This window comes from Patagioenas fasciata, chromosome 2 (genome assembly GCF_037038585.1).
Source record: "Patagioenas fasciata isolate bPatFas1 chromosome 2, bPatFas1.hap1, whole genome shotgun sequence".
NCBI lineage: Eukaryota > Metazoa > Chordata > Aves > Columbiformes > Columbidae > Patagioenas > Patagioenas fasciata.
In genome coordinates this window covers 50,865,575-50,994,482 of record NC_092521.1, presented here as the reverse complement: position 1 = coordinate 50,994,482, position 128,908 = coordinate 50,865,575, and the positions used below count along the sequence as shown (strand labels likewise).

At 40.4% G+C, this 128,908-nt stretch overlaps 1 protein-coding gene and 1 long non-coding RNA gene across 4 annotated transcripts; one reads left to right on the top strand and one right to left on the bottom strand.

The window, feature by feature from the left end:
* The first annotated feature begins 9,401 nt into the window (after positions 1 to 9,401).
* Positions 9,402 to 89,162, top strand: MIB1 (MIB E3 ubiquitin protein ligase 1). 3 transcript variants are annotated; one of them, XM_065833098.2, is made up of 21 exons: positions 9,402 to 10,033; positions 19,873 to 20,044; positions 24,389 to 24,518; positions 26,289 to 26,393; positions 34,015 to 34,081; positions 38,587 to 38,791; positions 40,386 to 40,569; positions 40,884 to 41,028; positions 42,202 to 42,335; positions 43,411 to 43,518; positions 43,868 to 44,065; positions 46,304 to 46,455; positions 64,550 to 64,682; positions 65,051 to 65,137; positions 68,026 to 68,154; positions 73,000 to 73,181; positions 74,500 to 74,692; positions 76,285 to 76,363; positions 77,886 to 77,999; positions 79,083 to 79,183; positions 83,591 to 89,162. In XM_065833098.2, the coding sequence occupies exons 1-21, from the start codon at positions 9,805 to 9,807 to the stop codon at positions 83,729 to 83,731; spliced, it is 2,988 nt and encodes a 995-aa protein (XP_065689170.1). In that variant the 5' UTR covers positions 9,402 to 9,804; the 3' UTR covers positions 83,732 to 89,162. The 3 variants fall into 3 exon arrangements, with proteins under 3 accessions (XP_065689170.1, XP_065689169.1, XP_065689167.1); XM_065833097.2 differs by having other exon boundaries at positions 68,026 to 68,187; positions 77,886 to 77,972; XM_065833095.2 differs by having other exon boundaries at positions 9,403 to 10,033; positions 68,026 to 68,187.
* Positions 50,681 to 56,274, bottom strand: LOC139827171 (uncharacterized). The gene is made up of 2 exons (XR_011737453.1): positions 56,163 to 56,274; positions 50,681 to 54,554 (listed from the first exon to the last, which is right to left on the bottom strand). It is a non-coding gene; the product is annotated as an uncharacterized lncRNA (long non-coding RNA).
* Positions 89,163 to 128,908: the final 39,746 nt, after the last annotated feature.

Sequence of the window (128,908 nt, the reverse complement as noted above, 5' to 3'; positions counted from 1 at the left end):
TTTTCCATCAATGCCGGGAAGAGGACACTCACTGTTCCTAATATTTATTATCAGCAGGGGAGCGGGAGAAAAAAATGCATTTGAAAAATTCAAGTCATCATTTCTCAAGCCTTCCTCATGCATTTATAGATTTTTCTTTCTTTAAAATGTGAATGAAGTAGGGAATCCATGAAGTCAGTGTAAATGTTCTATGTTGGAGGCTCTTCAAATTTCAGAGGAAAAAGCCAGGCTGTGTTTATTTTTGTACTTCTGGTACTCCTGAGAAAAATCAATGGTTGTGGTACTAGGAATAGCTGCTTCTGCTTGTACCCTTGAGCTTTGCCACTCTAACTATTATTTCCATATTCCCATGCATCCATATCTTTTTCTTCCATGCTGCTTCACTTCATTCCCTCACAAAGTATTTCTCAGCCCTTTCCAGTGATAAAGTTGGAAGGAAGATAGGATTCACAAGGAATGTTTTGTATCATTTAATGTAACTTTCTTTAACTAGGTTTCCTTCAATTAAGATGTGAGTATTTCAGTTTAGCAGATGTAGCAGGTATCCTGATTACAGATGCAACCACACGATCTAGTATTATTTCACTCTCTGTTTAGGTGGTTGAAAATACCTTCAACAGCTGCTGCAACACAAAGAATGACCAATATTTGTCTCCCTTGGAATGACTCTTGCAGGATCTAGTTTACATGAAACCAGGTCCCTGCCTTTGAATAGAGCTGGCAAACTATCAAAGACAGGTTTGTGGTTAGCAGAGATCAGACCAATGTGACTCATCATCATGTTAAATAATGATGATGAAACTTTGTTTTGTGTCATCTAAAACGTTCACAGAAGAGTTAAAATAAAGGTTAAAAATTGGTGATATGTAGCTGAATATAATGCTGAGAAATGTGAATTAACTTAAAATTGATTGTTTTGTTCAGAAACCAAAGATAACAATCCACAACATGCTGAAAACTCAGAATATGAGACAGTACTGTATACAATAAATTGAAAATAAGCAAATACATTAAGGACATTTCTCTTGATCAAATTATTTTTTTACATTAAAAATTTTAACAGAAGCTGCTACAGAAATTGGAGAATTTTCATAAGAGTACAGTAGAGCTGGATGTCGAATCTAGGTTAAATTTGCTCCTGGCTCCACGGAATCTTTACTGTAGCTTAAAGTGAAACATTTTTGGTTTTGTTTACCTATTTTCTTTCCTTTATAAACATTTCAAAGTGGATAACAATTTGCATCTTGTCTTTCAAACACAAACCCAAAGAATTCTAGAATGCTTTGTAATAATGTAAGAAAATGCAAACAAACAGAAAACCAAACCCCCAACAACTTCCGTATGCATTTGATAAACTCTTGTTCTACCTACATGAATGGTATGGCTCCAGCTGAATTCAGTGGAGTCAGAAATATGTCCAGCGAATCTTTTTCCTTTTGGCAATTTCTTAGACTTTCTTTAGCATGTTAATAGTGAAAAATATTTCTAAGCATAAAACATAAACAAGATGATATTAAAAATCTCTACTTTCTGCAAAGAAGATAGCCTAGTTTAGCAACAGATTTTAAAAAAAAATTATTTTTGCAAATTTCTAGCTGTATTTTTAATAGAGATTTCAACCAGTCTATCAGAGTGTGCTGGAAATCTTGCTGCTTAGAATTTAGGATCACATAATGTTGTAACTGGGACTATTTTCATATGACAGAACATTCAACCTTCAGATTCTGTTTGAGTTACTCAATGTTTTTACTATTTTAGCAGATTATTAAAATTAAATGTAGGTATTATTCAGTGCTGATATAATCTTTCAGGCATTACTTAGTGCATATTGAGTGCTTTTGTAATACAAGACCTGTACTTGACTGTAAGCACATGATTAGTCCCATTGATCGCAACAAAAATTATCATGCACATAAATTAGGAACGTTCTTAAAATATCCTCTTGACCTATCGAGACAGTTTCTTTTCCTATCAGTCTAAAAATATGACCTACCTGGATCTAACTACAGCTGAGAATTTCAGGTAAGGACTTTCTTTACAATCTTTGCAATCCTAAAATTTAATACCAGGAAGAACTTAATTCCTCCTTCCAATGCATCATCTAATTTAAAAATCATCTATGAAAAAAAAGCCAAAACAAAACCAAAACAGCAATATCTGGCTAAAGATTTGGATATACCAGGGAAGCATATATTCTTCAATCCTCTGAAGTATGCTGGAGTAGGAGAATTTGTATAGATGTGCAAATACAAGTACATGGTATTGTAGTGTGTATGCCCTAGATTACTACTGAATGTTTAGTTATTTTATTTTGTCTTTGAATATTTAAAACTTCAAGTTTAACTTCACAGGTATCCTGTTTTCTCTATGCTCAAAATAGTTCAGCTTAGTAAAACTTAAAACCTTAACCAAGGGACAAGATTCCAGTGTGCTTCTGTCTGGGAAAGATAATCTTTATCCTAAAATGCTTTTTTCAACATGTTGAAGTTTTTAGCCAGATACAGGAAAAAAGTCCTTAGCAGATCTCCATGGGATTACTTTTGTTTCACAGCAGGAAAATGAAATGACACATTTATAATATGTTCTCTGCTCATCAGTTTTTTCCTTCATAGAGCAGGGGGAGTAGATAGAACTCCTTAGAGAAAGAAACAGTGGCATGGAGACTGTGGTTTAGTATATGTGTTCTAATTAACAGTTTAACAGAGGATGCCAGTAGCACAGTAAAAACCAAACGCACCAAAGAATTTGCTATGTTGCATGTCAGTTTGCTCACCATCTGGCATTAAAAAGTATTTTAATCTGCAGAAACTAGGAAAGAAATCAATGCCAATTGTTCATTTCTGAAAATTGAGGAAGCAATTGGATTGTGTTATGGGTAATGAATCTGGTAACTAAAGCAGTGGAAATACAGTGCAACTTTAACAGGGTAGGTATGTTTTAGCATTAGTGAGAGATGGTACATGGCCACGTGATGGCAGCAGAGGCTGAGATATTATTTTTTTTTTCCTACATTGTAAACTATGGCTAAACAGGTGTCCTGGTTTTGTTAAAAAACAAGTTTCTCTTTTAGTGAATTTTTGCCTGTCAACTAAAGCCTTCGTATTAGCTGCATTTTCCTGGAGAACCAGGCACATGTTTTGGTTAAACCTAGCAATGGAATGCAAACTTATTGATAAGCACGGATGGACATCTCGCGAGAGGGGCAACGAGAAACTGGTGATCGAGAGATTGACCAACGGTGTATAACATTCCATTCACGTGAATACTTCATATAAAAGTGGGAGATCACGAGGATCTCGTCCCTTTTTTGCCCTTTTTCCCTTTTTCCTCATGGCTGACATTAGGAGAGGACCTTGCTGGTCGTCCCTGCGAACTGAGGCCTAGTGACAGACTGAATCCAGCTCCGGTTGGCTACAGAGTCTAATCCAGGACTTTGGGTGCTGGCTCTGCAGTTGCTGAGACTTACAAGATTGGTTTTGTATATTTTGTATTATTTTCTCTATTCTTATTAGTAGCATTAGTAAAACATCTTTAACTTTTCCAACTCTCTTCTCTCTGTCCTTCTTTCCCTCCCAATCGCCTGTCCTGAGTGGGAAGGGGGGAGAGGGAGGGGCAAAAGGGGGAAGTGGGGGGGAGAGGAGGTTAACAATACATCTGCCAGGGTTTGATTGTCACCCTGCAATCTTAACCCTCGACAACAGGATATGGCCTGAAGTTCCTAACTGGTTCTTTGGGTTCTAGACAACATATATTATGTATGTTTTCACTTAAAAAGATGTGGCATGTTCATCAGCTTAGATGTTCTGCAGAGATTCACAACATGCTTTTAATTTAAAAATTAATTTGGACTTTTTTTTTTTTTCCTCCAGTGAAACAGTACTTTTCATCTCATTTGCCAGTATTTCCATCTTTCTTCCTCAGTTAGTTGAGTTAGTTCTACCTGAAAAAGTAGGCATATTTCAATAAAACCAAGGCAGTTCCTTACTTATTCCTTATTCCTTTTCCTAATACTTCTGTCCACAGGAAAAAAACCCTGCGTTATAAAAACCCATTTTGGGAGAAACCAGAAACATAAGGTCTAGAATGCCTTCAATTTTTAAGAGAAGGACTGAGAAAACTGCTTGTTCTAATATAGAGTCTTCAACTGAAGAGGCGGAATTTTTGGACTCAGATTGGTATAAATTAATAAGCTCTAACTTTGTGTTTTAAAAAGAAAGCTGCAATTTGCTCATTCTATGTAAACTAGGTACTCTTTTGCAACTCCTAGCAAGCTATTTATATATATCCTTCGTATTACAAATGCTGAGAACTCAGGATATGTGCAAAATAGTAAACAAAACTTCAAAACTCCACAAGTTAATAATTGTATTTCTAAGAAGCTGGGTTTTTTACTTCTAAACCATGTAAAATCAGGCTTTTCACATGGGATTCTCTCCTGCAATAGGCACAGTCCCCTTTCTGCATTGAGTGTTCTTGATCCTACAGTGCAAGTTCAGCTTTAATCAAACAAGACAATCCAGAAAAACTCCTATCAAGGTCTCTGTTCAATCCATGCATATACTTATATTAGGATTCCTTGCCAGAGCATGATGTTTTGCAGAACCGAAGGGCAACTAGGGAAAGTTTAGGCAAGTGGCTCTCTGGAGTGGCTTAGGAGTGTCAAACTCATTTTCACCAGGGGCCACATCAGCCTCGCGGTTGCCTTCAAAGGGCTGAATGTAATTTTAGGACTGTATAAATGTAACTACACCTATTCCTAAAATTAAATGAATTTGACACCTCCGGCTTAGAAGAACAGGGGCATAGACTGAATGACCCCCAAAGTGTTGTTTCCTGTGACTCTATGAGGGTTGTCTTGCCCTCTAGGAGGGTGGCAGCTGCTCTTACAAAAAGCAAATACACTGTCCAATAATAACAAGGAGTTTAAAGAGATGTCATTAGGTTACACATAGCTCTGAATTCTGCATAAACCAGAGGTCATTTCTCATGGCCCCTCACTGGATTGTGCAAATATGGCAGGATGTTGTGAGGAAGACCATAATCAGCAGGTGGAGGATGGTGTGACGCAGCAATGTGCGTAATTTTGGGTAGCCAGCAGGGAACTCGTTCTGTAGTTCTTTTTGTGCATCCAGATTCTTCCACTGAATGCATACTAATGAGTCTTAGCAATTACAGGCACCTATGCCTAAAGCACTGTGGATTCCCTTCCTGTAGCCAGTGACTTAAGTGCTCTGTCCTGACTACCCGAGGTATTCAAAGCCAGCACTACCTCGCAAGGCAGCCAGCAGGGGTAACTTCAGCAGCACTGTTCAGGTAAATCAGGTCTTTGGCAGGAAAGCTTTGGCTGCATCTGGTGTGGCAGTTTAAGGCAGTACTGCTCTGCCAGTCTGCCCAGCTAGTCTTCTCACACAACAGGGATGGCAGAAAAGAACAGAGGTCCTATGCCTCTGCTGGCCCTAGGTTTGAGGAGGCACACAACCGAGTATGATTTCTAGATTGTAGACCCAAAAAGCAAAGAAATGAAACTCCTGCTAACTCCAGTAGCGAGGTTTTAGGTGGCACATTGGCTCTAAGGCTGTAAAACAGCCACTCTGTGCGATAAGGTCAGTGGGACCAATGCAAGTTTAGGAGATGCGATAAACTCTCAGCATTCATCAGAAGAACAGTTCCGTTGAGGGACCAAAGACTTGTTAGAGAAAACTGAAAATGTTGCATGCATTTACTGTGTAAAAACAACCAGCCAGTGAACTAACCTGCTCTGCCTGCAAAAGGCCCTAAGCCAACAAGAGTTTTTTAAATCGTAAAATGGATACAATTTTTTTCCTTAAGGTATTACTGTATCCAGTTTTCCACTGCAAACATCAAAAATGCTGATATATACCTGAAAATGCTGCATCTGCCACTTTTCTTGTCACAATTCATTAATTGGATTCAACATCCCATGGAATCTCCATCTTGTTTATACCTTTGCATGTCTCATTTATTTCAGACTTCAGCTTAGTTTCAAAATTCAAGGGTATATTTTTCCTTTTGCTACTCACATTCTCATTCTTCTATCTCCATTGTTCTGTAAGTCCTCAGGTGCTTACTCAGATTCTTTGGCTTATATTCTAGTACTAATTTTCATGCTGGTATATACTCCTGTGGCTGATGGCAGAAAAATATCAGGAAGGACCACTAATGTCCAATATAACTTGAAAAATAAATATTTCCCTAAAGGTATATCCTTTCCCATTCTGTGTTGTGTCCTTTTAAATCTGCATCTGAAACCGGTACTTACTTACTGGTTGTTTTGAAGACTAATTCAAATAAAAGGCTCAGGAACTAAAGACCTTTTTTCCTTACAGATTGGTTAAACACCAAACAGGCACACAGAATAAATAATATAATGTATGATTCAAAATATTTGCAGTTCTGAAAAACACAGTAATGTAGCCTATGAAAATTTTGTGAGTTCCACAACTTTGTGGCCATGTAGGACTAAATGTGACAGGAGAGTAGAGTTCAGAAATCAGTCATGTAGTCACTGGCAAGTGAATATATTCAATCAGTCTGTCCACTCTTTATTTCCTACCACATCAATAAAATGGTACAAGCCTCTCTATTTTGAGCTATGAAGAACTCCCTCTTAGCTGTTAAGGGAGCATTTACATTCAGCCCGATAGATGCTGGGTTCCAGTTATTACCTGTATTCTTGTGTGTCTCAGCATAATAATAATAATAAATAATGCAGGCATCTTTAGAGATTCTGGTTTTTGCAAGTAAATAATCTGATAGAAAAAGCAGGTGAGCAGGGAGAGGCAGAGGCTGTTGGGATAGAGCAGGAGTGGTCACGAGGAAGATTATTAGGAGAGAAGCAGCTCCAGGATAGTATCTGCTCACATGCGCTGCTGCTGGACTTCAGCAGCAGACTCTCTGAATGTCTAGAATTTAGAGTTTCTTGAAAAAATAAATGCAAGGAGCGAAATTTTTTATTCTCTCCAGGGGAACTAATTCTGATCTCGGACTTTGTTGGTTTTCCCAGCACAAACTTCCTGGTTGCAAAAAGCCTTTTTTATCCAACCTTATCAAAGAGTAATAGAAAAATGTGCTTTGGGTTATCCTTAGATATGCATGAACCTTACACTTGCCCATAACTATCAAAGCATGAAAAAGTAGAGTGAGGCAGATGGGAACATTATGACCATAGATAGAACCTAGCTAGATCCTTCAATAGATCAAGAACTCCCTAGAATATCTGGGAAATTCTGCCATATGTTATACATTTAATTTCAATTACATGTACCAAGTATACTAAGCTAGTACAAGCTGTGGGTAGCTTTTGTATGGGGAGAAGCATCTGCAAGAAAACCTAAACTGCCTGACAATTACATGCTTTCCTAGGATGGTGTCTGTTAGCATTCTGAGGTTTCCACTGCCGAAGCAGAAATCAGACACTGCTTGGGAGTGCCTATTGTCAGGACATAATTTCACGTTTAAGGCAACATTCTTTAGGCTTAGCATGGGTTAGGAAGGAATGAATTATGTGAGGAATGTGGTGGTAGTCTGGTGGTTACATGTTCATATTATTCTGCTCTGCTATACATATTGTGAGAAAACTACACAAAAGAAGTCAGGAAATGATCTCATAGACTCTTCTAGCCATATTAATAACCACAAAGGTGAAAGGAAGCACAGAAACAGTAAAAATACCCAGGACACAAGGGTAGCTGGCCTGCCTTTTATCAGCCATTTCCCTGTTGACTAAGGAATTGTATTCTTTTGTCTGATTCAGACTTCTCTGTCCCTTAAGATGGATGCTTTTTAAAAGTTGACACAGAGCATGAATACAGAGAGTCAAACAAATCAGAGAATCAAGTGCCACATGACCCAGCAATGTGCACTTGCAGCCCAGAAAACCAACCATATCCTGGGTGGCACCAAAAGGAGCATGACCAGCAGGCTGAGGGAGGTGATTCTGCCCCTCTGCTCTGCCCTGGTGAGACCCCACCTGAAGTCCTGCATTCAGCTCTGGAGCCCCCAACATAAGAAGAACATGGACCTGTTGAAGCGAGCCCAGAGGAGGCCACAAAGATGGTCAGAGGGCTGGAACACCTCTCCTATAAAGACAGGCTGAGAGAGCTGGAGCTGAGACCTTATAGCAGCCTTCCAATACCTAAAGAGGACCTACAAGAAAGCTGGAAAAGGAAGGACTTTTTACAAGGGCATGTAGTGGTAGTGATAAGACAAGGGGTCATGGCTTTCAACTGAAAGAGGGTAGGTCTAGATTAAATATAAGAAAGAAATTCTTCACCATGAGGGTGGTGAGGTACTGGAACAGGTTGCCCAGAAGACTCATGGATGCCTGGAAGTGTTGAAGGCCAGGTCGGATGTGGCTTTGAGCAACCTGGTCTAATGGAAGGTGTCCCTGCCCATGGCAGGGGGGTTGGAACTCGATGATTTTCAAGGTCCCTTCGAACCCAAAACATTCTGTGATTCTATCATGATTCTCTGTAAGATTAGCCAGGATGTGTGGAGTTGAAGGAAATCCTTGAGCATTGTGAGAGTGCTGACAAAGAGGGTAGTTTATGAAGAATTACATTGCAGGTATGTGCTTCAAGTTTGAGTAGGCACACCCTCCATCAGGGGTGCCCTGATGTGGGAAGGGCGGGTAGGGACACGGATTCCCCGCTTTTGCTGACTGGAACACCTGAACACAAGCTAAAAAAAGCTCGTGGGCTACGGCAGTACGGCCCCACTAGACTCACCTCAATAGCATGCAGGACTCACGTCCACAGTCTGAAAACAAAAAGGGATTTCAGCGCACGGACGTAACTGAAAAATGAGGAAAACGCAACACAGATTTACGTGAGGCAGATCGCACAAGACTTAGTTGATACATTTTAATTGATAATCCCTCTGTCACTAAAGGAGTGGCGATACGGGCTACTCCACCTGACAGGAAAGCGAAGAGGGCGATTTGGGAAGCCGGAGCGGAGCGCTCTCCCTGCGCCGTCGCCGCAATCAGCTCAGCGCGGGACGGGGGCCGCTGCCCGCAGGGCCTCATCGGCGCCCGCGCCCCAAAAAGGAACCGCCGGGCTGGCGATGTGGGGGAGCCCCGGGCAGCTCTGCCGGCAGGGGTTTATTCACACCCGCTCCCTCTTCCGTTTCCTCCCATTTCCACCGGCACAGGCCTGCAGCCCGTTAGGGGAAGAGGGAAGGGGCGGTCACGGCACTGGGGCACTGCCCGCGCCGCTCAGTGCCCACCCCGGCCCCGCAGGTGGCGCTCGAGCGCCGGTCCGCCCCCGCACCCCGGCGCTGCGGCGGCGCAGAAGCCCTGAGCCCGAGCGCATGCGCGGCGCGCCGAGCGCTGGCGGCCGCCGGCGGTCTCCCTGGTGCCGCCGCCGTCGCAGTTCCCGGATGTAGCGGCGGGCGCGCGGGGCCAGCGGTGGCTGGAGGCTGCGGGGTGCGGGCGGGCGCCGCGGGCCGGGGGCAGCCGCTGCGGCGCCGGGGATGGGTGCGTAGGTAGGAAGGGAGGAAGCAAGGAGAAGAGTCGGCCGGAGGCTCCCGCCTGTCGGCTCCTCTCGCCCCGGTCGCGTCCCCCGGCCCGTCGGAGCGGTCCCTCTCTCGCCCGCTCACCGTCGCGTCAGGATTGCCCCTCTTCCCCCCGTTCCTGTCTCTCCCTCGCCGCACCGGCACACGCGGCCCGTGCCCTCCCTCCCTGCGGCCGAGGCAGCCGTCCCCATCGGGGTCCCCCTCCGCCGCCTCCGGGCTGCGCGCCCCTTCCTGCCGCCCCGGGGCCCGGGCCCGCGGGGCGTCGCCGGGATGAGCAGTTCGCGGAACAACCGGGTGATGGTGGAGGGAGTCGGGGCCCGGGTGGTCCGGGGACCGGACTGGAAGTGGGGGAAGCAGGATGGCGGCGAGGGCCATGTGGGCACCGTCCGCAGCTTCGAGAGCCCCGAGGAGGTGGTCGTGGTGTGGGACAACGGCACAGCCGCCAACTACCGCTGCTCCGGGGCCTACGACCTGCGCATCCTGGACAGCGCGCCCACCGGTGAGCGGGCCGGGACGGGGGGGAGGGAAGGGACGAACTCACAGGATCCTGTCGTGGCCGGGGGGTGCGGATCAGGACCCGATCCTGGAGGCGGATTGCTCCCCTCCTTTCCCTTTTCGGGCTGTGCCTTTCTCTCTCTTTTTTTTTTCGGAGGGGGGAGGGAGAAAATCGGCTACCCTCCCCTCTCCCCGTGGCTGTGCGTAGGTGGCTATGTGTGTATGTGCAAATGTATAGGTACACAGAATAAATGCATAGTGTGTGGCCGCGGGGAGAGGAGTTGTCCCGGGACATTTAAATTGGGGTAGACAAAGCAAAAGTGATTTGCCATAGAGAACGGGCTCCCCGTGTGCCTGGGACAGTGAGGATGTTACCTCGGTGTTTTGGTTTGTTCCCCCCCCCGCCTTGGATTTAAATTTCAGAGCTGCTTTGTAAAATGGTGACAGTCTTTCTGAGTCAAGTAGAGGGAGGACTGCAAAAAAGAGGTGTAACACCTTTTTGCTAAAGATTACATCAAGTGGTTGAAATAGTGTTTTGTTTTGTAATCTGTGTGTTGCCTTTTATCTGCATCGTCAGACCTGCTGTAAAATAGTGAAGGTACTGGGAAAAAAATGCATTCATTCATTCTTGTAATTACTTGGCTGCCTGATATTCATGCTTTAAATGCAGTCAGTTTGGACAATGGATTTATATCTGCACTGACATTATGCGGCAGTGTTAGTGTTGCAGACACTGCAGGGAAATGTTCATTTTAGCACCTGTTTTTACAGTTAAAACTCACAAAGAGAAATATATTGTTTAGTTTCATCGGAAGTACAGTGAGGTGATTTTGGGCTGGGCAGGATTGCCTCAATAATGAAGTGATTGGACCTATTTGTTGGTGCTTAGATGTACTGTTTTTCTAATGTGTCTTTCAGTTTGATGAAGAGGAGAGACCATCTTTGAGCCAGCTAGGTGTAGTGTTACAGAAAGGAAAATTATAGCAGTGGGTTGAAGCTAACACACTTTTGAAGAGACAGCATCATGAAATTAATTCTAATTAATTACAAAAATGTTGTTGAGAAAAAGAAAACAACACTAAACACACCACACATTGCATTGTGAGCCTTTGAGGTGGATTTTATTTTTGTATGTCTGAGTACCTTTGTCTCTCCTGGCTTTGTGGTTCGTTTTTGTTGCTGTTTTGAGGGTAGATGCTATTAAAATGTGCTGAAAATCTTTTGAATTGGAGCTTGGAACAAGAAGTTAAGAGTAGTCTTTCAAGTAGTCAGTCCTTGTGTTACAGATGTTTATGCTTCGAAACTTTACCTGCATTTGATGTAGAAACCAGTGGGACTGCTTCTGCTTAAAACTGAAGTGTATGCATAAATGTTGAATATGAGCCAATGCATGCATCATACTCCTGGAACTACTGCATGGAGCTACCCAGGGTTGTTCTTTGCTGGAAGGAGTTACTTTTGAGGTCGTGATAGCCTGGAGACAGGAAGAGTAAAAATCTGTGAAGTAGTAGCAGCAAAAGGGAACTAGGATGCTGTCAATTTGGACCAAAATCCTGGTTTTACTACTGATTCACTTTGTACTCTCAGGCAAATCACTTCCTTTTTTCAATTTTCCACCTTTTTGTAGTTACTTATTTTTCTCCATGGTAGTGACTACCCATTGTTTAGAATAAGGGACTCTGACTTTGGATGATAGTTTGATATTATCTCTAGGGGGCATCTGGATAATTTTGATATAAATATTTGCAGGAAAATGGTATTAGGTGGCAGGAATTTCTAACTATGGTATTAATAAGGATGCTGTTTAGCAAGGAAATGTTATCTGGGGTGGATTTTGTTTGATGATACTTAGCAGAGTGTTAAATCATGGCTTATAGTTTAAAATGGAAAAAAATTATCTAGTTCATAAAGTTACAGTCGCAATGTGATTGTAAGTTTATAGTGCGAATAAATAGAAAAATACAACAGTGGAAAACAAAATTAAATTATTTATTGCTGGGAGTTCTTTTTCTTAGCTATTCAAAAGCAGACTCAATTATAAATTCTTAGAAGCAGTGCTTGCAGCCAGAGTTGTTACTTTGATGAGCCTGTTACTTTGATGGCCTGTGCAGCCAGAAACAGTGGTGATGCATCAGGAACCCATTATGTTATAGAAGTGATGTTTGAAGCTCATTCTATTAAAAAAAAGCCAAACAACCAACCAACCAACAAGCAACCCCCTGAGTTTGATACATGTATGCGCATATACATATATGTATATGCCTTTGTTTTAATGCCATAGACTTAATGATGTACTGTTCTTGTATTTTAATGGTTGTAGGCATTACAAGACTATGTTAACTTTTTATAAAACTTGAATAGCCTTAGTACTAAGATTTTAGGATGGTCTTCTTTAAAATAAAAAAGTCTTTGATGATTTATGTGAAGCGTGTCTTATAAGCTGTTCGCTCCAGATGTAGTCATCTGGGTAATAATGATTTGTGATATGAAGTTTTGTTTTTCAGTTCTGCCTACCAAGTTAGCTGTATTAGCTGCCAGTTGGTGGTCATATTTATAATGGCCAGCATGTCTTTAAGCAAGACAGAGCAATTGGGAAGGGTTAGTAAATGAAGAATGTGAAAAGAAAGGAAATTTCAGTTAGAAGAAAAGAAACTTCAGTTTGGTCCTGTGTAGTTGCCCCCTAAATGAAGTAAGTGCTGGGATGCGATATGTTAGCAGTGCAGTGTGGTTGCCTGATTACTTGCAAATAAATCCTTTTTTTTTCTGTAAAGTTGCCTTTTGCCAGGATCTGGGAGTCTTGAGAGTCCCTCTTTTCTTGTAGTGTTGTGGAAAAAAAGCAAACAGGAGTAGTCATTTTAGCTGCTTAGCAGAAGCTATAAGTATATAAACCCAAGCTTTGTATTTAGAAGGGAAGGTGGCCTTTTCCAAACGTGAAGGCTGTACAGTAGCATGTTTGCAGAGAGCATTTCTGACTATGTTCACATAATACTGATGATCATTACAGAAACTTTGTGTTTATTCTCTTCTTGAAGATTTGCTTTCTACAAAGCTTCAGCAAAAAAATCGCTTGTCATCTATTTCCTCTTTTATATGGCCGGTTCAAAATAACAATGTTATTTTCCTGCTTAAAATATTTACACAATTATGTTTGAATAAGGGGAGGTGGCAGAGGGGCCGGGGTCAGGAAATGCAATCTTGTGGAATTATCCTGCAGCTATGGCGAGCATCTGTGCAGTGTGAAAGGCTCTATGTGCTGTATTCTTCTAATATTGAAAATTCAGGTGTTATCTCTTGAAGATCTGAGTGGCTTTCTGTACTTGAATTAATAGTTTTCAGTAACCTGAAGAGTTGCGTAAATCATCGTGTAGTTACATATATTGGAACATTTTAAAAGATAGAGCACCTGGGATGATTTATCCTATGTATTTATTTATTTGTTCATGTTTTTAGCACATTAAATGTAATTTAAGGCGAATTATCTTAGTCAAGATTTTTTAGTTGCTATTTTAAAATACTTATAGAACTCCTCACAAGTAAAAAAATCTGACAGCTTTGTGAGCAGTGGTACTTGGGAAGCCTTTTTTAAAAAATAATAAACATGTCCTTTGTTCTTCCTGCCCTTCCCCCATGTCTCCTACACAATAATCCTCTCCCTCCTCATGTATCTTGTGATACCCTTACCAGATAGGACACATGCTTTGGCAAGTCTGGCGTCTCTTGTATATAGTAATTGGTCAGTTGGCTGCTGCCAAACAGGTTATTTAATTAATGAGTTGTGTTAATGGGGACACTGATTTGAGTTTTTACGCAATTTGTTGGAATATGGTTCATCTTTAAGAATTCTTTATTTTCAGTTTGCCTGGAGTCTGCCCATAGTGTAAAAAATGTCTGGAGTCGAAAAATGAGAAGAACAAAACATTGGTGTTGCTTTATAAATTGAGGTCTAAATGAATCAGTTTTCCAAGTAGTTTATGATATCCCTTGTCTGCTGGTAGTATTGTCATTATGATATGAAAGGATTTTGGCTTGTTAGACTTTTGTAGAGAATAACGAGATAGTCCATTGGAATCCAGATTTTGTTGGTTCTGAGAAGCAATAGGAATCACTGTTTACTTCTGCTTTGCTTAACAGTGAGTTGTATGGATACTCCTTTTACATCTTATTTTACCATTAAAGTGTTCTTTTATTGGACAGTTGTATATTGAAAATTATCTTTAGTACAACAGAGATATTAGTAATAAATTCAAATAGCAATTTGAGCAACACTGCTTCTATTTCCTTTTACATCTTTAAGAGTGAGCATGTGTTTTAAAAACTTGTAGGCAAAGGTTGTAAAATTGATGTATAAATGAGTGGTGACAGAGAACTGGTGGACTAAGTAAACCAGGGAAGATTTGGCAATAGAGAGCAAAAGTGAAAAATAACTGTGGTAGGGACGTAGAGGTAGGAAATTAACATGAAATGCAAGTAGTAAAAACATTAATGACAAGTGGAGATCAGGAATACTGGATTTTATGGTGTCTTAAGTTTGGAGAGACATTAGGAAATGGCAGCTATTTAAAAGCAATTAGACATGGTGAAAGTATGGTACCTTCTCATTACCTAGTTTTTTCCCTCGCCCCTCATCCCCAGTGCATTATGGAGGATGATACAAAACCTGTTTTATTTTGAAATAGTCTGCTCCTAGGAAATTTTGAAGAATACTTGGAAGTTTAGTTTTTGCAATATCTCATTTTAGAGACCTAAAGTGTTCTGCTGGTTCACAGCTGGCCAGTTGCAGGACTGATGTTTGAATTCGGAAGTTTTTATGGCACTTTAATGTATTCCAGTAGTTTAATTAAGGCATTCTTTCCTCACATAAACTTTGTAAAGTTTTTGTTTCTCAACCTTTCTTAAACAGCCTTCCTTTTGAAGAGCAGAAGTGGTTTCTGTGACAGATGCACGTTGCATTTGGGTCAGGATTTCAGTTTGGCTCCATAGCCTACACTTGACCTAGTCTTCTGGTTGTTCCTGTGTTCTGTGCTTCAGTTTACATCATGGGGTGTTTTGGAGCACACAAACTGGTTTATTTTTTGTTGAAAGTAAATTGGAAGATATCCCAACGCTGATGAGAGTTCAGTCCACTGGGCTAGAGAAGAACTAGTCTGAAACATTAGAAATAATGTCTCCTCCTATCCGCCCAAATGTGTGTAGTGCCAACATCAAGTCCTCAGTACTGCATTTTGTCGAGTAGATGGTAATGGAGACCATGGTGATGCAGCTTGTCCCCTTGCAGCCGATGCGGGGGCACAGTAGAGCAGGTGGACATGCCCTGAAGTCAAGCCCATGGAGAGCCCATGCTTGAGCAGTGTTTTCCTGAAGGAGTGCAGGCTGTGGAGAGGACTCATGCTGGGGCAGGGGAGAAGTGTGAGGAGTTGTTATGGACTCATCATAACCCTCCATTGCCCATCATCACTGAAATTTCTTCACTGAAGGGGTTGTCAGGTGTGGGAACAGACTGCCTAGGGAAGTGGTTGAATCACCATCCCTGGAGGTATTTAAAAGATGTATAGTGCTTAGGGAACATGGTTTAGAGGTGGACTTGACAGTGTTAGGCTAATGGTTGGACTTGATGATCTTAAGGGTCTTTTACAACAAAAATTATTCTATGATTCTGTCTCTCCTGGCGAGATAGAGGAGTTGGGAATGAAAGAGTTGAGTCTGGGAAAAAGAGGGAGTATAGGGAGAAGCTGTCTTAGTTTGTCTTCCTTGCCATCCTCTCTTTTTTTCTTCTTCTTTTTTTTTTTTTTTTTTTTTTTAATTGTCAATACATTTATTTTTTTTCTGCTTTGCCTGTGATGGTAATAGGTCAGTGATTTCACTTGCATCTCGACCTACAAGCTTTTTATTTTCACTTCTTATCCTATTGAGGAAGGGAGTGAGAGAGCAGCTGGGTGTGCACCTGGTAGCCAACCAAGCTCAACCCACCACATTCCTGTACCTGTAATATCTAACTCAAAAAAAAATTCTTTCAACCTCCTTTAAAACATACTGTTGATTTAAAGAGTTCATTTTGTTTGTACTGAGGACATGCATAAGGGTTTAACTATCACATTTTGTGATCCAGTAGTAGCATCTTGTTTCCGTGTCTTTTTAGCAGATGAAGTGAAAACTCTCTTAGTGGTTAAACTTTCTGTAACGGGATTACTTTGCCTCCTCCTGCCCTGCAATGCTCTGTTTGTCTTGCCAGCAGTGTTGTGCAGCACCACAAAGAATGGGATTGGGAAACCAGTCCAGCTGAATATTTTTTCCTACTGGCTTTTTTTTCAGCCGGGTATGTTTCTTGGTTCGGTTTACAGCTCAACTCTGCAAAAACCTTCTGCTGGCATAATGGAAAGAATGGAGCAGCATGGTCAGGTGAGGCATGCACTGAAGTGGGTGTTGCTGCTGGAATCATGTGTCGGGGAATGAATGAAGAAAGGCTGTATCTATCAGGGTGCTGCTTAGGGACCTGTGAGATATAATGCGACTCTCACAATCAGGGACTCCAAATACAGATATACACTGTTCTCTTTTAAGTTCCAGACACTGTAGTCAGTAAAATGACTTTTAAGTCAAACATATTTGTATTTTTTTTTTCTTGGTCTTTCCTAAGGAAATTTTTCTGAGTTTTTCCACAGCGGCTTTTGCCTCACTGGCTAGAAATGTTTAGTTTTTATTTAAGTCTACTGTGAAATGACCTAGTTCTGTATTACATGACTTGTGATCATGCCTTTTTTTTTCTGCCCTCTTTCCTGTTGCTTGGACAAACTGAAGAGTCCTGCAGCACCCAATTCTCTGGTCTTTTTACAGCCAGAATAAATGTGATCCTTGGCAAACCGTCTTCCCTGAAGTTCAACAACCATCAGAAAAATTCCAAAGATGTGTAACTTTTCTCTTTCTATGCGAAATACAAATTTAGTGATCAATCAAAAAAACCCAACAAACAAATACCACCTCTCAGCCCCAAGTGCCATAACTAGTTAGACTTTTTAAACAATGTAACAGAACAGTAACAGGTTGTCCGAGTCTGTGTAATCCGGCTCTTGAAGACCACAAAATAGTAGTAAAACGATTCAGTACAATTCATAGCAGTGAGGCAGCGACCTCGAGATCATAGCTAATGCTGTCTTTGAGTGTTACAGGTAATCAACAGATACCAGACATCAAAGTCCCAGTGTATGTAACAAGAAAGATCACTTTGTACTTGATGCTGACCTTCCACGTTGGGAACAAGATCATTGATGGAGTGTGGGGAGAAAATGTATGAATGATTTCCAAGTTGTTGTTTTGTAGGAAAACAGCATTTTTTGTTGTTGTTACCAGACGACAAAATACTTTTTAGATGTAGAAGGTTAGTTAAAAAGAATGATTATAGTAGATGAGGTGTGTTGTCTGGCAGTTGGAGTTGGCAAATAACGTTACGGGTTACAGGACTTGTCTGTGCCAGACCTGCAAAATTTCAGCACAGAATTATGGTCAAGGTTTGGATGCTGCTTCAGTCATGAACCGCTCCAGGAGTTACAGTGATCATTTAGTATAACATAGGCAGTTTTCGGGGGTTTTTGTAGTAACCGAGGGCTATCTTTGAGTGTCTTGAAGAGGTGTTCAGATCTCTGTGGTGCTACATGCAGTCTTTGCTCAAACTGTGTTGCCTTTTCCAGCCTTAACTAAATATTTATTCCGATGTTTGTGCATCAGGAAAGCTTTTAATTATGAGGCCAGAAATCTTCTTAAACACGTTTATTATCAAGGTTGAAAGAAGATGGAGTGAGAAGGCTTCTTGTTTAGGAGAAATGATACACGAGATTATTTTGCTGGTATTCAGAGGGACCTTGACAGGCTGGCTTAATGGTCCAACAGGGATGTCATGTAATTCAACAAAGGGAAGTGCCAAGTCCTGCAGCTGAGGAAGAGTAACCTCTGCACCAGTACCAGCTGGGAACAGCTGACAAGAAAGCAGCTTTGCAGGAAAAGACCTGGGGATCTTAGTGGACAACCAGTTGACCATGAGCCAGCAATGCCCCTTGTTGTGATGAAGGTATCGAGTGGTCTCCTGGGCTGCATTAGGAACCGTGTTGCCAGCAGGTCAAGGGAGGTGACCCTTCCCCTCTACTCCGCACTGGTGAGGCCATACCTGGAGTGCTGGGTCCAGTTCTGGGCTCCCCAGTACAAGAGAGACATGGACATACTGAGTGTGTCAAGTGAAAGGCTGCAAATGTGTTTTAAAGGGATCTTAAGGCATCTGATATGAGGAGAAACTGAGGGATCTGGTGGTGTTTAGTCTGGAGAAGAGAAGGCTCAGAGAGATCTTAAGAGCATATATAAATGCCTGATGGAGGTTGTAAAGGGTATAGAGCCAGACTCTTTTCGGTGGTGTCAAGTGACAGGACAAGAGGTGGTGGGCACAAATTGAAATACAGGAATTTCCACTTAAGCATAAGAAGAAACGTTTTTGCTCTAGGGATGACTGAGTGCTGGAACAGGCTGCCCAGAGGTTGTGGAATCTGCATTCCTGGAGGTGCTCAAAACTTGACTGGATATGATCTTGGGCAGCTGGCTCTAGTTTACTCTGCTTTGGGCAGTGGTGGTAGGAGTAGACAATCCCCAGAGATTGTCTCAGCTATTATATGATTTTGTGAAATGATCAGACAAGAAGGCATTTCCTTCAGTTTTACCTCTCCAACTGTGTTGTTTTTTTTTTTTTTCCCCCTTGTGAGTGGCTCAGCTGTTGGACAGAAGTGACTAATAGGTGGTTTATAGTGAATTTGGCAGTCATTTCTGAAAGCATCCCTTCTGGAGGGGACAAAACCCATTCTTTTCCCTCACTAATTTCAGAGTGATCTGTTTTTTCTTGGCTGTGCCGTGTTACGTGTTTCTGCGTTTTTTTGTGTGTGTGTGTGTTGGTGGGGGGTTTGGTTGTTGTTTGTTTGTTTTTTAAAGGGTGAGTGACTAAGAAAATTCTGTGTTACTACAACCTTTTAGTGATTGTTTTTAGCTTGTGATACAGACTGAATGCCAATGCTTCTCTGTCCTGTTGCTCAATTTTTTCCAAACAGTAGCAGAACTTGTTCTGATTTTTTTTTTTTTTAAATAAACTTGTGATTGTTCACTGTATTCAGAATACATGGATGGAAACTGTGACTGATAACTTTCTCTCTACTGTAGGTTGGCAAAGCTGTAGGACTAAGTAGTCTTGAAAACTCAGTTTCTGTAGAAGGCTGGGCAGAGCACATGCTGATGGGTTACATCTGGTCTGTCTTTGGCACATTCTTTTCCAACAAACCAACATATAAACCAGTAAAGTGCTTCAAAAAGAGTAACAGATTTTCTTGAAGCTAATGGCATCTATCCAAGAGAGCTTAATTTTTTCCTGTATAGAAAAGAGTTGAGATAAGTACTTATCTTTAGCTCTGTACAAAATGTGTAAGTCAAACCAATGATTTTCAAACAGCTGAACACAGTAGCCTTTGTGGTATAAGGTGTGTTGATAGCCTTAATCAAAAGATAACATTTCGGACTGCCTGTATATATGCATTTCTCACTTTCTCTGATTGTTATAGATAGAAAAAAACAAGCACAGCTTTCTCAGCTTTTTGAGCTGAGGCAAGATAGAACATTTCAGCAACAGACTGTTGACTGGAGATATGGGGAAAAGTCCATTATCTTTTCGCCTCAGTTGTATAGGCTGATAGAGTATCACTAGCAGCCTTTCTTTATTGTTATCATTTTAGTATAGGGTTTCAAATTGTTATGGCGCACAACAGAGATCTGTGTGGTGCTGTGGCAAAATTGTCAGTCTTGTTTTTCCTTTTCTCCTCATAGGTATCAAGCATGATGGGACTATGTGTGATACTTGTCGACAGCAACCCATCATTGGCATCCGATGGAAATGTGCTGAATGCACAAATTATGACTTGTGCACAGTTTGCTATCACGGGGACAAACATCACTTGAGGCATCGTTTTTACAGAATTACCACACCAGGAAGTGAAAGGTAAAATGTGATTTTTTTTTCCCCATGAAATTAAATAGGAAAACTTAATTGTGGTTAACTTTGAAATTGCAGCTTTGGTTGCTGAAACTTGGATTAGGTAAGAAAGTGGCTTGACATGTCAGTTCTATTACTGGTTCTGTCTCTTTGTGCAGGAGGGTAGCTCGAGATCTTTGGACCTTGGAAAACATGCACATTTTAGAAAGAATGGAGTAGAGAAAAATGTTAGGATATGATTACTCAATTTCTTTTAACCTCACTGTAGTCTTCCTAAGTCTTGTGTTATCATATAGCAGCTTTAAAATGACGACACTTACCTTTACATGATATAGAATCACAAAATTATTTGTCAATGAATTCCTGAATGTGAAAGTTCAATTAGATTCAAAAATGATGTAGACAGATTGAGGGAAAATACCCTTCTTGTGGGCTATGACAAACAGAATGATGTGCAACAGCATTTTTTTTCCTCTTCTTGGGAAATAAGGTTTACAAATACGTTGTAATTCAGTGATGTGCTTTTATCAGTGCTTTTACAGTTAAGGAAAGTGGTTGGAGCACACAAACTCAGTTCTTCTATCGTGTCTTGTAGGGACTATGTTTATTTTCTGAAGTGTTTTTCTTGAAGTTTGACTACGGCTCAAATGCCGGGGTCAGTGGCTTACAAAAAGTAACTTTTGTTTTTTTGAAGTTCATAGTGGCAGCTCTAGGTGTCAAATAGATATCATAAGCTTAGTGTCAGAATTATAATGTTTAATGCAGAGCAAGACGTGAAAGTTGAATCCAAAAGTAGAAAGTGCTGACTTAGTGTAATCAATAGAGAATAGGTAACAAAATACAAATCTATTTTTCTATTTGTTTTTTTAAAATATCATTGTTTTTGACAATGCTTACCAGACTTTCCCCTTCCTTTTCCCCCCCCCTTCCTTTTCCCCCCCCCTTCCTTTTCCCCCCCCCTTCCTTTTCCCCCCCCCTTCCTTTTCCCCCCCCCTTCCTTTTCCCCCCCCTTCCTTTTCCCCCCCCTTCCTTTTCCCCCCCCCTTCCTTTTCCCCCCCCCTCCTTTTCCCCCCCCCTTCCTTTTCCCCCCCCCTTCCTTTTCCCCCCCCCTTCCTTTTCCCCCCCCCTTCCTTTTCCCCCCCCCTTCCTTTTCCCCCCCCCTTCCTTTTCCCCCCCCCTTCCTTTTCCCCCCCCCTTCCTTTTCCCCCCCCCTTCCTTTTCCCCCCCCCTTCCTTTTCCCCCCCCCTTCCTTTTCCCCCCCCCTTCCTTTTCCCCCCCCCTTCCTTTTCCCCCCCCCTTCCTTTTCCCCCCCCCCTCCTTTCCCCCCCCCTTCCTTTTCCCCCCCCTTCCTTTCCCCCCCCTCTTCCTTTCCCCCCCCCTTCCTTTCCCCCCCCCTTCCTTTCCCCCCCCCTTCCTTCCCCCCCCCCTTCCTTTCCCCCCCCCTTCCTTCCCCCCCCCCTTCCTTTCCCCCCCCCCCTTCCTTTCCCCCCCCCCCTTCCTTTCCCCCCCCCCCTTCCTTTCCCCCCCCCCCTTCCTTTCCCCCCCCCCCTTCCTTTCCCCCCCCCCTTCCTTTCCCCCCCCCCTTCCTTTCCCCCCCCCCTTCCTTTCCCCCCCCCCTTCCTTTCCCCCCCCCTTCCTTTCCCCCCCCCCTTCCTTTCCCCCCCCCTTCCTTTCCCCCCCCCTTCCTTCCCCCCCCCTTCCTTCCCCCCCCCTTCCTTCCCCCCCCCTTCCTTTCCCCCCCCCTTCCTTTCCCCCCCCCTTCCTTTCCCCCCCCCTTCCTTTCCCCCCCCCTTCCTTTCCCCCCCCCCTTCCTTTCCCCCCCCCCTTCCTTTCCCCCCCCCCTTCCTTTCCCCCCCCCCTTCCTTTTCCCCCCCCCCTTCCTTTTCCCCCCCCCCTTCCTTTTCCCCCCCCCCTTCCTTTTTCCCCCCCCCTTCCTTTCCCCCCCCCCCTTCCTTTTCCCCCCCCCCTTCCTTTTCCCCCCCCCCCTTCCTTTTCCCCCCCCCCCTTCCTTTTCCCCCCCCCCCTTCCTTTCCCCCCCCCCCTTCCTTTCCCCCCCCCCTTCCTTTCCCCCCCCCCTTCCTTTTCCCCCCCCCCCTTCCTTTTCCCCCCCCCCCTTCCTTTTCCCCCCCCCCCTTCCTTTTCCCCCCCCCCCTTCCTTTCCCCCCCCCCCCTTCCTTTCCCCCCCCCCCCTTCCTTTCCCCCCCCCCCTTCCTTTCCCCCCCCCCCCTTCCTTCCCCCCCCCCCTTCCTTCCCCCCCCCCCCTTCCTTCCCCCCCCCCCCTTCCTTTCCCCCCCCCCCTTCCTTCCCCCCCCCCCTTCCTTCCCCCCCCCCCTTCCTTCCCCCCCCCCCCTTCCTTCCCCCCCCCCCCTTCCTTCCCCCCCCCCCTTCCTTTCCCCCCCCCCTTCCTTCCCCCCCCCCCCTTCCTTCCCCCCCCCCCCTTCCTTTCCCCCCCCCCCCTTCCTTTCCCCCCCCCCCTTCCTTTCCCCCCCCCCTTCCTTTCCCCCCCCCCCTTCCTTCCCCCCCCCTTCCTTCCCCCCCCCCCCTTCCTTTCCCCCCCCCCTTCCTTTCCCCCCCCCCTTCCTTTCCCCCCCCCCCTTTCCCCCCCCCTTCCCCTTCCCCCCCGCCCGCCTTCCCCTTCCCCTTCCCCCCCGCCCGCCTTCCCCTTCCCCTTCCCCCCCGCCCGCCTTCCCCTTCCCCTTCCCCCCCCCCGCCTTCCCCTTCCCTTTCCCCCCCCCCCCGCCTTCCCCTTCCCCTTCCCCCCCGCCCGCCTTCCCCTTCCCCTTCCCCCCCGCCTTCCCCTTCCCTTTCCCCCCCCCCGCCTTCCCCTTCCCCTTCCCCCCGCCTTCCCCTTCCCCCCGCCTTCCCCTTCCCCTTCCCCTTCCCCCCGCCTTCCCCTTCCCCTTCCCCTTCCCCCCGCCTTCCCCTTCCCCTTCCCCCCGCCTGCCTTCCCCTTCCCCCTCCTCTTCCTTCTTTTTAGCTGAAGTTTCCTTTGTAGTTTTAAGTGGTCTGTGTTTTAGTTTTGGAGATAGATTATAGACAATGTATAGAATTGCAGGAAATCTTTTGCATCTTGTCACTTTCTCCCTCTCTCTGTTATTTCCCATTGAGCTCTGTTTTGCAACTCTTTTCTAGAAGGCAGCTTCATCTATCAAGGAGCTATTTCTATTCGATCAAGCTTCATTGAGAAAAATAGATTAAAGTTAATCTTTTGAAGGAGGAGAAAAGGGCAAAACAGTGCTATTGAACTGGAGGGATATCTCATAAGAAAAATGACAAGAGGAATCAAAGGATATTTGGATGAAAGAAAGCATCAGCTCTTCCTATTTTATTATTGAGTTTGGGATATCACATGGGCAGCATACTGAAGTAATGTATGCTGGTTTTTGTGTGAGTTTTGTAGGTACTTGGATCTTTCTAAAACACTGCTGTAAACAACGTATCTTTGTGTTTTCTGTCATTCTTTTATATTAGATAAAATTGGCTAATATGTTCGTGTGCTCTTTGCATCAATTCCAGCTGTTTAACTTTTTCCTTGTCTGCCATCTGCTGGATGTTAGAAGTTTAGCAGGAGGGTGATACACGTCTGAAGAGGTCAGGAAACATTCAGAGTTTCAGCTGAAAAATACTTTTTTTCTGGCATGAAGTAAGAAATCTATTTGTGTGCAGACAGGTGACACTTGAGATAACTGAAAAGGCTGGAAAATGTTTGTCTCTTTGTTTTGATTTGTAAGTTAAATACTCATGAACTGTTCTGTTTGGAATTACTTCAGTTCCATTGAAGTCAGAGAGAAATAAGAGATTTGCTTTAGAAAAACGGCATATTATGGCTGATAGATGGAAATACATTTGCCAAGATATGCTGTAAGAAGTATGTAGAAAATAAACTGAGATACAGAGGGGAAAGAGATGTAGCTCTTAATAGCATAATTCTGAATAAAAATGGCAGGGCAATTGCAAGACAGTAATATTGGCCTAGGGTAAATCTACAAGATACAGATATGTAGTGTTTATATAACTTTTTGTTTCTTTAATGATTTTAATAATAAGAGTACAGTTCTCTATGTGTGTGTTTGGAAGATTATTGCTTGTACTAGGAATTTTAGAGAAGAAATTACCATCAGAATTCAAAACTAATTATACAATAAATCAGATTTGGTGAGATCATGGGCTTTTGTCTTGTGGGCTGCTGCTTCAGTTGAGAATTGAATGGATGCGATTCATGCACTGAAATCTGTGTTTTTGGGGTTATTTTTGTTTCAAGATGCTTTCCTTCCTTCCCATCCCCAAAGATTTGTCTTGGACTTTCTTTATTATCTTGACGTTTGTGGGTTCTTCTTTCAATAACTTCAGGGTATTGTTGGAGTCTCGCCGTAAATCAAAGAAAATTACAGCAAGAGGAATCTTTGCAGGTGCCAGGGTGGTACGTGGAGTTGACTGGCAATGGGAAGATCAAGATGGTGGCAATGGGCGTAGAGGAAAGGTAAAACTAAAAACTGGTTTAAATAAGAAGATGCCTTGTGCCTGCTCATGTAACGGCCTCAGTGGCTTTTCTAATTGTAGAGTAAAAATATAATCACAGGAGTTACTATTTTAATTTGCCGGACATTTTTTAATCTTAGTCTGTAATGCTCAAGCATGTAGAAAAAGAAGGGGATGGACACTATGACAAGTTCTTAAAAATTTAAATCTACATTTTTATAATACCAACAGAAAATTTTTAAAACTACTAATTTTCTGTCTTGATTGTTGTGTATAAGACTGGCTTGTAACAACATTAAGATCTTGGGCATATTCAACTTTACTAGAGAGCTGGTATAAAAACAGAGCTCTCAAGAGCCTTTCTGGTCATCATTGCATTCTGTGGTCTTACTGTGCGTCAGCACATTCGTGTATCTCTTGCTCTTGGTTTTCAGTGCTTATGCCCTGGATTTTTTTTTCTTATAATAATTATAGGCACTTTTCCAGTTTAAAATTAAAACTTTTGCAATCGGATATGGATATTGATATTATTGGCTTAGGATGTTATGTAAGTGGTTTTGATATAGTGGGATAATAAAAATATTTGGATTTATTGAAAATTGCATGGAATTCTATGTTGCTAATCATAACCTTTGCAAATTTTCTGGTTACAACTTACATTTACCTTGAGAACTAATGAAGGTTTGTTTTAAGTATGAACATAGAGTGTGAAATATGCTATGACTTCTGTCACCAAATACCGGATGTTCTAGAAGGAAGAACTGGATACCTGTGTATCTTGGTAAACTGGTGGTTTTTGTGGCATTTATTTTTAGTAGATTTAAGCAGCATTTAAAGAAAGTGAAAAATTCCTGAATATTTAGCCTATTTTATGTCCTAGACATTTATGGAAGCTTTAGTACTTTTGGGTATTTAATTTTGGATTTTTTTGAGAGGAGATAATAAATTTAAATCTCTCAAAGCAAGGGATATTCAGATGCAACTTGTCTCATCTTGATTATTTGCCTCTTGCTGTGAATTTGGCAAGGTATTTTGAAATCTCCGAAATTTTGCAAAATAAGAGTCTTATACTGCGTTGTCTGCTTTCTGTACTAAACCTGAATTAGTGCGACTACTTGCAAGCGGAAAATACATGTAAATGCGCGTAAAAGTTTTTAATGAGAAAAAGCAGATGGTAGCTAGCAGAAGCAGCTTTTAAGTAAGTGTAAATAAGATAAAGACAAATTTTAGAAACTGATTTTTTTGAATAATGGAAATGTTTTCAGAATTTGGTGTGTGGCCTCATGATTTCAGGAATGACAGGGAAAGTCCTTTTCACTGTCATTTTGTGGTGTTAAACACTCTGGAAATAAAACTTTGTCTCCTAACATAGTGTAGCATCACCAGGCTTACGCCGGTTGAATCAGGCAAGTTGTAGCAGTTAAAATAGTTTTCATCTTGTTTTTCTTAGTTAAATGCTACTTCTGGTGACAACATGTCAAAGAGTCATAAAATTAATTTACGCAGTTCAGATTTTCTTCTCTACTTATGTAGTTAGATTACCTGCCAAATATACAAAAGAAAAATGGGCCTACAAAGTATATGTTCACGCTGTCATCTTATGGAAATGCTTGCATCAATCAGAAAACAACTTCAGAATGGATTTTACCACATTCAGTAAAACTGCTGTATTCTGTGTTTTTCTGAAGGAGGATGAGTAAACTTTTAAGTTCAAATTGTTTTTCTAAGTCTTTGTTCTAGAAACAATTTTTGTGTTTTTAAAACTGAATAGGTAACTGAAATCCAAGATTGGAGTGCGTCAAGTCCACATAGCGCAGCATATGTTCTTTGGGACAATGGTGCTAAAAACCTTTACAGAGTTGGCTTTGAGGGCATGGTAAGTATAAAAGGACACAAAGGGTAAAATGCATGATGGGGGAAGGGTAGTAAGAGTAACTTGTGCTTTATTATCCTGCCTTTGTAATATCCTTTGTCAGTTCCATACTGTTAGTCAGGTCATTGTGAATACAGCTGGGTGGATCATGCATATGTATTAGGAAGACAGTCTGATCTGGGAATTTATGAAACATGTGAATAATTTAAGGGCTAGTTTCTGCCAAAGTATAGTAAATATTTAAATTGTATACATGATTATCTTCCTGTGCTACTATTGTGCTTAAATCAAAATTCAGAAAAGAAGCAGCTTAGTCATGAACTTTTAAAAGACCTTATTTCTTTAACTCCTGAAGTATTCACTTCACTTCAAATTTTGGTGTGATTACTGCAAGAATTGTAGGTGTTAAATTACTGGCAACACTCAGAATCCTCTTGAAAGCAATTTTTTGTCAACGGAGAAGTGTTGAATTAGGTTACAACCTTAGTTAGCTTTAGCACTAAATATTTTCTTTTTCACTTCCTAGCTTTTACAGCTATTTCTACAGCTTAGGAGAGAAAATGGGTCAGAGCCTAGCCTAAGTGCCTTCTGTCACTGGGTTTTCTTATCCCAATGGGGGTCAAGGAAAGGTTACTTTGATTATCAGCTGCTTGTAACATCTTAATTAGCATTTTCTTTGCATGATTTTTGTTTGATACTGCAGAGGAAAACCATGTTAACTTAACATTGAAGTGTCATCTTGTCAGATGTGTGTCGGTAATGAAATGTTAAACAATGGCTAGTTTGCTTGTTTGGGAAGTATTTTGCCTTATACCCTCACTTGAAATAAAGTTTATTTCTATAATAAAAAATAAATACTACTTTTGCAGTAAATACGTGTTTCAGTGTGAAGTTTAAAAAGAGTAAACATCTTTAGTCCAGGTCAGCTTTTCTGATGCGTGAAGATGCTAAGGATAAAATATGTCAGTATTGAATTATATCCTTCATGGTCCACACCAGTTCTAAAGAAAATTCCTTATATATTGGCAAAAGGTAAAGTTATCTGTTGTAGTAGGTAGTACAATTTTGTTAAACCAGTGTTTAATACCTTCCCCTTTATATTTCATTGTCATGCTTGGAAAAGGATCGTAATTACACAATCTAGATAGACTGAAATACAGATCAACTGATTTTTTTGTTGTTGTTGCGATTTCAGTTACTATGTTATAATTTGTGCTCTACATAGTAGGAATGCTGTGGAATCATTAAAGGTTCCTTCTGTCCTCAGAAAAAATACGTTTAAGATAAGTTATATCTGTTCTGAATAGTTATTTCCATAACAATAGAAAAATATATATGGTTTGTAAATCAACTGTATTCTGTTGCCATGCTGTTGCCACATAAGGAAGCATTAAATATTTTTAGAATACTTGATTAAGTCCTGCTACTGTAAATTTGAAAGGATAAGGATGACCCTTCCCACAAGATTTGCAGAAATATAAAAATTCAGTCAGTCATTTAATTGACAACAAAAAAGTGTTAAAATATTTGTGGAACTACATATATATACATGTTGTATATAGGATAATACATAAAAAGTGTATGTACATGCATATGTTTTAAAAGGGCTTTGTATGTAGTGCTTACCTGTTTGTAATCCATTCTTACAATAATTTTGTCTTTGTCAAATACTTTTATCAAATTCAATTTTCACTTCGGGCAGAATGGAATCTTGGATATCTGTGACAAATAGCCATTTGAATGTAAAGTTAAATTTTTATAACTGATTCATTGCTTGCTAAGTGTACAATTCATTATGATTATTTACTCCTATTTATATGCTATTATGTAAAGCTGGTTAGTAGACTGTCAGAAAGTTCATATAAAGTTGGGGCAAACTTGTTCTGGAACTTAGAAATTGGATAAGAATGTACAGAGAAAGTGGAATCAACAATACTCAGTGTGTGCCTGTGTAAATACAGCTGGGAAAGAGACCCCTACTTGCAAATGAGTAACACTTGACTCGAGGCAAATAGAGCTGATTAAAGAAACACAGCTCATTATTGTAAGTCAGGGTTGCTTGTTTGATAGCTGACAGGCTGCATCTGCTCCTCAAAATTAATCTATCTGGCCTGTCAGCTTTTTCTTGGGGGAGACGAGGGCTGGCTGGTGGGGCAGCAGGTGCTGGCTGAAAAATTGCCTTTATTTGTGGCCTGATACTTGCAGGTTTTTTTGAGTTTGTTGTTGTGTTTACTTACGAAGGAGTAGAGAGAGGTGCATCTTGTTTTTCTTTGTGAATCCTGGCCTTTAAATCTTGGAGTCTCTGCTAACACAGACCACAAATTCCCAAATTGAAATCTGTTTTTATGATACTGTTAGGTTGAGTAACATGTTTGATACACCCGTAGTAGGGATAAAGTGCTGTTGGCTAACGTGATTATTGACACTGCTTGCATTTCGTATCTGTGTATTCAGATCCTAGAGCCAGATCAAGCTGTTAACCACATTACCTGCTTTAGAAATGTGTGAACATAGCCTTTTGTGATAAAAAGTTACACTTTGTGGAGTTAGAGAGTTAATTGGGATTTAGCTTTTTGGACTTGTTTCTAGTTCTTATTACTTCATATCACACAGCCAAGGATGTAAAGCTGGTAAATTCCTTTGGTTTTCGATAAGCAGCATATTCTACTACTTACTAATGGAAGGATTTTGTTGGAAAAACTTAAAAAAGTAGTTCCATCAGCAGGAATGCCCCAAATCAGTTTCATTATTTGGGAATCCATATTGTGCTAACAATTTTTTTTTTTTTTTTTTTTTTTTTTTGTGTGTGTGTGTGGTTTTTTTTTTTTCCCCCTGTGATTACCTTCCTCTTCTTGTTATTCTTTATGGAGGATCTTCTGTTTATCTTTACAGTTACTTCTTTCAGAGGCTACAGTTATCCATAATTTTCACAGTAATCTGTAAGACATCCGTGTTTGTGTACTTTTTTCCGTGAATTCTGAATAGTTGAGCGCGTAAGGAAAATTGAGAAGATTCCTGCCCTTGTGTTTTTGATGTTACTTTGAACTTTCTTATACTGACGACAGCGTGTCTGTTTATTGACATTTATATGGGTTACTCTTAAAGATAATCCTTGAAATTACTCTAGAGGATTTTAAGAATGAGTTGATAATGTGGGGGTTTTTTTGTTTGCTTTGTTTTTTGGTTTTGTTTGTTTGTTTTTTTAAGTTAGAGTAAATGTCTTGGCATACTAGGCATTGCAGGTGTATGTTATATATAGAAAAATGCTTTCTAGTGTGGTAGCAACTGTCAGATCTCCAGTTCTCTAGTCCTTTATCTTGTCCCAGGTATGTTCAAAATGATGAGTTTAGAAAGGAGCAACAAGAATTTTAATTATTTTGTTAGTTCAATGTCCCTCTGTTCTAGGTGCTGGTGAAAACTGATGTAAAACACAGAAACATGAATTTTGGCCACTTTACACATGCAGCAGATGTTTTTTATTATGTTACTGACACTGTAGCGAAAGTTAGGTGGTTATTTGTTTGGAATCCAGAGAGGAAGGAGATATTTCTGTATACCTTGTGCATTTATTTGCATTTTTCAGTGACTTTCTTTCACTACTTGTTTACATAGTCTTGTTTCTCTACATTTGTCCTGTAGTCTCAACCAAGCCAAGTTTCTAATGTCTCCCTAATTGAATTGCTTGGAAACATGTTTCTGTTAAGCAGAAATGTACTTACTGATCCTGTCCCAGTTTTGTTATTTACAGTATCAACCCACAAGAAAGACTTAACTTCCCATGCATAACTTTTTTTTTTTTTTTTTAATATAAGTGCCTGTAATCAATAGACAGTGCATTTTTAAGCAGTTCACTCAGGATTTGCCTGAAATCTGATTTCTTCTATAAGAAGCTGTTGCTATTGTTTTTGTACCTTGCACCTTTGTTATTTCCATCATTTTCTCTATTATCTTCTGCTTTCTCTTTTTATTGCTTTCGCTTTTCTCAGCTTCTTGAAACTGAAAATTGAGTTCATTAAATTTGAAATACAGCATTTTTTGTAAACCTTTAGCTAAAACATAGGGATTTATCCAGTCCCTTGTTGTCTTAATCAGGTGACAAAGCAGCAGTCACTGGGCTTTTTCCATTTGCCCTCTAAGGGCTTATTTCCTTGTCAAAAGCTGTTCTGAGTTTGAAGATTTCAAATGAGGGTGTATTCATTGTTACCCCAAAACACCTGCAGCTGTGGCACCATTCCTGCAGGTGTATCCGTAAGATCAGTATTAATTTCTCTCCTGATACTTAGTCTTGGTCTTAGATGCTATTTCAGTTCATCTGGATGAAACATTCTCCTTTTTCTTAGCAGCACACCTAGTTTCCTTATCAGGTCTGTAGAGTCCTCTGCCTGGTTTTGATGGATGGCATCCCATATTGACTGGAATGACTCAATAGTTATTCCACTAAGCAGCTGCTCCTTCAGCATTGTTTTCCTCTTCAAGGTCAGAGTTGATGGCACTTTTACACCATCTGCCCACACTGCTGACAGTGCTGTAACGTACATTTTATTCATTCCTTGAAGTTTTTATCATTACGAAATTGCTGCTGTTTTTTCAATGGATGCTATGTCAAAGTAAACTGTTATATTTTCTGTGTTTCCATTTGGCTGAGCAGATCATGATCTTTATGTAATCCAGTCACATACAGCTGCAATGCAAAGAGTTTTTTCAGCAAGTCAGAAGGTAGATGCTAGAAGGCCAAAGTTTTCCACTGTAGGCAAAAAAATATTATTACTCACTGCTAATGTTCATCAGCTGTTACTATGGATCTGAAAGTCCTGCTGTGCAATGTTTTGTGCTGGTCCTTGAGTTTTTGTTATAATGATTTCCTGCTGAAGTGGACCTTCCATCTCTTCGCTAAACATACACAAATGCCACAAAACCTATAGCTTATTTTTCTGTTTCTTGGAATAACCCTCTCTAAGGTTAATTGAATGATTTCTCCATCAAGTTAAAGTGGAATAGCTTATGTTTTGTTTTCATCGTTTCACATTTGTCTCCACCATGTATTTACAACCATCATCACTTCTTTTTCTGTGCACTGTGTCACCATGAGTCTAAAACTTGCATTTTAACATCCATGGTGTTTTGGTACATTCCTTTTTGCACTAATTAGTCTCATCTCCAAACAATCTACTATTTCAATCCACTTGCAAGATGCCAGGAGACTTACCAAACTTAGGAAAATCTTGGTGGTGTTCTCCAAAGCGCAACGTGGTGCGCTGGCATTTGGTGTGGCGGGGCTTTGGGTGTCTTTGTGCTCTGTCCTCACTAGGGGGGCGTCTTCCCACACAATCCCCAGGGCAGGATGACCAGAAGCTTAACATGGCCCCTGATTTTTATTTATTTATTTATTTATTTATTTTTACTTAATAAGTTTTCTTCTGCCCAAGTAGTTTTTCTGAGAAATACAGTAGCTGGATGCTGGAAGTAGGATTATAGTTGCTTACCCAGCTTTCATGGTACTGAAATACAACTAAGTACAGTTTCCTATCGTAAAACTCCAGGATCTTTTTTGAGTTTGGTTATGTTTTTTAATACATTCGTAGGCCTTTATCATGTCGGTGTCACTTTTGTTAGTAGTGCTGTTTGCAAAGTTGCTGAAGGAACTCTGCTGTATATACAAGTTAGTTTCTTACTGCCTTAATCTCTGTCAAGTACCTTATCTTTCTGTGTGTTTTAAGTCCTCAATATTTTGTTGAAGGCTTATGTAAATCAACATGTTACCTTGCTTTTCTGTGATACTTAGGTCAGACTCTTGTTTTCCTCCTTAGTGATCTAATATTGACTTCACCATGTAAGTGAAAGGAAGACATGTGAAGCTGAGGTTCAAGATCAAGCTACCATTTAGTTTTACAACCAAGTATATCATTATACTCCAGAAATAAACTATGTGTAGGGCACAATACAGGCAGGATAACAAAAGAGAGCAGATTTGTGGATTTCTGGCTATTTTTTTTTTCCTGTAAAATTTAAGGTGTCTTAACCTGCTTCCCAGTAATTTCTGCTGAAAGGTAGTAATTAGCCTTGTACAGAATATTTTATTTCTTCTGCTAGCTGTTAGCCATCAGTCATCTCTGTACATTCATACTTGCTGTAACGTAAGTGATCTTTCACTCAGATTTTGCCTGGCTGGGAGGGGAACTGTTTAGGACCCTCCCACGCTCTATTCTTCATGCTCTGAAGAATGTGAAAACAGCTCTTGCATGTATACCGCCTTCTTCACTCCTGTGCAGACAGCTGCTTGTTGCATGACATGAAGAGTTTGTATTCAGTGGGTGAGACCCAGTGCTCCTGGGCACATTAAATCTCTGTTGGTGTGGGGGAATGAATGAGCTTTCCATCTGGGGTGGTCAGCACAGCCCCTTTGTCCTCGGCTGAGTTAAACCCAGCACCTGCCCTTGGGTGGCAGGATTTTGTCGCAGTCCTGCTGCTGCTGGGCTGAACAAACCCTCTGTCTCTGGTTTCTCATAGCCTTTGAAGAGTGGCTAAATCTCATTAATTTCGTCTGGCTGTTTTCATCACTTTTTCAGAAAGTGGAGGTACATTCTTCATAGATCAGGACATACAGTGAATTTTGTATTGTTTCTGGCTGCTTAGCAGTTACTGGTCACTGAGGGTAGCATTGTGTTTGTCAATGCCTTGATGATTTGGAAGACTTGAGAGTTTTCATTTTAATCTTTTTGCAGGTGCACAATCGGTCAATGTCTTGGGCGTGGGAAAAATATTTGTTAAAGTATTTGTTTAGTTATGGTTGATTATATCATAACCCCTACCCATCTTCTGTTTCCTCCCCCATCCCATAGAATATTCTGACACATTTTGTAAACAGTTTCGTATCTCCTTCCCAACTCATCATGTGCACAAAATGCCCTTTGTTTAGTTGGAATTGTTCTATAAGGAGCAATGGCAGATGGTAGCCATTTGGCTTTAAGGGCTACACAAGGAAAAAACTAGAGGAAAGGAGAACTATAGGAACTCTGCTGACTTTATGAAAAGGAGTTGGTTACAAAACAGTGTCTTTATGAAGGATGAGCTTTAAAAAGATCACATTTTTTAAAAAGTAGTATCCTTGTGTTCTGTATACTCTTAATTGGAAATTCTTCATTTTGTAGAGTTTGCGTGCTAGGTTTTCTTCACCAAGTTAAACATGTATCTGTCAAAAAGGGTTGGGAAGAAGGGGCAACACTGGCAAGCATTTAATGGTTGGTATAGAAAAGGCTGTGGCTTCAAGCACTGTGTGCAGATTTTTTCTTTGCGTGTGTTCACACACTTTTGAAAGGAAAAGGTAACTTTATAGAACAATGCAAGGTAGCTTTGTGTTATTTTAATACATTCCTTTGAGTTAAAAATGTGTTATCCTTTATAGCCTTTTATATTGGTAAAGGTTATTAAAATCTTAAGCATGTCAAGGCTGATAGATTGGAAAGTATTTGAGATTATATGCATCAGTAAGGAATTCATGGGGCATGTTTTCGTACACATAATTTTCAACCTTTCTTAGTTGAGTGTATTTCAGTTCTAGTTTCACTGGCTTGTGTTAACCTGGAGACTCAGTGAGGACTAAAGCTGTCTCAATCTCTCTCCATAGTCTGACCTGAAATGTGTGCAAGATGCAAAAGGAGGCTCGTTCTACAGGGACCATTGTCCTGTGTTAGGTGAGTTGAAGGCAAAGTAAATTTATCTTGATGTATGTTACTTAGTCTGTATTTCTCTTTCCTTTTCATGTTATCTAAAAGGACTGTCTGTATTACTGAAATGTAAATGGCAACATTTCCATCCGTGAAGAATAAATTGTAATGCTTTTCTAAATGTATTTGGTGTCAGTGTGCCAAGTGGATGGCAAGGAAGCTGTTAAGCATTGACTTAGTAATAAATTGGGTCACATCTTGTGAACTGCTTTTCTAAAGAGCTAAACATAGCTGTACATTCTTATAAGACTGTCTTATTCAGACATGTTCAGTGAAGTAGCATGTACATGGCCATAAACAGGAGTCATTTGAACTTACCACCTGTTATTTGATGCTAATACTAGTGTATGTTGTGAAATCTTGCTTGAGGTTTTCCATATCAGCTGTTGCACTGACTTATTCCTCTAGTGTCTTGACTGGGCCATAGACACGTGCAGAGTGTATTATAAAAAATAATTGCTGAGTATTTTTGGCTTTGAAATACGGATAAGTTTGGATAAATTTTATAGATTATTGAACACAAATTTCCTAATTATTAGTGTGTATTTCCTTGGCAAAACAGAGAATGCTTTGTTTACTAGTCTTAATCTGATTCCTTACACAAGTACTTCAAGTATGACCTACAAGCACAATTTCTTTGGTGACAGCATTGGTGAAAAGGTGAAAACAGTAAAGGTCTGGGTTTAGGTTTGTTGATATTTTTGTGTGTGTGTGGTTTTTTGGTTTGTTTGGTTTTTTTTAGACAAAAGTTGTCCAAGATGCCCCTTAAATATTTACCGTCAAGTAGATGAATTGGTTGACAGTACAAAGCCAAGGCATTCGGACCTTTGTGTCTTGCTTCTCTACTTACATTAATTTTGTCATTTTAGTCTGATGTGAGTAAAAATAGAAAAGTAGTAATAGGTTCTTACAGGTTCTTTATTTCACAGATGAACTTGGGTTCTTATGTCCTTTATTCCTTTTGGTTCTTGCTTTAAAATACAGGTTTTAGGATACTGTATTTGAATACATGAATATTAATCACTAAAGATAGTAGGAGACTATTCATTGTTAAATTCATCCCCTTCCACTATATTAAGTTGCTTTTAATGGATGAGGATGAACTCAGTTCACCATTCTTGTGACATTATCCTCCATCTTCTCAGTCTTACTCTTTGTTAGAACATCTGTCCCTTTCATTTGTCTTCTGAATGCAGTTCACAGATAGCTTCATGCTGGGAATTTAAATGTGTGCTTGCATTAAAAACTACAAAGTTCTTTTTGAAGCTTTGCAGTATTTGAAGTAGAGAGCAAATAACATTCCAGAAAGGGGTGTAATTAATACGAATTTGTGTGTAGTTGGGTTAAAACACCAGGACTGATTTTGTTCAATACCACGTCGGTGACCTTGATGAAGAATTTGGTGAATGGAGTTACAGCAGAAATGCAGTTTTGCACTCTGGTTGGAATAAGCCTATGTACCAGAATTTCCCAGACTGGGAATTGTGAATGCCCGAGTGAGGACCCTTCCTGAGGAAGACCTGGGTGCTGCAGTGAACACCAAATTGGATGAGACATCATTGTGACATTGTTGCAAATAAGGCAAATATCATAATGGGCTATATTAGGAGGACAGTGGGCAACAGAATAGGAGAAGTTATTATCCCACTCTTCTCAGTGGTTACGAAGTCATGTCTAGAATACTGTGTCCTGTTTGTGCCACTGTCTGCCCATGTCCTCTTCACCCCCTCCCACCCCCATTTTGAGAAACTGTAGAGGGTCTGATGGTGACCTGCCAAAGTGTTTAAGAGACATGAAGGATATGGTTTCCAAGGAGGAGGAACTGGGCTTGTTTAGTCTGGCAAGAAGGAGCTTATGAGGTGATCTGCTAGCTACCTACAGCCACTTGAGGGGTGCTGGAAGATGATTACACTAAAATTTCAATACTGACAAATGGTGTAACAGAAAATGGTGGTGACCTTAAAGTGTGACTCAAAAGGTTCTGGTCCGATACTGAATAAAGTTTCTGTTACACCTACAGCTCCATTTTGTAGCACTGGAAAAAGTTACTTGGAGGGGTTGTGGAACCTCAGTCTTTGGGGGCTTTCAGGACTCAGACAAACCCACAGCTGACCTCAGTTGGTTGTTAGTTCGGCTTTATGTGGGATAGAACATCCTGACTTGTATCAGAACTAGTGTGGCCAGCAGGACTAGAAAAGTGATCGTCCCCCGTACTTGGCGCTGGTGAGACCACACCTCGAACCCTGTGTTTAGTTTTGGACCCCTCACTACAGGAAAGGCATTGAGGTGCTGGAGAGAGTGCAGAGAAGGGCAATGAAGCTGGTGAGGGGCCTGGAGCACAAGTCTGATGAGGAGCAGCTGAGGGAACTGGGACTGTTCAGCCTGGAGAAAAGGATGCTGAGGAGAGACCTTATCGCTGTCTACAGCTACCTGAAAGGAGGTTGTAGCATGGAGGGTGTTGGTCTCTTCTCCTGAGTAGCAAGTGATAGGATGAGAGGAAATGAACTCAAGTTGTTCCAGAGGAGGTTTGGATTGGGTATTAGGAAAAATTTCTTCATGGAAAGGATTGTCAAGCACTGGAACAGGCTGCCCAGGGAAGTGCTTGAGTCACAATCCCTGGAGGTGTTTAAAAGACCTGTAGATGGGATGTGGTTTAGTGGTGGACTTGGCAGTGCTAGGTTAACAGTTGGACTTTGATTTTAAAGGTCTTTTCCAACTTAAGCAATTCTGTGTTTCTATGACTCTGTATCAGACCAGATGACCTCCAGAGATCTTTTCTGCCAACTGGTGCTTCTATAATTCTTTGCTGGTTTGTTTTTCTTCCTTTCTTAGACCTCCCTGTCTCATCAGGGCTGTCTCTGGGATGTTTGCTGTCTGTAAGTTCTTTGTCTAACAAGTTCCCTATCAGTAGCTTTTCCAAATAATTTAACTTCTCCTATGCAGAAGTGGCAGTTTTCCATGTTATGTGTGATTTGTTGCACAGGTGAAGGATACAGATTAAAAATAAGACAGAGAGAACTCACTAGGTGGTCAGAGAAGTCAAAGTGCATTGAACATGAACATCCATTCATGAACATATTTCTTCTTCAATAATGTCGAAATCTTTTCTTGGCCATTCCATCTTCTGAAACCTTTTAGTGCTGCAGCTAGTATTGCCAACATCCAGTGTGGATTTCGGGCTCTGGAATCAGTCTCCCTCTAAAGAATGCTTTTGTGTCTGTTTATTGGGCTATTTTTGTACTTCCTTATTGTTGCAATGCAAGGACCCTTTCTCCATCATTGACTCTTGCTTGGAAGAGGACACCACTCCGTCATCCACCCTCTCCTTAGAGACAGTGATTTACTAAAGGAACTCTGCTCACCCTGCCCTTTGCCACTGCTGCTGCTGTTGCACTCAGTCTACGAGTTCTGCAGTTGTTGCTCTTCATGGTTCTACGAACAGCACCAGATCTGATCCTTTGGTTCTGGCTGTGAGCACATCCACAACTGTCTTCTCTCATCAGTTAACACACCTTGATATGTGTGTATCTACACTATTTCCCTCCAGCTTATGATTTTTTTTTTTTTTTTGCTATGAGTTGTCTTTTGAAAGCAGGCATTGTCCAAGGAGAAGGTTTTTTGTACAAAAAATGACAGGTTTTTGTTATTGTGTCGTGGTTGAGACGGACAAACGACATGGACCAAGTTCTTCCAGGATGAAAGTAGTAGATGCCATTTATTGCCACAAGTGCATTTTTATACAGTTTTACCAATTCATGTGTCTCTTCGCTATTGGTTACAAGTTACAGCAGTAACATCTCATTGGCTAATTTTGCTATCATCAGTGTTACTCTTCTACTCCCTTCTCTCTCACGGGTACATCCTTAATATCTCCGGATATTGCTTTACTCCCATCTTTCTCATGGGTAGGCCTTCATATCTTCAAGGCTAATTTCTGTTCCCATGCCCTCCGTCAGGGAATCCACGGACCCACCGTAGTCCCCCATATTGTTGTGTTTATTTTTGTAGTCATCTCCCCACTCACAAAGTTAAAAGACTTCTATCATTGCTCGTTTTGGACCCAATTCAAAACCGCTTCTGTGGGCATTCTGCTTATCTGTCAGCCTTTTTCTGGAGAGATAACATTCTGTATATAACTCTCTCAAAATTATCAAAGCTTTTATGTATTTCTAGATGTCTAACACTATATGAGAGCTGTTACCATCCCAGTTAGAGGCCATAGTGGAGGCTGTCATAAGTATTTAGAATTTACCAGTTTCATTGTTATATCCCTTGAAAACTCAACAAGAAACGCACCATTTCATAGACAAAGGTTCAGAGTTCCTTTTTACTTGTTTCACTCCCTTTTAGCTGTTTGCCCCTATAGATTAAAAGATATCGAGAGTTATGTCTCAGATACTAATTTCTGTTCATGAGATTACTTGGAAAATTAGCGTTATCACGTGAACATTTTTCTTCTTATTCTATTTCAGGTGAGCAAAACGGTAACAGAAACCCTGGTGGGCTGCAAATTGGTGACCTTGTAAACATTGACCTTGATTTGGAAATTGTACAGTCTTTGCAGCATGGCCATGGAGGATGGACTGATGGCATGTTTGAAACCTTAACAACAACTGGAACAGTTTGTGGAATCGATGAAGATCATGACATTGTAGTACAATATCCAAGCGGCAACAGGTTTGTTATGTAGCCTTCAACACTGATTCTCACAGACTCCCTTTGTCTTCAGCACTTGTAATCACTTGGTCCAGAAACTTTGTTCTCCTTTTGTGTCTGTTAAGATCTCCTTGAGAATTTTTGTATTCCTGCTACAATGTGTAATGAGGATTTACCTTTAAACATGCCTTAATGGGAAATGAAAGTTTGTTGCCTCTCTCACTTGGTGAAAATTTAAGTCCAAAATAAGGAATGATGTTCTGGAGTATCTTATTTCTGAAATGTAGTGTTTTAAGCAGTAATTTCTTTTTTAGTTACAAAGTATCCTGTGTTTTCAAGAGGAATAGTAATAGCAATGTACTGTGGGTTTTCAGGAAAATGGGTTAAGGGAACAGGTGACAAACGTTTTATGTTGGGATCCTCTCTAATACAGAGTGACCTTTGCATGATCTATATCTAGTGGTTTATTATTCAAAAGAATGTTAGCTTATGTAAATAGGGACTGAGAATGGGAAGTGCTGGTGAAGCTGTTGCCAGAACCACTTCCTGCAAGCTGTTTAGGTTTGAAGTTTGAGCTGCGTCCGTGCCGACAGGATTCACACCCCGCTCTACAGCTGGATCTGAGCTGACAGGTCCACTTGGCTTTTGTTGTCTTGCGAGCGCAAGTATTGGGCTTCTCTTTAAAAAGCAGCTGATGAGTGGAATAACATTTCACATCTATCTGAAGACCGACCTGTTCAGTTTGTCTAGAAAGGATTAACAGTGCATTATTAATTCAGGCTTTTCTTCAATATATTGTTTGTTAATATTGCAAAACAGTGCGGAACAAGGCTGTTTTCCCAGCTAACACAAGCTGAAAGAAAGCAAGTGGCTTTTCTTCAGACACTCATGACTACAAAGCCAGTTAGAGGAGCTTCTCTGTCCTGTTTTTTTTCCCTGATGTTGCCCTTCATAGAGATTATGTGATACTTCTCAACTAGATCAGACAACTGAATGAAAGTGAACCCCAGACCAACTGTAAGGAGAGATCACCATATTGCATGTTAGAATATAACTCAGCGTAAAAACAGCTAAATGCCTCTAAACCAGTAAAATTTATAGTACAAATTTGGATAGTTTGGTTAAAAGTTGATGTGTATCTGGGACATCCATTTAATTGAAGAGTACTTTTATAACTGAATGTTGTGGCTTTTGACCTGGGAGCAGGGGTCAAAATTCCTTATTCTTCCCATGTTGTTTCCTGACAGTCCAATCCTTTGTGAGACAGGTTGGATCTTCCCATTTACAACCAGAGTTGTCTCTTCTCCCTGGAAAAATAAACAAACTGTATAGCTACTTTCAGGACTATTATATTGCTGTCATCTTGCATCCCCTTAGGCAGAATATTACTTCATTGCTTTTACAAGTGTATATCGCTGAAGATTACCGTGGAAATATTAGAGTAATAAGCCACAGAGAGGTTTATGGACAAAAAAATGATTAACAAAAAATATGCCATGGTATCCAATTGGAGAAAGTTTGTAGACATACAGACAGGATCTTGTCTAACAAATAATTTTTAAACATATATTTGGCTTTGCATGTTTAAAACTACTTCAAATGGTTCATTGTCTAGGTGGACATTTAATCCAGCTGTTCTCACCAAGGCCAACGTTGTCCGAAGTGGAGATGCTGCTCAAGGTGCAGAAGGAGGCACCTCTCAGTTTCAAGTGGGTGACCTTGTTCAAGTATGTTATGACTTAGAGCGAATCAAGCTCCTTCAGAGAGGTCATGGAGAGTGGGCTGAAGCAATGCTTCCGGTAAGTAGTTGTTTGGGTTCACAGGATGGCAAAACTTGTATAATATTTCTAGTAATGATTGGTAATAATATGTGGAGTTTATGGGAATCGAAGGGATTTTCTTCTAAGTTAGTGAAAGTGTATTGCACTAAATGCAGTGTAATACTTGCTCAGATGTAATAACCTGCTTAGTCTGATGAGAATTAGCTGAAGGTATTAGTGACTGTAATATTAAACAACTGACTTAATAAAATTTGTGACTTATTATAAAATATTCAGGTTTGTAAATATTTTATTTTTAGTATTATTTTCATTTGGTGTTTTCTTTAATGCAGACGTTAGGTAAAGTTGGTCGAGTCCAGCAGATCTATTCAGACAGTGACTTAAAGGTAGAGGTTTGTGGGACATCTTGGACGTATAATCCAGCAGCTGTCTCAAAGGTGGCATCGGCAGGATCTGCTATAAGTAATGCATCTGGTGGTAAGTTTGAAGAATAACCAATAATGTATATGTGGCAAGTATACGTGTTAATTCAAAATTTCTAGGTACTAGTACATAGTTTGTATGCAAGGTTAATAATACCTAGGCTTGGGGTTTGGCTAACTGATGTTGCACCTTAAAGAAAGATGCAAGAAAAAGCTTGCAGTCAGTATGGAGGTGGTAGTGGTTGTTGTCTTGATGAGGTGCAAAAACTCCAAATCAAATTTTGGTTTTCTATTTGGCCACAGAGCAGGTATGTCTTTGGAGGTCTGCTCTAAGGACTTGAAAATTTAAATGATTGGAAGGGACATGGGATTTGAATAGGGACTAAGGCATGAAGAGAGTGTCCCTGGCTGCAACAACCAGACTCCTTGTTGAATAGGTGGTGTGGGACAGCAAGCGTAAGTGAGGGATCTGTTGCAAGAGGTTGCTCAGGATAATATTCTTTCCTCAAAATTTCTGTCTTAAAACTTACTCAGACAGCCTTTGATTAATTACAGTGGGAATTTTTTTTTGTCTATGTAATCCCATTTCAGTTCTGTTGAACTTGCTCTCTCGTTCATCTAATAACGAGGCAGAAAAGCTATCCAATGCATTTTATGTTCTGTTGGCTGTCTCACTGATCAGTTAAACTAGAATGTTTTTCTTTTTGTTCATAGCTAGTTGTTTTTCTTCATGTATTTGCTTTAATACCAGGAAACCTTTCTAGGTTGTTTTCTACACTTTCGTAGGGAGGCACAGATACAGTGAATTTTCTTCAACAAAGTCACAGTAGCCATTAAACTAGCTAGAAAAGTAATATGACTCAGTGTTTCAAATCCCAGAGGGCAGGATATACCCTCCATTAAACTAGAAGACTGACAAGCCTGTTATATCAATATGTAAATTCATGTTTTTGCCTCCTTCCCACCCTTCTATATTTTGTGCCAGACAGGCTATTTGTGGTTCAGTCAACCCTGTTTTGAAGTGCCTGATGTGACAGTCTCAGCTATCTAAAGGGTATTGGTGTGCAGCACTTACTCAAACTGAGTAATAACTTACAGCTGCCATTTTATGGTAGTTTGCTTGTTGCTATGCACATCTTCAGAAGTATGGCAAATTTAGCTGTTATTTTTCTGTTCTTGTATGATTAGAATGGTAATCTTAATTGTCCTTTGTTTTTAATAATCATAGAGAGATTGTCTCAGCTGTTGAAGAAATTATTTGAAACCCAAGAATCTGGAGATCTCAATGAAGAATTGGTTAAAGCTGCTGCCAATGGAGATGTTGCTAAAGTGGAAGACCTACTAAAGAGACCAGATGTAGACGTGAGTGTTCTGGTTCGAGAAGATGAGTTCTGGGGACCTGTAATTAACTCAAGGAAGTGAAGCTGTCCTGCATACACCTTGCCAGTCAATCGTGTGTCTGCATAGAAGTAGGACAGCTGGTTCCAGTGTCTCTTCTCCTGTTTGTTGTCCTATGAAATTTGTTGGGATACATATGAAAATAGTGCTTCACACCCTTTTTCACTGGACATATCTTGCCTTCTGTTGTCTTCCATAAATTAAAGTACCTTCCAGCCTCTGTCTGCCAGAGTTGGAGCAGAGGACCAAACGCTGACAATTAGTGAAGGGTCTTCAGCTTTTATTTCGGAGAGATAGAAGGAAGGAGACTAGATTTTTGAAGATTTTTTTTCTGTTGTGGGCTTAGGTTTAGTTTTGTTTTTTTAACTCATGAGGCCGATCATCTAATCTGTTCTGTCACATTCCTTTTACCAACTGGTCTAATCACCTAGTACTGAAAAGTCTAAAGAAAATGCTTAAGAATTATAGGATTTGGCTCAGGGAATGTGTTTTAAAATCACAATCAGATGTTTTTCTCACTACAGCGGTAGTAATTCTTGTAGATAAGAGACTAAAACTGTTCTGATGATTGATTTGTAGCTCAAGATTATACAAAACATGATATTTTGTTCAGACTGACTCCTGTTGTTTTCATAAATTAGAAAATGAAGTTAAACATGCCATAGAGCAGAGGACTGGTATCAATCTGAGACTTGTTCTTAAAATCTTGCATTTAAAATAACCCAAATATGAAGGTTTTTAATCGAACTATCATTAAGGTCTTAATGTTTGAAATAAATCCATTTCTTACTTCTTCAGTCTGGCTAGTGCTGTAAAAATGAAGTAGAAAAGAGGCAGGAGATCATCTATATGTGCTAGAAAGGCAGCTGTCTAAAAATTGTTGATTTGATATTTTTGTATCTGTGCTGTTCTGTCACGTTCCTTTTACCAACTTGTCTAATCATGTAGTACTGATACACTTGCATGTATACTGCTGAAGCATCTCACAGGTATGTGTGTGTTTCTTGCAACTTATCTCGAATAATTTATGTGCTTCCAGGTGAATGGACAATGTGCTGGACACACAGCTATGCAAGCCGCTAGTCAGAATGGCCATGTTGACATTTTGAAGTTGCTTTTGAAACAGAACGTGGATGTAGAAGCAGAGGTAACCTAAATATTTCAAAATACACTTTGTGTCTCCTTAAGTTTTAAACTTCGCTACATAGAGTGGTGATTTTGTAGTAGAAATACATTCAGAGCAATAGCTGCGTATGGTATAGAATATCACATGTCATAGAAAATGTATGTTTATATACAAACAGACTCTCAATCCCCTATTGCTGTGGCTTGAGAAATTATTTTAATTAGGTATTTTAATGGTATCATGGTTGTCTAATTTTTCTTTCTCTTTAAAGCAATCAAATATGCACAATTGTTCAGCTTAAATTAATCTTGCTGTTTAAATGCGAAGGAAATGTAGAATACACTGACTCGAATTAATGTTTCTGTTTCAGGACAAAGATGGAGACAGAGCTGTCCATCACGCAGCCTTCGGTGATGAGGGTGCTGTGATAGAGGTTTTGCACCGAGGCAGCGCAGATTTGAACGCTCGCAACAAACGCAGGCAGACCCCTCTTCATATTGCTGTCAACAAAGGTCATCTGCAGGTTGTGAAGACTTTACTGGACTTTGGCTGCCATCCTAGTCTCCAGGTAGAGTAAATATTACTGTTGATGCACTTTTTAGCTACTGAATTTTATTATTGCTGTGTGTAGGTGATAGAAGAATTGTGGAAAATGAGATTGAAAGGAACAGACCTTGTGAAGTTATTTGTCCCAACCTCTACCCCCACATGTGATCAGATGTAATAAAAATAGTATTGAATCTCTTTGTTTTCTTGATAGCTATATAGGCACCAGATTTATTCTAGCCAGTTGATGTTAATTGATGTTTTCATAGACTGTAGTTATCTGTAATTGTTAACTTTCTCTCCAGATTAATTAATCCTCTGTCAAATCCACGGCTATCTGCTCCTTCTGCAAGATACAGCTTTGCATTTTTTGGCTGATGGTACTGTGGAATGTTTTGTTAGAAGTAAACTTTTTTCAGAGTTGATATATCACTGATAGAACTATTTAGCCAAATTTTCATGTAAATGTTCAGCCTTTTATCTGAAAAGCCCTCATGCACAGGACTTCAAGTAGCATAATTTCACAGGGAGTTTGATCTATGATGAACATGGTGGAAACTGAAGCATATGAATGCAACCCTCTGTTGTGAAGGTCTTGAAATTAATGAATATAGTGATTGTTTGTTTATCTGCTTCTACCTGGATTTGTAGGTACTGTCTTGATCTTGCTGAGGTTGAGCTGTTAGCCAGCTAATGTCCTTCCTGACCCTATTTAGTATTTGTTAAGCAGTAGAAATAATGAGTCTGATGTGCTGAGCCAAATAAAGGGTGACTGTATATCATAAAATGCTGTATAATATATGGGTAGCCCAAGTGGATGTGCCTGACTTTAAATTATAAAGTCTGTTTGAATTGAAAAATTTAGTAGAATGGCACTATGAAACTCCATCTGGAAAATATAATTGTAATTGAAAATAATGAATTTTCAGATCCTGTGTGTGCAGAGGAACTCTGATGTGCAGATGTGAGTGGACGATTGATTTGGTGGATGAGAGCACAGGGGAGTCAGACTGAGGCATGACTGGAATTTAACTGGCCAGCACACCACTACTCAAGCCAGTGCACTGTGTAAATAGAAACATGTTAGTCTGTAAACAGTAAATTCAGAAAATACGATAAATTAAACCAGATAAAAGCTACCTAATTTAGTTTTGGCAAACTTGTTCTCACTGGTTCAAATGCTTCTGTATTCTGGCAATTATTTTGGCAGTTTTTGATTCTCACTGCGAAGATTGTGAAGATCTGTTTTCATATTGTTGTATTACTAAAGTGTTCAGTTCTGTGTTAATCAGTTAGCAGTTGAGTCAGTGTCAGTGACAAAAGACTTCCTGACTTATATGGTGTTAGAATTTTACTGGAAGCATAAATCTAGAGAGTTTGCTCATATAGTAGCAAATAAGCTTAAATGGATGTGTTTTCTCACTCCTAGTCTAGTGCATTCCTTTCCAGTCCAACCATTTGGATCCTCTAATAATTAATGTACAAAAGACTTCTAGGAGTAAAAAGTATTTTTCCCTTATTTGGGATATTTGAAAAATAAAATGTCAAGCTAAAAATATAAATTATTTGCCTGTTCAATTACGGACTGAAATATTTCCGTGTACCTTGTGTGATGTAATCTGGTATTAGCCATGACAACTTGAAAAGCTTCATAGTGCTTATGACATTGGCCTTTGCTTCATGGAAAGTGATCTGCTCCAGTTAAAACAACAGATGTGCCTAAGTTTATTATGTGGACTGCATTTTATTTTGATTTGCTTAGGCTTTTATTTCACACCATCTTTTTGGTATTGTCTTTTAAACAGTTAATTGCTGGCTTAATCTCAGTGTTCATTACTCAAAATTCCTGTCTCCTTCTGCCTGACTAGTCTCCTCTCTGTTGTGTTAGTTTTTGTTGCCGTCCTGTTGCTCGTAAATTGTAACTTGGGCATCAGCTCCATCTGGATATGAGGCAAAGAGAAGTTGATGACCAGCAGCTTCAGAACTATCAGATGTGAGGCATATTGAGCTCTGGGTTTGAATTCTGGTAGCAGTGTAATTGCAGAATATTGAAGCCCTGGCGGGGATTACCCACTAAAGCATTTGCAAAACCAGAGCAAGATCAGAAGCAGCTTGCTCTGAACTCTGCAGTACAGCAGCACTTCTAGGTCTGAAGAACTGTTCTGTGTTTGTGTAGTCAGTTTTCCTAGTGGTATTTAAGCATCTTTTTTCTTTAATGTGGATGCATGCAAAAAATGATGTAAGCTGTTTCTGGTTTTAGGATTCTGAGGGTGACACTCCACTTCATGATGCAATAAGTAAAAAGCGTGATGACATCCTTGCTGTATTGTTAGAAGCTGGAGCAGATGTTACCATCACCAACAACAATGGGTTCAATGCTCTTCACCATGCTGCATTAAGAGGAAATCCTAGGTAAAGAATTGTTTTTAAAAATTATTTTATCGTTTGTAAAAGGAAAACAAGTGCATGAGAGGGTAGAATTGTGGTATTCTTTAAAAAAAAAATATCCTTAAACCTGCTTGTAATTATATTTCTTAAATTTTCAAGTTACTTAGAAATGCGTCTTTCTGACACTAGGGAAACCATTATTAGAATGAAGCTACTAGTTTGCTCAGTTCAATACTGCATTCAGGTAACTCCAAATCCCTGAGAAATTTCCTGTGGTGGCTATAAAACTTTGCCAATAAATGTTTTGATAAGTAAGTTATTAAGTTAGATCTTAAGATAGGATTTGTCAAAATGTTTCCCTTCTTGAATATTGGATTTGGGAAAGGGATTTGAGTTTTTAAGGAATACTTATTTGTGAATAATTATTAAATATACCATGTAGTTATAAAGTCATCTTAGGATTGTTGCATTAAATTATATGTCGCTATAAGAAGCATTTAAATTTGTTTTCTTAGAAGTATGTATAGAAGGAATTTTCTATTTCAGCTGTTATATAGCAGCTCATCTGAAAATGTTAGTTTTAAGACATAATTTGTCTTGTGTTAGCTGCATTCTGTACATTTACATTGTCATCAATTAAGAGAGCTTTCAAAAACTATTTGGCATAGATAGAACTTAATGGAAAACTTGCTACATTACTGGTTGCTTGTTAAATTGTGGATAAATGGTATTCTTCAGAACTGTCATTCTAGCAAGACTTCAATAGTATTTTATCATATGGTGGAGAATTCAATATAGTTTACATGAAGTAAGAAATGTGCTTGTTTAATACTAAATTCTGCTTTTCAATTGAGTCAAGTTGTACAAATGAGACTGCATGGGCATAAAATCTGGGTTAGTCTCTTGGAACGTAGCTGTCAAGACTAATAGTTAAGAAGTAAACATGAGTATTTATATATGTATATGGAATAGAATCACACTTCACAAAGTAAAAGTAGTGGTTGGAAGTGTTGATAGAAACAATAAATGTTTGCTGTTTCCTATAATGTGCTCATAGAAAGTCTGTAAGAGAACATATCAAGGACTAAGTGAAGGGAACTTATTTTTGGTATTCAGAAGACAGTTCTTTCAAGTCTGACTTCGTAGCTTCTTCACTTAATGTGAATTCTCCATATTTACATAACAGCATTAGCTGGGAGTACTGTTTCTGTCTCCGGTTACCTAGACAGGGTACTTTTTGTTAGTTTTTTTTGTTCTGTAATGTTTTTCTTATGCTCTTGTGATAATTGGTTTGTGTGATTTTGATCTCAATGTGAGATGCAGGGGAAGTGTATTAAAAAAAAAAAAAAGCTCTTCATAGGGATAATGAAGGTTTTTCTGTGGGTGAATGTTTTAGGAGCAGCGAGTTTCTTCTTTGGTGGAATTGATTGTAGTTCAGACTGTGGCAATTTGCTGGTTGATAGAATGTGAGGTATAATGCAATTTTTCCCAGAATCCTTTTTTTTTTATTGGAGGAGTAGGCATATAGTTCTGGTATTGGTGGTTTGACCCCTGTGTACATTCCCCCATACATGGTGTTTCACTTGCATCTAGAACAGATATCTAAAGCTGTTAGATATCTACTTTTTTGGTTGCAGTTATATCTGAGCACTTCTGAAGCATGTAAAAAGAGAGAATGTTGTCTTCATCACGGAAGTAGTAGTTTCATTTGTTCACAGCATTAGATATTTTACATACCAGCCTGGAAAGATATTAATGGAAGTGAAACCAAAAGAAATCTATTTTGAACAAGTTGTGTTTTCCTCCCCCAGTTCATTATAGTAGTTTGATTCATTTAGGAACTAAGTTTTATTTGCTTGAAGACTTTAGTCTTTTATTTCATTGTTGATTCTGGAGTTCTACCACTGGCCTGTTTCTGACTGAAAACAGAGGTTTTATGTTTGCCACTTTATTTTTCTAATCTGATGTAGAACAATGGATATTACGAATCTGTTAAATGCACTAAGCACAAGCTATTTAAACCACTGTTATAAATAACCCTCTGAACTTTAGCTTGTAGCTGGTATGGGTCACAAGCAGTACATAATGTATTCTGCTAGAAACCTTCCTTAAGGACCAATCTTTCCTAATCTAAGCTTTAGTGCTACACCTAAACTGGAGGTTTTGTGGCTTCAGGCTGTGGTGCCTTATGTGGAATACAGGGCACTACATTCCCCTTAAGGTTAAATATAGAAATATTTTGTAAAAATTAATAGTTATTTGTATATGAGCATGTATGCATATGTGTGTTTATCTATACTTATGAAAATAAAATACCATGTATGTAAGTATTGCTGAAGTCCACATCCATCTCCCTTAGTGATAAGAAAATAAATGCATGTGTTAAGCGTGTGGATACCACAATAAGGTGAACTAGATTTCTATAGAATTTTTTACAGTTGGTATCAAGTAGGTATTTAGAACCAGTTTTATTTTCAGTGTAAAACCTGTTCTGCTTCTTGCTTGAGTTCTGACTTTTACTAACAGTAGGAAGATAAATCTCAACAAACAAACAAACCAAACCCCATACAAACTGTGCTGAGAAGAACATTTTGAGGTTTTTTTTGTATGAAAATTAATATTTATAATCCATTTTAAGTATTTGACTATTAGGTAAGTATTATAAGAAATGTAACAATTTATGTCAAATAGCTTAGATATTTCTTAGCACTTAATGTTCTGTGACGGTTTGGCAGTGTTTTCCAGAAGTCGAGGTGTAGTGTGTTTAGGTGAGCGTCTTACTATTAGTGGTACATTTCTCCTTTTAATAATTTGCTTCTATTCATAGCTTGTGAATTGGTATAGAAACAGAACTTTTGGTTTTCATGCTAACATGTAATGTTGAAATGTAAACTGGACATTGTTGTAGGTAGCTTTAAACTTTAACATGGGAGATAGAGCTAAAAAAGAATTTTGAAATGAAGTGTGAGGAAGTTAAGATTTTGTTTAATACATGGTTTCTTGTTCTTGATTTTTAACTGATCTGTCACATTAAAAGTGCATTTATTTTGGGCTCTTTTCAAAGTACTGTGAACCTCAAAGCTTGACAGACTTTGCCCGTTCAGTATTAATGAGATTTTTCAGACTGAAAAAAGAGAGTAAAATTTGAAAATACCATAAAGGTTGGTTATCTTTTCCATGTTATCAGCTCTTGGTTATGTTTGATCTATTTGTATACCTGTGACTTCGGCTTTTTGAGCTGAAGACTTGACTGTGAAGTGTAGGCGTATTTTATATCTGTTGCCCCAGTTAGTTTTAGATTTGCATTGTGTCTTGTGAAGAGAGCTTTATTCACACTGCAGCTAGCATCTGAAATAAGAGGCTGCTTTTAGAGCTGACCCAACTTTGCACATGCGCACAGCTTGTTCTTCAGAGCAATACATTCTGCTGGACTTCAAATAAAAAAAAAAAAAAAAAAAAAAAAGATATTGGGGTAAGATGTGCAGATTTCCTATATTGCTGTCTGATAGCAAGGAGTAAGTCATCTTTATGTTAATAAACTAGTAAGCAGAAGATTATGGTTTAAAATGGAATTATACTTTTCCCCCCGTGTTTTTCTTGTTTAGTAGATCTCTCCTCGTATTTAGACTTGCAGATGGTTTAAAGTGGTTGGCAGTGGAATTTGGAACTGGTTTTGGCAATGTATTTGGGAGGTGGGGTTTCTCACCTGTGTCTAGTGTTAATGAGTCTCAGGGACCTTTATGCTGTATTGTCACGGAGGTTCTCATAGAGTCAAGTAATAGAAGAGTTGTACAATTATTCCTAAACCAGTAAAAAGGATTTTTTTGCTTTTGTATTTGCAGTTCCGACTGTAAGTGTGGCTTGAGACTTAGTTGAAGCTGAGTACAGAAAAGCATGCTCCTAAAACCTCTTGTTAAAGTATTATGTCAGAAAATGCTTTGAAAGTAGACTTTTGTTCAAGTTGATTTGGAGAGACGTATAATTAGATAGCAGATTAGCCTGTAGCTGTTGAGGTCAGTGACAAATTCATTATCTTTAAATAGTAAATAATATGCCCAGCATGTGCAAGATGGCAAATACAGTTCCTACTCTGAGTTTCCTCCCTAGTGCAATTAAAAAAAAGGGGCTGGGGAAGGCACAGGAAAGCAGACTTTTCTTCCATTGCCAATGCTGCTCATGATTCCTTCCTTTTGATAACATTTTTTTGTTAACTGTGTAACAGAGCAACAAAAATGCAAGAGACAATAAATCATTGGAAAATGTGTTTATTTAAGTGTTTACCTCTCTTCTTTGGAAATGTTGTAAGAGATCATTTTTCGCTGTATGTGGACAGAATATTAGACACCAGTCACTGTTTATTTACAAATAAAACCTTGAAATTTTGGAATGCAGAATTTGCTACACTCCTCATTACGTTCTGTCCTCAAGCTGCCTAGAATAACTGAACTCAGCTACAAAGAGAACTGCATAATTACACTCAGCGAAGTTAATGTCCAGTTTTAAAAATGTGAGAAATCCTGTAGTGATCAATGCATAGCTACAGCTGGTTGAAGGGGACCAAATCCATTGAAGAGGTGATTTGGTTCCATTTTACCAGCTTTAGCAAAGCATTGGAGTGCAGGAAGGTTATAATTCAGTAACATGTTTTTAAGTACATGAACAATTCACAAAGAACATGTGGTTTTCTTCTCTGTTACATGTTTTGTTTCTAGTCAGTGCACATTTAAATTCCTTCACTGATTTGGAGACAGCAAAATGAAGATGTGTGTACCAGAAAGGCCTGTACACGTTCATTCCTTCCTTGAGTATTTCCTTGGGGCTCTTTGGATGAGTCTCAAATCATAGTTACAGGTTTAACTTTTCTCTGTCTGCAATAATGAAATTCTAGAGTAGTGACGAGAAACTGCAGTCTTATAATTTCTGCTCACGTAGAGCTCCTTTGCCTCTTTATGTGAAGCTTCACTGGAAAGAAGGTTTCGGTTTCCTCCAACCCTTCCCCCATTCAATTTCTGGCAGGTTCCCTTTCCCAGCTGCTCTAATGCTGTAGTTGGTTAGCACAAGTATAAATGTCAAGTGCTTTCAGTTCCATTACTATACTTCTGGTTAGTATTAACATTTTAGGAATGATTATATAATATAGCAGGATCGTTTTTTTTTTTTTTTTTTTAACCCTGATCGTGTGTGTAAAAACATTTAATGCAAGAAAAATACAGCTTTTAAAGAATTATCTGGGGTTGCATCTGATTTCTTCTGAATTAAGGCCCTTACTATATATGTGCATGCTCACGTAGCTTTTTTATGTTGTACACTGAATTCTTTTTGAGCTTTGACTGCAGTGGGAAGTAGGGGGCAACCTTAGTTCAAGCCATTCACTAGTAAGGAGTATGTCAAGTATGGTCTACATCTGTTTGTTGCGTAGTCTGATGCTGGTGAGAAGATTTATGTAAATATATTCCCAACACCATGTATCCTAATAGAAACATAGCAGGTGTGTCACTTGGACTTAAGCATTAAAGATGGCTATAAAGTTAGTTTCTATTTTTACCGGTTATACAGGAACTGTTTTACAGATACAGCTGCTCAAGTGCGCTTTTGGATGGCAATAGAGTTTCATGTACTGGCCATATCGGGACAAAAAACGGCCGTGGAAAAAAGCCGCGTAGCATTTGATAATGTCAGCATCTGTTATCCCTGTCAGTCACACAGTTGAAATGTTTGAGTTACAACTGTGTCAGCAGATGCCCAAAGTTCAGCGTGTGCTCAGTTAAAACTGAACAGCTGATCTAAGTGATGGATGTGACATTTTAGAGTGACTAGATATGTATTCTTAGAGATATGCTAACATGAACTAGCAGGAAGCAATGTCAACATGTAATTTTAACTTTTGTATCACTCTGAACTGTCATTTTGTTTCAGAATAGCATTGCAATGTTATACAAAGACACAAGAAAGAACACAACATGATTAATTGTTGCCAAAAACCTTTTAAATAAATTTAAGCTGTTAAAAAGTTGGTCTCGTTATATATATAGTGGAAGCCAAATCCATACATGGTGAGGACAGGAACTCCTCAGGAAAAGTAGTAAATGCTTAGAGCAATTAACCCCTCTGTAAAGCTGTTGATAATACCAAATTGTTTTTGTGAGCGTGAGCAAGTTCAGTAGCATTGCTACATTTAGAAAAGCTACTATGATTTGATTTGTTTCCCACTATAAACCAGGTTTTAATTTAGATGTTAAGATACTGTACTCTTCATGCCAAAGTATCTTCTCATAAGAGAAATAGCTTTAAAACAAGTACTAATATTTTACTTAAGAAAATGGTTCTGATAAGAGAATTTATTCTTCCATGTAGTATTCTGTAGTTCCAGTAATAAAAATAGCAGGGTATGTATAGTAATAGCAATTTGATAATTATGTGAGTATTTAAAAAAAAGATTCTCCATTTAAAAATGTTACTTTGCCTTTTTTGTTTTTCCCCCTTTCATTTCTCCCAGACATTTTAGTAAGCACAGCAGGGTACAGTTAGAAATTTTAATCTGGGCCAAACGTACCTGCTTATCATGGATGTATCCTATTTAATAACTGCTTTTAGGAGGCTGCTGTCATGAATAGGGATGGCTGGATTGATGAACCAGGAGGTCTTTCCTCATATTTTTCTTTGTTATTGAATTTGTTGTTGAGTGTCTTTATTCAGGGATGGTATGCACTGGTATATTTCAATCAATACTGCTTTTAGAACTGGAAATTGTTGCAGGACTATTTCTCATGTAGTTTTTTATGATTTTGGGGATGCTACAAAGTCATATTTTCATAGCCAATTGTCTTAATTTTTGATTTAAAATAAATTTAGCTTATTTGAAAATAGTATTTAAGGTAACTTACCTTTTAGGTTGTGGTTGTCATTTGTGTTTTCATTTAGGAATCTGTCAATAGCTTTAATCCGCTGACTAGCAACTGTGGCCTAGAAATCTCTGTATTGTTACTTTCTGTGCATAAACCTGACACTGCACTTTGTATCGAAGAGCTCAGTGAGCATAATAAGTGCTGATTTGGAGAAAATTCTAACTTAAGTCTCATATATTAAATTGCAGAAGTGATTATACTCAGTTATTATACTCCTTTTCTTTAAATCACAGCCTTAATTTCTTAGCTGTTTCTACTTGTGTCTTATTGCAACCTGTAGATTAAATATTTTGTGGCAGATGTAAATTTAAATACTACCATCTGAAGTACACAGAACTGGCAGTGATTAATCAAACTATGGCTTGCTTTTAATGAGATATGTTTTGATAATCAGGCTTTTAAGATTAGCTTAGGATCTATTAAGTGAGGAGTACTGGTAATGATAACTTTTGCAGCTATGCTGCGATCTTGATAATGCATTTCAAGGGTTCGATTTCCAACCTTGTTTTGAATTCTTTGTTTACAGCTTGTGTTCTGCTTATCAGCTGTTAACAATTCTTCTTTTATAGTCACTTAATTTCATGTTTTGTGATTTGTTACTAACAAGTCTGAGTTATTTTGGCAATACCAGCTGACCCTTAGCAAGTTAATTTGTCAGGTGAATGTCACTCAAATGAGAGAGAAACCTGTTTCTTCCAACAGCTGTTTAGTTTCCTCTTACTGGTAGTTCCATGCCTGCCAAAAATACATACTTCTTTACATTCCATAGCATTGTATGTTCATATGGGTACATAAAGAAGTATGTACTCTGGGCAGGTACACACGGAGCTGTCAGATGAACCTTTAAAAGTATTTTGCTGCTTTCCGTTGCTGCCATTGAGTAAAATTCAGCCTGACAATTCTTTCGAAGAACAATGTTACAATTAACTGACGGTAGAAAATAAACTTATTATTCTAACTGATGTTTGCAGTGCAATTTACCTGCATAGCGGCTTAAAGACGGTTAAAGTTCGTTGTTCTGGCATGGCACGGACATTAAATGTGCTTTTCCAGATTTTTGCCGCCTCTTGCTGTTTGTTCTGAGAGGAGATTTGAATTGCTGGTAGCTTTGCAACGTGTTTTCTTGGAATTCGTTGTTGTATTCCACTGAAAAACTTCAGCGTCCTCCCAGCTCTTCTAGCAGATTTCCATGCTGGTGTGCAGTTTGCATCTGGTGTCCTAAAGGGAAGTATAAACTTGTCTAATATGGAAGTTATAAACTTATTTTCCTACCCTCCCCAACCCCACTTCTGTGCTTTTTGCATCTCATCCAGTATTCTGCGAAATCTTTGCAGTTTTACAATTATTTCTGCTGTAGTTTAGAGTGGTTTCAAAGAAAAAAAAAAAGCACATGCCACTGGTGATCCTGCTTATCATAAAGGTGATGACATTGAGTTAAGAAAACAACCTCTAACTGCTGTGACAGGATTTGGATTGTTAGGCCAAAGGTCACGTGTGAAAGCTAATACCTATTCTATGCTCCTGCAAGCAGCTTTTCTCATTTTTTTGAAATTGGCACTCACCTGCTTCAGTCAAAATCTTGAAATATTTATGACAGCTAAAAAAAAAAAACCAAACCAAAACTAAACAAACCCTCAGAGAAACAAATGCCAAGTTTAACTCTGTCTTATCAGAATCTGTGCACCTTGGTTTGGAATGGTAGTTAAATATTTGATGTGCAGCACGGGTTTGACTTCTAAGGGACTGTCAGAGCTAATGGTTGCTTAATTTGTATTTCAGAAGTTGATTTGGGTTACAGTAAAGAGTAAGCTTTGTCTTTACAGCATTAGAAAGTAAATTTGAAATAAGCCTAACAATTAGTAAATGTAATAGTCATCAGGAAAGCCGAGAGCAGAGGAAGTAAGTATTTCTGCAGCTCATGACAAAAACCTGGTGCAGCTGATAGAGAGCAAATCAGAGTGTAGCAGGAGCGAGCACAGTACTACAAGGAGAAACAGCAATGCAGCATTAGAATCACAGCAGTCACATTCTAGTTTTAAAGTAGGTTGTTTCCATGTGCATCTGAGATAAAACACCTTGAAAAATTTGCTTAGACCTACTTGAGAGCTCAGGATTGCACCACCACACTCTTTATTAGAATTTCTTTTTAAAGTTGGTAATTTCCTTTTAGTTGTGCATAGGAAGATAAGAATATATTTTACTGAGGTGAACAACCAGTTAATGGCATTGCAGTTTTTGAGTTTATCTTCTTTAAAAAGAATGCCTACCAAGCAAGTTGTTTTTTTTGCTATGAAATTTGGACTAATGTTTTCTTTCAACCTGCTCTTTACACTACAAATGCTTGATACTTTAACACACTAAAAATTAAGCTTCTCCCAGAGTAGAGGGATTAATATAACAATAATTAAAAAAAAACCAAACCAAAACAAAAACATTTTAGTAAATAAGTTACACATGCAGAAAGTCATAGGCATCCTTTAAACGTGCAGAATAATTCAGGTCTCCTGATGTTCTGTTACCTGTAAGCTTAGTATCATGCAGCATTTGCAGTTGGAAGAGAGGTAATGACCTAGAGACACATCAGCAGCAGCCATCTCATCCTGAGTGCTCGCTCACTCTATTCGCTGAATCAGCTCTTCATTACAGGGGAGGGGGAGGCAAGGGGGGGCCCATGTCGGTGCATACAGTACCTCACCACCTTAAATAGATTAAACTTAAAAGGCAAAAAAACCCAAAACCAAAGCATAAAGACCCTGGTGCCTAATTGGCACCTGCTGCCTTTTCTTGGAATGTTAAAATATGGATGATGTTGTATAGAAATTATACCTTATGTCTGCTGGACTGAGAGTTAGGACTCCAAGGATAGATGCTAGGAAGCCAAGGGAAGGTGAACTTAGCCCACTGTCAGATGAAAATAATCACAGGCAAAAAGAAAAACCCAACCAAAAAAAAAAAAAAAAGAAAAAGGCAAAACCAAGCCCCCAAAAGTTGGAGTCGCTTCCAAAAAAAAAAAAAGCACCAAAAAAAGCGCAATCGTCTCCCCCCTCCCCCGGCAAATATTGGTTTCTTCTAGTTCCTTAGATATTGCACTGCATCTTTTCTTGCTTGAGGTTATGTTTCCAGGCTTAACTGTAGGCAGGTCTGTGGTGAAGCTACTTTCCATCTTCAGAGGTCAAGACAGCGAGCGAGGTCAGGGCTCCCGCACGCACCCTACAGAAGCCACCGGCCGTATTTCCCACTCAGAGGGCACCAGCAAAACTGTTACGGCTTTATAGGCAGCTAAGCATTTGAAACATGCACTCCCAGGCAAACAGGCTCTCTTGTGCCTCTCTCTTCCCTGACCATATTTAGTCAACCATTGCAAAAAATAGTCTCTCAGCTGTCGATTGTCGATCCGGTGGCGGAGGGAGCGTCTATCCAGCTCTCTGCCGATTGATTGTGCAGCCTGCACTTCCACCCAGCCATTTGTCCCCAGGTTTTTTTAGCACTGCCAAATAAAGCTCTCTCGCTCGTGTTTCCAGTTAGATTTCCCAGGTTTTTCACTGAGCTTGCGCTGCTACTAGTAAACCCTGATGAGGTTGTCACTATACTTAGAAACGTTGGAGGGGGTGTAGGGGGGGAGAGAGAGAGAGAGAGAGAGAGAAAGAAGGGGGGAAAAAAAAGGCAGCCCTGCTAGTAGCAAGGGAAAGGCTTCACACAGATATAGAACAATAAATATCCTGTGCTGCCACGGCAGGTTGTGTAACCTGGTTTCTTGAGCGGTGAAAAATGCCATGGGTTAACAACATGCAGATCAACCTGCGGTCTAAGCGGCCTTGTTCTGCATCTAGGTTTAAGTTTTCAACTACAAATCATACTGTTATTTTTATAAATAACAACTTGTGACCCCACGTTTCCGTATTGAAGTCAATAGAAATTCTTGGAAAAACCCTGGATTAATAAATTAATTCCATACTATTGTGCTTAATAATTCCAGAGTATTTTGTTTATATTGCCTAGCCATAAAATTACCTTTTAAAAAATAAATGCATGTACAAGTGAGGTACTACTGTTCTTTGAAAAAACTCAAATGTTTTAAAGAAAATAATAAAAAAAGAAATCAAGGGAACAGCTCAGTCCATTCATCTGACTTTGATATGCACAGAATTGGCCTGTAACAAGACTAATCACTTCACATTAAAAATAGGAAAAGAGGGATTTTTGTTTTCATAGGGAGTATATGCAATGTTTTCTTCTGAAAATAATAAAGTAACTGAAAGTTAGCCATTTAAATATCAGTCAGGAACCTGAATACTTCAAGACTTTCTCTATATTTTTCAGACAAAATTCTTACGCTGCTCAGGAACAAGGACAGTGGTAAAGCTGAAAATCTCTCAATCTAAAATTAAACAAACTTATTAAATGAAAATGTCATCTCAATCAATGTTGATGTAACCAGTACTTATATATTACAGTTCAGTACTGTAGGGGAGAGAGTGAATTATGAAGTCCTGAACAGACCACTATCTTTGATTTATACTTTCCTTTTTGTTCTGTGATTGGTAGCTGCTTACCCTATAGCTTCTGTTGCTGTGTAGCTTTCTGGTAAAAGTCACATGTTTTTCATTTCTCTCTGTTCAATTTCATAATCATACACTAAAGACAAACTTGTTGTGTAAGATCTAGGCTAATACAGAATATGTTTTTATGAATTCCATGTAAATGTATATAACTTATTGTTTCTTTAGTTTCACGTATATTGAAATTAATTTTTCAAATACCAAGAGATCCTTGCACACTGCCTACTTAAACTTGTGCTAACTCAGCTATCAGTCAGATATGAAATATTAAACTCTCATTTCTGGATACAGCCTGATCAATAATACCAGTCTAAGGTATTATTCTATTCCTTGTTTCTTGTTCCTGAGGAATATTTCTTTCTTTGTTCGTCCCATGTAACTCCCTGTTCTGCACGGCAAGTGTGGTGTGAACCCGAGCAGGGAACTGATTTGGCTTGCAGTTGTGTGCTGACGTGCACTGAAGATCGTATCGTTGCCAAAAATAGCAGAATCCTGCTCCTGTGTTACTTCTTGCACTATGTTGGTACAAATATTTCTTTGGCTTCACAGTGAGCAGGCTTAGAGTGCTACTCTGTATGAGAAGCAATCCAACAAAAAGGGGTGACTTTTTAGATGCTGTCTCGGGACTAGGTTGTTTTTTCTGGGAGAGGGATTTTGAGTAGAGGTGGTAGTCAGAGGACAAAAATGGGCTTAGTAAAAAGTAGTCTTGCTTCTCTTTTGTTGTAAAATGCGTGTCAGACCACTTAGCCTTAAAAGAAAACTTCACAATGGAAACTGTCTTTAAATCTGATCTGTTCCTTCACCAAGGATGAAACGGGTGAACAGGTTTAGCCGGGGTGGCAGTAAGCGATGTACAGAGTGTGAGTGAATGAAGAATACTTCAAGCCAGGATTGCTGTAAAATAAATTATGAAACCATGTTGCACTGAGACAGTGAAAAGCTGACCTGAGGGAGGAGAATGGCAGGGGGAGTGGAGAAGCTTGTAGTAGACAGTGCACTGAATCATTATAACCCTTTGACATATGATAACTGGTAAGTTACACTGATCTAAGACTTTGCTTCTTGAAAGGGCAGTCTGCCCTCCCTGCAACTCTGGCTTCAGCATTTACTTATTCCTATGGCTTCTAGTGATCTTGAAGTTGCAGGGTAAGCTGGATTCTCTCATTGATCCATCATAAATCAAACTTGCCACATCGAGAGTCTGGCAGGTTGTTTCACTCACTAGACAGCGACATGTCTGTAGTGCCAACATAATGCAGAGAAAAGTGGGATTGCATCTTTCAGTAGCAATTTAAATTAAATGTGCAGATAGTGAAGTAGTCTCTCCTTTATTTTTTTTTAATGTCCAAGTATCTGTTATTTAAAACAAAAAAAACCAAACACAAACCAACAAAATCAAAACCAAACAAACCCACAACACAAAAACAAAAAAACCCACAAACCAACCTCAAAAGGCTAAGCAAATAAAACCACCTCACCACTATCCCAACCCTCTGCAGTCGAATTGCAGTTGGTAGCAGAGAATTGTCTCTAAGTTGTTTTTTATATGTATATTTTTTAAACAGGGAGGAAGGATGCCTTTGCAGTTAGGAATGCTGAATCTGGAATCTTTAAAACAGCAATGTGCTAGTTTCATCTTGCTTACAAGTACTTTTATCTTGTAGATTTTTCAAATAAATCCTGTATTGTATGTGGCATTCTCAGGTAATGCTGGTGAACATCTGTCAAAATTCTGTAAAATACTGTATAAGGAAAGAGATTTTATATGTGGTTGATAATGAATAATGTACCATATGTTAAAACTTTTGGTTGTAACAATCATTTCTTTTTGCATATCTAATATTGGTAACTGGAGTTGAAACAACTGCTCTTTGTGTCTAAAAGTGAATTAGTGCACTGTTCAGATCTGTGAGGCATTTTATGTTGCAAATACAAAATTTACACTGTTGAATTTGCACTCTGGTATTATTTGTAATCTAAATGTGTCATATATATGTTAAACCGTGGTTCCAGACTCTCTAAAAACCTGAATTAAAGAAAAAAAAGTACTCCTATGGCAAGGTCAGATTAAAGGTACATGCAGCAGCATTTGCTGTTGTTCTTCCACGTCTTAAATTAGTGTAACACAGTATAAACGGATGTACCCTCTACCAAATGAATTCTGACTACTAGAGCCTGGACTGTCATTTTATAGGGATGAGTTATATGAATGATGATGGGCTTTATAAGTCACTGTATCCCCAACTGCTGGACCTGGGAAAGCAACAGATACCTTGATCTGAGGCCCCTATACACACATGTGCTTTCTCATTACCTTTTTCACTGAGCAGTTGCTTAGCTCCTGTGAAAGAAGAACCAGGTTCCTCACCCCTTTCAAAGCTTTTCAGGCAACTTCCTCTCGAATTTTTCCTGAAGTTTTTCTTTCGTTGTCCCATCTAGAAAATTTCAGAAATTGCCAAAGATCATCCAACTGAAAAAGGCCCAAAATCTTTATCAGCTTCCTGCTTCCAAATGCCAAAGCTTACCTGTTAGAGATATTTTTTTTTCATTAGTGATGCTTTAGTAATAATATTTAAATATTTCAATAAGAGTTTTAAGCATCTTAGGAGTAATCTATGCAGCTGCTTAATTAGCCATGTAATCTGTAACAGTTGAATGCACTGAAGGTGCTGGTCTGAAGAGTTTTCTTCAGCTGATTTCATGGTTGGGGTTACTGTTTTGGTGATTTCCTGATCTTTTCAATACAACGACAGTGCAAGTAGTCTGTGGGCTGTTTGAATGTGTACAAGATGAAAGCAAGCTTTCAGGGTCACATCTGTGTTGTGGTGCTGGAAATGGAGTGGTACAATTCGGCGACTTCTTTAATACTTAGTGTGGAAAAGTGAATCAAGAATTACCGTGTGATTGGCATGCAACATTAATTCACTAATATGACTTTTTGTGATACAATGCATGCCTGTTCCAGGGAGTGCTGTTCTGAATGGTAGCCACTTAGCTGTCAAAATTTTGGCAGCAGCTCTAGAAAATCCTGCAAAATAGAATAGCTGTAGGAAGGAAGGCTGGAGTGGGAAGAAGCAGGATCTTGTGCATTGAAAGAAACTGCATCTCAGCTAATGAAAAGGAGGACGCAGCCACTGAGCATCATGGAAGAATTTGCCATTTCTAGCATATTCATATCTTGCACAATTTTAAGGTCTCATGTCCATAAAACTGTCCTTCCATCCTGCTGCCCAGTAATTTAGTCTGGAGGAGAGAGATGTGGTCTCTAACTTGCACAACCGGAGCTGAGGAGTAGTTACTGGTCCTCTGATGCTTCGCTGTGAAAAGTAACAAAAATCTATTATGCACACAAGCTGTTTGTTTGTTTTGTTGGTACTTCGGGTTTTTTTTTTGGTTTTTTTTTTTTTTTTCAGTAGGACCAATGCATTTTAAAAGCATCCAGAAATGTAGCAGGCATCTAATTTTTATGAAAGCAAGATACAGTCTATTTTACAGTTGAACTTAAGATTAAAATTTTCAGGTATTTGGCAGCAAACTAAATAGAGAAAAATTTGAAAGAGGATCTGGTAAGTCTAGCACTCTTACATGTGTTAGGATGAGTGACTTTTTTCATAGCATACAAAATATTAAGCCAATTAATATCTTCTCTCTCAAATACAAAAGGTGTTAAAGAAATGGCAACAATAGTATTTCTGAAGTATATTCACTTCTCAATGCATCTGTTACAGTGTGTGAATGTACTTTAAATTTTATTTTCTTTGTGGAGTTAGCGGTTTCCTTACTTCCTTACTGAAGAACATAAAATATCATCTGAATTGGTTAGGACAGCTCCTTGTTGGAGACAAGCTGGCTATAATTAGAGAAATGCACATTTGAGTGTTGGTGCGTTCCCATAGCGTTTCTCAAGTTGTAGTTGCAGCTGTAAAACAAATGTCTTGACCTTGGGTTTTTTATTAGGTCATTGTTGTTTCACCTTTTACTTGTCGCTCACAGAGGTTGTATTGCTTCAGTCAGTCACAAGAAATTTTCAGGTAATGTTTGTTGTGATTTTTAAATGATCCACAGCAGATACTCTAGAGCCTTATGGCATCTTCAGAAGCCCTGAGCTGGGCAGGTGGAGATCAAGAGCTTACATGACACGATACCCTGTGGGAAGCTGCTGTAGAAAACAGAGCAGCTTGTTGTGCTGCAGGTATCGTGTGTTCCTGAGGTGTTCTCTGCATCAACCCAGCTGGCTGAAGAGCTGATGCTGATGTGACAGGTATAGTCCAGGTGGGACTTGCTGCTTCTCTGTGGCAGCTAGAAACAGTTCTGATGCTGGAAAACGGGGACATGTTTATGTCCTAGGTTTTAAAATACATAATTTGTTTATTATGTTTATCGATGCAACTAATATATGTTTATTTTGCAACATTTCATAACTTGCGTTTTACTAACTTATATCCTTAATTTTGGAAACTCCTGCATAAGTGAATCTCTCAAAGAATTCATGTTGGTGTTTTTTTTAATTTTTTTTTTTTTTTCAGATATTCTAGTCTTTTTTTCCTAGCACAGGACAGAGCTGTAGAAGGTGTTAGGAATAGAAGCTTCACAGTGGTTCACAATGAACCATGTACAATCTGTTAAGTGTTGTTGTCTTAGTTTACTGTGTTAAAAGTGATTAGGAAGTTAAGAAGTTTAGTCCTGCTAGGAGAACTGAAAATCTGAAGACTTTGAGAATGGTTTCTTACTTTTTTGCTTACCTCAAGAAAGCTGTGATGATGATGGATTCTGAAAAGACTGAGATAACCCACACACTGCAGAATCGACTTGTTTCCTGGCCAAGTGCTTATGTCCACTCTGCGGAGGACAAACCTCCAGAGCAGCCTGGCTGTGGATGCTCCAGCAGTTGGTCATAGGTCTCCTGTGGGCCTGTTGCTTAGTTATGCTCCCTCCAGACTGAATCTGGGGAAAAAAGTAACTGTCATCCTGCAACTGCCAGGGTGGTGTATTAAGTGTGAAAATGAGTGTTGATGTTGCATTCTCAGTGCAGTAGCAGGAGAACATGGAGATACTTAAGGAGTCAGGTTCTGTTAGGATAGTGTCCAAGCACTAGGTGAAACTGAGTGCACTTTCTTAATGCTGTAGTAGTCTACTTCAGAGACTCTTCTGCTTTTCAGGTGGGCTCATTGGAGTCAGCTATCCCCAGAGACACAGGGTGGCATGGTTTTGGGATTTCATGGTTTGTTGTTGTTTTGGTTGGTTTGTTTTGTAGTTTTTGTTGTTTTTTATAGGAAACTTGTTGGGTTACTCTAAAAGAGAGCTTAGGAGTGAATAGCACTTACACGGTGTGGACGTTCAAGGTAACAGGTTATTGGAGTGAATTAGGAATTCAGTTATTACTTGATAGCACAGTCATCTTATTGCTGTCTGTTGAGAATATTTTTAAGTAAAAGCTGAGAGGCTCATTTTATAAGTATATTTCTGAGGCTTATTGAGGTCCCACATTTTCAGTATCAGGTGGCTAATGAAGAACTGCTTACTTCAGTTATTGTATCTGCCTTACAAGGCATTCTGTGACTCGAGTGGTTCCTCTTGTATTAGCTATTAGCTTGGATTTTGAAGTTTGAATTTTGTGAAGAAGCTCTGTTTCTCCTGTAACTAGAATGTTGCTTCAATGGTAGGGAAAGATCAGATGACAGAAGAGATTTCCTGGCACAAGACTATAGACATTTCTGGTTTTCTGTTTGTCTCTGAGGAGCTGTCTTAAGGAAGCTGCATGTCAATACAGACAGTAAAGGAATTGTGTTTGCTTACTTGTCTCTTCCAAAAGCTAAGTGAAGCCACATGAGCTTAAGAAAAGAGTATTTCTGCAAGAAAACAAGATTGAGCAATTTGTTTATCTGGCATTGTGTTATTAATACCCTTAACACTGCTGTCCTTGGACTTTATGGATTTTCGTCTCTCTTAATACTCTAGTAACAGAGTTGCTTTTCCCCACCCTTGAATTTGAGGTGTAAAATAATAAATCACCTTCCTTTGGTAGGTATCTTGGTAAGCACATACAGAAGTGGGGTGGAGTACTAGACACTGCTTTGATATGCTACACTCAGCCACTATCTGTTATGAAAATATTCCACTAATATTCACTTTACAGTTTCAGCATTTATTTTGTCTGCGCCTAAGAGGTCTAACTCCAGTTTTATGTCAGAAACTGAAAGTCTTAACTCTTACAGCCCATGACATCAGTTTATAAAGTGGTGATTTTAAAGAAATCTAATATAGTGGGTTATGTTCATTAAATAATTAAGGATACTATAAGGAATTTGAGGGAGATCAACTTCTGTCATCTTTGTTTCAGAACTTGTGTGAATAATTTTTATAAGGTAATTTTTACTGCCAGATAAAATTCTACTGGAAAAGTCTGCCACACTCTGCCTTGGGTATTGTATGGTTTGAGTACTTTAACTAGAAGGAACTGAAGATTAAATTATTATGCTTTGGAACTGTCGGTGTAGCTTTTCACCCATTTTCTCTTTTTGAAAAAATACTAATGTTATTTTAGCTACTACTACCTTGTAGTTCTGAGAATTAATGTTGTTTTACTGTTGTCCTGTTGTCATTTAAAGACTACATTATGTATGCATTTATGCCATCTCTGCATGTTTATTTCAGTGCAATGCGTGTACTGCTGTCCAAGTTACCACGACCCTGGATAGTTGATGAGAAAAAAGATGATGGTTACACCGCTTTGCATCTGGCAGCTCTCAATAATCATGTGGAAGTGGCTGAACTTTTGGTGCATCAGGTAGGACTCTTCTTGGGTAGATTTAAATGTCACACTTCAGTTAACCATCTGATGTGAAAATAAGTTGCTGCTGTATGCCTGCAATCGCAATGCAGAAGCGATGGAGCAGGAAAGGGCATGTGGTAAGCTCTAAAGGTCAAAATCGCCTTTGAGATCATTACAATGGCCTAGTGGTGCAGAGGGACTGAAAAATTTGATACCTAGTTTAGATTCAACAGATTAACATCTGTACAGTGCATAATTAATCACTTCTTCAATCTCCAAATTAGGAATCATATTCAGGGTTGTATTCAGTGCCCTAAGGCACTGCCTTGCACGTAGGTGAATTGCTGGGATGATAACGCTCTAATGCTTTGAATATCTTTCAGGGCAATGCCAACCTGGATATCCAGAATGTTAACCAGCAAACTGCTCTGCACCTTGCCGTTGAACGACAGCATACACAAATTGTTAGGGTAAGTGTCTTATTTGCCATAAGCCATATGGTTAATGGTACTTGACTCAAGCTGATTGTAGCTGTTAAGATGTGGGTACTACGTGACCATTTAAAAAATTATTTAATGACACGTGGCCATAGAATGTTTTTACGATTAATTTTGACCAATTCAGAAACCTACCAACTTGTACAAAAGGTCAGTTTGCATTGTGAAGGATGTTTCAGGAATGCTAAGTTTTTGTACATGTGCATTATAGTTTCCTTTATGCGGTTGCCAATTCCATCATCCCTCCTTGTTGAGTAAGGGAGAATATGTTCTCTGTTACTCATGTGAGTCTTGTGGTCCTGTAATGGGACCTTCACATAGCACTTTTGATGCCTCTTGCTGTATGAGTTATTATTCTTGCTCATAGTTTTTCCAAATTCTAGCTAAGTGAAACATCTTTTTTATGAGTTTAACTACTCGGTCTTCTGACTGTGTGACTTTCCTTGTTCTTAGCTTGGGAGAGCTATAAGCAGTAGCAGAAGTGCCTTAGTGGTGAAAGTAACACTATTTCAGTTTTCTGCTTGCACAGTTGCACAGGTTAATACTTCAGTTTCGCAAAAGTTTGTTACTGGTAGAGTACACGGGGGTCTGGCTGCCCATTCTGTCCTGTGTGCACTGTCCATATGGGACCTGTACAACTCAGTGTTTGCATTGCTACATGAGGCTAGTTGAAGCTCAGAGAGAACAATCCTGTGTATGTTCCCTATAAGTGACTGGCCATCAACCTGGCCTTGGCCCTATGTATAATTTTTTAAATTTGTAGAGTGAGAGTCATATTATGTTAAAAACTGTCTCTTCTTCAGACCTACAGAGAATTGTACCCCTTACACAGACCTATATATTTGGTTCTGTTCAGCATTATTTTGCTGTAAGATTTCTCCATCTGCAAGTGGATGTGATCCCATTACAGTGGAACATATGATATGGCCCTATATCTGGAACTGCTTGCTACCTAAAGAATGGTTTCCTGGAGTCAGTGTCACTTGCATCCTGCAGGTTATTTGGCAGCTTTATTTGATGAGCTCTTGTGTTCCTCTGGAGCTGACAGGGTACCTGAGAACATACAACTAATGTGTGGCAGGTGAGAAGGAAGAACTAGTATGTGCACTGGGCTGACGTGCTTGTATCCGAGAATGTTTAAGTGAATGACCCTGTAGAGTATCCCTACTTCAGAGTTGGATTAACTTTGAGAAGTCCTAAAATAACTCCTGCAACCATGTGAAGAACATGTTGGCTCCCTATTTCAAAATTAATTCCTATTGGGTAGCTTCCAGGGCTGGGTTGTACCCTCAGGCATCTGTGGAATAGTGGTCAAAGGTAGCAGGGTACTTTTAAAAGCCCTGCTGCCGTGACAAAGGGTGCTGGTTTGCCTTTTATATATATAAAAATATATAAATGAATATATATATATACATATATATAAAAAAATATAAATATTTATATATAAAATTATTTATATATATATAATATAGATAAATATATAAATATAAGTATATATATATATATTCTTTTTTTTTAGCTTCTGCAAAGGCTTTGAATTTACATGGTAGCCAAGCATTCCCAGGTTGCCCTGAAAATAGTTCTCTTATAGATTTTCTTCCTGGAGAAACTCTTCAGCAGTAAATAGCTAGTGGCAGACACAAGGTATAATATGAGAAAGAAAAATTTGATCAGAGTAAGTCCATTTAGTGAGCATAAGTAGTTTTGGGGAGACTGTTGCAACTATTAGCTGGTTTTCTTGGTTTCACTTGTGGAAGAGAAGGTTGGTGAAAATGGTAAGCTGCAGTCAAATACAGGCAGGTATTTCCTTGAAAATTAAGTTCTGAATTCCTTTTAAACTATTTTCCTTTTAGACTTCTCTAGAGTCTGAGCTTCTTTGGTTCTGAGATGCTGAGATCGTTGCAAACGTGCGGGTCCTGAAGAGGGAAGATCCCCCTTCATGTATTCGTGTTTCTAGGCTGTACCTGTTGTCTCTGCTGCTAATCCAAATTTTGCAAAGCAGCAAAATTTTGCTCAAAACTGCAATTAAAACTTCAGCTGCTATCTACAGGTTTCTGCACTGCGACAATGACAGGGTTTAATTTTTTGGGGCAATTGTTATTAGTCAGCATGTGTCGATTTGTTCTGTTTAATAGCATATTTAAGGAAGTTCTGGTGCATTGAATTATGAGAGGCCTGACTGCAAAAGCAGTATGGATAGGAGTGCCTGCACAGCCCTGTGCTTGCTTTTGTGTTGTGTGACCTGGAATTTGGGTCTAAAATTAGCCTTAAAGTCAAGTTCGTTACTTTGCAAAATGTTCTGAGATGGTATTTAATAGTGTCAGTGGTTTTTCTGTCTTCTGCTGAATAATTGTAAACCTAACCACTTTGCTAATGGGATGACATTGTAAACTAAGTTGTAAAGTTTAGTGTGGTGTGAAAGTGGTGACTTTTGAGGTGACTGAAACCTAATTGTAAAGAAAATACACATACCTAAAGCATTGCCCACTTGTTCTGTTTGTGATATATTGCTGTAGTATGTTACATCGCTTACAGGCTGTCTTATAAGATTTAAAGGTTTTGGACAGTAGAAAGAATCTTCTAGAACATAACCTCTTGTAGTGTTCCCTCAGAGCACAGACAAGCATTAGGCTTCTGCTGAAATAAGATTGATATTTGAAAGAGGTAAATGTGTTAGTTGAGGTCTGAGCTCTAAGTATAGAAAATAAATGTAAATAAACTCAGCTATGAATTATAGCAAGATAAAAGAATAACCCTTTTCAGCCTCCTAGAGCATCCTAAACCGTAGTTCCACTGAGATTAGTTTTAAAAGGAATAAATAGGGTTTTTTGAGTTTTAAACTGGGTTCTCTCTCTTTTCAGCTCTTAGTCCGTGCAGGTGCTAAGCTGGATATTCAGGATAAAGATGGGGATACTCCCCTGCATGAAGCCCTGAGACATCATACCCTGTCACAGCTTCGCCAACTCCAAGACATGCAAGATGTGGGCAAGGTAGATACTGCTTGGGAGCCATCAAAGAACACAGTAAATAAAATGCATTTATTTATTCTTTTTTTTTCTTTACTCTAACTTTGTCTCTTTATTTGTCTAGTTTGTCTGGTTCTGTGCTGTTGAACTGTTTTTTGGGAGCGTGAGTTTATGTAGACATTCTGCATTAGACTGCAGCGTAGACAGAAATCGTGTTGTTATAAGTGGCTTTTCACATGTAGTCATTGCCTTTGTTAAAGCAAAATATGGGGTATTAAGTTCAAAATGTTCCTACAGATCTGTCTTCCATAGTGAACGTGTGTGACTGCCAAAAAAATCAGAAGTGGCTTTTTAGGAAAGAGAAATAAACAGTATTACAGTACAGAATAAGACTAAAATTATGTTTTCTGTCATTCAACATCTTGCATTTCTTTGTAACTTTAATTGTTTAGCTGCTTCTATAACAGTCTGAAAACTTTTTCTGTTAGAACGAGGCATTCTTAATCTTTGTATCTTTATTATTATGTATCTTTCTGACAGAGTTCATTTCAGAAATTGTTCTGTAGTAATGAAATAGTCAAAGAAACTCCAGGTAATAAAGGTCAAGATGTTTTATTGAAAAAAGAAACACTCACACCCAAAGAGCTGTGTGAACACTGTATGCTGAAAGGCAAAGGAGAAATAAAATTCTGGAGTGATTAGGACTGTGAATAGCAAACAACAATTTTTTATTTAAATGTTAAAGATTCAGAACATTAACAGTGGATCAGATTTGTTGAATCTATAGTTAACAGTGTGATAATATTTTTTCTAATTTATCTGCGGGTGTTAAGTTTTGTATTTAAAAAAAAAAAACCACCAACTTTATTAAAAAACCTTTGTTCAAAACAGTAATTCCACTGTACAACAAATGTTTTTCAAACTGGTTACTGAATTAACTCGCTGAAATACACTGGAATAAACTCTGCAAACAGATTAAATGTGACTGACATATATAAGAAAATGCTTGTGTCCTTTTAAGTGAGAGGAAGAAAGCAATTACAGTGCAGCTGTTTCCATGATCTGAAATGGACCCTGTGAGAGGTGGCTAAAATAATTTGTGTGCATGTATTTAATTGTTAAATGAATGAACAGGAGATAAATACTTTTTCTCCAATTCAGCATTTCATAAATAAGTTTCTGTGTTGCTCATCTCATTAGTGAAATCCATGATGAATCTAGAGTTGTTGTGTTTTGAGGTTTTATTAACACAAGAAATGGGTTTTCTTCTACCAGCTCTTTAAATTTTAGTTTTGGAGGATTTTATGTTTCATAGAATAGGTTGTTTGTGTTTTTTTTTCCCTCTTTCACTTGAGCTGTATCCTGGGTTTAAAAGAAAAATAGTTACACTTTCAGTTTATTTCTATTGAAATAATTTTAAAAAACAAACAAACAAAACCCAAACAAACAAAACTTAGCAAAAACAGCAGGGGGAAGACACCACAACAAAAAAGGAGGATAAATAGGATTAATAATTTACTGTGGGGAAACAGACTCTCTTTTTCTGGATATGACTACTTAAGTTAAATTGATGGAATATGTATTTTTTTTATTAATTTGTATGAATTCCTTTAAAGATTGGGAAAACCTCAGATTCCTTTAGTCTATGTGATAGCAAATCTGAAACGTGAATCCTTAGTACTCTAGAGCTCATTTTTGCTTGTCTAAATGTTAATTAACTTTGGAATGCTGTCTTGAAAATACTAACCTATTGAGCTCCCTAGGGTGCCTCTTCGTAGTATAGTATTTCAACATTTTTTTTTTTTTTCATTTGAATAAACTGAAAAAGAAGAGAAATTTTACTTACAGGATTTTGGATGCTTTTCATATTTGATAAAGTTGATTGGACAGCAACTTCATTGAAATTCTACCATTTGTTACTTTTTGCTTTGAGCGTGGCTTAAAATAGGAAACAAACTTTTTCCTGATCTCGTGAACTTATTTCAGAAGTGGAATTATATGAAATGAGTTCTTAAACATTGATTTTTAGTAGTTCTTCTGGATGTCAACATTAAGCTGTTGTAATAACCAAGACAATTATTTTTCAGGTTTCTTCAGCTGTTTTTTTATATACTACTTAAAATGCATGTAGTGAACAATCTTGATAGTACACAAAGTCATAGACGTTTCAGGTATCAATCTGAAAAACATTTCTGTGTTCAAGTGCTGTGAGCAGTGAACTCCATCTCTTTAAATAAAGTTTTGAAGTTTTTCATCCAGCAAATTGTGATGATTGTAAGGCTGGGAGGAAGAGAAATTTTCTGAAGTACAGTCCAAACCACCACAAAAAAAGTAATTTCAATTGCTTCATTACGGTTGGATTGTTCCTTGGTCTAGGGTACTTTACATTTTAAATAAATGTATTATTCCCCAGGCTCATTTAGTGTAATTTATTTTAATATAGGTATCTTTCAGACCCTTAAAATGCTTTTAAGATTCAAAACGATGCCACTGCCTAAATCCTAACTTTAAGCTAAAGGAACTTTAATGGAAGTGAGTTAGGTGTTTACAGCTTCAAAGACAGCTCAGTAATTACAGTTACTTAGGTGTTATTTATACTGTTCTTGTGGGTTACACCAAGGCTTCTCCCTCGCAGGTGAATTGGCTGGACCTGGCTCGTGTTGGCACATCTCAGGGCCAGCACGCTCCACAGGAGGCTTACTAGGCCATACTAGGCCCTATATTTTTTATATATACATATATATATAAAATATAGATATAATGTTTATTTTTTGTGCATGGCTCGATTTTTGTTTTATTTTATTTTAAATTCTGTGTGCTTGAAATGTTGCAGACTACCAGAGAAGTGTCACGGAATGCAATATTGTCCTGGTGTTTTCAAAGTGTACAGCATGCAGAGGCAGTTTAGGACTCAAGCTTTTATTGAATAATGTTGATGGCTGTTCCAGGTGGAGGAGCCAGTCTTGGTGTAGTTGCATATCCACACCAAGTGAAGCAAACTGTCCCGTTAGTTGTGTTTGATTTTTCTCTTGGAGACACAATAGCTGCTCCTTTCAGAGCCCATAAGGTGCAAGTTTGGATGGTAAGAGAACTCTTGTCCTAGCCAGGTGGAAAGGACTACAGCAAATTGTTTGGTGTAGGCACGCCTTCAAAAAATGCCTATTCTGCCAGCCTCAGAGTAAATCAGCTTTTGCTGAGTGTTGTGCTACCTTGTCTGGATTACTGACATGGTCCGAGGTACCCAGACTGAAGCTAGATAAAATCTCTGCTTCACTTCATCCAGTACTCGAATTGCAGTGCAGACAAATGGTCTGAATTTATAAACAAAAATGTTCTGTGATCTGAACACCACAAAACAATTTCTGTCCATAACTTGCTGGTTTTCCTGGTATGAAGTTTTTCAAGCTATACTTTTCCTACCTGTTTATAGAGAATAATGCAGGACTATGGGTGTCTCTGAACTCATGAAGTGACCTTCAAGAGCTTTGTAGCACCTCAGTAATACTTATTGCTATAAGAACTTGTAACTAGAAAAAAACTTATAGACTGGGGTTTAAAACAATTGCTTCCTTAGAAAACTGGGTGGCTGTTTGATGAGGATAATCTTGCAGTTATCAAGGCAGGGTAAAGACTTCTAATACATACTTCATGTGCTGCAAGACATGGACCCAAACCAAGCCTCTTTCTTCACAAGTTCCCTCTGAGGCATGGGGGGAATAACTAGAGAGGTTTTGAAAACAGTTTTCTTTGTAGTTCAAACTTCAAGGTATGTGGCCTTTAAGGCTGCAGTGACAGGTATCTGATGTTTTAAATTTATTCCTGTATGCTGTTGTGTCTAAAATAGCACCTCTAGTTCTTTAAATACAAAATTATTGTTAATCCAGCCAAAGTTACTTAATTTTTAGGTATGATACTTGACACCCAGCTTTTAGAAGACCAGCTGCAGGGATAGACTGTACAAACTGAAACTGTCGTAGAAAGGTGTACATCAGTCAAGTTGGGCACTTAATGCAAAAGAAGTGCATACAAAATCCTGCCTCTATCCTAGTGTCAAAGTGTAGTTTGAGGGATTCTTCATGGTGCCGGCAGTTTCAGGCGATATGTAGTCTGCGTTATATAGTACTTATGCATTTTACTCATCAGGCTTTAATACAAAAATTTATTGGAGCAAGCCTGGAATGCTCCAGAGCAGGTGAATCCTCTCCTTGCTGGGCTGCAGTAGTGAGCCTTCTCTCGTCATTTTTCTAACTGACTCTGTGAATCACGCGTAATAGATACGCTAATACAGAAATACAGTAATAGCTGTAAAAAGGCAAAGGAGCAGTACATGATTAGAGCAGGACAGGTATGTGAGTTTAAATCCCTCCAGGCTGAGAAAGCAACTGAAATAGTCTTTCTTGGGCAAGTGCTTTACTTGCTAGACTAGAAGTAAGTGTGCATTCATTTCTCTGCCCAGCTATGTTTCAGTCTAAGTGTGATGGTGGTAGCATTTTGTCTGACCTCAGCAATTTTGGTATATTTTGGCTGTCTTCTGAATACGCCCAGGGGACTCTGCCCTTTACAGTGCATGTATCGAAGGATAGCTACTTCACAAGTGAGCATTGGTCTACAGGAGATTGAGTGCTTCAGTAGCTGACCTATTCCTTTCTGAATACTAGTTCCTTAAAGGAAAGTTGAGTGTAACTGAGTCAGAATTAAGCAATCATACAATTGTTCTGTTTTTTAGTTCTAAAGATGCTTCCTTGGGCTTGCGGTTTTATAGGTATTTCTGTGTGTATGTGCATGTACACATGTCATTTTCCTTTAGCCAGAGTATTCCTCGCTGTTTAGAGAGTCTCTCAAGTTGCTTACGTATTTGTTTTCTTTCAGTTAATAATGGGACTTGGCACTCAGGGAGCAGAGAAGAAGAGTGCAGCATCTATTGCCTGCTTCCTGGCAGCCAACGGAGCTGACCTCAGCATTCGTAATAAGAAGGGTCAGTCTCCTCTCGATCTCTGCCCCGATCCTAGTCTCTGCAAAGCACTGGCTAAATGTCACAAAGAAAAAGTCAGGTTCGTATATTCATCAAATACGCTGTCTCCAAATCTCTGCTTTCTATAGATTAACCAATGAATTTATAACATTGTGCCTTTATTAGAAACAGTGTTAAAACATGGGAGCTGCTTCTTGAGTTTCAATTAACTCTTTTTATTCTATGGTACATTGAATGCTGTATACAAATACATTAGCTGAAACTGACACAAGTCTTACAGGACTTTCATACAAGTTAATATGGGAGGGAGGGGAATGGGAAGGTGACAACATGCAAGTGGAGGCTGGTAGAACTTCAAAGTGTCCCAGAAAAGGGGGCGGGAGGGAAGTCACTGAAAGAATAACTAAGCATTGGGACAGGTTGCCCAGGGAGGTTGTGAAATCTCTCTCTGTGCGAGTTTTGAAGACTGGAATGGTCAAAGCCTGGTATAACCTGGTGTGAATTCAGCATTGACCCTGCTTTGAGCAGGTGACCTCCTGAGTGCCTGTCAATGTGAATGATTGTATGATTATCTGAAAAGGACAAGGAAGGGGTAGGCCTGATGTCTCGGAAGTAATTCTCTAGGAACTATGATTTCAGTGAAATGTCGTGTTATCAAGTGCGTGCAAAATGAGAAATTTCAGCTTGCTACTTGCCCTAGTTGTGTTCCCACCATTTGCTTTCATGATTCTCATCCTTAATTCCTGTATGGAAATAAAAAATGTACTTTCGACATGTTGTGAATAGAGACTGCTCCCCTGGTGTATAAGGTGCTTATTTTCTTCAGAGTCTCTCTGTGTCTGTCCATCTGTCTCTCATCCTCATCCCTGCGGCTGTTCTTCTTTCTCGCCACCTTTTATGGGCTTGTGAGGGCTGTAGGTCTGAGCTGGTTGGGTTCACCACGCACTCCCTCTGCTGGGCCAGCAGCAGCACAGAATGGAGATCTGGGGAGAGTTAATTCACTGACGGAGTTTGGGGATTCTTTTACAAGCCTGTCATTTGTGAAGTATTGGAGTATATTCAAGATTAAGGTGTTATGCTGTGCAGTTATGAAGCTGCAGGTTATGCCTGTATTAATAAGTAAACTCCTGGGATGGGAGGGAAGAGTTTTTATGTTCACGAGATGCTGTTCTAACTTGTGTGGCCTGTTCCTGTTCAATGTCTTAATTGAATGTGTGACCTTGCATTCTGGTGCCAACTCTACATTTGGGAAAATGCTGTTTGGATTGCTTTATAATGATACACTGATGCCTGAACATGTGGGAACATATAGATAAACAGCCAATTGATGTGCATTTTAAATTAAGAGTTTTAAAAAAATTCTTAGAACTAAGTTTGACTGTGAAGTTTCTTTGTAGTGGTCAGGTTGGATCCCGAAGTCCGTCTATGATCAACAATGATTCTGAAACCTTAGAAGAATGTATGGTGTGTTCAGACATGAAGAGAGATACCCTGTTCGGCCCATGTGGACACATTGCCACGTGTTCTCTGTGCTCACCACGGGTGAAAAAATGCCTCATCTGTAAAGAACAAGTTCAGTCTAGGACAAAGGTAAAAACTTCCAAAGCTTATTGGTTCTCTTTCTGTTTTTAATGGAAAAGTTAAAAAAAGAGGTCAAGGAAAAGTGTAGCATATTTTCAGCAGTATTTTGCCTTACAGATGTCTCACTGGGTGGAGTTAATTTTGCATTGTAATGATATCTTGTCCCAAAATTGTGTGTTACTCTTTTGTGCTTGCCTATATTCATGTCCTGCCTGCCCCTCATTCTGTCCCCACATTTCAATGTCTTTATTGTTCAGGTCCTCAGAGTTCCTAATACAGGCACCTGTGGATGCTTTATTTAAATACATTTCCCACCCCCATGGTATTTTTTTCTCCGTGTTAAGATAAATTGTTGCATTTCCTGAAGTATAACTTCCTTTGGTAATATTCAGTTCTTCGGAGTTGTTTTATTCCTTAGGGCTGCTTGCGAAAAATGATTTGCTTGTACACTGAGTTAGTTAATATGTGCTTGTTTTTGAAGTTAATAATTACATTCTGCTTTCACCTTCTCTTTCTTTGGAGTCATGAATTTCATTATGCCATCTTTCTTCCTTGGAGTATCAAGTAGTTGCACTCTATTTTGGGAACCTAACACCACTAAAGTCCTCAGGTTTCTCAGATAGTTGCTGCCAAATATTTGTGACTTTATAGGTGCATGCTCATTGCTTTTCCGTTTGAGTATTCTTTTATTCCCTGTAATTGCCAAGTCTTGTCATTCTGTGCTATTTGGCTGGTTTTTAAAAAATAAAATAATCTGATGTTCCACACACAGGTATTCTGATCTGTAGAAAGTCCATTCTATTATTTTTATCTTTTGCCAAACGCATTTGACTAGTCCACTTCTGTGGTACTTTTTCTCTGCCTCAGAGTAAATATAGGAATTGTAAATGTTAACATAGTGTGAGCTCCTTTTCTCTAGACTTTCTTTATGGTCAGTGGAAAGGTTCTGCCGCTGATTCAGAGCAGCAAAGTAAGGATCTGCTTTCGCTAATCTATGGAAATCAGCTTTCCCAGGTGAAAGCTAACCTTTGTGGATAACCTTTCTTTGAATCCTTTTGCCAAATTAGACTGAGTGGAATATCTGTTCAATACTTCTCTTACACTCTTTTATGTAAAAGCTTATGGTCACATCTGCAAGGCTAAGACATTAGTGAACTTGGACAGCAATTCTATGAACTGGAAGGGGCAGTCCAGACCAGTGTGAATGGAGTGGTATATGGTGCCTATGGTCACACTATATATACAGTTCATCACATTAAAGAGCTTAAGAAACCCTAGCCCAGAATATTAAAACAAATTACTCTGAAAGTCTCTTCTAAGAGAATTTAAGTATGTATAATGGAACAAAGAAGGAGAAAAGAATAAAGAAAAATAAACATGTACTGTCTTGGTTGCTTCGCTGTGCCTATCAGTGTACTGAACATATAAATATTGCCAATAAATAACTATTCTTAGAAATCAGTATGATGAGTCAAATTTAAGTTGCATTTTGAGGTGCTGAATTAGTTAAAATAACGCTTCTTAAAGTCCATGTGCCTTGCTAAAGAATTAATGTAGAGAGCAAGAGTTAAACTTCTCCTATGTGTGTTTGTTCCTTGCAGATTGAAGAATGTGTAGTATGTTCAGACAAAAAGGCAGCAGTGCTCTTCCAGCCTTGTGGTCATATGTGTGCTTGTGAGAGTAAGTAAACTTGACAGGAAGTTATTTTTGCAGTAATTTTGAAACAGAACATTTTCAATCAGATCGCTAAAAGCTCATTGGTAATCTGACTTCAGGTGCAATTTACTTGATAATCTGATGTGATGGTCAGAATTTTGGCATTATTTGGTGTGTGGTAGTGAAATAACTGGAGGACAAACTGGAAATGTTCAAAAATTCAGAAAGCAAGTGCTCTTCCAAATGAATTATTTAATTGTGAGTAGGCTTGCTGGGGTTATAAAAACCTGCTGTATATCATTAAAGCTTGTGAAGTAATTAGAATTAATTCTGTTGCTTTGTTGCAGCTTTTTTGGGGAGGGGGCATTCAGATGTGCAAATGGTGTTTTAAAGTAATATTGTAAATAAATATTTAATATGCTTCATTACCGATCTACAGATTTGCATAAGGGCTATATTTTTCCGTAAAAGACACATCATACATATTTGTAAAGAGCACCAGTTATGATTCACTCTGATTTATCTTGTGTAGCCAAAAAAAAATATATATATGAGATATCTCCAGCTTGTTTGTTTTGTTGAAGGGCCATTTGCCTAGAGAAGAGCAGTCCTTGTTGCTGAGGATGTACCTAAGAGGGAATGTAATCATTCCCATAAGGAATTACTTACTGAGTCTCACTAAAGAAGTCTAGTTTCTTCCTCTGTTGTGTCTGAGAGACCTGACATTGAATCACTGACCTTACAGTTCTCCTGATCTGGCCTGTTTCACTGTCTTCAGTTGAAAGATGGTGAGAGTTCTTTTGGTGAGTTTCCCGGGAAGAGGACAGCAGAAGAATTGGTTGCTGTGGTGAAGGAATTGAGCAGTGAAATGCAATCACCAAGTCTAAGCTGTAACAAGGACGGGAAAAGGTTTAACAGATATAGATTGTTTCCAACTTATTTTCTGGACATCATGTTCAGGCAGGATGAGAGTCTTCAATTTTGTGTAGTGTATAGGATCCACTCCATTGATTCACAGTAACCCTCAGCATTTATGAGACATAATTATTTGCCTTTTGTAGAAGAATTACAGCTTCCTTTCTAGGATTATATCAAAAGATACATGTTTACTCTTTTGTGAGTAAGGAACCACACCTGTTTGCCTCTGGAGTATTAGGACAGTAAGTTATATCCTTTGTTCTAGAGGGAAAAGCAGGTAGTCAAAGCATTCTTGGTAGTTCTGATCTCAAATGTGTGTGATTTTACTCTTTTAACTTAGCTAATTCTTGTCAAATAAAAATCTATTTGGAGAAAGGGGAACCTGCTTGCTTGAAATATGTTAAAAGAAGATAAACAGAATAGGTTTACTTTGAATCCCAAACTAGAGATTGCTTATAGATGTGATTTGCAGAAAGTGATGTGAAGATTAACACAAGTCGTTATTTGTATTACAAGCATCTATTATGGCATTCCTGTATAGTTACTGTGAATAAACAAGCTCATGGATAGGGAAATAGCAGAGAGAAATAGCAGGATTCAGAGTTAATTTATTCTTCTGTCCTCTCAGATTGTGCAAGCTTGATGAAGAAATGTGTACAATGCCGGGCAGTGGTTGAGCGAAGAGTGCCTTTCATAATGTGCTGCGGAGGGAAAGGTACAGAAGATACCACTGATGATATTTGTGAGTGACTCCAGAACCCATACGCTTTCACATTCCCCCAACAACTTTTTATTCTTGTTCTTTTAAATGAGCTAAATCTTTCCTCTCCTTTCTAAAGAAAAGTTTGATAAAAACAGTGTTAAGCCAGGTATCTGTATGCTGTTTTCACTACTTGCTGCATTGGTAGCAGCAGATGGAATGGTAACACCAGTATTAATGTCCTATGAGGCAAAAGCTGAAGAGTCTTTATAATTGTGCACATGAGCAAATAAATGTATATTTTTTTTTTTTTACTTCTGGAACTCTCTGACTGATAAAGAAATGGTAAATATCTTGCATCTAGGTAAAAGCAACTTTCATGACAGATTGTCTGGTTTTACATCTCCTGCTTTGACTAGTTTTTAAACTTCTTGTGACTTCTCTCAATAACTTCTGTGAATTATTTGTATTTATTCTGTTTGTGTATGTGTGATATGCAGTGTTTGAACTGAGTTTATGGGAACTGGAATATTAGGTCATTCTTACCATACTGTTCCTAAATAGATAAATACAATAATCCTTGAAATCAGGTTTTTAATGCACTGGAAATCTAAAATTTGTAATTAGAAATACTCATTTTTTTTTCTGTTTCTTATAGTAACAGTGCTTCCTGAATCAGTCAAATACAGAAATATTAACATGAGCATGTTCAGATTTTGAACAAATTACTTCCAAGATGCTTGTGCAGTTTTGAACACCAAATAGAATCATTTGTGTAGATAAAAACATCTTTAAAATGTGAAAGGATTTGGCTTTAGTTTTTACATGTGCAAAAACCTGCTGCAGGAACTTCAACAAATTAGAACTCTGAGAACATTAAGGGGCTACAGGCATTTTGAGCATCATTATTGAGGAAATCTTTGTCAAAGCAGCATTGCCACTAGAATCGAAGTTCTTTATTAATTGAACTGCATTGATGTTGTAGTGAATTTAATTAGATTGTCAAGTATGTTTGGCTAATGTTATTTCAGATAATTGAAAAATTGGAGTTAGTATGCTGGAAAGAATTATTCCTGTTGTGTTAGATTGATGCATAATCACATCTTTGTTTTCTCTAAATTACAGCAAGTGGAAACATTCCAGTTTTGCAGAAAGACAAAGACAACACCAATGTCAATGCGGATGTACAGAAGCTGCAGCAACAGTTACAAGACATCAAGGAACAGGTAAAAGTGCTGAATAAAAATTTCATAGGCACCTAAAATAATTGAAAAAAACAATGTATCCTCTATTATTTAAGACAAAATGACATGTGGAAGTGCTTCAGTTCCTGTGTGTTGTGACATTCGGTAATCCATCTGTTAGAGCGTCTGTGTTGGTGTGGCTAAAAAAGGATGCTCTGCCCAGTCAGTATGTTCTCTGCCTGCTTAGCTGACCTGAATATATAGGTACAGCAGAAGCTGTATTCACAGAACAGTAATAAAAGTAGATATTCTTGACTGTTCTGTCACTACCTCAGTGTTTACTTGTCTGTTCATGAAGTAGCTTTGAACAAATGCTGGTAGTTACCTGTCATATGAAGTATTTACTCTTCCAGAAACTGTGTGGTTGCAAAACTAAAAGCTTTGAAAGCTTTAACCTCAGTGGCATGTATGTGAAGAGCTGTTCCTGTCATATGGAGACCTGGACAACACCCAAGTGATAGAAATTCAAATATCCAATTCAAAACAGATTCCTTTGTAGTTTTTGTCCGTAAAAGAACATGCAGATTAAAAATTTTTGTTTGAAACATGCATATCTGTCTTGACAATAACATCTGGAGTTTCTAGATATTTCTGACATATCTACTGTTGAGCTTCTGTTTTACTTTTTAACATTGGATTGAAAGAGTAAGGCTACTACTTGGGCTTTTTAAATGATGCAAAACATGCAGATGGATGCTTAAATACAAGTCATTATTTTCTTCAGATATATTTTTTTCTTTTCTGGTTAACTTATTGTAGGAGTTTAGAAAAGATGGGAGTTATATTTGGGTATGCTAACACTCCTTATGTATAGGGATGTGAAAGGAAAACTTGTTTTTGCAGTTTTTCTTCTTGATTAGATGTTATCTAAGGTTTTTTTTCAGTTTTCCTTGGGTGCTCTTTTATTTGTAACACTTTTGTCTTACCTTTGGGATTTGCCAGCCACAAGCTTGCTAATACCAGAAAGTTATGCTGTATTAGGGAGAAGAGAATAATTGCTTTATACATGTCATTTTCTACTTGTATTTTCTGATTTTTTCCTATTTGCAGTAGTAAGAAAGATCTAATACCGAAATGCTTTGAGAATTTAAGTGCACTCTTTTGCTTTGAAGTGCCCTTTCATCCAATAATTTATTTTAAATCAGCCTAAAACTGAAGGTTGTTCAGTGCCTCTGACTCGAAAGAGGTGGTTCTTGTCTTTCTTGTTGCATCTTTGCTTGAGACTCTTTCATGCTTCCCTTGATGTTTTTTCTGCTTAGTCTAGTGACAGTGAGTTGCGTATCACACTTGTGAGTAGCAAGTTGGATTTGATTAAAATTAGTCATGTCATCTTCTAAATTTGTGCTTGACATGATGCACATTGTTCCACTGTAATTGTGGATTCTTTTGATTTGTGTTTGAACAGTTTAGTCTTCAAGTTATGTTGACATTTTTGTACTTAAAATTAATTAGTTCTCTTTCAGGGGGTATAATCCTGTGTTTCAACTCATACCTTCAGTGATAATCTGATATGTTAGTGCAGCAACGTATTTCTGGTGCTATGCAGAAGCGGTGCTGATGTCATCAGAATCTCCAGCATCTGATGACCAGACCATTCTTCAGTGAACCCTTTCGACTGTAATTGCAATACCTTCACTCCATTTCATACGTAATCACCATCATCTGTTTAATATCTTATGTATGTTCCTTCTCCATACTTATGCCACTTTCTCCTAAAAAATAAATTTGTCACTGTGCACCTGTATATTGTTGGAAAAAACTGGTTTTAGTAGTGAGGAATTGGTATTTCAAGCAGTTTAAAACACCTTGTTAGTGGTAAAAACTAATCTGAATTGCAAACCCAGTTATACTAATACAAAGATGTAACTCTCACATAGAACAGATATAGTGTCTTTTTGTATCATTTGTTTTCCTTTGAAAGATGGTAGTCAAATGTTTCATGCCGATAAACCACGCTCTGCTTTTTTTTTCGTGCCCAAAACATTCTAACGAACTAATAGAAGAATAGAAGCACATATTGCTGATTTCCTGCTGCTGTGGCACGAATTGGGTATAAGGTATGCAGTGAACTTTCGTCCACTGTAGAAGTACCTATAAACTGGTGATTAAGTAATGCATGCACCTCAAAAGTTGGATAAAACTAAGTTATTTGGGCTCATATTGCACTGGGAAACTGCTCAACTAATTGAGAAAACCCTCGTCAGAATAGAATGGCAAAACAAACAGGAAGTTTGTTCCTGCCAGTTGAATTTTCCTGCTGTGTGAAGTAACTTAAAGTAATATATAAAGAAATGAAACAGCTAATGTATTTTAAATACTCTGGTTTTGTGCTACGCAGGAGGAATTGGGCAATTTGCTAATACTGCATGCAATTGCAGAAAAGATCTATGACATGAAAATGTAGGATTTCTGTGCTTCACTGAATTAAATAATCAAAACTAATTTATTTAAGTTTTAAAAAATTATTATTTCTGGGCCTCTTGATGGATGTTTTCATTTTCAAATAAAGGTGCGGCACTTGGAGAAGAAAGGGCCCTTGTAACAACTTCAGTAACTCTGACATTTAGGCACAAAGGCAAATAATCAAGCTAAAAAACATAGAATAAAAGCTACAAGTTTTTTCTCTAAAGATAAGATTTTGGACTTGCTTTGTAAGTCCTTTGTCAAAAGACATCATGTCAACATTGTCAGGTTATGGACATTTGTCACAGCACAGCTATAGATACATTTGGAAACAGCTTTTTCATGGGTATTTGAAGACTGAAGGCTACCGGAGGAAGAATGCTCAGTTGCCTCATTGGGATGTGCAGGTGATGACTTCATATGGATAAGTAAGCAGGACTGACTGACAGTTGGTCTTTTGCAAATATTTAGTTTAAGAGGGTTTTGTTACAATACTGTGGAAATTCTGACAAAGCTGTAGCATGAGCGTGGCGTTTTTGGGAAGAGTGAAGGGGGTTTTGTAAACACAAATTGACATAAGGTTTTATCTGGAAGCTTTACGATCCTGGTAGCCCATTATACTGGTATCCTGGAGATTAAAATAGGCATTTGACCAGATTCCATGCCAATTTAAACAACTCTGCATAAGCAGACTGATGGTGACTTTTTTGGTTTTTTCTAGTCTTCAATTAAGCTATCTACCCTAGGAAGTGATACTTATTGATTCCACAGAAAGTGTGCTTTAAGGTTACGCTGAATAGGGTTCCTGGCGTGGGTTCTCTCTCTGATGAGATGTACAAACTGAAGTAAACCCCAAATGATGAGAATGGAAACAAGTCACAGGTGCATGTTGGTGATAAAATGAATTTGCATTTGAAATACCAGCCCTGTCAACATTTCATATTATATATGAGATTTACATTTAAAAGTGTTAGATATGAATAGTGTGTCTCACATCTAAGGACATTTTAGATTTAATTTGTTGGACTATAGAATGGTCTTAACAATTATAATCTATTATAACATCTCCTCATTTACTAACCTTCGATAACCTGTTATAAATGAAATACTAATATGGCTGCAATATATTTATGGTGAAGGAACATGCCTTACCAAAACTTCAATTTGTGCATGTGACAAAAGGTGAAGGACGTTGTTCCTTAGTGCCTTGGTACAAAATGAACTTTGCTGTTGACGGACTTTAGGAGATCCTTTTTGGGCATTGGTTGTGACTTTAATGTTCAGCAGTTAAAACTGATTTTAAAAGTTTGCCGTGCTACTGTTATAACTGAAGGTCACATATTTATTAAATTGTCCTTCACTTGAAACTCAAGGTTCTTCATTTGAAACTTGTCTGAAGAATTTAGATAGCTTCCATGAACAAAGGCCAGAAATACCAGTATTGAATCTTTATGTGTAATATTGATTATGCAGCATTTTTATTATTTTTGCATGTGTTCAGTGCTTGCTTGGTGTTTAACGGTAAGTATGTGAATGGCTGGGTAGTCTGAGAAGTTGGTGAAACATTGCCCAAGCATTGCATGCGTACAGCTGTTCGTGTTGATTCCTTGGAAGTTTACATAAAGGGGAATGTTGCTGAAGAATTTCTTAATGTTGCAAGCTTGGGTAATGATGTTGAAATGTGATGATAACCTACTACTGGATAACCTTACTTAAAATGATTATATTTGGGGAAAAAAGCTACATATTTTTTTTGTGTCATAATGGTGCAGGAAAAGCCCAAATATTCTGGGTCAATATGAAATAAAAATGTGATTTTAAAAAAATATATCAGTTTACAGATTAATGGCTGGGTTCTGCTATGGAAATGGTCTGCTGCCCTTAAGAGGGCATAATTATTGTAAAATTTCAGTAATTTGTATATTGCATACTCAATACTATATCCCTACTGCCATTGACTATATAATGTATCAAAATCTTTTACAGACTATGTGTCCTGTCTGTTTGGACCGTCTGAAGAATATGATCTTTCTCTGTGGCCATGGAACATGTCAACTTTGTGGAGACCGAATGAGTGAATGCCCTATATGTCGCAAGGCAATTGAACGAAGGATCCTTTTGTATTAAGTAGTGGAAGCAGTGTCTTTTATTAGCTTATGAAATAGTAAGGACATTTTCATGATTTAAAGCTCCTTGAGTCTGAAAGGCAGTAGAGGGTCTAATGAAAACATTTCTAATACTGTAGCACAGCTTCATTACGTGGTAATTGTTTAAAGACTGTGAACATACCGAATAAGAGAACAGTATTTGAACAGTCAGCTTTTAGCATTACTATTAACATCTAAAGCTGAAGCTAATTGAAAGCAGTCTTTTTTCATTTTCTTTCTGTCTTCTTCTTCCCCTTAAAGTGTAAAGGGACAATCTTATATTGGTTTTGTTTGTGTCTTTTTAATGTATGTATTTGGTATCAAGTGATGTAAGGGGTTTTTTATATTGTCAGTTAATATCAAATATAAATACTTAGGATTTTTTTGTTTTATGCTTTTCTGGAGAATGTTCAGATTTCCTGTGACAGTTATGATGCACAAGAATTTCTGCCTTGAAATATAAAATAACATAAAATCAATACAAAGTGTATACACAGTAGTAATAAATATCGTACTATTCCCATAAGATCAGGCCTCAAAATACAATGTTCAAGTAATTCTAACTTTACCTTTGTTGTTGAGGATGGATTGGAAAGGAAACAGTAAAAAGAAAAATCTGATCCAGAAATATTATGTTCCCAAAACTGCACTTCAGTCTAACAGATTCAAGCTAACTTCAATAGTGAACTTTCTCATTCTGCTAACCACATGGTTTTGTATGGAATTGCTTCTAACTTGATTGGAAAAGAAAACATTTGAGCAATGAGTTAGTTATTAATTTCAGATGAGTGAATTTGATCAGTTATAGAGGAACGTATATATGTGTATATATATTTCTGGGTCTATGAATTAGGAAGAACTAGAAATTCTGCAAGATGTCCTCTCTTAAATTCTTTTACTGTCTTCAGGCAAATATTGTCAACAGCAAAAGAGACGATGTAATATTTCTTATTCATCTAAGTCAGGTGTTAACACCAGAACTTATCTGTGAACATGAATGGATAATACTGCAAATGAAGATATTGCTGACAGAGCAGTGAAATTTGTGAGCCATACCTAGGTGGGCTCAAGTTGGCAGAAGGAATTAGCTGTCACTGACCTGACAAAGAGATGTTCCTGACCCCCAAAAATGCTGCTGTCAGGAACAGATGGAAGAAAATATGCTGATTTAAGGATCTCTTGTAGCTAAAAGGAATGTGTGCTTACTTGTGAGTAATTTAGCGGTTTTCTGAGTGCATAGTTTATATAGCCCTTTGCCATTGTGCAGGCTTCATTTGGATGTGCCCTTGCAGAACAATGAAGAAATCCATGCTGGAGTCACTTAGGTGCCTTACTTGCAGCTAAGATTAATTTATCATTTAATTCTCATTGCTTGTGTCAAAAAAAACATGGAAAAAGGGATATTTCAAGGGCAGATCCAAGTAAGAGTAAAGGCATAAAATTGTGATCTCTTCAGAAGATCAATCTTGATCCTTTGAAGCGTAAGTTGATATACATGAATTGTGCAAACATTGGCAGAAGTCTCAGATGAATGTTACTAGTAAACTGTAAAGACAGAACTTTTAACTGGTAAAGTTTAAACACTGGGTAGTGTTCCAGGAAACAACTACAGTGATATATTGGAAAAATGTATGTAGAGTGGCTTTTGACATAGCAAAAGGCTGTAATACACAGTCTTTCTATATCCCTCTTTAATCCTGATCTGGAATTGCAAATGCTCATAATTAATTTCACTAATTTTTCATTGGACACAATCTCAATCTGGAATCAATATAATGTTGTGTTTTATTTTGTATACTAATAGTCATCTGTTCTCAGATAATCCGTGTATCTGTCTTTTTGGCGAAATGAAATAGCCCTTTCTTTCCTTGTTTCTTGAGTCCCTATTCTAAAATACCAGAATTTCAAGGAGCTGTGGAAAGTTTTGATACAGGGCTTTTTTTTTTCAGGTCAGCATTTTGCTATGTCCACTTAAGCTCTGAGTGCATCTGACTGCCCACTGCAATTTTTGTTTGGCCAATATCTATGTCACTAAGTCTGATACTTTTTTGGTAGCTTATTTGATAGCTGAACTTTCAGTAATAGGCTTCACTTTCCTGTCAGTCTCTACAAATAATTGCATAGTAGGACACGCCATTTGACAATCCATTCGGAGTTTGATCCTGTAGTGCATCAGATCTGCACCTTAGTTTCCTCTGGCTCTGGTAGACTTATTTCAAATATTGTGTCCTGTTTATTCTTCAAGGGGACCTCTATAAACTGTTGTCAGCACAAAGGCAGGGTGGATTTCTTCTTGATAACGCAGTTCAGAACTGAAACCTCAGTATAGCAGTTGGCATTTTTCACTGGAGCAAGCCAGAATTACTTGAAAGTATTTCAAATTTGCATCAGTTGGACAATTCAGCTGAGTAAGAACAGATCTAGAGCATCCTGGGTGGGAAACTGGAGTCAAAGTTAAATACTCCTTGTGTGCAGGAGGCACAGGTTGTAACAGAGATAAGTGTGTGCTCTGTTAGGCTTGTACTTTTCAACAGAGAAGCTGTAAGTTACTTTATAGCGCGGTTAGTACTTGGATGTCATCATGGTCCTATGGAAATAGAGCAAATAACTGAAGGTCTTGCTATAGGAGCGACTGTAGTCTTCTATACTGTGGTCACACTGGATGTATGTGACTGCATAAAGGTTTGTGATTGGACTCGTTGGGCAATGTTGAGTGCCAACTGAAATTAAAGTATGTCAGCATTGGGGATTTAATTTGATCCTATCATGGTGCCAGGAGAGGCTGCTGAATTGGTGAAACTAGGCAAGTTGACCACCATGGTTAAATTACTAATGTAGGCTTCTTATTAACAGGTGAAAGCGCTGTGTCTTATTGGGAATGCTACACAGTGCTTGCCTTTCAGAAAACTTAAAGAGGAAAAATGTTTGTAAATCCAGTATCATTTTTGGAAATAGATATTTAGATCCACGCACTGTCTTTGAATTCTGATGTAGAAGGTGAACTGGTGTTGTTGAGGAAGCTAGTAAATTCATTCACTCCATTTAGGCTGGTGTCATTTGTGCAATGTGCACAGAGTGCAGATGTTCAAGTGGATAATGCTTAAATAATTGAAGGATAGAAAGTGGAAACTCGGTTGGAAGCCGAAGGGAATCATATTAATAACAAGTAGGAGAGTTGAGGATATGTAATTGTGCCTCTGCCTTCAGCAAAAGATGAAAGTGCAAATCTGATTATTATCATAACTATTATTAGGGAGCGAAGTGAAAATGGGAGAAAAATCAGTAAGGCATTTATCTCTAATATACTGTAAAATTGTAAAATATAGGATTTGCAAGTTTTGTTTATTATTATTATTCCTCCAGTATTTAGTAGCAGTTTTGAAATTTAATTGGATAAAATATCTCAGTTTCTTTCTTGGAATAATCAGGAAGGCACCTAATAATGTATGTTGTTCAGATATGAGATGTGCCCAGATGTGTAAAACAGTTTTCATTTTTTATATGTAGTAAAATACATAAATGGTCACATTGTTACACAGTGACCTAAAGTATGAAGACAACCTGAGAGACTAACAGAATATGCTAAATACTTGTAGATTGTTAGCTTTTGTATAACAATCCCCCCCTACCCACCCATTTTACTCATGGCACTTCTCAAAATTAGGACTATTGATACCTACTTGCCATTTGTTGAAATGCTGTGCACTTGGATGTTGGGCTTTGGAGGAATCCCTTTTTGATGAAGTGGATACTGAAGATTAGACTGGCAAGAGAACAAACGAATTACTTAGTAAATGTGAAGTTTGATTAGAAGGTATTGTTCTTAACTTGGACTGGGTGAAGATATAGCAGATTTGCACAAGTACTTGTGCCTTGTTAGCATAGTCTTACAATCAGTATTTCAGCTTCTTTTAAAGACAGGAAATGATCTTTATAAACTGAGTTAAGTCCTTATTGTGTAGATATTTTCTAGAGTTGTTTTATGTATGCCTAATTATTTTTAGCAGTGTTAATTGCAAAATTGCAGTTTGTGTAAATGCTAAATTTTTTGAAGAAGCTGCTTTGAGCTAGTGATATAAGCTTCCTCTACAAAATCAAATGTCAGAAACTCAATTTTACTCTTCCAGTAGCAGCTGGTGAACCGAAGAGCCTATCCTGTTCTTTGTGCTGCATGGGTCAAGTTTTCACTTAAAAAACCCAACAACACTACAGCCTAACTTTTAGCAGTGCTACCTCCTTTCTGTCAAAGTACTGAATTCTTCTCTAGTTGTTCTTTGTCTTTGGGAAGGGATGGGGAACACATCAGTTTTGTTTCGCTTCATCGGTTTTGATGTCTGAATACATGGCGAAGGTTTTTACTGGCTGTATAAATTACATACAATAGAAATGTGTGACTTGCCACAATGTACATTGTATATCAGTCTTGCGTAAGTTGCTGGAATTTGTACTATTGTATTTTTATGCATTTCATAACTTGTTTGCATTGACAAAACAAAACCATTATCCGCAGAAGCTGTAGTATGTGCCATTTTTATAGATAATCCTGTGGTAAATACAAAAGTTCTGACTCAGGGCTTTTTAACAACTTAAACATTTTCACAATATTCTTCAGCACATCTTGGAGAATATTAGAGATTTAATGACTGTACAGTGCCTTGATAGAACTATTGAATGGGCAGCAGCCATAGAGACCTTACAGAATGCAGGTATCTTTTGAATCCAGTTGATGAACTGATGTTAATATAACTGTAATACCCATGCCATGGATTGATAAACTTGTATATACTTTCTGTAAAGGAAAATCGGCAAATTTAGGTTTTGTTAAGCTTTCTGGAAGTTCTTTGATTGTCTTGGGGGTCTGAGTGGCATAATATTCAAATTTACAGAAGCACCATTTGAGACAAAGCTGAAAAAAATGTTCTGTATGTGACACTTTTAGTGTGATGGGAGAGGTCATTGTATAAGCAAACATGTAAAAATACCTTATTTACTCTGGCCCAGTAAGTCTTTTGTAAGAGAGAAATAGTTGGCAACAAATCTGTATGTTTGCATGCTGTTTCGTAGTTACAAAAATCTAAGTCTTGTTTTGAGCTTCTAGGAAATACTGTCTTGGTCCCAAGCTTACTGTCTTCTTTATGAATGCAAACTATTCGTATTAGAAAACAGGTTTTACTGAACCGCAAGAACGTTTTTGCTTTTGTTAAAAACGACTTTGTATTTTCAGTAAATTGTAGATTTTGACATGACTGTTTATTGGAGAAACTTAAGGTCGTCTGTGTGAATGTAGTGGATTTCTATATGCAGATAGCATTATGTAATTGCTTTCATTAAAACTGCTTAGCAAGGTCTAAGCGTTTCAAAGGAAATGCTAATGTACTGTATGGTTAATAAAACTTATTATATAAGATGTATACCTACTTTTTCCAAGGCTTTGATTTAAAAGTGTAGTTAAACTGAATTAATACTGATTTTTGTTGCACACATCATTGAGAAGGGAGTGGTGGCTCATTTGTCTTCCACCTTCTTGGTTGTAATGATGTTACATGTCACCACGGAATTAGAAGGTTGGGTACCTGGACAAATTTTGGCAAACTCTGTTAGCTGTTGACATACAGTGTTTAAAAGTACACCAGACTATATTTATTGAGAAGGTTTACAATCCAAACTTCAAAAAATTATGATTTTTTAATGTATCCCTGAAGAGTGAATTTGTAGCAACCTCAGAAATGCTACATGCCTTTGAATCTCCCAGATACTCAAATACTGTTTTAGCAGCGCAGTAGAAGTGTGAAGCTTGGATTATGTTGTAACAACAAAAAGGTTGATTTTAAATTTTTATCTATGGCATATGTGCAAATTTTTCTGTAAATATACAGTTCATAATACTGATTAGAGCTGCTGTTAAATCTATCTTAGACTCCGGGTTTACTTATAATTGAATGGCCTTTACAGATCTGCCTACATGAATGTGATAATTTAAACATCTCCTGCCAGATACGTTAACTCCCATGTTCTGAGACAACAGGTGCTGCATTGTTTATACTTTTAGGATTCGATTCAATGGATGCATTCAAAAATACATACATGTAATGAAAGGCAACAAAAACAACCAGACTTTAATGGCGTAGTGTTTTAATTTATCATAGTGTCTGAGTGAAAAATGAATTGACAGAATAAAAAGTTTGTTGCTTGCTTTCTTAGTTTCATTTTTCAAAATTTCTTCAACTTTGGCTTATATGACAGGTCTATATGAAAACATAATATTTTCAGATTTTTTTTTTTGACTTTTTGTTTGAAAGCAAGTGATGCAAATTGGTCAAAAAAGACATTTTAAATAGCCACTTGTTTTTTGCTTTGTGACATACAGGCGTTTCATGTAGTTTTCCACACCTCTTCATTGAAAGTGATGGGAACAGCACTGGCATAGGCTGAAGACTTGATCTCTAGGGGTTCAGTCCCTAATGTTGGTTGCAATGGAAGCTTCTGTCTTTGCTGGCGTTTGATACCATGTTTTTTAGATTTTCAGAAGGCTGCTTCCTACTGTAATTCATATAATACTTTATCACATACTGTCTAATTAATCTCTGTGTAATGCACTTCGCTGTTCTAATTCCATCTGTATCCAATAATGCAACTGTTTGTGACAAGGATGATGGAACTCTGGAGATTTCCTTCAGATTTGCCATTTAGTTAAATGCAGAGGGTGGTTATTCATGGGTACGTTCTGCTTTATTTAGGGAGGCAAAACTATCAGTGGTATTTCAATAAACTTGTTGATAACCTTCCTTTTCAGACTTGATTTTTCACAATATGGAAAAGTAATTTCAGTTAGAACAAATACAGCTGAAGATCTTGTTCTTGTGCCTTGTGCAGCCAGGTTCAAGTCAACAAAGCAGGATGCATAGGAAGGCTTTTACTTGAAAGAATGGAGCTTATCAATGCTGTTCGTGGTGCTTATGAGAAAATTTTGGCTGAGAGTTACTTTAGGGGTTTAAAGACTTTATTCCCTTTGCAGTGATGAGAGCATGTCCAGGCTATTCAGAAAAGATTTTTCAAAGCAGTTTTTAGAGAGGAATGCTATGATGGATCTAAATTAGTTTAAATTACATTAGAAATCAATGAATGTGCTAGCTGATAGTGTAGAAGTTTTGTTCTGTTACCATGTAAGAATTAAAATTGTAGGAAATTTAGTGTAAAATCTACTCCTTGCAGTTAGGATTTGTTGGGGCTTGACTGCCATAAAGAAGGCAACACAAAACAGTAATTTCTGCAAAATTGGTGAAAATCAGGAAAACACACCTGTGAGAATATGCTGACCTCTCACAACACTATAACACATTTCACTGAATTTTCTTTAAAAATAAAACTGAGGGATGTTAATGGAGAAACCTAACTCAGAGCTGATTTCCCCAGTGACGCTTGTGCATCCCACAATGTATTTTTTCCACAAGGGGTCAGTAGCACCCTACATTTGTGGCAAGGGTTTTGGTTTTTTTTATGTAATATAAGCACAAAGCAAACAAGGGATAAGGATAATGATGATTGCATTAATATGTGGGTGGACCAGACCTCACTTAGCCTGCTTGAGGAAGGGGACAAGTATAATTAACGTATTTGCTGACTTCAGTAAGCACCATAGTCTATCCTCTGACTCTCATGTGACATGAACATTGCTACTATTGATTAGGGCAAAGTTCCAGTGGAGTGTTTAACTTTAGCTCTAGTTGAAAGTATTCATTTAGTCTAGATTTTTTTTTTTCAAAAGCATGCAGTTGAAGCCGATAAACTATATGAGAGAGCTTGTCCAGTGGGCAGGGGAAAAGAATTCTTGTATGAGTGTCCTGCATATTCTTAATGATAACCACAGTCTCCCTAGATGGCTGGAGCTGATTAATATTTTCCACCCTATAGTAACACAACTTATAGTGAGATATGCTTTGAACCCTATCAGTCTGCCCAGTGGAAGGAATGTCCAGCTTCTCAAGGCTTCCCTGAGTGTGCAGGCTACTTGGAGACAGAAGTTTCAAGTAACTCATTATCTTTCTACCAAGAGGCTGAGCAGACCAGACAGCTATTCCCTACCCAAAAATTCCCAACCCTTGGACCAAAGTCATATTTCATGAACAGGGATCTAAGTATGGTCAATGTCATTCAGGCTGGCACAGGTTCTTTCTTATGCTTGCTGAATTAGCAAGGGACATTCGTTCATTTTTGCAACTCTTATTATTCTCTACTTCACATCTGTTACTGTTTCTGTATATCATGTTTTCAGTGCTTCTGTCCCCCACTACTCAATCCCTCAATTTCCATTCTATATATTTTTTCTTTTTTTAATAGCAGAACTGTCTCACTTCCTTCTTGATGTGTGCTTTCTCAATGTAGTGCTTTCCTTGACTCATTAAAATTAACCTCCATTACACTGAATTTGACGCTGTGCCTTCCCATAAGCAGAGTGGGGCCCTGGCCTTGTGTCTCACTCCACTCTTAATTGCCTGTACCGACAGGAGGAATTCCTGAAGCCAGTCTTAGCAAAAGTTCACATTGATTTATCAATAACCCGTATATTTCTATATTTGTAGTATAAAAAGAGAGTTTCTGGCTACCACTTAAGTGATAGGGTAGGGGCACTTCTTTTGGCCTAGTTACAGCTGTTCTCAACCATGTGAGGCGAATCAGGAACATGTAAGTGTTTCAAGGTGGGGTGGGTTTGGTGGTGGTTTTTTTTGTCATTTTTGTTTTGGTGGTGTTGGTTGGTGATCTATGTGGTTTTTGGGTTTGGTTTTGGTGTGTGGTGGTGGTTGTTTTTTTTTTTCCCCCAATAGGCTGGCTGAAATTTTTCTTGTTATATCTCAGATTCAGGTTTTGGTGGAAAGATACTAAGGTACTTCCCAGAGAAACTCACACTGGACAGAAGAAGTTCCTGTCTCCTGGTGGTGTGTATCTTGCCCACTTAAGGAAGTCTCTTCAGTTCAGTAAAATAGCTTGCAAGAGCATGGGTTGTTTGCAAAGAGAAGGGTTCTGCTCTTTGGTTTTTTGCTGCCTCCACAGAGAAGTGTGAAAAAGTTGTGCCTCTTGAATAAAGTAAATATGAAACCATGTTCCAAACAATACTCTTCCTACTAAGATTTCATAATCCCTGCTGTTTGTATGATCGTAAGGTGTCTTGTGATATTCTGTATGAAAGCTATATAAAATAAATAGCAATTATACAGCATTTATTTCCCAATCGGCATGTTACATAGTTTGCTGGATTTGAAATACAATGCTAATAATTCTTCCTCTCTTCTTCCTCCTTTGTGATGACACATGTAAAATAAAGGCTACTTTGGATCTATGTAGACAAGGCTACTTTTCCTAACACAAAGAACTTAGTTAAGCTGTTTCTAGTATAACCTTACAATTCAAAGCATCAAGTCAAAGGTTTTTGACTGTATTTGTCTGATCTATAGCACAGGGCCCTTAAAGCACCCGGTTCATATTATTCTTGGGTTTCAGTCAGGTCATTCTGATTTTATTTAGGGCTGAGGGAGTCTTCATATAACTTGCCCTCTGAAACTATTCCCCCACTGCTCCCTATGGAGGGTGTAAACTCTAGAAGCACTTCACACCTTGTTGGGATAAAAAACTGAGTTAGGAAAAGGACAGTGAGAAACCCAAAACTAAACTGCAGTCATAGGCCTAATTCTTGGGAATTTTGCAAGGAGAAAAGCTCAGATGGCAAATTTGACTGTGAGCAGAGTAGTCTCTGAAGAGTTTTAAATTCTTTTGTTCCCTCTCCTGAGAGCTTGTATCATGGATGCATTCGGTCCTGCTGTAACCCTGCCATCATCTTTGTCTTGCATGTTCCATACCACCCCTCCCTGGAGTAATATGCCCTAGAGTTAAGCTGGAACTATTCCACACGTGGAGAAGGAAGGTGTGGGAGTACTAAGCCAGTCCCTGATGCGAAAGTTGTGGATCTGCTGTTCTACCTAATACAACTCTCTTTTTCCCATGACACACGCGAAAGGATATGAAAGAGTAAGTGATCTTGGATTTACTGTGAACTGCTTTGTGCCTGCAAACAGTCAGTGTTGTAAAGAGTTGCTGCAGATCAACAGCTCAATAACGAGCTGTGTGAGGTTCTTGCCCTGCAGCGGGCAGGACTTGGAGGCCACTTACAGTTCTAAAGTGTTGCGGCCAAGTGGGGTTGAGTGGGCCAAACCCCCTGGGCATCTACTTACCCATGAAGCAATGTCAGCTCAGGAAAAGTAACATGGAAATGAATTAAATATGAAAATCATATCTTCATTAACAAATTTGGGACACCAGACGTTTAATTTTAGGTTTTATCTGCTATGCTGAATCAAATAGTGACACCAAGATTTGGCAAGCTGTTGTTGAGCACTCCCAGGACAAGTTAGTGGGCTGATTTCATAGTTTTACTTTTGCAGGAGTTTCTCAACTTTTAGGAGGTAGTGAAGTACTCTTCAGAAAAGAAGAGGAAAAAAAAGGCATTTAGACAGTAGGGTTTAGCAAGGGAAGTATCCCTTTCTCCCCTGCCCATCACTTCTTCTGGATGGGAACTGTGGCCAGTTTTTATTGCCTTTGCTAATTTTCGTTTAGCCTAAAATGCTGCTGCAATTGCTACTTGCTCTGTGAGTTGGCTTAAATCGAACATATATCCCATGCATCTGGTCCCTTCTGTTCCCCTCCTCAACCCTACCTCTCCCCAGAATGTCCTTCCATGGAGTGTGAGGATGCACTTGTGGGGTTGTATGAGAGTTAAGTGTTATCCTCTATGACTCTCCAGGACAAGCAAAGCACTTTATTTGCTAATGTTGATTTATTCTGCTTTTTTTCTTTCTGTCCATTTTCAGTTACCAAATGTAGAGCTGCCTTTTTTTCAGATGGCATGTAATTTTAAGGAGATTGGAGGCATCATTGCTATGTCTGGAATTGTTGGATTTGGCCCCTTGTTTCCTACAGAATTTGTCCTGACTGTTTTATGAGATACAGGTGTTTAACCATTAAGCTAGCCACCTCAGATGCTTATAGGAATATTAACAGGGCTAAACTGGGGCTGGCAGGAGTTCCTAGGGAAGACAGGCAAGGACTTAGCACATCCTAGGTTAAGCTCTTCCCTGTCATGGCGAAATGCAGCATTACACCTTTGCTTGGAGGGCAGGTATATGTATCTTCATGGCACAGTGCCCTGGCAGTAATAGCTGGCAGCGAGAGCAGAACTGCAACGCACCCACGATAACGTGATGTTCTTCATGAGTTGGTACATCTGGCTTTTCTGGAAGGATAGCTACCCTGAGAGGAGGTCAGTAGTACCTGGGCACAGGCAACCACGTGGTGCTTGGTAGACTTACCTCAAAACTCTGGAGTGAGGTTCCTAAGTGGCTGTGTGTATCCCTGGATAGGTTGTCAGCAGATGGGAAACAATGGCATCTTAAACATAGCAGCTTTCAGTATTTGAGTGAAAGTCTCCCTCCCCACACCTTATTAATTTGTTTACTCTGATACAGAAAGAACATCTGAGGGAGGAAGGGAAGCTAACAAGCCTGGCTGATTCTGCTGTGCCAAGTGTGTATATGAGGCACTGGAGACCTCTGTAGATACGTGTCTGGATGGGGAGAGGGGACAGAGGTCTTCAATGACGTGTTTTGTTATTGATGGAATTTCTAACCCACAGAACTGCCTGCCTTGGAGCTGAGGTAGTGCTACCCACAGTAACTGCTTGTGCTTGTTCATAGTTCATTGTTATTTTATTGTTCAGGTCGAAGATCAGCTGGTGGCTCTGTGAAGTGTGGTGGCTGTCTGGGAAGAGCAGCATGGTTCTGCTGAGCACAGCTGCCAAAACTGGGGTGAGCCAAGGGAAGGCGGTTCTTTTGTCAGGGACAGAAACGTGGTCTGACACAACTTTCTTATCAAAGGGAAGGATTTTTCACCTCAGGAGGAAGTTTGGCTGGGAAGGCATTGGATAACTTTTTTTTTCTGCCCTGCGGGAAGTCCTGTCTAAATGTGTTTTCCATTAATATAATAGTTTTACTTCTGACTCTCTTCTGGAGGGAACGTTAGTGACTGTAGATGCGTGAAATAACGCGAAGTTGACTAAAATGCTTTTAATCTGGGTAAGTCAGCAAACACACCTTGCATGCTTGCAGCCAGGAGCCATTTGCTCTTGGCTCGTTCCATGGAGCAAGCAAAAAGTAGTTCTCTTTATTTCTAATTTTTTATTCCAAGGATTTCTGAAGTTTCCCTTGATCCTTTCCAAGCCATCAAGTTGTAGTTAAATTAAAACCTAGCCTTTTATTTTGGTGAGCACTTTGTGTAACAGGATGTATTTGTTTGTGTTCCAGCTTAAACCAGGATAATTTATTTAAACATTAAGAACCTACATGTATTATAGAGAAATTGCTCTAATAAAGTTGAAGAAACAAGTTGTCTTCTAATTGAGGCCATTAGACTGGGATTTGTTAGATTTGGTTTCTGTGGTTTTCCTATGAGCCTTTACTCAAATCACTTATTTCTGTGTTTCCCCTCTTTCCTGTGTGTGAAATGAGGAAAATACTGCTTGGGGCTACTAGGAGAAATCCACCGCTGTATGCAAAGAACCCTACAAAAGCACAGATGAGTTCCTGAGTAGCTGAGATGCCTCCCCTGGCAGCCAGGAGCTCGGTGTTGTATCAGCTCGGCTTAGTATTTTCCTGATGGAAAGCTAAAACCTAGTACTAGTGCTACTTCATGTCTTGCCAAAGACCAAATAGATGTAAAATTAACCAATATCTTCTACTGGCCAAGCAGTAGGAATTTTTAATTAACTAGTAATTTGATACAAATGTATATTTTCTTATGTTTAACAAGTAACTATTTATCATTGTTTACGTATTAAAGCTTTTAATGGAACAGAGCTGCATTGAATACAGTTGTTGAATTGTATTATTAAGCAAGCTGACAAAATGACAGCTTTTTGGTGGTGATGTTTTTCCAAGTTTCCATGTCTCTGTGATCTTGTCAGTGCACCAAAGCATTTTAGTAATGACTCTGAAACTTGCCCTGCTGCAGCCAGTGGGTGTCACTGCAAACATTGAAGTGAGGGGGGAACAATTTCTGGGAGAAAGAATAAAAGTTCAAGTGTAAATTTATTTATATATTTTTTTAAAGCTAGAAATATAGAAAATAGAAAAATCAAATTGTTGATGTTTCTTGGAGATGATTAAAACCAGCTTGAAATACATATTTATTTATTTATTATTTTTAATATGTATATTTAATACGTATCCCAGATGGTCAGGGCCAGATACTCTAGTGTAACAAGCCATGTTGCTGCCAACTTCCATAATTTTTCTGGCCCCACCTGCCTACTTCCTTCCTAGTGATGAAGATTGTGCACCTCAAATATGATGCTGTTAAAGAGAAATCCCAGAGCAGGCTTCCCTTAAATCCTTTAACACCACTTCTATGAAATTCTCGATGTTTGCAGACCTAAGTGCTAAAGGTCGCTCTGCCTCAAAGCGCCCAGACAGCCTCCATCCCCAAAAGCAGACTCTGAAGCAAATGCCCTTTCAAGCCGGTGCCGGGGGAAGATGTGCATATATCGCACATACCCCCCACCCGTATATCACACATACCCCCAACCCTCCGCCCTCACACAAACAAACCAGCCGCCCAGGCTTTGAACTGCACCCGTGCTATACATTACCTAGCGGGGCCTGCACTTTGGGAAGGTGCCTCTCTCTCTTTCTCTCCTGCCCAGGTCGTTGCTAAGGCCCGCGTCGTCTCGGCCCGCGTTATCGTCAGGATGACAGTTTAAACAGGCCTTATCGCTGTGTATTCAATCAAGGTTTATGAGGGCTGATAAAGATGTCACCTAGTTGCTTTGTGTGTTCATTAAAACCCTATTCCCCAGTAGGACTTTGCTGTATTATGTTCTTTTATTTTTAAAAAAGATTATCTCTGATTTTTAGCTATCTTCTGAAGAGAGACGTGCGTGCAGGAAGGGAAGGCGTCATGCCTACTTCAGTATTTCTAACATTTCTACAGGGAAAAATAATAATAAAAAAAATCGTAGCTGCATTGACACAACCCTATCTGTATTTAATATCTCATGTTATCATAATTGCTTATTTAATAATCTTCCCTAAGTTTAGCATGCACATGGCAGTACAATGGCTTGTGTGCGCTTTATCTGCTGTGTTGTGTTGTTGCTGAAAGTAGCTCAGGAGGCACTTGGTGCTACTCAGTTATGGTATAGGACGCTGTAGATTGAGCTCCCATTACCATTTTTAGTTATAGATGAAGACGGTGTATTTACAGCACAGAAATGTAAACGCCTTGGACTTATTGTTTTGATTGTATGTTGGAGCTGAAATAACTGTGCTAAGTAGGTAGTCATATAAAATGCATCAATACTTTTCAGGTTATAGAAAGTAGGTCAATTTTAAGTCTTTCTTTGTCTTCTCGTGAAAGCTCCTTCATTTCCAAGTGTGTTTTGTTGTGTTTTGTTTTCTTTTTTTCCCCTCAACCTGTGATTTTCCTAGCTATAGTTTAAAATAAAAACATTGTCCTAATTGATACCATGTCAAATTCTGCCAGTCTTCAGAAAAATCTGATTTCTACAGTAAGCAGAATTTGCTCAGTTGCATTTTTGTTGTTTTAAGTAAAATTTGTTGTAAAACAAAACAGAAATACAAAACCATAATGAAAAATTATTAGTTGCAGCTGTTTGCTGTATTATAAAAGAGGAAAATGTCAAAGGAGTCTATTGACTAAAAAGAATTGAAAATATCTAACAGACTCAAGACCCTAATTCAGGCACAAATCAATTGAGATTAAGCATGTATGTTTAGGCTCTTTTGAAAAATGGGAAGAAACTGAATATTCAATTGATTCCTTAGATCCCCGGGTCACAGTAAATTCCTGTTATTTACGCTGCAGCATGTTGGCCCTCTCTGCATCCTATAAACTTTGCGAATACTAATGGCTGTTGGCATTTCAGAAATGATTCTTTCACTTTGTTTACAATTTTGCTGCTGCTGGCAAGCATTGGACTATCAAAGGCTTTAATGCTGGGCATGTGCATTTCATAATAAAATGTTATTCTATGAGGATAATGACACATACTAGAGATTAGTAATAAAATAAAAAACAGAGCCTCTCCACCATCACTTGTTAACACTTCTAATGATTGTTTGCTTATTAACACTAATTTGTTATGTGCTTCCATTTTAGCTCTATGCTGGCTGGCCTAAGCGTGAGGCACTTGTGTCTATATAATACTTACGAATAGCTGTGCTGGCTGCTGATCTCTGCAATAAAAGTTACTGTAGCATGATCCAATCTGCTCTCTGGGAAATGTTCTGTATCGGAACCAATGGCTGACCCCTGCCTTATCAATTCACTCTATCTGTTTGTCTTTAAACAGTAGTCGCAATACTCTCTGGAATATTTGCCTGGGATGAAGCTATGCTACCTGGTGCACTGGTGTTCATTTTGCCTTGACCATGAAATACTCTCTGATCACCCAGTAGTACAGTGTTTTTTGGAAGCAGAATTGCTGTTTTGTGCTGGTAGGATCCCTGGAATATAGCAAAGCGGAGTCCAGTGTGTCCTTTGGGTCTTGCATCTTAGTGCTTCATGAACACAACACTGTGCATTCTGTGTTCCATTCTTTATTATCACTGAAGAACGTCCGTGGGCTCCAGAAGGAGACTGAGTCCACTTTACTAATGTATTGCATGGACAAATACCAAAAACATAGATTTTGCTGAAGGCTGTAGGCAGCAGTGCCATCTACCCGCCTGCTTTTCTGAAGGAAACATGCTTTTGGTATTTTTGGAGTTAAAACAGAAAGTGTCTTGATTCCAGCCAATTGCTGGGGTCAGGAAGCCTCATTCACTCAGTGAGCGATTTTGGCAGGGTGCGGAAAGGGAATCTGAAGTACGGCAAGGAAAGGTACTTTTGCAGTGCTTTCCAGTTTCTGTGCAGACGTCCCATCCTGGACACATATGCTTACACAAATTCTGCTAAATTGCCAGAATGTGGTTGCCATCCAAAAGCTCATCTGGCTTTGAATGTATACTGATTTCTATTTCCTCACTTAAATCCAGAAATTTTATGAAAGCAGAGTATTGATTAAACTGAAAAATCTGATGATAATCCAGTACAGAAAAACAAGATGGTTTAAATGTTAACAATACAAAGAGATCCCTGGTCTGTTTCTAAGCTAGTGGAATGGGAGGGCATTCTCGGTGCTGAGTAATTGACTTTTTCCTTCTATTCTTCTTTGGATCAGGCAATATATTCAGTTGTGGTCACACAGCTCCTACTTTAGCCGTGTGTGGTAGTCATTCCACCTACAGCATCAAACCTCGAACGTTGAGCTGGACAGAAACTACACTCCATTGCAGTTCTTGGCATTGACAGTTGTCTTCAGAGAGGGATCTCGGGCTGCTACCACCATCCTTTGGGGGAGGGTGGAGAGATATCGGAGGGTTGCAATCACTTCTCCCCTCACCTATTGAGAGGGGAACCTTGGCAAACCAGAAGAAGGAGGGGCCCTGTTACAGGAAAAGCTGTGAATAATTGTGTATGCCAACACCACCGCCTTCCCAGAGCACACTGCTGCCTTGTGAAGGGAGGTGCTGCACCAAACGATAAAAGCCTGGTGATGGTGCTGGTGGTGCCATTGCTTTGCCGTGGTGTGTTGTGTTGTATCCATGGCACCTGGTGATAGATGAAAGTGCGTGGGCTGTTGCTATCTTGAGGTACGATTAGATACGTATTTGTAACAGCCAAAGATGACTGAGGCCTCTGCAGGTCTGTTGAGAAGACTCGCTCGCGAGTTTGTGGCATCCCTACGTAGGTCGGTGTTTACAAGCACTTGAAGACTCATCAATGGCCAGCCTTGTTAGTCCAGCTCCTGTAGAGAGGCTGGTAGCTTCACACAGCTCCAAGGATTGCCAGCCCTTGCCCATGAGGATGTAGTAATTGATATTTTTCTCACTTGAGAAAGAAGAGGAAAAAAAAATCTTCTCCCCATCATTCTAGAGCAATTGCTTACAATATTATATAATTTGTTCTTTCCTGTCCACCAGAAATACTCAGGGAAATACTGTGAATGTAAGTTTAGGGAATAGGCTTGTTTCTTCTTAAGATACCTTTCACATATCTTTAGGGCAGACCTCAAGGATTGTTGATTGAAAACCATCACTCCAGAGAGTATACTGGCTAAATCCAATCAAAGAGTTTATCCCACAGGTATTTGTGTACTTCACTCAAATGTATGGAAATGTCAATAGCATTGATTTATTAACCAGAAACACTTCATTTTTTCTAATTAGTGAAATTACAATGCAGGCCAGCCATAAAGTTTTGTTGTTGTAACCCTTATCCACCTTCCCTGCAATGTTGCTGCTACTTGTGCTAATCTAAATGTAAATTGTAAGCTCTGTGGGACAGGGTCTGTCCCTTGCATTTGAAATACTACTCTCCCTTCCTTTTGTGTGTGGTGGTTTTATTTTTTTAATTTTTAATTGTGTGTGCACGATCCTCAGGGCAGAACGCCTGTTGCTTGCCTCGTGTGCTGCTTGATGATTCCTAAATTTGTGTCCTTAATCGAGACCACTCGTGGCCTCCCTTTTCGACCAGGAATCAGAGTATCTGCAATAAGCCAGCAGCGTAGAACATATTTTAAGATCTTTACAGCATGTCTTACTAGAGCCTCCTCATTCCCCCCATGACCAGGAAAAATGAATTGCCTGTGCGAGATGCCTGATGATCGACAAACTAGAATTGTTTGGGGAAAGAGAAAAAAGAAAGGGCTGGGCGGAGGGAGTTACAAAAAGCCAGAGAACACCCTGCAGTCTTTTCTCCCTCTCTCCTGAGCAGAGGTCCTGCTCCAGTGCAGCTGTGGCGGTGGAGCCCAGTCTGGGAGAAGGCTTTTGGATGTGTAGGCGCCTGGCCGTAGAAGGGTTTTACGGGTCAGAAACAATACCTGTATGTTAGTCCATATAAATAAATCATATGCCTGTAAAATACATGCTGTACTTTGCTGCTGGGTCCTGGGGGAGTGGGAAAGTAATTCAGCACAGCTGGATGGTTGTTCGTCTTCTAAACTGTTTTTATGGTTTAAAAGACTAGCTTCCTAAATTGCCATCTTACGAAAAAGCAGGGTGTGGGGCTGCACCAGAGCGCAAATGCACTGGCGTCACTTTAATTAAAAAATCTGCTCTCCCACTTACCTTCCAAAACATCCCCATTCCCTCTAACGAAGGAATTTTTACCTAATCCAAGCAAGCAGCTGTTGTCTGCCAAATGGCCAGCCTGTGCTCCCGGCAGAGCTCCCCCTCTCCCGTGCTGCGAATGGCTCTGTGTGAAACCTCTTCCCTCAACTTGAACTTTGGTGAGGAGTCCCTGCGGCCTGTGGAGACCCAACTAGTCATTGCAGCAGTAAATACTCGTTTACAAGGCGCCCAAAGGACGTGTAAGTGCCCAACACAACCTGAACTGAGGACCCGTCAGAGCTGCTGGGATGCCAAGAACTGCTGCGTTGGTGCTAACCTCTGTGCTCAACAAGTCAGTTCTTCACCACCACCCTCCCGAGCGAAAAAAGAGGCTGTTGTGAGCTTGATGAGCCTGTGTGCATTATGTGAGGGGTTCTGAAGACTGCAAGTGTGGAACTGGTGCTCTTTGTGGAGGTGCCTCATCCTAAGGGTCCGTGGCTTCGATGTGCCTGCGATCCATGTAAGGGAGCGACCTGCCACAGACTGGGTGCTGCAGCCCATGTGATTAGAAACTGCAGTGAAAGGGTTGTAAATATCTGGGTGTTCAGCTCAGCTATCTGAGGAAAAGTGGGAAAACAGTTCTGGTGTTTGATCTACATATCTAGCAGCACCCCCGTAGTTGCTCTCAGCTGAAAGGCTCCCAGCTGCTGGACAGCCCAACAAAACCTTATCAGTAGCAGTGCTGAAGATTTGGTTTCTTCTCTGTTTCTTGTCTATAAAATGCTCTCTGGTAGGTTATGGCAGTTGGGAGCTGGAAGAAAACGGTGTGGCCCAGGGTACATGGAGAACGTGGGCCTTTGTCAGATATACGCCCCCTTTTAAAAATGCAAATTGATAAATAAACATTGAAACAATAGAGCTCTGCTAATCCTTTTACAAAGGGCAAATTGCTAATCTAACTCCCCAGCCAGGATGGCTGCTTTGACTTAACAATAGCTGCATTTATACCTTATGTTTTACTTGTAAACTGACATGTAGTGAATTGGAAAGGGTTTCGGCTCACCTGCTTGGTCAGGGAGGGGGGAGAGCAGCTAATCCTTTCATGCCCCGTGCGCTCGCTGAGCAATGCTGCCATTTGATCACGCTGAAGCAAAAAGGCCAGCGTGGTGCTGCCAGGTTTTCAGCCGCATTAGACTTGGTCATGCTTGTGCTTTAACAATGCTGCCAGTGTCTCCAGTATGGGCAGAGAGAAAGGACTATTCATGTCTTCGTGTACCTGGGCCTGATCTGCAGAGGCACTGGGTACCCCCAAGAAAGGCTGCTGAGCAATCTGACTGTCAGCAACCCCATTTTTCCTCACTTTGCAAGCATTTAGAGTCCTTGCTGATAAATATTAGCAACAAAGCATGTTTGCACCTGTCTTTGACAGCCTCATCCTGGGTGGTGAGGCCATCATGGAAAACTAGCAAGGGTGGAGAAGAGTCCAAGGATCCTTGTCCACCACAATGACCTGATAGGGAACCAGGAGTTTAAGCAGAGGCTGCATGGTGGCTTACCAGAAAGGTGAATTGGTGCCAATGAGGTGATTGATAGGTTGTGTGAGTCTTTGCCTTGCCTAACATTCATGGAGATTTTATTACTTTAGCAGAATTGCTTGTGGTAATATTGGATAAGTCCTGGCTTGGAGTTTTGTCCTTGGCTGGTGCAGCAGCTTCTCTTTACTACCTGCCTTTTTTTTTTTCTTTCCCCTTTTAATTTTGGGCTCTACCATTATGTCTGATTCAAAGAGATGGAAATAAGATTTTTCTTGCTGCGTTTGGTCAGTAAAATGTCTCCAAACCCATGAGCCTGTTTGGGAATGAAGGAAATATGGACAATCCATAGCTGTAGAGTCACAAATTTAAGGCAATTTGATGCAGAAGGAGGACTGAACAGATGTATCTCAGTAGGCAACAGACCCATGGGGTGCTCTATTCTGCGTAACTTGCTTTATATGAGGAGAGAAGAGGAAAATCAGGATGCTTTTTACTTTTTTTCATCCCCGGAGGGATTATATTTGTCGTCTCCGAGTGTCACGGGAGATTAACATCAACCTGTATGTTTCTCAGGAGAAATTGCAACTGGTACCTGGCAATGCAATTCATGCAGCCTGTATTTAAAGGATTCTTTGGAAAGGGAGGCAGGAAATGCTGGAAAGACTTGGAGAGTCTTGGTTAGACATTGCTGGTCTGGGGAGTGTTAACATAGCATCAACTCAAAGTGAAGTCTAGCCAGGTGAAGGATGCTGTAGTTTTTGCATCTCCTAGCAGATTGAATTAAACGTTGCGTGAAATGGGTTATTAGAACTTAAAACCTACTAACTCATAAAGACCTAAAAGTTTGATTGTTTTTTAAACACAGATTTTTAGTTCAGCTGGCTCAAATTAAGTGCGCCTGTTCCTTTTGCTTTGGTTAATGAATGTGCAGAGCTGGCACATGTAACACCAATAAAAGTTATCAAAAGAAGCTGTTTCATCTCCATTTCTGTCTCACAAAACTAAGAAAAACTTACACTTGAAATTATTGGTCATGATTTTTATTAGAACTTTGATTCAAACTATTGAATTTGGGAATTCAATGTGTGGTTAATGAAGAGCAAATGTATTTTTAGAAAGGGCTGCTATGAGATTTTAATAACTACCCCCTTGTCAATCCAGCCTCAAATACTAAAAAACAATTCAGGACAGATTTTTGAGGGGAAGAATTATTAAATACATGCAGGCAATTTACCAAGAGGTCAAAACTGCTTGTGACAGACTAGCAGGGTTGTTTCCTTTTGTAATGTAACTCTATTTACAGATAGAAAATACACAGGTTTTTAATCTTTCACAACTTTATCAAGCATTTCTAATATTTTAATTTCTATTCTAATAATGTTTGAAATCTGCTAAAATTGTAATGTAACATGGGTAAGGAACTGGCTAATAAGGCAACAGCAGTGACTTATATAGGAAAAAGAAATAATAGATTTGAGGGAGCTTTCTTGGCAGAGTTTCCTAAAAATAAATCTGGTGACCGAGCTGCATTAATATTTTCAGCAAGTGTCAATGTAGGAGTATGCTGATGATGACCTGGACTTGGGAGAACAGGATTTGGATCTCCACAAGGAGAATGAACTAATCACAGTAGCAGAAGTGGCGTGAAATGTAATACTGCAGAAGATAAGATCTTGCAGTGTTTAGGGAGAAATAATAAACATTTTGGCAATGAACTGAAGCCAAAGGGTTCAGAGAAGGTGAAAGCCAGGGTGCTGTCGTGAGTCATAGGAAGTTTGAGTTGGATGCGGTATTGGTGCAACCCTTTCCAAGGTAGAGGGGAGCATTATATTTTGTACTGCTGAGCCAGGTGCTGGTGAGAGAGACCTCATGTGAAGTGGTGGGTACAGCTCTGGGCAGCTGCCTTCATAGGAAGAATTAAAAAACAATCTGCACTGAAAGTAGGCACGGCATAGGGCTAGCAGAATAACCAGGGAGCTGGAAAACCTGTCTTGAGAGATGCTAAACCAGCTTCACTCAAAGTCAGTAACTACAGAAGTGGAAAGGTGAAAAGTAACTGGAACAGAAGGACAGTGAGTATAAGAAAAAATTACTAGAAGTGAGTATAGGGAGTATACATGAGTATGAGTGAGTCTAGTGAGCCATGAACTGTAGAATGTAAGAGCAGCTGTAGATTTATGAAGAAATTCCCACCATTCGAGCAGTGAGGTTCTGGATGAGCCTTCCAAGATGTGCAACTTAGACAACCTGATAGACGTTTAAAGCATTTAGTAGATGCACTGTCAGATTGGCAAAGACATCAGGCAATCAAGCTGGCAGTAGGCAGGGCAATATTCACTGTAGTGCTGGCCTGTGCCTGAGGGATCCTTAGGAAAGAAAGGCAGGAGCAGCCATGGGTCAAATGAACTGTGCTGGAAGGACGGAATACTGTGGAGGCTTTAGGTCAGATAACACTTGTCTTCTCTGCCAAGAGACTGATATTAGGTGGCTCTGAATAAATGCAGTCAAGTTTCCTAGATGGTAAGTCCTTACCTGACAGTGGAAAATAAACACTTGTGGCAAGTGGTGGAGGAAGACAGCAGATTTTATTTCTATATTATTTGAGTATTATTTTATACACACACACATATATAGATCTCATGGAAAGCCTTGATATGTCTGGGTGAAGAACATATTACTGCTTCAATAGGGGACTTTCAGTTCCCAGAAATGCTGCCTTAAATTTTGCAAGGCAAAAGCAACACTTTACCTTTCTTGTAGCCATCCTTGCTTCTGTAGGCAAGGGCAGGAATGAACTTCTGAGTTGATGAGAGCAACAGCCCTTGTGCAGTCTGTTGGGAGGCGTAAATCTCCGTGTGGAGTAGAGGTGAGAACCAAGTGCTAGTTGAGCCCATGCTTGAGGCTCCGAGACTTGCAATCTGCCCAGCTAAGTCCCACTTTGGACTGGGAGCACAACCGTGTTGAAACCCTCTGTGAGACCCACAAGACTCTGGCTAAAAGAGCAACTGAACAAAGGTCAAACCAGAAGGGGAGGAAAAAAACCCCAGCTCCAAAGCCTGTGGGAACAATCACGGAAGGAAAGGAAGGAAGAGTGTTTCCTGGCAAATAAAGAACCTCATTGAACTTTAAATCTAGCCCAGACACTCAGAGTCAGCTCCGTTGTGTTAAAAAAGCTTAATCCAGCAAAAATGAGGAAGAAAAATAAAAGAAGTTAAAATGCTGGAGGAGTGAATGATAACTATTTGCCCCTGTGTTGTGCTCCTTTGCATCCTAACTGTGCTGCCCACCACAGAGAGATGCTGCGTGCAGCAATCCCTGTGGCCAGGCTGTTTTCTTTCTAGATAAAGAACAGAGGGGAAATGGGTGCTGGGAACTGAAGTGTCTTGCTCTGGATCATCCAGAAGAGGAGGACTATAACTCCGGACACGCAGCTGAAGCTGTTCTACAAAATGCAATTGTTTGGCTGCACAGGAGAACCCTCACTCTGCAATCCTAAGCACACGCTGTGCCAAAGTTAAAGGCAATCACAGGAGAATTTTAATGCCATATTAAATGTTGATTCATGTATGGCTGGAGCCACAGCGACCTGGAGGGCTGGTGTTTGATCCAGCTCTGAAGTGACAAATTGATCTATAACTTAAACTGGTTCCCGTGCATGGCAAAAGTCATCTGATAGAGACCAGGAGTGATGGGTGTGACTTGGGGCTGGAGCCATGTCCTCCTGGGGTGGGTGTACGTGAGTCACTAATTGCCTTTGGGAATTGCTTGGTGCCGAGCCATGTTATCAGCACCTTCCCTGCTGAATTTTTCCCCCTTGAAGACCCCAGTAGCGTTGCTGGTCACAAACTGCCCAGAGTTACGTGCATGTGTTTGGTTTCTTCTACTTGAGAAAGGAGCAGCTGAAGAGCTTTAGCAAAGAATTGCTCCCAAGCTGGTCCACACCAATGGTAAACAGCTTTTGCCTCTGATCACAAATGGCATCAAAAAACGATTATCCCGTTACCTTTTTTACTGTTGTCGTTTGGTTTTGATCACTGAAAAAATAAGGAATATTATTTAGGAAATAGATGGAATTTTAAATACATATCAGATGTTTAGGCCAGATGCTTATTGAGTCAATGAATCACTCGCAATTGAGAAATATTTGCTTTCTCCACATGTTACTGACATCAGGAGTGCTTTTGTTATGGAGCATATGGAGGAACAAGTCACTCTCTGAGCAACGGAGTGAACTGAGTCAGATTTTCATCAGCTTTTGCTGAAGTGGTTACTCTGAGCTTCAGCTTTTCCAAGAGTGAACCATGCTGGTGTCCCCTCTCCCTCTACTTTTCCTTCTTTTCCCTCTCCCTCTCTTTTCCCCTCTCCCTCTCTTTTTCCCTCTCCTCTTATGCTGTATATTTTTCTCAGGTTTCACTGAACTTGGTAACCTTGAGTTCACTTTGTCAGATTTGGTTTGCCCAAGTTTCAGTTCCATAGGATGCTGAACTAATTACAAAATGGTGTAAGTCTTGTAGCTGATTTGTAATCATTAACATAAATAAAGGGGATTGTCTTGAAGTCTCTGAACATAGATGTGAATTGGGAGATCTGTGTCATCCTCTATCTACCAACAGTTCTCATGAGTAGCCAATAATAACTACCTGCCTTGTCTTCCTATACCCCTGGATCAAGGACAATATCTAAAGAACCTCAGAAGTGCTAAAGTTACAGTCCATTCATGTTTATAAAATATTTACAGGTAGACAGTAGTATTTCCTGACTATATTATTATTGTCCTAGCCAGGGCTGCAGAGAAAAAGAATAGTTTTTGAAAGATTCAAATAGCAGTCTTTATCCCAAATAATGTTGAATATCTAGAAGATAAAAAGATCTTAAAATAAACTGTGTGTAGAGTTTAATGGGTAATCTACATAGGTTCAAAATGCTGTAATTCCTATGAGAAGCAAATATATTCGTGTCCTGTGTCCTAGATTAAACACCATTATATTTTGTTATTTCTGATGTACCTTTTGATTTCTATTGGTGGGCTCTGGGAGTCGGCAAGGCCACTGATCTTTTGTAACACCTACTTAATTGAAACTAGCTGCAAAGTTTTGGCCGAAATTTGTGTTTGGGTTATTAAGAACCCAAGAGCTCTAAGGACTCTGACAATGAGGAGAGTAACAAGTGTTGCATTTATCTGCCTTGCTTATTTAGTTCTGTGGATGGTTCCTTGATGCTGTTTGGGCAGTAGGTCATGTAAGTGTTTCCCCAAAGCTCTCTGCCCACAGGAAATCACAAAAGTGTTTGACATGTGCCAGCTGAAAATCCCTTGCTGAAATGCTATGTGGTTTTGCTATATTTCTGCAGTAGATGCTTTTCTCTGAGCTCATGCATGAAGAAACCTCCCAGACTGGAGCTGGACCAGAAATGAGAAGCCAGACAATGCGGCAAAGTTGACGTTTTGAAACTATTTCCACTTATTTAAACAAAACTATTACCTGCTTGAATACCTGGAAGTACTCCAGAACTTCTACAGTTTATAATTTTCTCTTGTCTAATTCCCCTGGTTTATTTTCCCAGGCCTGGTAGCTGCTGTCTTGAAGTGTTCTCACTTAGAAGGCAGAGAGGTCCCTGTTTTCACACTGTCTTCATCCCTGCAATAACAAGGAGGGTATCACGGTGTCCCTGCATGATTCCTCCTGAGGTATAAGAAAGTTGAACACTGGAAGTCTGATAATGTTCAAGATTCAGATCTGCAGGATGGGAACAAAAGCTCCAGGCTGGCGGTGAGCAGTGGTGAGGGTCCTTGCCCTCGGGGAAGGCTACAAAACCTGACTGTGGCAGACGTCTGTCAGCACAGGGGGCTGCAAGAGCCAGGATACCTTCCCGGGACGGGGGAACAAGGACCTGTTTGAGGGGTCTTGCTCCAGACTTTTAGAAAGGATAAAATGCAACGCTGTCTCTAGCAGTATCTGGGCACGTTATTTCTTTGGTTGCAAGTGGAAATCGCCGAGGCATGCACTATTTAGAAGGATTTAAAAGCAGCTTAATATATACAGGCAACTGTTCTGTGGCATAAGCAGCTGTATTCATCTAATGCATTAAGGAAAAAAACTGCTGCAAGGGTTGACAACTCTCTTTCCTTCAGGCTATAAACCAAATTCTTGTTGTACCTTTAGTCCCCCTCCACTCTCAATTAAAAAAAAAAAAAAAAAGATCCAGTTGGCCAGGTGCGATGTCAGAAAGTAGTCCCTGTCAAGCAAAGGCATTGGCCAGTGTCCACAGGACGTTATTAAATGATAGAGTACCACAGCAAAATATGACAGAAGTCCAACGTTACTGACCGCAAATAAATAAAACACCAGTCTTTGACCACAGGGAAAAACTCGAGCTATTTTTGCACACAAATCTCTGGCCCTTGAAGAGGCTGGGGGAAGGGAAATTTAGTTCCTTTCCGAATGTTAACCAGACTTGCTTCCTAGTCAGCGCTGAGCTTGCAGTTTTGTCTTTTCGAAGTGTTTTTCCTGAAAGTGGGAAGTGGGAATCATCCAGGCCTGCAGCTGAGCATGGAGGGCAACGCTTTCCTTCCAGCCTTCAGTATTTAGGGTTTCTTTGGCTGCCTGTTTGGCTCGGTTGCAGCCTATACTTCCCTCACCTTTAGGGCAAAGCTTGGCATCAGAATTCTGCACCCTGTCTTCTCCTATCTGTGCAGATTAATAAAATACTTTTTTACATGCTTTCCTCCTCAAGCCACTTTACTAGTGATGTCTGTCAGATCTTCTACCAGATGGGAATGGCTTTGCCATTTTTTGTTTTCCTGGGTTTAGGGTTTTTTTGTTTGTGCAGAAGGAACGAAGTGTGAGTGGGGTCAAATGTTTCCAGCCGGTGGTTTGGAGTAGCTCTTCAGATTATTCAGCTGCTTGGATGGTGAGGACAGAGGTGTCTCAGTGGACTGTGGTGCAATTAAGAACCTAAATCACCACTCACCTTTGAATTTTTAAACCAAGACCATAGGAGAATGCCTGGGTTATACTGTTGGAAGTGCTAATTCCCACTCTGCCTTTCACCCCCATGTCAGACTGATTTCCAGTGGTTTTTGCACCTCCATATATTCCATAATACGTGGTTTTGAGTTTACATTTTTCAGTGGCAGAGGGAGTCTCATATGTGCTTTAGGGGCACTTTCCTATTGTGTTTTACCTTGGCATTCCTCATCTCAGCATGTTCCTTCATTTATTTTCTGTGAGGGGATGCTTTCCCACAAAGGGAACATCTTCCCTCGCAGCTTGAGCCATGCCTGGGAGAAGGACACCTATCACTCAGCTTGAGCACAGGTCCATCCAGGTAATACCAATACAGCTATTTTCTTTCCATTTCTGTTGATTATAGCTGGGTCTTCTCCTTCTTCTTTTTCTTCTTCTGATGTACCTGCCTGCCTCACTTCTTTTTTTGTCCCTGCTTTCACCATCCTTAAAGAATGACAGTCACCATTTGTCAGTATAAATGTAGCCTCCATGGATCCATGTTCCTTGATGTCCATCCGTATTCTTGCTCTTTATTTAGGACGAAACATCCATAGCACTTAAAATAGTTGAATGCTTTTGGAAAATGCCGCCTTTATCACATGCCTTTGCCCACATCAGAGGCCGAGGGAGGTTGCCTGACACATGAGGTATGTGGAAGGAGTTAACTGCTTGTGAAATAGATGGAAACTTTACAGCATAATCAGAAAACAGTTCCTGGCAATATTAGAGTTTGCTTTCCCTGCTTAAAACTCTATTCCCTTTCCTTTTTAAGGTACTTGGCTATGAGCTCTTGGTTTTATCTTCCTGACCAGCCACTGTTGAACTTATAAAGGTTTGTAGAGGCCACGCTGGGGAAGAAATCGTGTTCTGTTTGAAAACCACTTTTATTTGCATTTTCTTTTAAATGGTATGTAGAAAATTAGTCAGTCATGTGTGAGGAGAAAAGCTAACATCCCTTGTAACCAAGCAGTTGAATGCTCTATATACCTGGGCAAACAGGTTGTAGAAGCTGCAATTAACCACCTTCGACTGTATAGTAACTTCAAGTTTTCAACTTACATGGCCACTCATTGGTGTTTGCAGAACATTCCTAGAGCATATGGTAACCTTTAGCCCAGCACAAACCTTCAAGAATAAGTGCAAAATCTCTGTCAATCCCGTATGGAGCGTGTGGTTAATATTACACTACGGCTAACCTCTTTTTTGTTTGTTTGTTTGGTTTTGCTCTAAGTACATCTGAGTCCATCAGCTTCTATTCAATGTCAGCTTTAGGGCTGCCTCAAAGACTATGTCGATACTAAAATACAAAGCTTCCCATTTGCAAGACACATAGGGTTCTCATTATTTTGGGTGCTGCACAAACATTTTAAAAGAAACAGTTCCTGCCCCACAACGTGCTCACTCTAAAGAAATGCAGCAGAAAAAGGGGCAGGAGGTGGAGGCACGAATTAATCCTATGGTGACTTAGATGAGATGACACAGACGATGACTGATGGGGCTAGGAATAGGACCCAGAAGTCCTCTGCCATGTTGCCTCTCTCACCCACTATGTTCCCAGGGTGGACTGTTATTTTAAATGTTTGTGAAACATCTGCATGTATAAAAGAACAAGTCATAAACCAATTGCAGTTTTTGGCTTTTCTGTTCTGTCACAAGTATTGTTTTAGAGCCAATTAAGAGGGACAGAAAGATCTGTTAAGCAACATCCCATGAGCAATATAAATCTCCTGAGAAAATAATGCAGCTTCTTCATCCTATCTGATTCCTGAAAGGCCGCCGTCCCTCGTAGGACGGTATACACTTGGTGTCCCAACATGTTCCCAAGGAGAAATGCTGTGCTGGGCCGTCGTTGGAGCCCAGCTGTGATCCTGGCAGGGCATGAGAGCAAGGATGAAAGACAGTGGGTGTCTCAGCTGGCTTGCTAGCATTTGGACACTGTCACTTCTTTTCCTGCAGCTCAAAGGGCACAAGGAAAGCTGTATGGGAAGTTAAGTCTCTCCTTTCTTCAGCCTTGAAGGGGATGTTACTGTACCTGTACCTCCTTATTTAATTTGTTGATTTCATGTGATGTTCTGCCTTAGTGTCTGACAGCTGTTTATTTTGCTTTTCTGTCCCCTTGAATAGAGCATGCGGCTGCTCAGACAGGTGATGCTATAAAAGACTCAGACTAGGCACAGTCTTCCATCCAGGCTTATAGCACAGGACAGACCCAGGAAGCCTGGGGATGAAGTGACGACTATGACAGGGGAGGAGGAAAAGCTCTGGCTTGCGCCTCTGGAGGGAAAGAACTCAGGTGGCCAAGGTGATTGAGAGTGTCTGCTCTATCCATTTGCCCAAGGTGCCTCCTCGGGCAGGGGCTGCAGCAGAGGCAAAGATCTCTCTCAGTTGAAGAAGTTCACAGCTTTCAGTATTGGAGCAGCCCCACTTTTTTCAGTCCCTGGAGCCAACAAGGACATTGATGAGATGGGAGAGCTTGTGTCTTCCTGCTGCCACTCCGGTGCAGGGACCCAGTGAACACTGAGATAGAGAGATGGTAGATGTCTCATCCCTGGAGACATTCAAGGCCAGGCTGGATGGGGCTCTGAGCAACCCAGTGTAGTTGAAGAAGTCCCTGCTCATTGCAGGGGGCTTGGACTAGGTGTGTTTTGAAGGTCCCTTCCAACCCAAACTATTCTGTGATTCTATGAATCTGTGATAGCTGGTAGCAGGAGGTGATTGTGATCTGAATTGCCATCTGTCTGCTCGAAGACTGATAGGACCTTCTGCCTGTGAGTGTCTTGGCTCCCTGTGAGCATGAGTGACCTGGTCCCCACAGCGTTCCCACCCACCTGGTACTTTTTGTCCCGGCCTAACACAAGTGGGAGCTCTGAGCACCTCAGAAAGTCAAGCCACAGGCTTTCTAAATGATGCACCTGAACAGTGAATGACCCAAATTTAAAAGACCCTTTTGAAAATCTGAATTCTAACAACTTTCCCCAACATTACAGCCAACTGGTGGGAAAGTCACCCTGACCCATGATGCTTGGAGACAGGCAGTGACATGCACAGAGAAGAAGTTGATGCCCTTCACAGGTGATTTTAGCATTGAAAAATCAGTGATCTTTGAAAATACATGTCCAAAAATGTTTCCTGTATCATTCAGAGGTGTCAGGTCTCCAAGTGCAGACTTGCAGACTGAAGCACTGTTGGGAGAAAAACTGTAGAAGTCAGACTGGCTGTTTTTCCCTCTCCTCCTCTCTAGTGACCTTTTAGGTTAGGATAAAAGCTGAGTCCAGATTACCTTTTCTGGAACATTTTTCTGTGAAGACTTTGATACAAAAGCCGTGTAAATGATGGAAAAGTACGTAATCTGAGAGATTGCTGAAGGGACCGAGGTGGGGTAAAGTGAAGGAAGACAAACTGTCAGGGATGGATGGTTTTTTCCTTAATTTCTAAACCGTGGGGAACACAAAAGTCTGCCTGATTGTGATCACGCACAAATTTAAAACATTAAGATGACTGGTTAAAAAACAGGTGCCTAAATTTAACCCCCTAAATCTATAGTTAAGTGTCTTAGTAGAGAGGCTGCTGAAGTCAGTGGCAGGAGACCCCTTTGCTGCAGAGGGTTTGCTGGACTTTTGCAAAAACCCTGAGCATCCGGCAGCTCATACTGAAGTCCCAGTTAAAATATTTTTCCGGTTCCCTAAAGTGCTGAATTATGGATTTAAGAACACAACTCCAGGCACTGTTTTTGTCTGTGTGAAAGATCTTGTTACAAGTATAATATAATAAATGGTACTAAAAAAATTTACAGCTTTTTTGCCTTTTTTTTTTTTTCTAGTGAATAGATGGAAAAGCTCAGATTTTTTTTTTATGTTTCTCAGTCAGTAGGGATTGCACTGGGAATTGTGCTGCGAGCTCTTGCCTCCCAAGCTATTTTCTGAACAAGGCTGTTTTCCCCAAGCCAGCTGAGCCGGTGGGCCCACTCAAGCATGGGCCTTTCTGGCTCTGAGCACGGACCAGAGATGCTCGGAAACACATAGCTGGTACTTTGTGCCAGTACAAAGTGGTGACGAACCATCCCAGCCCTCAGAAATGAAGGATGTGTTTGAAATCTCCCTCCTCACATCCTCTTCAATTTTAAATCTTTCCTGTCCAAACTGTGCCCAGAGTGCCTCAGCTCTGTCCACAATGAATGCCATGTGAGAAAAAAAAGACAAAATGCAACAAAAAGCCCCTGGCCATGGCAGATCTGTGAAGTTTTAAGGCAACTTTGCCGACCATAAACCTTCTGCGACTTCAGTGAGTGGCTCTGGTCTGTCCTAATTAATAGCAAGTCATGGAGTGAGTGAGTGGCATGATAGGTACAGTATGAAGTGCTTCTTCTGCCGATACCCCCCGTCCCTGCTTTCTCCTGCCTGTCACTTTGTCCCACCTTTTGTCACCATCTGTACATGGTTAGCCAGAGAATGTTTATTATATAATTTAGTTAACTTTTGAGTTTTGAGCCTGCCCGTTTGATGTGCCCTCCTGTTAATGCAAAGCACACCATTACTAGTTAATGATCATGAACTGTCATCACAGTCACTTTGAAAAGGTGACAGTGATGAATGGAGCCGGCGGCTCCCAGGGAGGTTGATCACTGAATGGACAGTAAAGTTTATTTAAGCCCTGGCCTGATAATGGCTCTGCATATTTCAGATGGGTTGTTTCTACTCACCTCGGGGATAGCAGACATTCCCAAAATGATGTGTCCTGCTGCCACCCCCACACCCCCCCATGTCCTGCTCTCTTGTGGTAAGAAAAAGTCTCCCCCATTTCTGCATCTGCTGCCCTAAATTCTACCCCAGCCACACTGCAGTTCTCCAGGCAAAAGGGGGAAACCACTGGGCAAAATTTCCTCTGAGCTTTGAAGAAAGGAAAAGCCCCTCTCAGAGTGGTTTCTCGAGCATGTGCCCACAGCTGCTCCCCAGGCTGGAGAAGGTGCTCATACTCCCATTTAACTTTTTTCTTTTGGCAGGATGGTGGCCGCTTGCCTAGCGTGAGGTATTGGGGATGGGACTGAAAATAAAACCTGCATCTCTTTGGGCGTTCCTAACGGGGGCTGACAGCCAGCACCAGCAGGCCTCAGAGCTGGGAGACAACCGGGTGCTTTGGCGCTGGGAGCCTTCAGGTCCCAAGATAAACAAATCTGCTGGTGAGAGTGACCAGCGTTAGGTCAGGCTAAGGGTCGCTGGAAGGTCAAGCTGCCCTGCAGCTTGGATATTTTGGTTGTGTATTTACCTTCCCAAAATGCATGGTGCGCTGGAAGGCTCCCCACTCCAGGTCGCGAGCTGGGATCAATCTGCTGGTCAGTCCTGCGTGGGGGAGGAAAATTCTGGGAACATCCCTGGTGAAAGACCCCTGGGAGAACAGGGTCTCAGTGGGGCAAATGGGGAGAAGGAGAGTCTCCCCAAGGCCTTTGCAGGATGGTAGCTCTTAGGCTGGGCTAGGTATCCGTGCATCTGTGAGCAGACTGAAGGTGCACGGGGTGATTTATGTTGGCATGCCCACTTAGCTTTCATTTTAATGTATGCCGTGTGGGAAACACTGATGGTAAAAAAACAGACACAGTTTTCTCAATCTATGTAAAACCACTTGACAGGAGCCCAGGCTCCCAGGTTGCACTACCAGAGCCTCACGAATGCAGCAATGAGCTCTGGCTTAAAGAGCTGGAGGCTCTTGAAAATCTGAAGAAACGGAGAAAAGTCTAAGGCACTCCTAATATATCCCTTTCTGACTTTTGGATCTTTGGAAGATCTGTCTTTCAAGCTTTGCTGTGCAGCCAGTAAGGTTAGAAAGACCCTCTTCTTTTTCCTAAGATGTGAAAGTAGAGATATTTGATGAAAAGAATACAATAAAAGCTTTATGGAGAGATACCACTGTCCACCAAGGGTTGACAAGCCAGTACCTGCTCCAGTGATTATCATGATTTTAGTGGACGGTACAACAAAGATACATATATGGTGGATGTGCCATGATGTAGGTGGTGAATGTCCCATGAATTCCTAGATGTCCAACTTGTTCTCCTGGCTCACCCACTTGTCAGGGATGGTCCTACTCTACCCCACGTGGCTCCCTGGACAGATTCAGAAGAAGACTAGCAAGGTGAGATGGAAAAGAACATAGTCTACAGAGAAAAAGGAGTCCTCAAAGCTTTAATATGGATGCCCAGATGAGAGGAGGGAGGAAACCGAGGGACACGCAGAGCTGCTCTGGGAATACGAACAACTGTTTGTTGCAGCTTGAGTAGAGCCACAGACTGCAGGGAAAGGGTTGGGTAATTTCTACAGAACAACACACATAAATGTCCAAAACAATTACATGAAAGCATTTATTGCTACATAATTTTTGATTTGCTTTTCATCATAGTCACAGGATGCCTGACAATATTTTAGGGCCTTATCCTCATCAAAAGGATGAGGAGGAGTCTGTCATCCAACAAGACCTTCAGGATGATCTGCTAGTATATAGCACTTGTATGGCATGATCAAAACCAAAAGATGTTAGGTCTCAGCTACATGAGAAAAGCATATCCATTTAAGTAATGATTTGTCCAAAGTTTAAACAATATCCAGCTTTGCTTTCAAAGCAAAATAAGGACACTGCCACAAGAGAGGCACGTTAACCAGCCCATTTATGAACTGACAGGGCTTTTTCTGGTAGACAAGTCTATAAACCACTTGCTGGTATCTCAAATGGCAAGTTATCATGCACACTTAAGGGGTAACAATGGACTTTTAGGAAAAATAAATCAATGGGTGGAATTAATGATCGCTTTCATTGTCAAAATAAATGTTTTAAGTGAACCGCGGAGAGGGAGGCCAATTATTCTCACGAAGTTCTGAGGTTTGTAGGCGATGCCAGGGAGCTGCCAGTGGCAGGGACTGTCAAGCCCGGGCATCGCGGGTGTTCACAGCAGTATTTCAAAGCGGAGCTACATCCTTCATAAAGCGAGTTCCCCATCGGCGGTGTGTGAGGAAGGCGGGAGGCCACACATCAGTGATGGCGCCGGGTTTCACTGTCCTGGGATGCCTTCCTCTGACCTTCCCAGCGCGGGGACAGGGACGAAGGAAAGCCATGCTCATCTCCCTGCTGCCTCTTGGTTCTCATGCACGGAGGAAAGCCGGCTGTCCTTTTAAATTTGGGTTGAGACATTTTACCCCAGCGTCTGCAAACATTTAGACACAAGACTGCTGCTGTTAACTGCCAGCCCATTGTCTGCCAGTGACAGTTTTCTCTGAAAGTCACTTGCCAGGGGGTGAATGTTGATTGAACAAATGAACACAAAGCTGCCGCTGGCTGCCAATTGTGCTGCTGTTAGTTTAAACAACTGGAATAGAAATGCCATTATCCAGGAAGAATCAGGGGAGCTGGGAGGAATATTCACAGAGAGCAAAATTTGCCACCAGTGACTAGCACAGAGGGATGGATGGAGCATTTGGCCTTGACTGAGATGTCACCCTGGATTTGCTCATTGTACCCACACTCCCCCCTTTCCAATGTGATTTAATCAGAGGCTTCTCCTGCCCTCTCAGTCTCCATCACTCTGCAGTGTTGAACCTGTGCTCCCTCTCACTGGCACAGCACAGTCACACCATGTGCAGCCAAGGGTTCTGCTCCAGTCTCAGCCCCTGCATTCCCAGCCCTGCATGTTCTGCCTGTTTATTTCCCCCTCCCTTCTGCAGGTTGGTTTATACCTTCTGTGGTTGATGTGCAGGCTGGTTGGTCAGAGGAGCAAAGCTGGGGTAAAAGCTCCAGCTCAAGTATGGCTGCAGGGCACCTACTCACTTGTGTGATCACACCCCAAAATATCCCTTGAAGTGGGGATCAAAGGGTCTGCTCCATGCAAAATGCACACTCGGAGAGGACAGCAGTGCTCAGACTGGGCGAACTCTCTGGCTGACAGTGTGGAAGGAGAGGAATGAGGGCCCTGAGCACACAAGGCGGTGGGGAAACATGGATCCAAATGGAAGATGTGGATGTTACCTGATCAAACAGCAGTGAAATGAGCATTTAAGAGAGATGAAACACCTGATAAATTAACATTTGCATTAAACGGGATCTGGTCTGATTCCCATGGCTCAGTAATTTGTGAGTGTGAGGCGTTGTGGTTGCAGATAGAGGAGAGCAGGATGCATTATTCAGATTCTTTTCTCACTTGAATTTGCTCAGAAGATGGGAGATCTTCCTGCCTTGCAGCCCCATGGGGGTAGCAGTGTCAGTGCCCAGTGTCTGAGTTTCACAGGGAGCAGGATATTTGATTACAGGAGACAGACATTGGTAGCTGGTGGCATTAGTGCTGTTTTCCCAAGCTGGTGTGAAGGCAGTAAAGAGTACATAAAAGCGAAAGTCTTCAGTGTGTCCTACCTGGAGGGCACACCAGTTTGTCTTACTGTGGGAGGGAAGGAACATCCTACAGCTTCTAGTTCCATACTGGCAGTAATGAGAGCTGCTGAGCTCCTTGTGCAAGCAAGAAGTGACTCACATCTCATCCATACTAAGGTCTAACCACTGCGGCCCTCAAGCTCTGGTTTGAGATTACTGTGCCCACTGCACTCCTCACTCCCCCCTGCCCAGGCCCCTACTGGAGCCATTGCATGGCCAGATTTTTGACAAGCAGCTAGAGTGCTGGGATGACAGACAGGGAGCCAGCAGTATCTGTGTCTTTTCCTCTCTGCAGGTGATGTTGGGAAGCTTTAACTTCCACACAGAGAGGGCCTGTTCACCAAGTGGGGTGGGAAAGAGAAGCTCTCCAGGCTGGGAGAAGAGATGGCACCAGGGACACCTTTTAAGCCCCCAGGGCGATTGGAGAGACTGCCATTTGTTTTGACGGCACAGCTTAGCCATGAGGCACAGCCTGTCAGGCCTTCACACAAGTCTGGGTAAAATACTGCTGCTTGTTAACAACCCCCTGCCAAGTATCACCATCAACACTGAGAGCATGGGGTGGCCGGTCTTCAAGACTGCTCCTCTGCTTGCTTGTGAGCCTGGTCCTCCCCGCAGCACAGTCCTGATGCTCAGCTGGTGGGAAGGACTCTGACCCCTGTCTTGCACCAAAGCAGTTAACCAGAGCGAGCCCATCTCTCCAGCACCAACCTTGTATCTCGTGGCTGGTACAATGCACCCAGCAAGAAGTGTCAGGACAGCAGAGCTTGCATGTGTGGTAGTGGTGGTCTGTGTGCTTTGACTGGTGGATCTGGTCATGAAAAGCATCAGCATGGAGCCTCTGGGTGATGACACATGCAACTGAGGGAGCACCCAGTCTGGGCTGTCACTGGCACACAAGGGATCAAAAAAGGGAAGAGGAAATTTTTCCATGTCAGCAGGTAAATCTTCCATGTCATGAGTATTATCTACATGGATAAATTGAATGAGGCCAGGGCATATCTGTTCTATATCGCTAAATTGTTGGCACTGTACCTGGGTGGTTTTGATCCATGCCAGTTACCACCACACGAGATGAGAATATTTCAGGTGTTTGCAGCAGCTGTGCCCACTGAGCACGTCGGTGGTGGCCAGTCTGTTTTGAGAAGCATGAGAACTGGCCACATGGCTGTGAACTGTGCTGGGCTAGCAGGCTGTGGGGACAGGGGACAACCTTAGAGCATTTTATTTACTTACAGAGATGTAACCATCCTTTACTTCCCTGCTGCAGCACACACTCAGTGCTAGGCAAAGCTCAGTGCCTGGGGTGATCCTGCAGCAGGCAGGCAGCACAGGTTGGAAGAAAGGGGAACTCTTTTGGGGCTCAACACACTTTGGTTTTACCCTGTGTTGGGTATTACCGCTTTGTTGTTCCATCATTGTCACAGAGCGGTCCTCCTCCCTCCCTGCTACCTGCTGCAACCCCTCTGTGCTTCCCACATCCCAGGAACTGGTGCTCAAACCTTCCTGTGCCTGCACTCCCCTCTCCCTCATCCCCACACTTCATCTTTCTCCTGACTGACTGTCCACACCTACTCTTGTATCACCTCTTTATGAAAACACATCCCCTACATTGCTTTTCTGCTCACAAGAGCCACACACAGAGTCACGTCACCACATGTGCCGGCTGGCACGACCGCACCAAGCGCTCGGGCAGGAGGATGGGCAGGGGACACACACTCACACAGAGATGTCACCGTGCCTCCATCCACACTGTCATGGAGCCAGACAATGTAAAATGAGCTTAATGCTCTTTACGTGGCAAGGCCTTCATTTACACCTCAGCTGGTATAAATGATGCCGGGTTTTAGCAGTCAGTTTAATCCTTTTAATGCTGGTGTGAAGGAATGTGTGCTCGCCGGCAGGGACTGCCCCGCACAGATCCATCCTCAGCCTCCTCCTTTGCTCCTGGAGGTAAAAAGTTCAGCAGGACTCTGGATGTGGAAGGGTTTTCAGCATCTCCTCCTCACCAGGATAATGGTCAGTGTGCAGTGAAGCATCCTCAGATGCAGGGATGAGAGCATGCCTGCCCTGGGCTGGGTCAGTATCGGCTACACATAGCTTGGGTGCTGGACCAGTGGACAAAGGGAGCCTGTGAGGCTGCTGGGATTTGTGGTTATCAGCAGCCAGGGCAGGAAACGTCCCACATCACAATAACCTCAACTCCACCTTATGTCAGCAAGCCCTACAAACAGAAGGACCCGGCCGCGGGCTTTTGCACAGCCTGGTACTGTACATCAGAGCCCGCTCACATGGTGAACGGACGGAAAAACAACATGACTGGCCTGTTCTGATGGCAAGCAGATAAACCCTCACTCCACTCAGACATGTATTGTTTCCTTCCCACTGGCTTTCTTGTTGCCACCACCAAGCACACGATAAAGCTTTGGTTTTTTATAGGGCTTCTGTTTGAGTTTGTGCTGATTTCAATGCAGTCATTCAAAAAGAACATGCTCGGTGAATTGTTAATTCAAGTGCCCTGGAACACAGCAGTTAGGGAAAATGTAAAGATTATTATTAACTGGTTAATTCTGGGTGCAAATTCCCACCGCCGCTTGCACTAGAGTTAGAGCTACTTCAGCTTTCCACAGGAGTTGAATTCAGAGCCAGGACTGGCAAGGAAGGATGGGAATATGAGCAGATGTAAAGAGCTGTATTTTAGGTTCTAAGGGCATAATTTTGGTCAAACTCTGCCAATATTGTTGTTTCCCCATCTGCCACCTGAGGTGGCTGGGGTCATTGCTCCAGCCTGGATTCCAGCAGAAATGAAAACAGACGTTCACATAGGTGCTGTCAGGTACTACATCTCAGCACATCCACATACGGCTAGAGACAGGAAAGACGTATGGGATCTTTTAGACCCAAATCCTTGTGACGCTTATTCCCTAAAGTACTGATGACAAATTCAGATATTTTGCCGAATTCTTGGTGTGTTACAGCAGCACCCCAGGATCACCATCCTGGGCTGCCTGCCAAAATCCTCTCCCTGTGCTATGGCACCCGGATGGCAGCTGCACAACCAGGCATGTTCAGGCAGGAAGGTGGGAAATAACCTGGTGCACTTGGGCAGGAGTTTGGGTTTTTAGCTGGATGGTTTAACACAACAGCCTTTGGGAGAAAACGTATCACAGGTACTCTACTGACAGCCTGTTTCCTTGCATTGCGGGAGTGTGGGTGCTTGCCCTAACCAGTGCTTCCCACACTATTTTAAAGCTGAACTCTCTTTCAGGAAAAATAGATGGATAACAAGGTCTCTGTGACACAAGCAAGTATTACTAATTGTTCCTCTCCCATGTGTAGCTCATCAATAGCCCTTTCCCTTGGCAAGTCCTTCGTGCCCTCATCCCACACACTGTGGAAATACTGACTTGCTTTAAATATTTCCTGAGAGGCTGAAGTGACATCTGTCACTACCACAGTCACAACTGGCTGTGACTCTCTAATCCTTCAGAACAGCTTTGATTTTCATCTGTCATGTGCTGCACAAGCTGTTGAGTCTTTTTTCCAGCTCAGGTAGTTCTCTGCAGCTGGTCCATATTTTTTTGTACTAGACTATCTGCAGCAGCTTTTTATGTTTCCTCTGTTTGTGAATTGATTTGTTTCTGCGCTGCCTCTCCTTGCCACATCCACTATGCTCACCGTAATTCTGCCCACACTAAATCTTCGCCTCCTATGAAGAGCTTAATTTTGCTTGACTGAAATATGCAGAGGGGATGTGGGACAATCTCCCATGTCCTTGTAAGTCATGTGTTTCTCGTCTATTCCTAAGCCAAACAATACAATACTATTGGAAAAGACACAACAGCCTGGGCTCCAACGCAGTACAAAGTCTCCGCTCTGTCAACACAGTCAGCGGTGGTAGCTGTCAACATCGAGCGTGCCCAAAGGTTTGGTTTGTTGCTGCTTGGGTTGGGGAAACAACCAAGACAGCTTCACTGCCTTGGGAACTTGCAAAATTCGAGTGAGAAACAGTGCCTGGCCCAAGGACCTTGCAGTCATCTTAGACAATACAGATAGAGGCAGGGAGAGCAGACACGGAGAGATTGGTGCCAGCATGAGGAGTAATTAAATTCAGGTTCCTGCTCATTAAGGGCTCTCCAGGGCTGTAAGTTGCCTGCTGAAGCAGACACCAATTCTAAATAGATTTTTATAGCCCTTTTTACTTGAGCAGTGAATGTTTAAAACAATATTTTGACATTTCTGCTTATGTTTTATTCTGTGTATTCCTGGCAAGGTTGTTTGTTTGTTTGTTTTTTACTGCAGCGCCAGCTCAATAAGTAGGTGATTTCAAGCTGATCTGATGTCTCCTGGTTGTAAGGTCTTTCTTTGGGTGCACTGTGATCCACTTAAGGGATGACTTCGCTCTGCCACCATTTGAAACTCTCAGACTGGCACACGCAGCTTGTGAAAGGTGCCAAGAGTCTTTTGCCTAAAAGCCTAATAAAATTAAACACTGTGACAATTGCTGTGGTCGGAGCAACATGTGCTCTGCTTCCTCTGAAATATCACAAGCATGGAATATACCAGGCCAGAAGGGTCAGAATTGGAAAAAAAAAATCTTCTAAAATAATTTTTAAAATCCCTTTCAGCAGCAACAGCATGTCAGTGGTATGTCCCAGCACCAAGGCTGGCCCAGCATGGATGTGCACACCAGGAACACCAAGCTGGCTGGCACTCAGCATCCTGGGAGCCACATGTGGTCCCTGTGGACCCGGCTGCTGCCTCATGTCCTTGTCACCATGAGGTGACACCCCTGGGGCTGGTAGGTCAGGACGATCTCTGACCAAGGAGCAGCTCCTTGTGCCTTGGTTCCTCTCCTGTCATATCAACCTCATGGGTGAGTGAGGCAGGACCCGAAGCACAGGGACTGTGATCGGCAACACAGAAACCTGGAATTATGTTTGTTATGGGCATATAAATGCCAATATATGTGTGTGCAGACTCCAGTCTCAGGTTGGATTAGCTCCGGAAAGTCGAGTCCTCCGGATATTCCTATATCTCTTGCACTTTTGTTGCCCTCCACAGGAGGCACACAGCGACTCCTCCTGCACCTCCTATCCTTTCCTCTGCCACAGGGAAGAACTGTTTGAAAAAGTTTCCAACCTGATTCTCTCCTCCTCCTTCTCCATGTTAAATTTAGCACAAGCTTGTAAAGCACCATCAGGAACAGCAATTAGAGAGCTATGCATTTTGGTTCACGGTTATCTGCAAGGTCAGAGAGAAGTACAGCCTGTGTTGGTGAAGGTTCTTTGGTTCTCATGCAGTTTAAACACAGAGGAGTATGTTAAAAATAAGAACAAAAGCAAAATGTGTTAGTCGGTCATGACTCTCTCAAACCTGAACTCCTTCCTAAACCGCTCACCAAAATTGCTCCTTCCATTTGCAATACTCATAAAACATAATCAGCTACATTTAATGGTGGTTAGCTTTAACAGAGGCTGGGAAAGTCCGTGAACAACCTGCCACCATGCAGGGCTCCCAGAACCTACCTCCATCTCAGTGGGGATCTCCTTGGGGGTCTCCAAGCTAATGAAATCCTGCTTGACATAAAATGAAGCCAGAGGATCTTCATGCTGAGAGTCTCTTACCACTCTTTGTTCTTTTTTCCTCCTCTTTTTCTTTTTAAAATATTTTCCTTTTCCCTTTCTCTTACCATCTACTGAACATCATCCTCCCTTTGCCTCCAGTTCTCTCCCATCATCTGTCCCCACTGCTGCTCATGGATTTCAGTCACTCTCCCAACCTCTTTCATCGAGCCTCCTCTGTTTCCATGCCAGACTGCCTTCATCCCGACCCTTTCCAGGCTCCCTTTGGTCTCTTGCTCTCTCTCCTGCCCTCGCCCTGATCTCCCTCTCCCTTGTGCCAGGTCCCTGCCTGTCCTTGCCACTGTTTGGTGTCATCCTAGTGGGGGCTCCCTCTTCCACCCCCACGGCAACATCACCAAGTGTAGCAAACATGTCAAGAACAATCCTTTTCTACAGCATGAGAAAGGGGAGCTGGACCAGAGGCAATGCTCAGCACCCCTGTGGACCACCAGCACCTCCCTCAGCCTTAGCCTGGCTTTAGATTGCCATGGGCAGCCTTCCAGCCTTGGTCCCATCTTGTTCCCTCTGCCTCCTTCTTCCTTTGTCTCTTCCCCTGCCTTAGTCCACGTCATTTCCACTGCAACCAGAACACTCTCACTCTTTTCTTTAATGGACCCAGGCTGAAATATGCCTCAATGGTATTTTTAGCTGAAAGCTTGGCAGCCTGGCGGTCCCTGGGCGTTTTGCCACCTTGGATGAAAAATGTGCGTTGGCCCGATAAGAATTACAATGGGGTGCTGGGGGGCCACGAGCGCAGAGCGCCCTGCTGGCTGCCTACCTGGGGAGAGGGAGGGTGGGCTTGGGGTGCCCCCAACCGGTGCTCAGCCCCCGCCCTATGCCCTGATGCACAGGGTGGCTTAATGCATCCATCCCTGGCCTCTTGAGTATGTTTAAAGGTATAGCAGGAGGGATTCCTGGGGAAACAATGGGAGTTTAGTGGAATAAAGCTGTTACATGACTGAAATAAGGGTATTTGCTGGGTGCAATGGTGCTGCAAGCAATGTGAACACAGCACCTTGTCCCAGAAAGTTGCCTTGATGAGCATACCAACCACGCAAAGATGGGGACAAGCACAACTCCAAGAGTCACAGCCTGAGGGTGGCTCCTTCCCCTCCCTGCAACATCGGGGCAGGGGAAGAGGTGGTAGCCCCCTTGCAGGCACAGGGCAAGCGCTGGGAACTGGCACCATTTGCCCCAGTGTTGCAGCTGGTACAGCTGGCTTGGAGCTATGGTCCACTGATGTGTCAGGCAAAATATTTGTGAGTGGGGATGGCCTGCCATGGTGACTTCCAGCTGCAATCAATAGGGTGTTGTTGCAGGATTTTAATTTGAAAAATAAATATCACGTCCGGGTAATGTTTTTTTCTATCTAATTTTCCCCTCATCATTCAAGGGTCTACATCTTACTTAGAGAAATGGTGACAACATAATTAAATGCCCTGCGAAATGTATGCAAAAATGCTGCTTTTTCCAAGCAGGGCTTTTTGAGGAAGGAGGAGATCATGTAAGCCAACGCATGCAGTTAGTTTATCTAGCTTCCTGATCACGCTAGCTACCTCGATAGTCAAGGAAGGGAGAGAAACTCCCTTAGGAAGTGTTTTCAGGGGTAACACAGATGCTCTAAATGCTCTTCAAATAGGCCTATCTTTCCTATTGAAGCTCAGGGGGAGTAGCTGGCAGGCCATGCTAAGCACCAGCAGCTGTGACCACCTTTTCCAATCCACATCACACCAACCAGATCTGCAAGAACTGGGCTAGACAAGCACAATCTCTGGACAAATGGCTCCATCATCCTTCTGTGCAAACTGGAATAATTTCAAAAGGACCTGTTTCTGAAGGCTGGCTTTGAGGATATTTATTTGGTGGTAAGTATAAGGGTGTAAGGGTGGCTGCCTGCCTGCATGTGTGTGGGGTAGGAATCCTGTGCCTTGAGCACAAAAATGGACAGAGGGGTTGGATGAGGACTCCAAAAGCATCTCCCTGCTCAACAATTGACCAACTGTATCTGTGTCATGTTGTGAAAGGTGTTCTTACATTACTTTTAAGGACCTTCCTTACCTTAGAAAGGTTTTTGGCCCTGACCTTTATGAACAGGGGAGAAGAGTTGTTCCGTTCATCATCTAAAAGCTGTTACATGTAGCTGAGGATTGTTACTGCATCCCCTCCAGTGACCTGGTTTTTGACCTAAGCCATGCAGTTGTTTCAGCCCTCCCTTGCAGGTCATGTTTCCCAGACCTTCACTGTCCTTGGACCCCCTCCAAAAGGTCCACAGCTTTCTTGAAATGCATTGCCCAAAACTGGCCACACTATAACAGTAGCAGCATGTCAGGGCTGCACTGAACAAAAGGCTTATTTCTTGTGTTGTATGGGCAATGCTGTTTGTTATTCCTTCCAATATGATCTTTGCTTTGTTGGTTTTGGTAACAGTGTGATTTAGAATCTTTTCTACAGAACTGCTGTGTAGCCAGCCATTTCCACTTGGTATTTATTCAGCTGTGACAAATTATGCCAGGTACAGCCATACACCATCCATTTGTCCCTCTCTGTGTCTCTCCCCTTTTTGACAATGAGCCACCAACAGCTGCTCCTCAAATTGGGTTATCCAACCAGTTTTGGATTGAAACTGTATTTCTCTGTTTTGCTGGAAGATATGTGAGGCAGCTTTGAAAGTATGTGAGACAGCACCAACCCCACCTCCAGACTGCATTGAGCAGAGAAGATGCTGCTGACAAGGCAGCTGGGAGGACACCTTGGCACAGACACCCATGGGGTTTAGGTGTTCTGTGACTCAGCTTGGCCATGACTTAAGAAATCAGGTATATCCCAGGTGTCTGAAGGGCATGGTGGCACACAGTGGCAGAGAAGTGGAATACCCAGCCTTTGTAGTTAGGTGCCTCTGGGACTGTTAAGGTTTGGTTTAGGTACCTACCTCTGTTTGCTGGTTCTATCTCTTCCAGTGCAGCTCTCTCGGTCATACCAAAGGGCACAAATGCACAGCAAACTGAGATGTTTCACTCAACCGTGTTCACCTGTTTGGAGATGTGGTTCTGTATGAAAATAAGGCTTTCAGTGTCCATAAAAAGAAATTAATTAACTGAAATGAACTTGCCTGTCCAGGAAATTGCTGAGAACTTTTATCCCAACTTGCTCATGAAAACAAATCCAGATACTGGAAAGCACTGCAGCCTGCGGGATCCCAGCTCTCAATCAGCTGCTGAATTTTGGTTACTGTCAGCGACTTGTATTAAAAGCTAGTGGGTTGCTCCACAAGCCAGGAGTTTGAGTTACTGTGAAACCTGTGTCTCACCTTCCCCTCACCCCTTTCCAGCATTAAAACCTTGAAGAGCTGCAGCACACAGAACAAAGGAGAAAGCAATAGAAGAGCAGCAAGGTCACACATCTGCTGCTTTCCACACTTCCTTATCTCTGACATCACGGGCCTCAAGGTCTTTCTTCTCATTAAGACAACTGAATAATTGCAAACTGTACACAGACTGGCTAAACCTGTGGCCTTCTGCTTTAGTCATAATATGGGATGTCTGGCCAGGGGGGAGGTTTCTTGGCAAAACTGGGTGGAGGAGCTGAAGAAATAAGCAGCTCTGTATGAAGGCAGTGGGAAGCCTTGCTTCTGCCACTATCCCTTGGACCGACAAGCTGCAGGACATCCAGCCAGGGGAACATGGTGCCATTGACGGTGCTTATCATCCATGGTGATGGTGCCATCACTGGGTTGTGACCCCATCCAGCCCTCAGGAAATGCAGGGCCAGATCCCAATTGACTTTGTGGCATGTTGATTTGTAATGACCCCACCAGTGCTGCCTTTGCTTGAGATTTACTTCCTTAGCAGTGGAGAAATAATAGGCCAGGGATGGGAAGAACTGTGGACTGGGAGAACTGTGGAAAAACGAAGGATGAGGGATATTATGGGTAATAATGCATTTAAAAAGAAAGCAGAAAAGGATGAAAAAAATACCCTGAATCAACAAGTCCCATATACAGCTTGAATTTGTTCAAGCAATGCCAGCTTAAGCTGACCTCAAACTGCTCTGTCTCTTGCATCTCTTCATGTCTCTGTCTTTCGGACAATCGCTTCTTGAGTCTGGCCATTGCACACACCCTTGCTGATGTCTCTGGCTGCCATATCTCAAACAGCTGCTGCTGAGATTTCTGACAACCACACCTGTGACCATCACCCTCGTGAAATTCATTAATGGTAAATCATTTGTCATGACAGAACGTGGGATGTAAAAGATCTATTTTTTCTGGTGGTTGTACATGCCTCCCAGCTTGGTGATTAGTGTTTAGCATCTGGAAATGCAACAATCTGGGAAAGCTAAGGGGATAGCAAGCGGCTGGGGGTGGTCTGAGCCAT

Excerpts from the sequence above, each read along its gene's own strand:
- MIB1 (XM_065833095.2), top strand. The coding sequence starts at position 9,805 with ATGAGCAGTTCGCGGAACAACCGGGTGATGGTGGAGGGAGTCGGGGCC. Across the intron at positions 74,693-76,284 it reads AAGTTCAGTCTAGGACAAAG|ATTGAAGAATGTGTAGTATG; the intron begins GTAAAAACTTCC and ends TGTTCCTTGCAG. Across the intron at positions 79,184-83,590 it reads TACAAGACATCAAGGAACAG|ACTATGTGTCCTGTCTGTTT; the intron begins GTAAAAGTGCTG and ends AATCTTTTACAG.